The 144,179-nt window shown below is 39.3% G+C and overlaps 1 protein-coding gene and 1 pseudogene across 6 annotated transcripts; both read right to left on the bottom strand.

The window, feature by feature from the left end:
• Nucleotides 1-46,943: 46,943 nt before the first annotated feature.
• Nucleotides 46,944-123,513, bottom strand: DDHD1 (DDHD domain containing 1). 6 transcript variants are annotated; one of them, XM_066343857.1, is made up of 15 exons: nt 122,169-123,513; nt 94,955-95,128; nt 94,336-94,356; nt 86,974-87,075; nt 85,024-85,152; nt 82,956-83,103; nt 74,981-75,087; nt 73,359-73,465; nt 68,646-68,908; nt 67,231-67,306; nt 62,363-62,512; nt 60,052-60,304; nt 58,880-59,071; nt 55,427-55,510; nt 46,944-49,730 (listed from the first exon to the last, which is right to left on the bottom strand). In XM_066343857.1, the coding sequence occupies exons 1-15, from the start codon at nt 123,022-123,024 to the stop codon at nt 49,549-49,551; spliced, it is 2,844 nt and encodes a 947-aa protein (XP_066199954.1). In that variant the 5' UTR covers nt 123,025-123,513; the 3' UTR covers nt 46,944-49,548. The 6 variants fall into 6 exon arrangements, with proteins under 6 accessions (XP_066199954.1, XP_066199955.1, XP_066199956.1 ...); XM_066343858.1 differs by lacking the exon at nt 55,427-55,510; XM_066343859.1 differs by lacking the exon at nt 86,974-87,075 and having other exon boundaries at nt 122,169-123,510.
• Nucleotides 123,514-143,080: 19,567 nt separating this feature from the next.
• On the bottom strand, nt 143,081-143,224 carry LOC136377967 (small nucleolar RNA SNORA48; annotated as a pseudogene).
• Nucleotides 143,225-144,179: the final 955 nt, after the last annotated feature.

Below are 144,179 nucleotides of genomic sequence, written 5' to 3'. Positions count from 1 at the left end.
ATAGTGTATTATTGTTACAATGAATAAAATGTTTCTTTTATTTACAATATATATTTTTTCAATTTACTTTTGTCCTTTTCATTGTAAAAAGTTGGTCACCTTACTTAGGACCATATATGAACTTAAGAAGCACTAGAAAAATGTTTATTAAACTGACTTATGTTTTACTATTGATCATCCAACATCATCCACCAAACACTCCATTTTTCAGTGTAGAAATTGGTAGAAACATGATTTTGCCGGTTTTGCTCACTTATGTATCCCAAGTGAATAGAACTGGGCCTATCTTCCCTCCTCCGCTCTCTTTTTCTCAAATCAATAGAGAAATTTTTTTTTTTAACTTTTATTTATTGATTGGAGAGAGGAAGGGGGAGAGAGAGAGACAGGAATGTTAGTCTGTTCCTGTATGTGTCCTGAACAGGGATCGAACCGGCAAACCTCTCTTTGGAGTGACACTCTAACCAACCGAGCAATTCGACCAGGGCTATCAGTGGAAAATATGTTTTAAAAGGATTAGGAAGGCTAAAGCTCAAATAAAGCCAAGGTTTGTGAAAACTATTCATAAACTTTTATTCTTCAGCAATGATTAGCTTCCTCTAATTTAGACCTCCAATTTTACACTTCATTCTTTGGGTTTATTTTTTTTTTAATCAGAACAAGATTTTCAATTGGAAAGTATCAAATAAACACGGAGAGAGATAAAGGAGAGCATCTCACCACTTGAAATGACTTCAGGTCCCTCAGCCCCGCAAACAAGGTTTGGCAGTGGCCTCAGTGAGCATCCCCAGTTGGTTCTGCCTTAGAGGGCTCAGGGGTCCAGCTTTCCTGATGGGAGATGCATCTGGTCTTACAGGTTTGGTCGTGAGCCCAGACATTGTTTAGGCTGAGCAGCTTTTTAAGACCTCATCTACCCCCATCCCCTTTGCGGAAATGAGCCCTAACAAGCTTTTAGTATATTCTAGTAGTATTTTATTGGTCTTTTCCAACCCATCACAGCCCTCCAACAGATGTAGCATGTGCAATGCCTGAGGGCTTTCTTTGCTAGGCAACCCTGCCAACCAGCCACAGAGAAGTGGGCAGCCAGATGCTATTCCCCTATGGCCAAATGAAACACCAGCCTCTACAGCAGCATGCAGAATCCCACACGTGTCTGTTCTGTACTGGGGAGCAGACAGGGAACCCCCAATGGACCTCTCAGACTCTGGAATGAGCAGGATCTGGACACTGATGCAGAATGCCTTCCTTGGATGCTCTGGATGTGGCCACATGGGCCAAACCCTGCCCCTTTTGTAAACCTCTACTGAATACAATGTATCAGCATCCCAAATAATATTGAGAGTATTACTGATCATCAAAAGTACCAAAATGATTGAGCTTTTTCTCAAGGGGAACCCGGGAGTACTGCTTTGTCCAAATGGCCTTGGCAGAAACTGCAAAGTTTACACATATGCTGCCTGCTCCATTGAAATGAACTCATACTCTGCTATATCGTCCAACATTCTTATGGATAAATGCCCAGAAATGAACTCATAAAGTTAAATAACTTTTCCAGAGCATTGATCTATGGTCTAACCTTAACTTATCCTTTAGTAAATGTCATGTGTTGATTGGCCCTCAGATGAAAAGTTTTTTGAAATAAAGTATAAAGGAAAAATGTTAAAAGAATTACACATTGAATCATATAACGTTATGCCAAGATTAGATATGCAGCCTGACCAGGTGGTGGCACAATGGAAAGAGTGTCAGACTGGGACGCAGAGGACCCAGGTTTGAAACCCTAAGGTAGCTGGCTTGAGCACAGGCTCATCTGATTTGAACAAGGCTCATCAACTAGAGCCCAAGGTTGCTGGCTTAAGCCAAAGGTCACTCAGTCTGCTGTAGCCCCTCAGTCAAGGCACATAAGAAAAAGTAATAATGAACAACTAAGGTGCCACAACAAAGAATTGATACTTCTCATCTCTCTCCCTTCCTGTCTGTCTGTCCCTAACTGTCCCTCTCTCTGTCTCTGTCACAAAAAGAAAGAAAGAAGAGGATTAGGTGTGCATCACTGTAAGCATTATTTGCAAAAAAAAAAAAAAAGAGGAGTAGCCCAAATGTCTATTAATAAACGTTTGGTTAAAGAAATGATGATGTAGCCACATACTGGAATACTATGTGGCTGTAGAAAAGAATGAGGAAGCATATTATACACAGGTAAGGAAAGAGTTCCAAAATGTGTTAAGTTCAAAAAACAAAACAAAACCAAAGTTCAAAAAAAGTATATCATGCTTTAGTAAAGAAGGGAGAAATATAAGAATATATATTTGCAAGTTACTTTTAGGTACATGAAATAATTCTAGAACTAAATATATAGTAAGATAGTGGTTATGTATGGAGGGTAGGAATTGAGTTAATGGAGACATGGGTTGGGGTAGTGGGAAACATTTCACAATGGAACTTTTTATACATTTTGGTTTTGATCCTTGAACATGTATTACCTATCCAAGAAACTAAGTTAAAAAAGATGAAATGCATATAATGGTAAAACTTTAGTAATTCAGGTACTACTCCTTGGGAATTTGTGGTGCATTGAACATGTTAAAGGCAGGGTGATGAGTTATCTTTTCATTTCACAGGGATGGAATGATGTCTCTGGCTCTTGGGGAGGAGTGAATAGGAAGGGAGAAGGGACATGCTTCAATCTTCATCCCAGCCTTACTCAAAGGGAGGGCATGCAATGTGCAGAATCAGAGCCAAGATTCTCTGGGCTTGAAGGGGGTGTGGGGGGCGTGGGGAGGAAATGGGAATGATAATGTGGAGAGGTGGTAGAGACTAGATTATGAAGGGCTTTGAATGCCAGGCTAAGGACTTGAATTCTGACCTAAAGGCTAAGGGAGAGATTTACACATTAGGTTCGGGTTGTAGGGAGAGGTGAATCTGGAGATGCCAACAAGTTCAGGATATTGCTTAAGAGGGAGATGTAATACTTTGTGAATTACTGCTTGTGATTGTTATTGATTGCCCTAAAATGTACTGCTTTGATAGGTTCTGGTAGTATGTGCAATATTTGTTACTGTTACTCTGAGAGTGAAGACAAAGCAATATTGTTTTATTCAGAGTGTTAACAGGAAACAGATGGCACACTCAAAGTAGGAGGATTCCAGGAGGGCTTATTTACAAAGTGTGGGCGTAGAGTCACTGCAAAGAATGCTGCAATAACCTGGGTTTCCCAGCAGCCTGGCCGACAGACAGCACATGCCTAGGCTGGTTATGGACGAAATGTTTGCTTCCCCCCAAATTCAGATGTGAAGCCCTAATTCCTAATGTAATAGTATTAGGAGGTGGGGCCTTTGGGAGGTAATTAGGTTTAGATCAGGTCATGCAGGGTCCTCATGTTGGGATTAGTGCCCTTAGGAGAAAGGAACAGAGAAAGCCCTCTCTTTCTTTCTCTCTGTCTCCCTCTCCTCCACGGGAAGACATGGCAAGGCAGTCATCTGCAAGACAGGAGGAGGGCTCTCACCAGAGCCCAACCATGCTGCTGCGCTGACCTTGGACTTTCCAACTTTCGGAACTGTCATAAATGTCTGTTAAGCCCCACTGTCTATGAGGGTTAGTGATGGCAGCTCAAGCTGACTGAGCTGGGCTGACTAAGAAAAGGCCCACATAGACTAGGGCAGGGAACTGCTACTTGAGTCCAGGAGTGAGACAGTCATGCAAAACAGATGGAGAGGAGCAGCAGATTTCTGTTGGAACCTTCCAGGGCACAAACCTGCATAAGAAATATCCCGGCCTTCCTTCTCTTCCCTTCCTGTTATCTCCCAGACACTCAGTGGGCTAAGAGGCCCAGAAAGTCAATGTTCGGGGGTGATAGCAGGGTACAGAAGGATGGGGTAGGGGTCGAAAGGGGCAAATGATAGCTGCCTAGCACTAGCGTTATAATGAAATTTCCCTCATCTCCTTTCTTGTGTGTCTCTTCCCTCCTCCCAAAAAGTAAAAGAGAAGAATTTTTCTAGGAAGTTATGAGTTAGAACAGGCTTACTACCATAACAAACTGACTCTAAAATGTAAAATGGCTCAGGTATTTAGAGTTTATTTCTTGTTCACAGAACAGTACTAGGTAAACTACAGATCATTAGGGTGGTACCTCATGTAGTTATGTGAGCACATGGGCTCTGTTGTCCTTAACTGGTGGCTTCTAAGGTTGCCCTGGTGGTCATCTGTATTTCAGCCAGCTGCAAGGGACAACAAAGCAAGAAGGATCAAGCACAGGAAGTTTTAATGGGCAGGTCTGGCAGTGGCACATGTCACTTCAGCTCACTCTATTGGATAGGACTCAGTCACATGGCCATTCCTATCTGTAAGGGAGGCTAGGGCATGTGGTCTAGCCATGTGCCCAGAAAAAACAGGAGAACATGGTAAGGCAGCAGCTAGCATTTCTACCATCATAAGGAAATAATGTCTTTTAGCAAAATTGGATTTTACTAAGTAGTAAACTAAACTCTAAATGGTTTTATGATGATTTTTTCTATTTTGTAACAGAGACAGACAGAGCGACAGAGAGAGGGACAGACAGGGACACACAGACAGCAAGGTAGAAAAATGAGAAGCATCAATTCTTTGTTGTGGCACCTTAGTTGTTCATTGATTGCTTTCTCATATGTGCCTTGACCGGGGTTGGTGGGTTGGGGAGGATACAGCAGAGTGACAGACCCCTTGCTTAAGCCAGCGACCGTGGAGCTATGTCTGTGACCCCATGTTCAAGCCAGTGACCCCATGTTCAAGCTGGTGGACCCACGCTCAAGCCAGGGATCTTGGGGTTTCAAACCTGGGTCCTCTGTGTCCCAGTCTGACACTCTATCCACTGCACCACCACCTGGTCAGGTGGTTTTATGATGTTTATGTCTAGCTCCTAACAGTGAAAATTGCAAAGTATAGCATAATGTGTGAACTAATCACGAAAGATCCAAATTAATCAAGAATGTTAAATTTTAATTTCAAAATATATAGCTCTTTTATTTTACTTTTCTTAATGAGAAACCTCTCCCTGCTTTTAATTTACACCTTTGTCGGTTGGCCATCATCCTCCTGCAACATATGGGAATGGCCCAATCAGGTCTTTGAAAGTTGCTAAGAGAATATCAGGAGTAGACACTTCCAAGAATGACAGAAGTTGATCATGTAAGAAGAGTCTGTTTGGATGGCCTGGCACTATAGTGATAGTACTGTAATCTATCCCACCATGGATGTGTTAACACAGCTGATCCTCTCTATCATTTTTACTGTCTAAGCTGTCCTCTTAAAGCTCACTGACGCTCTCCCACGTGGCAGGAAGTCACTCCTTTCTGGTGGGCGGCTGTGTGCCATTACTGTGCTCTTCATGGTGAGTCACACACACATACTCAGTCACACGACTATCGCATCTTGAGAGCAGATTCCCTGCCTTATTGTTTTTATCCTTAGCCTCTCATGCGTTACAGTAATGCTCATGCAGGCAATATATTAAAGTGAAAGAAAGAATAAATGAATATCAATGAGTGCAGTTTTCTTTTAGGTCTCTGAAGATGCTTACTGACTGATATAATAATTATTAACCTTACAAGAAATATTCAAAGTAATGCAAAACAAGAGCCTACAACCAAGACTTCTTTATCTAGCAAGATTATCATTTAAAATTGAAGGAGAAATAAAAAGCTTCCCAGACAGCCTGACCGGGCAGTGGCGCAGTGGATACAGCATCGAACTGGGATGCGGAAGACCCAGGTTTGAGATCCCAAGGTCGCCAGCTTGAGCGAGGGCTCATCTGGTTTGAGCAAAAGCTCACCAGCTTGAGCTCAAGGTCGCTGGCTCAAGCAAGGGGTTACTCAGTCTGCTGAAGGCCCGCGGTCAAAGCACGTATGAGAAGGCAATCAATAAACAATTAAGGTGTTGCAATGCGCAACGGAAAACTAATGATTGATACTTCTCATCTCTCTGTTCCTGTTTGTCTGTCCCTGTCTATCCCTCTCTCTGACTTTCTCTCTGTCTCTGTAAAAAATTAAAAAATAAAAATTTTAAAAAGCTTCCCAGACAAAACAAACTCAAGGAATTTATTACAACCAAACCAGTACTGCAGGAAATGTTAAGGGGCTTGCTGTAAAAAAAGCAAAGGAAAAAAGAAATCAAGAAAAAGAGGATTATAGATTTAAAGAATAAAATGACAGTGAACAACTACATATCAATAATAACCTTAAATGTAAGTGGATTAAATGCTCCAATTAAAAGACATAGGGTAGCCTGACCTGCGATGGCACAGTGGGTAAAAGCATCGACCTGGAACGCTGAGGTCGCCGGTTCGAAACCCCAGGCTTCCCTGGTCAAGGCACATATGGGAGTTGATGCTTTCTGCTCCTCCCTCCCTTCTCTCTCTCTCTCTCTCTCTCTCTCTCTCTGTCTGCTCTCTCTAAAATGAATAAATAAAATCTAAAAATAAATAAATAAAATATACACAATCAAAAAAAAAAAAAAAAAAAAAAAAAAAAAAAAAGACATAGGGTAGCTGTGTGGATAAGAAAACAGGACCCATACAATATGCTGTTTACAAGAGACCCACCTTAGAACAAAAGATACACATAGACTGATGGTAAGAGGATGGAAAAAATATGTCATGCAAACAGAAAGGAAAAAAAAGCTGGAGTAGCAATACTAATATCTGACAAAATAAACTTTAAAACAAAGGCTATATAGTAAGAGATAAAGAAGGTCACTACATAATGATAAAAGGAGCATTACAAAAGGAAGCTATAACTATTATAAATATATATACATCTAATATAGGAGCACCTAAATATATATTATATAAAACAGATTTTGATGGACAAACAGGGCGAGATCAACAGCAATACTATAATAGTAGAGGATTTTAATACCCCACTAACATCAATGGATAGAACCTCCAGACAGAAAATTAACAAAGAAACAGCAGCCTTAAAGGACACACTAGATCAACTGGATTTAATAGATATCTTCAGAACCTTTCACCCCAAAGCAGCAGAATATACATTCTTTTCAAGTGCTCATGGTACCTTCTCTAGGATAGACCACATGTTAGGACACAAAAGAAATCTTAATGAATTTAAGAAGATTGAAATCATATCAAGCATCTTCTCTGATCACACAGCATGAAACTAGAAATCAACTACAATAGAAAAAGTGAAAAACATTCAAACACTTGGAGACTAAATAGCATGCTATTAAATAATGAATGGGTTAACAGTGAGATCAAGGAAGAAATAAAAAACTTCCTTGAAACAAATGAAAATGAACATACAACAACTCAAAATTTATGGGACACAGCAAAAGCAGTTCTGAGAGGGAAGTTCATAGCATTACAGGCATACCTGAAGAAGCAAGAAAAAGCTCAAATTAACAACTTAACCCTGCACCTAAAAGAACTGAAAAAAAAAAAAATGTAAAGCCCAGAGGAAGTAGAAGGAAGAAAATAAAAGGATCAGAGTGAAAATAAATGACATAGAGGCAACCACCCTCCCACACACAAAAAAATATAGAAGATCAATAAAACCAAGAGCTGGTTCTTTGAAAAGGTAAACAAAATTGAAAAGGTAAACAAAATTGAAAAGGTAAACAAAATTGAAAAGGTAAACAAAACCTTTAACCAGAATCACCAAGAAAAAAAGAGAGAGGGCTCAAATAAATAAAATTAGAAATGGGAGTGGAGAAGTAACAACTGACAGCAGAAATTCAAAGAATTGTAAGAAAATACTATGAAGAACTGTATGCCAAAAAATTGGACAACCTAGATGAAATGGATAAATTCCTTGAAACATACAATCATTCAAAAATCAATCTAGAAGAATCAGGAAACCTAAACAGACCTATTACAACAAAAGAGATGGAAACAGATATCAAAAAACTCCCAACAAACAAAAACCCTGGGCCAGATGGCTTCACAGGCAAATTCTACCAAATACTCAAAGAACTAACTTCTATCCTTCTCAAGCTATTTCAAAAAATTCAAGAGGAGGAAAAACTTCCAGACTCCTTTTTTGAAGTGAACACAATCATTCCAAAACCAGGCAAAGACACCACAAAGAAAGAAAACTATAGGCCTATATCCCTGATGAACTTAGATCAGGGGTCGGGAATCATTTTGGCTGAGAGAGCAATGAACACCACATATTTTAAAATGTAATTCCATGAGAGTCATACAATGACCCGTGTATGTTACGCATTATCCAATAAAAATTTGGTGTTGTCCTGGAGGACATCTGTGATTGGCTCCATCCACCTATAACTATGAACATGAACGGTAGGAAATGAATGGATTGTAATACATGAGAATGTTTTATATTTTTAACATTATTATTTTTTTTATTAAAGATTTGTCTGTGAGCCAGATGCAGCCATCAAAAGAGCCACATCTGGCTCACGAGCCAAAGGTTCCTGACCCCTGACTTAGATGCTAAAATTTTCAACAAAATATTAGCAAATTGGATCTAGTAATACATGAAAAAAACCATACATCATGATCAAGTAGGATTTATTCTGGGGAGGCAAGGCTGGTACAATATTTGCAAATCAATCAACATGATTCATTACATAAACAAAAGGAAGGACAAAAACCACATGATAATATCAATAGATGCAGAAAAAGCATTTGATAAAATCCAGCATCCATTTATGATCAAAACTCTCAGCAAAGTGGGAATACAGGGAACATACCTCAACATGATAAAGGCCATCTATGAAAAACCCACAGCCAACATCATACTCAATGGGCAAAAATGAAAAGCAATCCCCTTAAGAACAGGAACAAGGCAGGGGTGCCCCCTTTCACCACTCTTATTCAACATAGTTCTGAAAGTTCTAGCTATAGCAATTAGACAAGAAGAAGAAATAAAAGGCATCCAAATTGGAAAAGAAGAAGTAAAACTTTCATTATTTTCTGATGACTTGATACTGTACATAGAAAACCCTAAAGTCTCAGTCAAAAAACTACTAGAACTGATAAATGAATTCAGCAGGGTGGCAGGATATAAAATCAATATTCAGAAATAAGGGGCATTTGTATACATCAGCAATGAACTGTCTGAAAGAGAAATTAAGGAAACAATCCCCTTCACTATTGTAAAAACCGGTACTCAGAAAATTATAAAACACTGATAAAAGAAATCAAGGAAGATACAAACAAGTGGAAGCATATACCATGTTCATGGATAGGAAGAATAAACATCATTAAAATGTTTATACTGGCCCTGGCCAGTTAGCTCAGTGGTAGAGCGTCAGCCTGGCATGCAGGAGTCCTAGGTTCGATTCCTGGCCAGGGCACACAGGAGAAGCGCCCATCTGCTTCTCCACCCCTCCCCCTCTCCTTCCTCTCTGTCTCTCTCTTCCTCTCCCGCAGCCTAGGCTCCATTGGAGCAAGGTTGGCCCGGGTGCTGAGGATGGCTCCATGGCCTCTGCCTCAGGTGCTAGAATGGCTCTGGTTGCAACAGAGCAACGCCCCAGATGGGCAGAGCATCGCCCCCTGGTGGGCATGCTGGGTGGATCCTGGTCGGGCGCATGTGGGAGTCTTTCTGACTGCCTCCTCGTTTCCAACTTCAGAAAAATACAAATAAAATAAAATAAAATGTTTATACTACCTAAAGCAATCTATAAATTCAATGCAATTCCTATTAAAATACAATGTCATACTTCAACGATATAGAACAGATATTCCAAAAATGTATATGGAACCAAAAAAGAACACGAATAGCCTCAGCAATCTTGAAAAAGAAAAATAAAGCGGGGGGTATCACACTTCCTGTTATCAAGTTATACTACAAGGCCATTGTACTTAGAATAGCTTGGTACTGGCATAAGAACAGGCATACAGATCAATGAAACAGAATAGAGAACCCAGAAATAAACCCACACCTTTATGGTCAACTGATATTTGACAAAGGAGGTAAGAGCATACAATGGAGTAAAGACAGTCTGTTTAACAAACGGTGCGGGAATATTGGACAAATATAAATACATGCAAAAAAATGAAACTAGACCACCAACTTACACCATTCACAAAAATAAACTCAAAATGAATAAAAGACTTGAATATAAGTCATGAAACCATGATCATCTTGGAAGAAAACATAGGCAGTAAGCTTTCCAACATCTCTTGCAGCAATATATTTGCTGATTTAACTCCACAGGCAAGTGAAATAAAGGACAGGATGAACAAATGGGACCATATCAAACTAAAAAATTTTTGCACAGCTAAAGACCACATGAACAGAATAAAAAGACAAACTACACAGTGGGAGAACATATTAGCCAACACATCCGATAAGGGGTTAATAACCAAAATCTATAAAGAACTTGTAAAACGCAATTCCAGGAAAATAAACAATCCAATCAAAAATTGGGCAAAAGAACTGAATAGACATTTCTCCAAAGAGGACATACAGATGGCCAATGGGCATATGAAAAAATGTTCAGCATCGCTAATCATTAGAGAAATGCAAATTAAAACCACAATGAGATACCACCTCACACCTGTCAGAATGGTGCTCATCAACAAAACAACACATAACAAGTGCTGGTGAGGATGTGGAGAAAAGGGAACCCTCCTGCACTGCTGGTGGGAATGCAGACTGGTGCAGCCACTGTGGAAAACAATATGGAGAGTTCTTAAAAAAATTAAAAATTGAACTGCCTTTTGACCCAGCTATCCCACTTCTAGGAATATATCCTAAGAATAACAAATCACTGATTCAAAAGAAGAAATGCATGTTTATTGCAGCATTGTTTACAATAGCCAAGATTCGGAAACAGCCCAAGTGTCCATCTGTAGACGAGCGGATTAAAAAGCAGTGGTACATATACACAATGAAATATTTACTACACGGCATGAAAAAGAAGGAAATCTTACCCTCTGCGACAACATGGATGGACCTGGAGTCTATTATGCTAAGTGAAATAGCCAGGCAGAGAAAGATAAATATCATATGACCTCACTCATATGAGGAACCCAATGAACAATGTGAACTGAGGAACCGAAGAGAGGCAGAGAAGGAGTCAAAGAGGCCAGAGGGAAAACGGTCAGAGGGAAAGGTGATGAGAAGGGGATCAAAGAAAGGAAAGACATTAGTGAAAGTATATACACATAACACAGAGAGATAGAGGGCAGGATAGTAAATCATGGAGGGAAGAGGGGAAGGTGGGGGGGAGGGGGCAAAGGGGGTATCAAGGAGAACCCGGAGGGTAGAGAGGGAGATATATTTGGAGGAACACTTGTAACTATGTAAACACAACAAATTAAAATCAATAAAAAAATTATTAACCTTAAACTTAACATTCACACGTATACCTGTTTCACCTTTCTATTTTTGGGGAAAAATAACCTAAAAATAGATTGTTCTGGGGTCACTATCTTTTTTAGGAAAATCTAGCTGTAAAAACCATTGTAGCATGCCTTCATTTTTATTCAGCCGTATAGGTGCCAGCATAGCCTAGCAATCCAAACAAAGTTACAACAAAGAAATTAAACAGGTAGAGCAGGGGTCCCCAAACTACGGCCCACGGGCCGCATGCGGCCCCCTGAGGCCATTTATCCGGCCCCCGCCGCACTTCCCACTTCCGGAAGGGGCACCTCTTCCATTGGTGGTCAGTGAGAGGAGCATAGTTCCCACTGAAATACTGGTCAGTTTGTCGATTTAAATTTACTTGTTCTTTATTTTAAATATTGTATTTGTTCCCGTTTTGTTTTTTTACTTTAAAATAAGATATGTACAGTGTGCATAGGGATTTGTTCATAGTTTTTTTTATAGTCCGGCCCTCCAACGGTCTGAGGGACAGTGAACTGGCCCCCTGTGTAAAAAGTTTGAGGACCCCTGAGGTAGAGGAAGACAGATTTGATTGGCAGACAGATTTTAGATGGTACTGATATAGCAAAGCACCAAATCTCACAACTTCTTGACAAACTGCTGTTAGTAATATCACTGTTCTTTTTTAAAAATATTTTTAAAATTGAGATACGATTGACATACAAAAAAAGCCATACATATTCAATTTTTACATCTTGCTGAGTTTGAAGGTAAGTAGACACTTATGAAAATGTCATAAATAATGGCATAAACTTAACCATTGCCTCTAAAAGTTTTCTCCCTCCTTTTTTTTTTTAATAATAAGAACATTTAACATAAGATCTCTTAAGTTTTGAAATATATGGTACAATATTGTTAACTATGTGCACTACATTTAGAGTAAATGTCTAGGACTTATTCATTTTGCATAACTGAACCCACGTACCCCTTTAACCAACATTCTCCCCCATCTGTTTTCCTAGTCTAATAACCACCATTCCACTCTGTGCTTCAATCACTGCTCTTTGTATAAACAAATTAATAGTTTGATAGATGTTTGATTTTGATGAAGACATTTTTAGCTAAAAGATAACTTTTGTGTAACTGTGTGGGAATGACATCATGGTTTATAGAAGCAATAGAAATACCATGTTATTTTTGCCTTCTATGCATTGCTGTTTGCATATGTTTAAGAAAAGAAAGGCACAAGAAAAAAACTCAAAAAACACAAAAGGGAACATACTTCAAAATGTCCCCCTCCCACCTCTGTTCCTCCATTCTAGGGCTCTTCACTAGAGGCATCAAGAGAATGTATAGTCATGTACATCCTGAATTTAGAGAGAATTCTAAGTCTATACAAGAAAATTGTTCTTAAAAAGTTACATATATAGTTAGTGGTATTATTTTATAGTTTTTTTAAATTTCTATTTCATTTATTCATTTTAGAGAGGAGAGAGAGGCAGAGAGAGAGAAGGGGGGGAGGAGCGGGAAGCATCAACTCCCATATGTGCCTTGACCAGGCAAGCCCAGGGTTTCGAACTGGCAACCTCAGCATTTCCAGGTTGACGCTTTATCCACTGCACCACCACAGGTCAGGCCTAGTGGTATTATTTTAAAGAGTTTTTATTTGGCATGTAGGATCATGAAAAATAATTTGAGCCATTCATTTTCCTTTTCTTTTTTTTTTTTTTTGCATTTTTCTGAAGTTAGAAGTGGGGAGGCAGAGAGACAGACAGACTCCTACATGCACCCAATCGGGATCCACCCAGCAAGCCCACTAGGGGGTGATGCTCTTCTCATCTGGGCCGCTGCTCCATTGCTACTGGAGCCGTTCTAGCGCCTGAGGTGGAGGCCATGGAGCCATCCTAGTGCTCGGGCCAACTTTGCTCCAATGGAGCTTGGCTATGGGAAGGGAAGAGAGAGATAGAAAGAAAGGAGAGGGCGAAGGGTGGAGAAGCAGATGGGTGCTTCTCCTGTGTGCCCTGACTGGGAATTGAACCTGGGACTTACACATGTCGGGCTGACGCTCTACCACTGAACCAACTGGCCAGGGCTGAGCTATTCATTTTTATGCAGATCATGGAGCTGACCCTCCTTAATCACTTATACCCAGAGACCCGAGGGACAGGGTCTCAGAGAGGTGCTTACAAACTATTAATTTCCTAGGCCTGCTGTAACAAATGGCCACAAACTGGGTGGTTTGAAACAAAAGAAATGTATCCTCTCATTGTGCTGGAGGCCAGAAGTCTGAAATCAAGGTGTTGGCAGGGTCGGGCTCCCTCTGAAGGATCAAGGGGAAACCCTTCCTTTCCTCTTCCAACTTCCTGGCTTGCAGGAGTATAAAGATAACTTCTGCCTATCTTCACTTGGTCTTCTTTCCTCTCTGTGTCTCTCTGTTTCAAATCTCCCTCCCCTCTTATAAGGAGATCTGCATCTAGGGCTCATCCTAAACCCAGGATGATCTCATCTTGAGATCCTTAACTGCATCTGGGATGACCTTGTTTCCAAGTAAGGTCACATTCACAGGTACTGGGGATTAGGACTTGGATACATCTTTTCTGGAGATACAATTCAACCAACTGCAAATCCCCATGTGTAGAAAGGCCACCAATTCCTCCCTGGCCTGTCATCTGACACTTAGGATTCCTGCAGATATTTGAGGGGCTGGGCAGGTGGATAGTTCGCTCTAGACATAAACTAGGTCTCCATCTGGTAGATATTGAGGACATGGGCTGGGCCCCTTTTCTGGGATTCTCTTCTCCCCTCTTCCTCCTCTCTCCCTACAAGAATTTATTGAGTGCTTATTATATGCCAGTCATAATTCTAGGGTGCTAGTATTTAACTATAAGTAGAATGAAGTCCTACTTTTTTCTTTTATCAAGCTAATATTCTAGTGGGAAGACAAATTATAAACAAATAAAATGTAATGTCAGATAATAAAGGCTACAGAAACACCAGAAAGGGGAGAGAGAATGATGCTGTTTTAGACAAGAGGTCACGAGAAGCACCTCTGGTGAGCAGGGACCTGAACGAGAGAAGGAGCCAGCCAGGCAGTGATCTGTGCAAAAGGGAACAAGAGCACAGGTCCTGTGATTGATATAAAAAACATGTCCATGAATTCTTGATTCTCTTCACAAGGTGGAGCTTTACTCTCCTGCACTTGAGTGTGGGCTGAATTTGAAATAAATAGAATATGGCGGAACTGATGGAATATTACTTCTGAGGTTAGGTTTTTAAAAAGATTACAGCTCCCATTGTGGGTGTTCATTCCCTCTCAGATCACCCTCCCTGGAGGAAGCCAGCTACTGGAAGAGCTGCTCTATGCTTCACAGAGAGGCCCGTGGGGCAAGAAGCTGAGGGCAGGGTCTGGCCAGCAGCCAGGGAGGAGATGAGGTCCTCAGCCAAAAACCCGTGAGGGCCTGAGGCCTGCCAACAATCTCGGGGTGAGCTTAGCAGTGGACCCTACCCCAGTTGAGCCTTCAGATGAGGGTACAGCCATGGCTGAAAGCTGGACCACACCCTCCTCTGAGACTTTGAGTCAGGACCACCCAGCCAACCCACTCCCTGGCTTTCTGACCCTCAAAAACTGTGAGAAATAACACAGTTTTGTTATTTCAAGTTGCTGAGTATTGGGATAATTTGTTATGCAGCAGTGTATGATTTATTTAGGCCCTGAGGCTGCAACTTGCTTGCCAAGTTGGCGAAATAGCCAGGGGGCTCCATGTGGTTGACAGAAAGTGAGCAGGAGGAGCATTGGTAAATGCGGAGGGGAAGGGAGTGGGGGAGGGGACAGCTCACAAGGAGTCTCGTGAGCAACAGTGAAGACCCTGGCCTCTAACACGAGTGGGGGAGGACCCAGATTGCAGGGTTTGGAGTAGAGGAATGATGCGATAGAAGGACAGGCTCGATGGGGCCGACAGTGCAGGGCAGTGCTGAATGTGGGAGACCAGTTGGAAGGCATTGTCGTGGGTGACTGCTCGGCTTATAGGAGAGAGCTTGGAAGAGAGAGACAGTAGTGACGGTGTCAGGTCCTGCTGGTGGGAAGAGTGGCAGGTTTCTTTTTTTCTTTTTTCTTTTTTTTACAGAGACAGAGAGTCAGAGAGAGGGATAGATAGGGACAGACAGACAGGAACGGAGAGAGATGAGAAGCATCAATCATTAGTTTTTCGTTGTGACTCCTTTGTTGTTCATTGATTGCTCTCTCATATGTGCCTTGACCGTGGGCCTTCAGCAGACCGAGTAACCTCTTGCTCGAACCAGCGACCTTGGGTCCAAGCTGGTGAGCTTTTGCTCAAACCCGCACTCAACCTGGAGACCTCAGGGTCTTGAACCTGGGTCCTTCTGCATCCCAGTCCGATGCTCTATTCACTGCGCCACCGCATGGTCAAGCAGAGTGGCAGGTTTCTAACGAGGCTGGCCTACATGCTATATCAGGACACTTCTGTGAACATTCAGGGGAAAGATGAAGTAATAATATTGGTATCCAAAGCCCCTGGCAACTCTCCTCTGTCATTTTGGCTTCTTGTCCTCATACACGTTCGTTTTCCTCTCCTCCTTTCTACCTGCTGAAACCTCCTGCCAGTGAAGAAACTATGGGACTTGTCACCAGAAAGGTACAAATAAGTGATGAGACAAAAATCAATAGCATTCCTTTACACTAGCAATATGCAACCAGAAAATACCTAATAGGAAAATAAAGATATCTTTTATAGTAGCCACAAAAATCTATTAACAATAAATACAGTAAGTGCTATAAAGAAAAAATTTAAACTATTACAGGCCATAAAAGAAGATCTGAATAAGGGGAGAGGTAGTCTATGCTCATGAATAGAATGGCTTAATATTATCATGCAGATCTTCTCAAAATTAATCTATACATTAAATTCAACTTCATTCAAAATGACAGCTTTTTTGTTTGTTGTTTTGAAGCATAATTTAGCTATGTCTACTTTGAAAAGGAAAGGCAAAGAGATGTTTAAGACATACTACTGAGCCATGATCATTCAAATGTTATGGTACTGGTTCAAGAACAGACAAAATGGACTTGGAACAGAATAACAGATGGCTCAGAGACAGAGCCATGTTTAATTGGACCCTGGTTCCACATATACAGGTGAGAAGGATGGACTGTTTATTAGATGGGAAAACTGGCTTACTGTATTGAGAAAAATAGAACTAAATCCCCACCTACTGCATAAACAAATATTGGTTCCAAATGGGTTAAAGACCTCTTCAAAGCTATCATGATGCTAAAAAGAAATCAGGGGTCCCCAAACTTTTTACACAGGGGGCCAGTTCACTGTCCCTCAGACCGTTGGAGGGCCACCACATACAGTGCTCCTCTCACTGACCACCAATGAAGGAGGTGCCCCTTTCGGAAGTGCGGCAGGGGGCCGGATAAATGGCCTCAGGGGGCCGCATGTGGCCCGCGGGCCCGTAGTTTGGGGACGCCTGATGTTGTGACCCATGTGTAGAGAAGGATTTCTTAAAATGCAAAAAGCACAAACTGAGAGATGAAACAAGATTGGCTGGACGTCGCTGAGGTCGCCCTTTTTGCTTGCAGCTGCTGCTATGGCCTGCTGGGCCTCCAGGGTCACTCAGACAATTTCATTTGGGCCAATACAGTAGCCCTCTGGAGTGGCCCACCCTGCCAAGGGGTAAGTTTATCCCCAGAGACTCGGGCATCCCTTACTAATCCCCTGTCTGAGACAATGTGCAAATGGAATCTCATCTTTGTCACTTCGAGAGAACTGTGAAAGCTGCCCCTTCCCAGCTACCCAGGCTTGGGGACATCATACAAATCCAAGATCAGCCTCTATCTTATCCTTCTCTGGACTCATTTAAATCAATCCTCCGTGCTGGGCCTAAAGTGCAAAAACGCTTCTCTTTTGATCAGGAGAATAGTAAGGCCCCCTCAGCTCTTAGAATCAATACAAAAATTTAGCATATATAACACAGTAAGTAATCGAGGGGGAAATAAACCCTGGTGCCGCATTTCTGCCTGCCCTCCACCATAGCAATGGGATCTGAACGTTCAGAGAAGTCTTGGTTCCACCCAAAAACCCACTTATTTATTCAGGGTGCATTCCAATTTCAGTTTTTATACCTAGGGCACCCTGAAGGCCTTTGGAATGATTCTGAGATTTGGACACGAACATTGGCATGTTTCATGCCTTGGCACTTATTCTTAAGTTGCAGGTACTATATTGAGATGTTGGATAAGGAGAACCCAACCCCTGCCTCAAGCTCCCCACAGCCCGGGGTGGATGACTCACACATAAGGAGACAAATATGGCAGTGGTGGTGAGTCTAAGGAGGCGTGTACAAATGAGGAGTCACGGGATGCCCCTGCTTCCTGGACCGTGACAGTTCCTACAAGGCTGATCTTGCCCGTGCCCTTGGTCTGTTTTGAAGCTAACCATGCTTTTTGTTAGTTTAAAATTCTAGATGAACTAATAGAGTTCATGAGAGTCATTAGAACTAGTACTAGTCAAATTGTGAACGTCTTCAAAAACAAGTGGTTGTGACCAACTCAACGGAACAGTTACCAAGGAAGCTAAAGTAATGAAAAGACAAACTACATCTTCGACTGAACTAGGCAACATCTTTAATTTTGTACTAACTAGGAAGTTTATGACTGCAGGTAACAGCAAGTCTGATCCGGCTGACTTCATGAGGAAGTGTAGTAACTCAGAGACTAGGAACTCCAACACAGGGCAGGGTCAACAATAGCACCCATCACCTGCTTCTTCTGCCTCTCTTCGCTGTTGTCCGTACTCCTGAAGGCTGGTTCCCCTGGGGTTCCTAATGTGGCTGCCCGTAGCAGTTTTGGCTACACAATTCTTTTCCACATCTACTGGGTGAGAGAGCAAATGAAAGTCCTGATGAGCCAACTTAATTCACATGCCTGTCTCTGAATCAGTAACTGTCACCAAAGGGGCTGCAATTTGCTATTTGGCTCAAACCTCGGGTGCTGAACGAAAAACTGGCAACGTGGGGAAAAGAAATGACTGAAATTGGTTTAGGTCTATTAGAGTGCCTCCCATGAGTGGGAACAGACAGGGTGGAGCCTTCTCTCCCTGACTCTCCTGGGCTGCCTGTAGGGGTGCTGGATGGCTGAACAAAGTTCAGGTTCTGTTAAGAAGGAGGAAAAGGAGAATGGATACAGAATGGGCAACCAGAAGTGACAACTGCAAGCTCTGGCCTACATACAATAATGCAGAAGGGTGGCCAGATACAGCAAAGATCTGTAGGGGCTGGTGAAGATCCCAGGAGGGACGCCTGCAGGGGAGGGCTCAGACAAGCGCCAGCACCCCCCCCCCCCCCCCCCCCCCCCGCCTCCGCCCCCGCCTGTGGTATGCATGCAGGCTGGCTGCAGGAGTTTCCAGGTGGCACTGAGGAGTGGAGGGGAGCTGGGGTTAAACGAAGACACGCACACTCTTGCTACATTTGCAGGGCAGTGATTCAGTGAAGCAGGGCATGGGAAAATACCTATGAATCGTGACGAGCCCCACAGTTGTTGATTACTGCTGACTGGGGTGCAAAAGGGGCTAAAACATCACACACACACCTCTGTGTTACAAGGAACGGGAGAATTTTTGCCAGCTGAGAACACCACGTCAGTTCCTCCTTCACTCAAACCTCCTACAAATTGCTCTTCCAGGAATACTCACCTAATGATCTCACGTCTGTTTCTGCCACATACTGCCTGCATGCTCTTGGAAAGCAGTTAAAACTCTCTGCACTTCATTTTATCTTACGTAAGATCAAGATAATACTGGTATCTACCCTCATAGGGTTGTTATGAAGGTTAAATAAGTTAATATACTGCTCACAAAAATTAGAGGATATTTCAAGATGAATATGAAGCGATAAAATATCCCCTAATTTTTGTGAGCAGTGCATATGCAAAGCACTTAAAAAAGTACTTGGAACTTGGTAAGCACAATGTAAGTGATGATGTTGGTCATGACTAAAAGAGGAATAATAAAAAAGGAAATACATATATGAATGAGCAGGGAAAAAATAGAATAATATTGCTGTTGAACTATGGGAATTTTAAACAAACCTAAACCCGTGAAATGCTTTGGACACTGACTCCACCGTGCCTCCGCTTTCTTCCTTTTTGAATGGGAGTGTCTCTAGCTGCTGTCCATTGCCTGGCCCATCACTGTATGTTTTAGGTGTAAAGGCAGATGGGTGAGTTGTCACATTAGTTTCATAGGTGCACGGATGAAGAGGAATTGTACTCCAGTTGTTGGACTTAGTGAACTCTCAGAGGCGCCTCAGTCACATGTGGGCATGATTTAGATCAGCGGTCCCCAACCTTTTTTGGGCCATGGACCGGTTTAATGTCAGAAAATATTTTCACGGACCGGCATTTAGGGTGGGACGGATAAATGTATCACGTGACCAAGACAAGCGTCAAGAGTGAGTCTTAGACGGATGTAACAGAGGGAATCTGGTCATTTAAAAAAAATAAAACATCGTTCAGACTTAAATATAAATAAAACGGAAATAAGGTAAGTTATTTATTCTTTCTCTGCGGACCGGTACCAAATAGCCCACGGACTGGTACTGGTCCGCGGCCTGGGGGTTGGGGACCACTGATTTAGATGATGAGATTCTGGACTTCCAAGTGATGCTATAATGGGATGAGACTTGAAGAACTTGGGAGGAGGTAGATGCATTTTGCATGTGGGAGGGACATGAATCATGGAGGGCCAGGGGATGGACAGACTCAAGGATGACTCTAATCAACCCCTACCTGTTAGTATCCACTTCCTGTGTAATCCCCTCCTCTTGAGTGTGAGTAGGTCCTGGCTTCTAACCAGTAGAATATGGCATAGATCAGGGGTCCGGAACCTATGGCTCGCAAGCCAGATGTGACTCTTTTGATGGCTGCATCTGGCTTGCAGACAGATCTTTAATAAAAAAAATATAGTTAAAATATAAAACATTCTCATGTATTACAATCCATTCATTTCCTACCGCTCATGTTCATGGTTGCAGGTGGCTGGAGCCAATCAAAGCTGTCCTCCGGGACAACACCAAATTTTTATTGGATAATGCGTAACGTACATGGGTCATTGTATGGCTCTCATGGAATTACATTTTAAAATATGTGGCATTCATGACTCTCTCCAGCCAAAAATGTTCCCGACCCCTGGCATAGATGATGAAATGTCACTTCTTTGCTTTAGATAAGAATGGATGAAATTGTAACTTCCATCTTGCTGGTGGACTCTATTGACTCTCTCCTTGGCTAGCTTTGATGAGGTGACCTGCCATATAGAGAGGCCCAGGTGGCGAGGTACTCACAGTGGCTTCCAGCAGACAGCCAGCAAGGAGTGGAGGCCCTCAATCGGACAACCTACAAGAAACTGAATCCTTGCAACAAGATCAGAACAAACAATGCAATAGAGAATGGGCAGAGAAGGTAGGTCACAGAACAGAAAATACCAGTGGCTCTCACACATAATAAAGATGTTCAGTGTCACTTATAATAAGAAGAAATCAAATTAAAATTGCAAAAAGATACCATTTTTTTTTCCTTTTATTAATTGATTTTACATAGAGAGGAGCTGGGGGGGGGAACACGAAGTTATTGCTTCACTCTTAGCTGTTCATTGGTTGCTTGTGGTAAGTGCCTTGACCAGGCAAGCCCAGGGTTTCAAACCAGCAACCTCAGCTTTCCAGGTCGACGCTTTGTCCACTACGCTACCACAGGTCAGGCAAAAAGATACCATTATTTATTTATTTATTTATTTATTTAAAAAAAAAATTTTTTTTTTTGCATTTTTCTGAAGCTGGAAACAGGGAGGCAGTCAGACAGACCCCCGCATGCGCCTGACCGTGATCCACCCAGCATGCCTACCAGGGGGCGATGCTCTGCCCATCCGGGGGGTCGCTCTGCTGAGACCAGAGCCACTCTAGCGCCTGGGGCAGAGGCCACGGAGCCATCCCCAGCGCCTGGGCCATCTTTTGCTCCAATGGAGCCTCAGCTGCGGGAGGGGAAGAGAGAGACAGAGAGGAAGGAGAGGGGGAGGGGTGGAGAAGCAGATGGGTGCCTCTCCTGTGTGCCCTGGCCGGGAATCGAACCTGGGACTTCCGCACGCCAGGCTGACGCTCTACCACTGAGCAACTGGTTAGGGCCGATACCATTTTTTGACCTAACAATTGATAAAGGTAAATAAGTTGGATAACCCTGTGCTGAGGACTAGGGGGAACAGGCATTCTCATGCATGTGAATATAATTGGTATAACCTCTGTGGAGGGCATCTTGATAAAATATGTATCAAAATAAAACATGACATAGCAATCACATTTCTAGAAATTTTACCCACATCTATATCTGAGCATGATGTCTGTTCAAAGATATTTACTAAAGCACAGTTTGTAATTGGAAAAGACAGAAAAGAACCAACGTGTATCAACAGGGTACTGTTTAAATATCTAGTTAAAATGAACAAATAAATAAGGGAGTTCTATTTGTACTGATATGAAACAGTTTCCAAGGTTGTTAAAAACAAAGAATGGAACATTGCATAACATGTTATTGGTACAAAGATTTACATATATCAGACATGCCTGAACATGCAAAGAACACTTCTGGAAAAATACACAAAAAACAGGTAGCAGTGCTTGCTTCCAGAATGAGAACCAGGTGGTCAGTGGACAGAAGTGAAAGGGACACTTCCTTCTTATTCTCTAGATTTTTGAATATTTGAGATGAAAATTATAAATGTATCCTCTATTCATAGTTAATAAAAAAGTTAAAGGGAGGATTTAGACATCAAATGTCCTCTCCAGGCCTTCCAGGGAGGAGTCCTTTCACGCAACAAGAAAGAGCTGGAGAATGCCCCCTCTGTTGGCATAAAAGTAGAGACCGCCCACTGCATTTTAAAGGGCATCTTAAAATAGTGTATTGCAAAGCTCAGTGGGCTGAGCCCTTTGGGATAGTCGGTTAGAGGGCGGTCAGGGATCATTTTCCAAAAGCCAACTTGGAATCCTGTCTGTTCCAGAAGGTGGCTTGTCCTGTGAAAATGTTTAGGATTTGGAGAATGTGGCTAGAAGAGCTGACAGCCCCATGCGAAGCAGGTGGGGAGGGACGCTTCAGAGGAGTGGTCTCCAAGCAACTTTTTTCTCCTTTTTTTCTATCCTCGTTCCAGCCAATGCCACTGCTAGCTCCTCTTTCCTGGACGCAGCCTGGGACGTAGGCTCCGCAGCTGCTGCCACTGCCCCCGCCCCCCCTCCCCCTTCCGCTGCGCGCGCCCGCTCTAAGTCTGGAACAGTCCTTGCTGGCACCTCTGCAGCTGTGACTCATTGCAAATGCTTTGCATTCCGGGATGTTCTGCAGGGTTATGAGTCTCCCCTGTGGCTTGCAGCATTAGGCAAGTTGAAAGCAAGTTGAAAAAGAGGTCCCACAGCTGCCAAAACATTGCAAGGATGAGGGGGAAAAATTGTTAGAAAAACTGAAAAGGTTTTGTGCCGCCAGGACCGGAGCCAGCCGCTCCCCGGTTTGGGCCTGTTGGTAACTTGAACAAGGCTGGGGGACGCCGCGGAGGCTGTGTCAGGGGCTTGTTCAAGCCCCAGTGAGGCCCATTCACACATCTAGGAGCACTGCGCGCCATCTGGAGACCATCTCCATCTGTTCGGGAAGGATGGCAAAGCAGAACTGTGTCTCATTCAGAAATGTTGTTTCCAATATTAGTGTACTGTTAATTAACTGGAAGTATTTTGTTAGCTTATTCCTCCTCCCTGCCGCCTAAGGCTGTACACAATTTATGTTTCTATTCAGATCAATTGACATTAACTTTTAAAAGGTAGTGTTCTCCCCTCCCCCCTTAAAGCCTTGGAATCCTATATTGAAAACTTTGTAGTAAAGACATAAATGCTGCCTGACCTGTGGTGGCGCAGTGGATAAAGCATCCACCTGGAATGCTGAGATCACTAGTTCAAAACCCCAGAGTTACCTGGTCAAGGCACATATGGGAATTGATGCTTCCTGCTCCTCCCCCACCTTCTCCCTTGCTCTTTCTCTCTTTCCTCTCTAAAATGAGTTTAAAAAAAAAAAAAAAAAAAAGACACCAATGCCAAACTGTCAGGTTAATTGAACAGAGATGGGTAGCAGCTGGGGAGGGGAAAGCCTTGCCCACTCACCCTCTCCTTTTCTTCCCTTTTCCTCTTTGCAGGCTCTAATGAAGCATATTTAAAAATATATATTTTAAATAATCTTTTTTAAAGATTTTATATAGTGATTTTTAGAGAGAGAGGAGAGACAGAGAGGGAGGGAGGGAGGAAAGGAGAAGTATAACTCGTAGTTGCTTCACTTTAGTTGTTCATTGATTGCTTCTCGTATGTGCCTTGACAGGGCAAGCCTAGGGTTTTGAACTGGTGACCTCGCATTCCAGGTCTGCACTCTACCCACTGTACCACCACAGACCACGCTTAAATAATTTTTTTTTTGTTTTTACAGTGACAGAGAGAGAGAGAGAGAGAGTCAGAGAGAGGGATAGACAGGGACAGACAGACAGGAATGGAGAGAGATGAGAAGCATCAATCATTAGTTTTTCGTTGCGACACAGTAGTTGTTCATTGATTGCTTTCTCATATGTGCCTTGACCTTGGAGCTGCAGCAGACCAAGTAACACCTTGCTTGAGCCAGCGACCTTGGGTTCAAGCTGGTGAGCTTTGCTCAAACCAGATAAGCCCGTGCTCAAGCTGGCGACCTCAGGGTCTCAAACCTGGGTCCTCCACATCCCAGTCCAATGCTCTATCCACTGCACCACCGCTGGGTCAGGCAGGATTAAATAAATTTTATCAAGATAAATTTACATACAATAACAGATAGTTTGATGACTTTTGGAAAATATATATATATATTCATGTAAGGCATAATTTGAAAGCACTGGTCTAGTGGATATGAAGACAAGTAAATAAATGTACATTTTAAAGGAAGGGGATCAACAGTATTCAATATTCATCTATGTTGTCTTAACCCCAGTGGTGTAACATCATCCCCTTAAGGCCCTTTACTATCAAACAGAGACTACTATTCAATTTATTTTCACTTGGATTTCATAGAAGAATACAAGTTGGATTTGATAGAAAACAAAACTGAATAAAATGGAAAGAATTGCTCAATTTCCAATATTGTTTTTCTTCTTTATAAGAAATATAAACTCCTAAAAGATCTTTTTAAGAAGAGATTTTAAAAATATTTTTTAATTTTTTTTTTTACTTAAGTGAGAGGAGGGGAGATAGACTCTCGCATGCACCCCAACCATGATCTACCTGGCAACCCCTCTCTGGGGCTGATGCTCTGCCCATCTGGGGCCATGCTTGCAACTGAGCTATTTTAGTGCCTGAGGCAGAGGCTCCACAGAGCCATCCTTAGTGCCCAGGGCCAATGTGCTAGAATCAAATGAGTGCCCTAATGGGGAATTGAACCCAGGACATACACATGCCAGGTTGATGCTGTACCACTGAGCCAACTGGTAGAGATTTTGAAAGTCACTGTGTATGCTTTGAAACAGATGTGTTGGTTCCATACACTGATTGACCCCTTCTATAAAAGATGGGGATAATAACACTTTGATGCATTCTCCCATCTTTAGTTCTTCTCTTCCCAACTTATACACTATTACTTTTATATTGATGAGTTTGTAACATTAACATATTTTCAGTGACCGTCCAGCAATTTGCATTGCTCCACTTTTAAATGGATTTAGTGTTTGCCAAAAGCTCTTCATATGGCTTCTAAGTTCTTTTTTTCTTATTTTAATTCTCTTAAATGCCAGGATATCACCAAGTTGGGTTTGTTTGTTTGTTTTAAGAGAGAGAGGCTCCTGGTGCTGTGTTTCTGATTTTTGTGTGTTTGGGAAAGTCTGTTTTGCCTATATGCCTGAATGACAACTTATTTGGAAATAAGATATTCTTGGGGTTATACTCTTCAGTCATTGCTCCTGTTTCTTTTACATTAAATCCTGAGGTCAAGGCGGTAGCGCAGTGGATAGAGCATCGGACTGGGATGTGGAGGAGCCAGGTTCGAGACCCCGAGGTTGCCAGCTTGAGCATGGCTCATCTGGTTTGAGCAAAGCTCACCAGCTTGGACCCAGGATTGCTGGCTCGAACAAGGGGTTACTCAGTCTGCTGTAGCCCCACGGTCAAGGCATATATGAGAAAGCAATCAATGAACAACTGAGGTGTTGCAGCGAAAAACTAGTGATTGATGCTTCTCATCTCTCTCCGTTTCTGTCTGTCTGTCCCTCTCTCTGACTCGTTTGGACAACCATGTCCTGAAGGTTAACGTGTGGTCCTCAAACCAGAGGGAAGCCTGGCCACAGTGCTTACTTCTGATCTTGTGCTATGCAATCCTTTGACTGAGTCTAGAGAAACACGACAGACTAGCTTAGAAAGTGTGTAGCAGCAGAAACTTGGGAATGAAAACTAACTGGATGATAAAATCATTTCTTAGAAGATGTTATTCTCAAGTGATAAATTTAAATTAACAAAATAAAATATTCATATATATATATATATAGTAGATATTTATAATTTGGGTTGCCCAGTGTGCAAAAGCATTGCATCTGTGGGAGGAACCCTAAGATAATAACGGGGAAGCGAGGCTCTCCACTACCGAGGGAAAAGGGCAATTGACTCCCTGGGAGCATGAGCCAGGATCAGACCTAAGCCAATCAAGTATTGCCACCTGGGACTCTGTATCAGGAGGGGATGACGACAAGGCTCAGGTCAATTAGGGACTCTTCAGGGTGGCTCTGTGGGGAGGAGAGTCTGGAAGGGCCAGATGCATATCCATTGACAACAAACCCAGCACAGGGGTGGTAGGTATCCAGGGTGGCAATGCTGGTTGTGGCGCCGTGAGTGCCTTCCTGGTGAGTGGCATGTTCTGAGCAGCCTGTTCCTGCTGGGACAGCTCATCTGAGCCTTGCCTCTCTCTTGGGTCCTATCTGATCCATTTCCACCTTTCTTTAATTGTAGAAGCTACCAGATACCCAACCAGTACATTCCATCTCTGCTTAAGGAACTGTAGTTGGTTTCTGTTATTTATAATCAAGAACCTTGACAAGTACAGCATATCTGAGTTCAGGATCCAAAACTCAGCTGAGAAGACCTGGATATTGGCAATTACTATGAAAAAGACCTAGGAACTTAGTGCACTGTGGTGTAGTGGATGCCAATCAAGTGGCTACAGCGGGCAGGACAAAGAAGGTCAGAGCCTACTTCTTCATTCTCCTGCTCTTGTCAGCTACAGCTAGAGACTGTTTAACCGGTCAATGGGTTTCAGTTTACTGCAAACAGGGACAAATGAAAACGTGTACAGTTGGAGTTACACTACCACTGCGATAATTTCATGAAAATGTAGTGGTACAAAGACAGATGCAAAATGGCCTTAAAAATAGAACAATGTCCCACACACAAGTTCTTGGCTCTGTGTGTATATTACAAAAAGTGAGAGAAAGTGAGAACTGAGGCTTTCCAGATGGGACAAGGATGAGAAATGAGTGTTGTTTGGACACTAATTTCTATCACTAATAGAATGAGCCTGGAGGGACGATTTCCTGGGCTCCACCCAGACTAGAAAATACTTTCCTCGTAGGGGCACTTATTCATGGAGTGCAGATATCTTCTTCCCCAAAGGTGTTTGTAAACTAACTAACTAGTTGTAATGGAGACTTCGGGGGACTCACCATCTCTATCATGGAAGAAATACAAGATCTAAATTTACTGAACTGTTCCAAAGGGATACTATTGTATTCTCGCTTTGCCTTCTGTTTTACCACATGTTCAAATGAGCAGTAACTCCCAAACCCTGTTCTTTCCTGGCAATGTCATAGTAAATCTAAGGCTACTTCTATCATCAGAGTGTCCCTGAAGAGAATGTTGATTATTTTGAATTATCTATTTTAAGTAAGAAATAATGAACGTATGTTATTCATGCATAGTACTTGCATATTTCTTCCAACTTCCGTGTGAAATGTAAGAATTAAAATAATTGAAGATATTTTACATTTGTAAGAATCAAAACCTCTGAAGGTAATTAAACCCTTTTGCGAGCTTGTATGTAAACTGGTTCTACTACTCCCAGAATCCACTGACAAGTAGGGAGACGAAGGGCTCTCCAACCTTCCACTCTCCTTGGCAGAGCACTCAGGACCATGGCTTCTCCTCAGGAAATACAATCTGGGGATTCAATACTGGCAGAATTTAGAGAGCCAAACAAGGGCTTCATTCAGGCTCGGGAGGGTTTCTACAAATACTACTGCTGTGAGAAGCTTTCTGACTACCGAGCATGCATATTAACCAGCTTAACTTTTGTTCCTTGTTTGTAGTTATGGCAAATAATCTGGGTTAAGCCATTCCCCCTTCTTCCTGTCCTGTCTTGTGACACATATTTCTACAAAGTCTGACTGAGGCTAGTAGAGCAATCTGTACCAAAAGAACAGGCTGTGGGCCCCTTCAGGTCAGAGTTGGGAACAGAGGAGAGAGGGAAGCTTGGCTTACTGAGTTTCTCTCTCCAGCACCTAGGACAGTCACAAGCACAAAGTACAAGGCTGTGGGGATTGAACTGAATGAAAAGAAATAGAACTAACTGGTTCATCAAAATATCGAAACCACACACAAACAAGGAATACCTGCTGGGTTGCTAAAGAATGAAATTAAGGAATAAAGCAAATTTTTGGCAGGGAGAGAAGTTAGGGATGTATTTCTCCTTGATCTTTATATTATAGCTTGACCCACTGTATAATAATTTATTTAAAAAGAAGGAAACAGCCTGACCTGTGATGGTGCAGTGGATAAAGCATCAACCTGGAATGCTGAGGTTGCCAGTTTGAAACCACAGGCTTGCTCGATCAAGGCACCTATGGGAGAGTTGATGCTTTCCACTCCTCAACCCTGTCTCTTTCTCTCCCCCCAAAAATCAAAAAATAAAATATTAAAAAAGATACAGATAAGTGAACAGAGGAAGGCTATCTTCTTAAAAGTCAATAAAAACAGCATCTATTTTACTCCAATTGTCATAATTGTCATATTGGGTTTCTTGCTTAGGAAAAATGAATTGCCAACAATTTAAAAATCAAAAGCCATAAGACAGTTACATTTATAATTATATTTACCTAAGAGAAAAAAAAAAGGAATTGAGGTCTTCATTCCATTTCTCTTCACTAAAATTTAATTCTTATCCTTAAAAAAAAAAACCCCAACAAAATTAATAATTAAGTCATTTTTTTTTTTTTGTATTTTTCCAAAGTTAGAAGCGGGGAGGCAGTCAGACAGACTCCCGCCTGTGCCCAACCGAAATCCACCTGGCATGTCCATCAGGGAGCGATGCTCTGCCCATCTGGGGTGTTGCTCTATTGCAGCTGGAGCCATTCTAGCACCTGAGGTGGAGGCCAGTGAGCCGTCCTCAGTGCCCAGGCCAACTTTGCTCCAATGGAGCCTTGGCTGCGGTAGAGGAAGAGAGAGACAGAGAGGAAGGAGAGGAGGAAGGGTGGAGAAGCAGATGGGTGCTTCTCCTGTGTGCCCTGGCTGAGAATCGAACCCAGGACTTCCACATGCCAGGCTGACACTCTACTGCTGAGCCAACCGGCCAGAGCCAAATTAAGCCTTTTTTTTTTTTTTTTTTACAGCGACAGAGTGAGAGTCAGAGAGAGGAATAGATAGGAACAGACAGACAGGAATGAAGAGAGATGAGAAGCATCAATCATTAGTTTTTCATTGCAACACTTTAGTTGTTTATTGATTGCTATCTCATATGTGCCTTGACTGTGGGCCTTCAGCAGACCGAGTAACCCCTTGCTCAAGCCAGCGACCTTGGGTCCAAGCTGGTGAGCTTTGCTCACACCAGTTGAGCCTGCACTCAAGGTGGCGACCTCGGGGTCTCGAACCTGGGTCCTCCGCATCCCAGTCCGACGCTCTATTCACTGCGCCATAGCCTGGTTAGGCAAGCCTTATTTATTTATTTTTTTGTATTTTTTTTTTGAAGTTGGAAACGGGGAGGCAGTCAACTCCTGCATGCGCCCGACCAGGATCCACCTGGCATGCCTACCAGGGGGCGATGCTCTGCCCATCTGGGGCATTGCTCTGTTGCAACCAGAGCCATTCAGCGCCTGAGGCAGAGGCCATGGAGCCATCCTCAGTGCCCCGGGCCAACTTTGCTGCAATGGAGCCTTGGGCAAGCCATTTTTTAATGGAGAAAAAAACCATACTAAAAATAGAAAATGGAAGTAGATGAATAACTACAGACATGGGAAACTAAAAGACTTCTGAAAGCTGATTTTACTCAGCTCTATGTATATAAAAAAAATTTAATGCACAAAATGGATGACTTTCTAGTATAATATTAATTGCCAGTGTCATCCCCAGAAGAGACAGACAATCAAAACACAGCAATTGCTGTGAGAAAAATGTGGAATTTTGTCAACCTCCCTACCCAAAATAGACAAATAAATAATGCACTAGTCACATGATTTTACTAGTAAATTCTACCAGCTTTTCAGTAACAGATGATACCAAATGTTCTTGAAGCAGGAAAAGGACCTGCAGAGCTTCATGATGAAGCCAGCCTGTAACTGAGACTGAAGCTTTACAAAGGCAATCCAACGCATCAGTCGCGACCAAAAGCACTTACGAATATGAATGCACAGATTCTAAAGAGTGTATTAGCAAACAGATTCAACATCACACCTTGATAAAAATTCCTAAAAGGCCTGACCTGTGGTGGCGCAGTGGATAAAGCGGCGACCTGGAAATGCTGAGGTCGCCGGTTCAAAACCCTGGGCTTGCCTGGTCAAGGCACATATGGGAGTTGATGCTTCCAGCTCCTCCCCCCTTCTCTCTCTCTCTGCCTCTCCTCTCTCTCTTTCTCTCTCTGTCTCTCCCTCTCCTCTCTAAAATGAATAAAAAAAAAAAAAAATTCCTAAAAAATTCAAAGATGATTCCATCTTAGGAGATATATCTATATACTTCACCATATTATATGTTTTTAAAAAGAAAAAAAAATCATATGATTATCTCCATGAATGCTAAAAAGGAATTTGAAATTTTCAACCATTCTTGATTAAAATGCTTAATAAAATAGGTATAAATTTGTTATATCTTATGCATAGGATATAACCAGAAAGTCAATGCTATGTAGGGAAATATTAGGATGTCTACCTTCACCATTATAACCAACTGTCATCGTTCTGGAAGTAACAGCTCATACAATTAGACAACAGAAATAAAACATGTAAAAATTGGATTTTAATGATATAGTTAAAATTAATCATTATTGACAAATAATATAATTAATTACACACTTGACAAACTCAAGAAAATCACCTAAAAAAATAATGACAAGCAACACTAAAGTAATTATGAACAAAGTAAATATTAAAAAAATCATTAGCATTCCTATTGGGAAGGCTATACCATTGCCAGTGTTGAGCTAACCTTTTGTGACTTACAGAAATGACAATTTCATATGGGTCAGCCTAACAAAAACAAATAACAACTACTGAGAAAAAATAATATGTTAAGGGGCCATATACGATAGTCACAAAAAAGACCAACTACCTCAGGATAAAATTAAAGAATGTTCACAATCTATACAAATAAAACTTTCAAAAATTCAAAGGGGCACAAAACAAAACTTTAATGGAAAAACACATTCTTTTCTTGGGAGGCTTCAATATCAATAAAGATGTCTACCTCTTCCCAATTAATCTAGAAATTTAACAATGTCAATAAAAGCACCAAGAGAATTTTTTTTTAGAAGTAGAAAAACTGATTTTAAAGTTCTTCTTGGAAAACAAAAACAAAAACCCTTCAAAGTAGTAAACAAGAACCATCCTTTTATTTATTTATTTTTTAATAATTTTTAAAAATTATTTATTTATTTATTTATTTTTTACAGAGACAGAGAGTGAGTCAGAGAGAGGGATAGACAGGGACAAACAGGAACGGAGAGAGATGAGAAGCATCAATTATTAGTTTTTCATTGCATGTTGCAACACCTTAGTTGTTCATTGATTGCTCTCTCACATGTGCCTTGACTGCGGGCCTTCAGCAGACCGAGTAACCCCTTGCTGGAGCCAGCGACCCTGGGTTCAAGCTGGTGGGTTTTTTCCTCAAACCAGATGAGCCCGCACTTAAGCTGGCGACCTCGGGGTTCCGAACCCGGGTCCTCGGCATTGCAGTCCGATGCTCTATCCACTGCACCACCGCCTGGTCAGGCAAGAACCATCCTTTTAAAATAAAGGAGAACAATGAGGGAAAGCCAGTCTAATAAGATAGAATAACAGTGTAAAACTGTATACACTGTATGTATAGTGGTGGCAGAATGGACCAAGCTTCAACCTGGAGAGCTGAGGTCACTGGTTTGAAACCCCTGTCTTGCCTAAAGAACATGTGAGAAGAAAGTACTGTGAGTTGATGCTTCCCACTCCTCCTCCCCTTTCTCTCTCTCTCTCTCTCCTCTCTCTAAAAATCAATAAATAAAATCTTAAAAAAAAACAACTATCAAACAGTGTGCTTTGTGAATGAAGTCAGTGGAATAGATTCCAGAATCCAGAAATAGACTTATACATGAATAATTTTAACATGATGAAAGTGGTATCATAATTAAATAGGGGAAGGATTTGATTAGTCAATAAAAAATGAACAGTTAACTGAGTATGAGCAAAAAAATACTTCACTCTATATATCAATATAAATTTGAAATAAATCAGCAGATTTAAATGTAAACAAACTGATTCATAAAAGTACTAGCAAAAAAAGATGGAAAGATTTTTATGAGTAAATACTTAGGAAGCTCTTTGGAAAGAGAATTTAAGTTCTTTGGAGGAAGCAAGTATTTTTTAAAAATCTCAGGAGAGCCTGACCAGGCGGTGGCACAGTGGATAGAGCACCAGACTGAGATGCAGAGGACCCAGGTTTGAGACCCCGAGGTCACCAGCTTGAGCGCGGGCTCATCTGGTTTGAGCAAAGCGCACCAGCTTGGACCCAAGATCTCTGGCTTGAGCAAGGGGTTACTCAGTCTGCTGAAGGCCTGCGGTCAAGGTGCATATGAGAAAGCAATCAATGAACAGCTAAGGTGTCGCAATGAAAAACTAATGATTGATGCTTCTCATCTCTCTCCCTTCCTGTCTGTCTGTCCCTGTCTATCCCTCTCTCTGACTCTCTCTCTGTCTCTGTTAAAAAAAAAAAATCTCAGGAGAATTAGAAGTCCTAAGAAGTCTGATTTCCTAGCTAAGAATTGAAGACTGCGTTAGTTTAAACTCTGAAAGTATATTCTTAGAGGAAGAAGTGGGGAATTCCAAGCCCTCCTTATGTGCCTGCTTAATGCTGTTGATAGGTAAAGTATTGCCTATTTCATCATCTCATTGTGCAGGTCTTCAATGGAGGGAGGCATAACCCAGATGTCAGTGGGATTATTTTCTCCTTTGAAATTCAAAGGAAATTAGCTTGAACTCCTGCGCCCCTCCTCAGGAAAATTTGGGTAATTCAGGCATTTCCCAGTCATCTCAGATATTAATTTCTCAACTCTTTTACCTTACCACATGCTTTCGCTGTTCTACATTGCTTTGTTCCAAGTGAGGAGCATCAGCCCTTTCTCCACTGTTTCCCTGAAATGATCATCGGCACAGGCATCTGTGTGGGGCGGACTTGACAGAAGGTTGCTTGGTTTCCATCTCCCTTGGAGACCCTTCCCACATCTCCCTACCTTAAATTTACCTGGGCTCCAGGGTTCTCTACTCCTCAGCTCAGTTCTCTTATATACAGAACTATTTGGATCTCTTCTAGGCCTTTCTTTGTACATCCCAAAACTGGTTAGTGTGTTTGCAAAAACAATATAGTTCCTCTAAGAGAAGGTGAACCTTGAGCCTGCAAAGTGCAGTACTGGCAAAGATTTTATTTGGCTTTTATGTGAGGTTGGAAGCAAATATTCCCGCACTGGTAGGAATTGTTATTCTATTGTCCTTAGAAGGCAGAGTGGCTACAGTAAGTTGTTGTTTTTTTTTTTTAGTAAGTTTTGATCTTACATAATTTGCTTCTTTTCCATCATAGAAAGAGCCAGGTTTCATAGTCATCTGGGTTACATTTTCTCCTTGCCTAACAGTATTTGCTTCATAAAAGAAACATAAAATTTAAAGGTAAACAAAATAAAACAACAAACTCATTATGTAGTTTCCAGGTCTGTGAGAAAGTGCCTGATCTAAATCCTGTTGAGCCTGACCTGTGGTGGCACAGGGGATCAAGTGTTGACCTGGAACGCTGAGGTTGCTTGTTCAAACCCTGGGCTTGCCTGGTCAAGGCACATATGAGAGTTGATGCTTCCTGCTCCTCCTCCTCATCTCTCTCCCCTTAAAATGAATAAGTAAAACCTTTAAAAAAAAATTCTGGGCCCTGGCCGGTTGGCTCAGCGGTAGAGCGTCGGCCTAGCGTGCGGAGGACCCAGGTTCGATTCCCGGCCAGGGCACACAGGAGAAGCGCCCATTTGCTTCTCCACCCCTCCACCGCGCTTTCCTCTCTGTCTCTCTCTCTTCCACTCCCACAGCCAAGGCTCCATTGGAGCAAAGATGGCCCGGGCGCTGGGGATGGCTCTGTGGCCTCTGCCTCAGGCGCTAGAGTGGCTCTGGTCGCAACATGGCGACGCCCAGGATGGGCAGATTATCGCCCCCTGGTGGGCAGAGCGTCGCCCCCTGGTGGGCGTGCCGGGTGGATCCCGGTCGGGCGCATGCGGGAGTCTGTCTGACTGTCTCTCCCCATTTCCAGCTTCAGAGAAAAAAAAAAAAAAAAAAAAAAAAAAATTCTGTTAGGCATATTTCTAAACTCTTTGGACTGCTTAAAGCAGGGGTCCCCAAACTACGGCCCACGGGCCGCATGCGGCCCCCTGAGGCCATTTTTCCGGCCCCCGCCGCACTTCTGGAAGGGGCACCTCTTTCATTGGTGGTCAGTGAGAGGAGCATAGTTCCCATTGAAATACTGGTCAGTTTGTTGATTTAAATTTACTTGTTCTTTATTTTAAATATTGTATTTGTTCCTGTTTTGTTTTTTTACTTTAAAATAAGATATGTGCAGGGTGCATAGGGATTTGCTCATAGTTTTTTTTATAGTCTGGCCCTCCAACGGTCTGAGGGACAGTGAACTGGCCCCCTGTGTAAAAAGTTTGGGGACCCCTGGCTTAAAGGCTAGGACTTATGGGCAAGTGTTATGATTTTAAAATTTATTTAGGTTGTTAGACTGACTTACAGCCATGTCTGGGCCAACAATTCTATTACTGAAGTTCTTTCAGAAGATTGAGACAGATAGTTAAACCACCCTACTTTTAAAGATCCTGATTCTTTATTTCTCTAAATGTCTGGGTATGTCTTATATTGCTCAATATTAAAAAAAAAAGAAGGACTGTTTACATTCCATAGTTTTTAGACTACGTTATATAAATTTATCAGGGTTGTATTGTTTGTTGTTTCTTAAACACACACACTTTTGGATACGCAACTCATGCATACAATTAAAAATTTAAGAGGCACAAAAGACTATATAGCTAAAAGAGGATCTCCCTCCTCATTCCTGTCGGTTATCTAATTCGCATTTGCAGAGAAAACCATGAGGTTAGTTCATCTTTCAGGAGTACAGTAGTACACATTCTATCTACTCTACATTGTACATTCTATACATACTATTCTGCATTTCGGTTTTCACTTAACCATATAGCCTGAGGATTGTTCCATACTTGTATAGACAGAACTGATTTATCTTTAATTTTTTAATCTTTAAACTGCACATCATTCTATTTATGGAGGTAACATAATTATTTACTCCCAATCCATGGCCATTTATGTTGCTGATGATCTTTTGCTATCAGCAATTCTGCAATGAATTACTTTAATAAAGTCAGCCATTTTGCATGTATGAGAATATTTGAAGGATACATGTAAAAGCAGGGCATTTTCAATTTTGATAGCTGTTGCCAAATTGCTCTACAAAGGGTTTGTACCTATTCATGTTTCCACCAGCAAACATTTGAGAGCACCTGTTTCCTATTACCTTGACCAACAGAGCATTTTATCAAGCTTTTTGAACTTTGCCATTCTCATAGGTGAAAGGTGGTATCCTGTACTTTCAATTTAAAGTTTTCTACTAAACAATTTTAAATGTCATCTTCATCATATACTAAATTTGTCAATTTGATGCATTTCTGTTTTTTTTTAGTTTATTCCACTAGTCTCTCTTATCTCTTCATGCACTATTAATTTTTTACCACAGTGGTTTTATGTTATGTTTTACCCTATAGTAGACATAATCACTCTTATTATTTTTCTTTCTCCTAAGAAATTTTCTGGCTATTCTTGTTTATTTTTCCCTGTGAATCTGAGAAAGTTTTCCTGGCTTCAAACAAAATCCTGGTGCATTTTTATTAAGATTGCATCACATTAATAAATTATTTAGGGATACTATTACTCACTTGTTAAAGCTTAACATTAAAGGTTTACCATTTTTTGTCCATATCTTTTGATTCTTCCTATGCATATAACATCATCATTTAAGTAAAATGCTTTCTTATTAATTCTTCACAGCATCTTTGAAAAACGGAGGAGATATAAGGTATTAGCCCAAATATATTTGATAGGAAGTCCTACTCCAGTTTTATACCTACTATTTGATAACACTTCACCAGTATATTTTATGCAAATTCAAAAACAAAACAGACTTTTCTACTAAGGATTAAATTTTCTTATAGCACCTGGCCAGGCAGTGGTGCAGTGGATAGAGCATGGACCTGGGATGCTGAGGACCCAGGTTTGAAACCCCAAGATTGCCAGCTTGAGCACAGGCTCACCATCTTGAGGGCAGGGTCGCTGGCTTGAGTGTGGGATCATAGAGATGATCCCAGGGTGGCTGGCTTGAAGCCCAAGGTCTCTGGCTTGAGCAAGGGGTCACTGGCTCAGCTGGAGCCCCGTGGTCAAGATATGTATGAGAAAGCAATCAATGAACAACTAAGGTGCCACAACTACCAGTTGATGCCTCTCATCTCTCTCCCTTCCTGTTTATCCCTCTCTCTCTCTCTCTAGCAAAAATAAATTTTTTTCTTTTTCTTATAGCATAAAACTATAGCTATAGCAATATGCGAGCACTGTTCTGCAGTCTATTTCTTGCATTATGATCTGTGGCCAAGTACTGTTAGTGCATTTCGATCACTGAGTAACAATCTCAAAAGAATTTTGAAACTAGAGTTGGCTTGAATGCTGTACAATGACACCCAGGATCCTGGCCTATTTCCCAGAATTCCTTTTTGGTTTTCTAGCAAGTTTGGTCATGCTTGGGAATTTGCTGAACATGACACTTGGACCAGTGACTTCCTGAATGTGTCACTGGGATCAGTGGCATCTGCCTGCTCAAGGGTTTTAAGGACAAGTTTTAGACATATTGCAGTTCTCTACTGACCTGATGGTCAGGAAGCCCTGGCAGAAGGTGCTGACAGGAACGGCAGTTTGTGAATTGGTTATAAAAGGCAAAAGGTCTCGAGAGAGAATGTTCTGTTGTGAATACTGAGTTACATACCTGGGCGCACTGGCATTGCAGCTGGAGGACAGGCAAGTCTTAAAATAAATATCTAATGGATTTTAAAGCTCTCGTTATGCCACCCTTGACAAATAACCACTCACTATAAAGGTCAGCCACAACTTGATAAACAGTTGATTATCTGTAGCACTCTGGGTACTTCTTACTCCCTCCCTAGTTCAGAGAAAGAACCTGCATTAGCTATTGAATTACTTAGGACACACGTATGTATTGACGTACATCTGACTGTATCTTTGGATTACATTTCCAAAATAAATATTTTCTTAATTTTGTTGTAGCCAACCCTTTCCTCCTCAATGCCCTGTGTAATTAAGAGCCTGCTTAGGTAAAATGTTTTTTTTAAATGTATAGCAGCATGCTATAGGTAACGTCTGAAGTTTTTTACTACCACATCAATGAGAACATTCTTGCGCTGGTTCCTCCGCAACAAAAGGACTATTGTGTTCTCAGCGAGAATGTTATGCAAGAATCTGAGTAGCATAGTTCATTGAATGCTCAGCCTGTTTAGTGACATACCAAAAAGTAGGACAAAGGCTAAAAGCAAAAATGTGGGGCAAGTTTTAAGCAGTGAAGTTAAAGGTGTCTATGGATGATGAAATACTGTATTTAATCATCAAGGCAGAGGCCTGACCTGTGGTGGCACAGTGGATAAAGCCTTGACCTGGAATGCTGAGATCGCTGGTTTGAAACCCTGGGCTTGCCTGGTCAAGGCACATATGGGAGTTGATGCTTCCTGGTCCTCCCCCTTTCTCTCTTTCTTTCTCTCCTCTCTAAAATGAATAAAAAAAAATTTTTTTTGCATTTTTCTGAAGCTGGAAACAGGGAGAGACAGTCAGACAGACTCCCGCATGAGCCCGACCGGGATCCACCCGGCACGCCCACCAGGGGCGACGCTCTGCCCACCAGGGGGCGATGCTCTGCCCATCCTGGGCGTCGCCATGTTGCGACCAGAGCCACTCTAGCGCCTGAGGCAGAGGCCACAGAGCCATCCCCAGCGCCCGGGCCATCTTTGCTCCAATGGAGCCTTGGCTGATGGGAGGGGAAGAGAGAGACAGAGAGGAAAACGCGGCAGAGGGGTGGAGAAGCAAATGGGCGCTTCTCCTGTGTGCCCTGGCCGGGAATCGAACCCGGGTCCTCCGCACGCTAGGCCGACGCTCTACCGCTGAGCCAACCGGCCAGGGCCATGAATAAAAATTTAATAAAAAAAATAATTATCAAGGCAGAGACCAGGTTGTAAAATCCAGCTGTAAAAGTATACAGATGAGCTGTGAATGGGATAGCTGTTTGAGTCGATGATTTCACTGGTTTATTAGCATCACGAGTGTCACCAAAATCATGAAATTAGACCTCTCTGAACAGAGAATGGTGATGGTGTTATATATCACTTGCCTTCTACTCTCACTCGAATGGCAACACCTTAGGCTCTAAATATCAACTATTTATATGTGAGAAATTAATAAAAGGTGAGGCAAAATGAGTAGCTAATTGTTACAGTAAACTAGGCATATGCATTTTCAAGTCTAGACAAATAATACAACTTTTATCATTCTTATATTAATGATATTTTGTCTCAACCAAGTCATATGAAGCATACTTTTTAAAACATGACTGTGTTCCTGAGTCTTAAAATTTGCCTTAAGTATTATTGGTTCTGTACTCAGCAGATCTCAGAGGAGTGGAGACCTGAGACTGACCAGCCTCTCAGAGAGACATAAAACAAATTAAACTCAGGGAACCCTAGTTTCTTTGATCACACTTTTTCATTTCCCTAAGGACCCTGTATAGCTGAAAACCGCAAGTTTTCTAAGATATATATAAATTATCTTAGAGAACTGTCTGAATGATTTCAGGGTCTGAATTCTAGAAAAGACTTCACACCATTAACAATGTGGTTGTAAGGTGATTATGACAGATTATAATACAGGCTATTTTCAGCCTTCTTAAACCTAGGGAATGTGGATTAACCATTCCCTGGACTATTCTATTTTATTCCTGGGTGAGAATATTTAGCTGCTGTTTGTACCGTAAGGAACACAGACAAGATGACGTGCACAAGGCAGCCCGTTTATCAAGGCATCAGCAGTACTGCTCATAGCCCTGAAGAAGGCAGAGCCGGATGTGGTCACTTTGGCTTATTCTTCTCATGAAATATGCTTGTTTCTATCCCACTGGCAATCACTGTGGTTGTTCTCCCCAGCAACTGAGACCACCAGCAGGGGAATTAGCTCGAATTGTGACTGAGTTGTAATTCCCAGGCCTCTCCCTAGAGAGGTTGATGCGGGTCCGGTCCTGAGGCCCACTCGCTCTCCCACACTGCTGGGGAGGTAGCAGGGCACAGATCTAAGCATCCACACGGGGCTGCTCCACCACCATCTCAGCGCTGTGACCCGGGTTTGTTCTCCTAAACCTTTCTGTGTCTTGCTTGGTGTAATGAAGGTGGCCAAGGCCAGGCAGGTCCACATCGGATTCGGGCAGATGGTAGAAAAACTGCGGAGCCAGAAAGGGTTGGGCTGTTCCATTTAATAGTCTCACAACAGTGGACAAGCACACAGGCAGGGGAAACCGCCTCTCAGGCAAACAAGCAGCAAAGCAGCCCCTCACAGTGGCGGGCGGGCAAGCAGGCAATCTGTGCGTCCACAATCCCCCCGCCCCCAGCACAAGCACCCATAGCCTTATATGGGCCATACACACGTGGTGCTGCCATGTGCTCACGCACTAATCAGGCAAAGGGCTGGCAGCCAGTAACCCAGTGAGCAAGCCTATCACAGCTGCCCCACACCTGGTTTCCTTGTTGGAAAAGCCCTAACTACAATATCTCCCTCATAGGGGTACTGTGCACATTAAATGAAGAAATACATCTTAAGCATGTAGGAGAGCTAGGTAGATAACAAACTGGTAAATGTTAACAGTGATTTTAATAAAAGCCACATGAATAAAAATGTAATCAATTGGACAAGCTAGTAAGATTCCACCCCTATGTATATAAAGGTATCCTTCAATCTTTTTAGTTGAGAGGGGGAAAATGAGCAGAGAAACTTTTGAAACAGGTGGTAGTAGCAAATCTTTCCTACCATGTACCTTGAGAAAAATTCCCAGGATTTAAGGTATCAGAAACAAATGTTTTCCAAATTGGTGTTTCTCTGAGAAGCGGGCTCTCAGCCCCCAAACAAGATGCTCGCTGTTCCCATTGCCCAGTGACTTGACCCCCTCTCCCCGTGTGAGCGCTGCCGCCCAGACTCATCCTGTCCCTGCGCTGCGCTGTAGCACTCTTTCCCCACAGAAGTCATCCGTAGTACATGTACTTGGTCAAAACATCAGAGGTTTTGTGTAAGCACTGATCCTGAGGTGCATTTATATATAGGTACAAAATGGTGATCTGTAGCCTCCAGAAAGTTTGTGAACCCAAAGTTAATGGCTACTTGAAACTTAGAACACATTCCCTTCTTTATAAACAAAACACAACAAAATGATGTAGTCTTTCACAAGGGTGAGTTAACTGACCAGTGATCACTTCCCATGACCCCATATTTTTCTTTGAGTGTTTTGCCTTTCATTATGTTTTTGTGGAGGGTTATAAACGACCATCTGGCATAGAGAGAAAACAGTCTGCCGCTGGAAGGAATGGGAAAGGCACTGGGGACACCCCCCCCCCCCAGTTGTGAATATGGTGATTAATTAAAAATAAGTAGAAGTTCAATAACCAGGAAAAAATAGAGCACATTCTGGGGTGAAGGGGCAGTGAGTGCAAAGGCAGAGAGACATGAACGTGCCGTTAAGTTCGGGGAACAGCGTGTGGCAAGAAGGGAATCCTCTTGGTCTCTGCGGGAAACAACCCAGAGTGACTATGGGGCACAGGTTGGGGAGTGCCTGTAATTCTAAATATCAGGTCAGGCAGTTTCGTCTGACACAGGCACAACGGTCTTTTAAAATGGTACATCCAAATCCTGGTTGCAAGTTCATCCTGTTGTGTACGCCACACTCTTTTGCTGAGTCCCAAGAGCTATTTTAATTTTGCTTTCTTTGGTTGTGAAAGAAGCAAGATCCCTTTGGTCTGGTTCTGGGTTGAGTTTGCCTTTTCTCAAGGTAACTCCCAAATCAGCAATTTCCATAAATTTTGGACACATAATTTCCCTACGAGAATGTAAACTCCATGAAAGCAAGAATGTTTATATATTTTAAATTCATGGTGGCCCTGGCTGGTTGGCTCAGCGGTAGAGCGTCGGCCTGGCGTGTGGGGGACCTGGGTTCGATTCCCGGCCAGGGCACATAGGAGAAGCGCCCATTTGCTTCTCCACCCCCCTGCTTCCTCTCTGTCTCTCTCTTCCCCTTCCGCAGCCAAGGCTCCATTGGAGTAAAGATGGCCCGGGCGCTGGGGATGGCTCCTTGGCCTCTGCCCCAGGCGCTAGAGTGGCTCTGGTCGCAGCAGAGCGACACCCCGGAGGGGCAGAGCATCGCCCCTGGTGGGCGTGCCGGGTGGATCCCGGTCGGGCGCATGCGGGAGTCTGTCTGACTGTCTCTCCCCGTTTCCAGCTTCAGAAAAATACAAAAAACAAAAACCAAACAAAAAAAATTCATGGCTATTTCTAGCACCAAGAATCATAGTACCAGTCCAGATATACATAATTCAATAAATTTAAGCATCTACAATGTGATGCCCTGTGGAAGGTCCAATGATGATAAGGTACATTTCCTACCTTTAAAGATCTTGCAAATGAGTTGGAAGGACACCTGTAATCAAACCCCAAATCAAGGCAAAATGAATCCTGTGCAACGATTGAGGTAAACATTGATAATGGTGGTGCTATGAAGTATATCTCCCCAAATCCAGATGTTGAGAACTAGTCCCCAATGTGATAGTGGTTGGAGGTGGAGCCTTTGGGAAGTGATCAGGTTATGAATGTGGAGCCCCTATGAATAGGATTAGAGTCCTTATGAAAGGGGCCCCAAAGAGACCCTTTGTGCCTTCTGCCATGTGAGGCTGCCGTGAGAAGACAGCCCTCACGAGATGCTGAATCTGCTGGCACCTTGGGCTTGGACTTCTCAGCCTCCAGAACTTGAGAGATGTTTCTAAGCCACCCAGATTGTCTCCTTTTGCTATAACAGCCTGAGTAGGCCATGACAGGAGGCTCACAAGCAGTTACTCATTTCAACCAGAGGATTGAAGAAAGGCTTCAGAAAACAGTTTTCAAAGACAGACATTCTGTTCATGATATGGAGGCTATTTTTGATCAAAGATTATTCATCTGAACTCTTCTGGATCCAAGAGATAGAAACCCACCTCAAAATATAGTTTAAGCTAATAGAAGGAAAGTAACGGAAATCTAGGGCAGCATTTGCTTCACCTAACCAGGAACTCCTGTCCTATCCGTATGCATAAACTGCTTTCTCTCCTATAGCAGATGGACATAATCCATGTTGCAGGAGGAAGGGATGGAGTTTGGCAACAGATGGCTCTATGTTCACATCACATCACACGCTACTGGATATTTAATAGTCATAGAAGGCTACACACATTTCAGGGCCAGTAAATAAAATCTTATGGAAGGCTGCTGCTGGGTCTAGTTTGGCTCACGTGCCAACTAGAGGCGGTGTGGTGACCATAGCTTTTGAATAGGTAGATTTTAATATCATTCATTCTTCATGACTTTTTTGGGAGGATTACCATAAATTGTACAGACTCAGGAAGATTACATTCCTAAGAATGCTAAAAACAGCCTATTCTTTGAGGTTGTTTACTTAGGGCACAATTACTTGCTCTTGGTGAATGAGGTAATAAAACTTAGCTTGAGAAACACGGTATAATCCAGAAAACTACATTTATCACTTATTGCCTTAAAATTATTCAGTGTGTATGAACTAGTTTCAATTGAGAAATATAAAAACCAGATACTTCTAGCCTGACCAGGTGGTGGCAAAGTGGATACAGCGTTGGCCTGGGACACTGAGGACCCAGGTTCAAAACCCTGAGGTTGCTGGCTTGAGCGCAGGCTCACCAACTTGAATGCTGGGTCACTGGCTTGAGTGTGGGATCATAGATATGACCCTGTGGTCGCTGGCTTGAGCAAGGGGTCACTTGCTCTGCTGTAGCCCCCTGGTCAAGGCACATATGAGAAAGCAATCAATGAACTAAGATACTACAATGAAGAATTGATGCTTCTCATCTCTCTCCCTTCCTGTCTGTCTCTGTCTGCCCTTCTCTTTCTCTTGCTAAAAAAACAAATAAAAAACACAGATACTTCTAAAATGAAAGTTTATATATATATATGGCCATTCAAACTAATTGCTGCAGAGATAAAACTTAAATACTAATCCTTCAGTAAATTGAAGATTCTGAGAAAATTAACCTGCCTTTACTATTGAAAATGAAAGGTAACAAAGGAAGAAGAAAAAGGCCAGTTTCTTAGTCGTTACCACAGTCATTGACAGGATTCAGTACTGTTAGGGACAGTGAACAGAAGTAGAGATCACAGAAGCTGAAAAAAGAAAACATCTTACGGGTCTCAGGAGAGTCACAGGGCTATCTGCTTCTGAGAAATGAACCCAAGAGCAAAAAGCAAAAAACTGCCCAGATTCTTACAGGCAGAGTTTGTATTTATTATGACAGCCCGAGAACCAGAAAATGGTTACACCTTTCTAACGCAAAGCTCACAGGGAATCAACTATTTTCAGAGATTAAGCAGAGATGGTTGTGGGTGTGGGCATAGCCAAGGGAAGAGAGGAATACTGCTCATAGACATCTGAGGTCTTTTAGGAGAAAGCACTGAAGGTTAAGTATTAATATACTTGTTTTTCATCTCACTTCAACAGAAGACCAGATGTAATCTTCCTAAAGAATAGCTTCCCAATATATCCTGACGATTGCAGGGCGGGGAGGAAGCAAGTTGTACCCTGTTCTGTATGAACGAAAAACCATAAGGTAACAGACAATACTAAGCACACTCCCTCCCCTCTTCAAACACAAAGGCAGAGGAAAAGTTCATGCTAATGATTTGCCAAGACTATTTTTGGGGAGAAAATACACACACACACACACACACACACACACACACACACACACACACACGCACACACGCACACCACCACCACCACCACCACCACCACTAGCAGCAAAACCTTTTCTCCTATTTTCCAAAGTGTCTAATACTTAAAATTAAAATTTCCTGTTAGTTAACCAATATTGGGACAGTTTTAAAATGGACCTACTTGTCATGAATTGGTAAAAGGCCAGCATATAGACACCATGAAAAGAAATGGCAGGAATTATTAAACATCTTATACTCTGCAACTTGCCTACCAAGTTTGAGTTTGTCACCATAGTAAAAAACTAGTGAAACAATTCTTGGATACTTTAAAAAAAAATCTTTTCATCCTTTTGCTTTTCTTTTTCCTGGTATTTTCAATCTGAGACATGAAAAGGGTCTGTCCAGACCAGGTAGGGCACTCTTTCAAGAGGGTCTGGGAACAAAGGAGACCAGCTGGGGAACTGAAGCCTCTAAATACTTGTAAAGGGTTTACTGCGCCTGAAGCATCAGGTTACAGAGAGGGCTGGGGGAGGGATGGGAAGGAGACACAAAACACAGGCAGTTCCTACCGTTTAGGAGTTCCAATCTAACAGGGGGAGGAAATAGGCAGCATGGTATGAGACAGAGTTGGGACCTAGGACTAGCTAGGTCCTAGCTAATTCCGTCTTTGGCTGCCTATGTGATCTTAAGTGTGTGTGTGTGGGGCATAGCCCCTTGTCAAATGAAGTAATCACAAGAAGGGGTGAATCTCCGTAAAATGAAGGAATTAAATGTGATCAGCTTTCTCTAAGTGCATTCCAGTTTTTAAAAATCCTGTTCAATAAGTTTGGAAAAACTCCCCTTCCTCCACCCCCACAGCACCAGGATTCACACTGCATTTAGTCTATCAAAGGCACCCACAGCTGTGCCCTAAAGGGATCTTTTACATTTGGCATTTCTCAAACTTGCTTCCTGAGAGGACACCTGTTAACATCTGCAGACCATGCTTTGGAAAATAATTTCTCTACCTCTTCCAGCTCTAGAGTTCTATTGTTAATCATATTTTTCCTTGAAGAGTCCACTGCTTGCCTCCGTTTTTGCTGTGTATTTAGTCTTTCACTGAGTCTTTGGGCTGAGTCTTCACTTTTCAATGACCTTTAGGCTATTTAAATGCTCACATGAAACTAAAACAGGGTTGGATTATATGACCTCTAAAATTTGTACAAACACTGAAATTAAAAAATTTTTTTGAAATGATCACAAACATCCACTAAAGTATGAAACGGGGCATACACAACCCTGGCTGTTCCCATCACGGCACCATTGACTAGAGGAGACCTTTGAGATGAAATTCTCTATCCTGCCACTCTGTATACTGCTCTAAGCACAGTACTATAAATATGTCTTGGCAACTTCCTTCTCCCCTTGACTAATGCAAAAGGAGAAATTAGGGAGACAGTGTAAGAGTCCCCTAGACCCATCAGGGTTAAACGTGCTCTTCGTAGGTAAAGTTTTTCATGTAGGTAAAAAACGTTAGGAAACCTATGTACTGCCCATACCTAAGCACAAAAACATTTAATGAATGTGTTTCAAGTTCAGCTGGGGTACCATTCCATTCCTGGCAGAGGCCGAGGCCCAGGGATGGCAGCAGAGTAAGGATGTGACCATTTGAGAATCACCACAGAAGTCAACAATCCAACACAGTTTAGTCAAATGTTAGCTCTTTCTCCAGTATATGACTACCACAGCCTCTTTTTAGCTCTGCCCTGACCCTTCTTTAACATCATGCTGCTTCTTTTTCTTTTAGCGAGAGAGACAGAGAGAGGGACAGAGAGGGACAGACAGGCAGGAAGGGAGAGATGAGAAGCGCCAATTCTGTTGCAGCACTTTAGTTGGTCATAGATTACTTTCTCATGTGCCTTGATGGGGGGGGGAGGGGGCTACAGCAGAGCAAGTGACCCCTTGCTCAAGCCAGTGACCACGGGGCCATGTCTATGATCCTGCGTTCAAGCTGGTAACCTCTTCAAACCTGGGTCCTCTGTGTCTCAGTCTGATGTTCTATCCTAGGGGTTGGGAACCTATGGTTCACGAGCCAGATGTGGCTCTTTTGATGGCTGCATCTGGCTGGAGACAAATCTTTAATAAAGAAAAATGTTAAAAATATAAAACATTCTCATGTATTACAATCTATTCATTTCCTACCACTCATGTTAATGGTTGCGGGTGGCTGGAGCCAATCACAACTGTCCTCTGGGACAACATCAAACTTTTATTGGATAATGCGTAAGGTACACAGGTCGTTGTATGGCTCTCACGAAATTACATTTTAAAATATGTGGTGTTCATGGCTCTCTCAGCCAAAAAGGTTCCCGACCCCTGCTCTATCCACTGCACCACTGCCTGGTCAGGCACATCATCATGTTTCTTCTTCAACTCTATTTCCATGCTAACAAAAAATTATTCAAAAACAGTAAGACATACACTCATATTCGTTTTCTCAATGTCCAAATGACTTATTAGTAGCTGAAAAGACAGAAATATGAACCATGCTAAGTAATCAAAAAGCAATTCAATTATTTTCCCTCAACTAAAGGCCTCATAATGAGATCTCTAGGCTTGGCCGGACTCTGCTGGGACACCGCACTGTGAACTTCTTTGGTCCTGTCTGCTCTGTGGGGAAACACAAGGCTGGGACTGGCTTGTTAAATAAATGCCTTGCAGAGCAGGACGCTTCAGCCTGCAGCAGGGACACAGAGAAAAAACGAGGATAAATGTTTGCACATCACTGTCTTGAGGGCTTCTGTAGAACATGTTCAGTGTGAGAGCTTCCAGAGGCTGACAGATAATGTCCCACAGGAAGAAATAAAACACAAGATTCCCAAGGCTTGCTTCATATATAAAGGAGTAGTTCTTGGAAAACTGAGGACATTTTGTAATTATGATCTAAAACACAGTTGTGACATAAGTATACTTACTATTTAAAATAAAGTGATGAACAAAAGGCTCTAGCAAAGGCTAATTTTAAAGTAAAAATAAAGCAAGATTTAATCCAAAACATTCTCAAGTTTACATAACTTCTGTAAACCTAAATGGATTAAAATTGAACGATCTGACCAGTGCTCAGAAGAATCATCATAGCATGTACACAAAATAGAGAATAAAATTTTAATGGTATCAAAAACAAAACTTTTTAGTACTTGCTGGAATAAAGTTGCAAAATATTAGTACTTGCTGGAATAAAGTTGCAGAATGTTACTCAGTAACTGACTTAGCTTCTAAATCAAGCTGAAGTTACACATACTCTGTATATTACTTGAGTATATACAAGTACATTCCATGGTAACATGCAGACGGGGAAACAAGAGTACTTACTGTAAAATCAAAACTGCCATCTCTGCTGATGAAGTAATGAATTGCAAACAAAACACCTATCCAGTAATACTGAATATCTCATTTTGAAAAGGGTGTTTTGAGTGTTCTTTTCAAGGATTCAAATTCCATGTGGTTAAACTTGATTCTTTTTTCTCAATATGAAAAAAGGGGTGCAGATATATTCCTACGGTTAAGGAATATAATTTTCTTTTTACTCAATTCCAAATTAAAAGGTTGATAGACTTTCTTCCGAGGTAAAAAGGGCTCTTCACATTCTAGTGGTTGAGAATGAATTCCTTAAAGCTCTTAGGCATTTGAGTGTCGTACCACCCACAGCAACGTATGCTCAAGTACATTTAATAACAGTCATACGAGATACAAGTTTAATTTTCCTGAGAACTAAATTCGACCTACGAATAAAGAGGGTATGAAAATGACCTGAGTTCACAGGAATCTCTAAATTCAAAAGAGATTACTTCACCTTTGCTAAGATCTCATCAGAAGCCTTTTATAGCAAGGGTTTCTTGGTCACATATTTGGTCATGGAGCCTTGGAATCTTTTTAAACACTAAAAAGAAGTGTTTTATGTTGTGCAAATTCAATGAAAGGCCAAAATAGACAAGAGGACTGATGTGCTGAGTAAAACCCACAAGTAAGCCACAGATCCCACTATCTTATAAAGGAGAAGGTGACATGTGCAAATGACCAACTGTGCCCCCAGTCTGACCATCACAGGGAAGCTAAGAAAAATCCTTGTACAATAAGCAAAGACAGCACCTTAAGTGGAACCTAGTGGAAGCCACTCAGAAGTGAGGACTGGTTGTGGCAGAGATGGCTACTGGTCCCCTCTAGGGAGCTCTTCCTTTTGTGTGAGAACCCAAGAATGTGTAAGACACCGTAGAGATGACTGGTTTCACAGTCATTTCTCCAAATTACGTACTGTGACTTCTGTTATTACTGTCTGCAAACTATTAAGAGGTAACATGTGAATTATTAGTCTGATATGAAGAATATGGTCTGGCTTCAATCTGAGCTCTTCTGACTTGCTCTGTAATCTAATTCAAGGCACTTCACGTATTTTGGTGCCTTAGTATATTACCATGTAAGGTGAGAATAACACTTACTTACCTCAAGGAGCTTCTACATAGATTACTGAATTTTAAAGCACTTTGAGCTCCTCAGATGAAAAGCACTGTGGAAATCATTATAGCTAAGGAAGACTCTTCTAATGCCTCGGAACCCTGATCTGTTCTGCCTTACATCTTAACCATGTTTTCTTAAACACTTCTAAAATAAAATGTTAGTGGCACTCCATCCCTTTATATATGTTTGGCACATAGATATTTATATATTTAAAATAGTTGTCATACTCCCGAATCCAAAGAGGTTTATGAAAATTTCCAATAAAGTTGATGTGTACTCATTATGGAGTACTCTGTTTAGAAAACTTTAGCATTCTGAGGTACACGTGAAATAAAAAGTACAATTTTTTCAAAATAATTCAACTAGTGTTATTTGTGTGAAACTACAAGTTTTTAATGAAAAAAATACTCAAAGTATGCCACAGTGTCTATATATTCATCTGAAGAGTACAAAGATGATCTTTTGGGGACAAAACTGGTCTTAACAGTATAGAAAATAAATGTGGTTCTTAAATTTTTCAAAGGAAACATTAAAAAAGTAATGTTTCATACATTGAAATAAAATAATTAGAGGTAATAAATTATAAATACAGTTCAAATATTATTTCTTTTTTATCATTAGTTTTGCTAAACAAATTAAATTCAAAACACTTAAATGTTATAATCTTTCAAAGGAACCGTGGAAATGGAAGCTTCAATGATACTGACTCTTGATCTCCATATAGAATACGTTAGATCTTGACCACTTTATATTTATAACATATTTTGGTTAATATATTAGATTCAATCCATTAATATGCCTTTATATTGGTGAAATTAGATTGTGATTTATAACCCTGCAGTTCACCCAAATGTTCCTTACTTTCAAGTTTTGCTTCATTCTCTGAAAGGGGGGTATATGTCTGTCAGACTCATAATTAAAATGATGATAACTGTAAATTTACTTCTTTTGGACTGAAAAAATGTTTTGTTTCTTAAACAAAATAAAGTGCTTTTAAATTCAAATATTTCTTGCCCTAAACAAAACTGAAATATACTTAAACTTGAAATCTCTGTATCTTGACACACATATTTTAACAGAAAAAAAAAGTCAGTATTGGGCCACTAATGTCCTTCAAGAGTTCAAATTGGATCTAAATTGGGTTTTGCATTATTGTCGTGCTCATGTTTGTACATGAAGGTTAAAAGAAAGAGGGCGACATCCAGGGACGACCAGTAGGCAGTATGTGACGTGACAGCTGACCAATAGCGGCTCTCCACAAGTCCTTCTCGGAGTTCAAAATCAATTCTGTGATCCAATTCCACTAAAAGAAAAAAAAAATCCATCAAGTGAATAAATATTACAATATGATGGGTTCTATATAGACTTACTAGAGTTGAAGGTAAAAATTTAGCTAATAGAAGTGATTCTCCTAATGATAGATTTGTACATATATTTCAAAGTGACTTTTCACTCTAATTGTATGGGGAGAACACTCAAGAGAGCCTTATTATCTTAGGATTCTATATGGTGAGTACTTTCCTTTGTATGCCCAGATTAATATGAAATAATAACAGAACAACAAAAAAATTCATTTAGGGCCCAGGCAGAGTAGCACAGGTGGTTAGAACGTCATCCTGATATACCAACGTTGCAGGTTCTATCTCTGGTCAGGGAACATACAAGAATCAACCCATGAATGCATAAATAAATGGAACAAATCAGTGTTTCTCTCCTTAATCAATTAAAAGAATTCACTTGGTATTAAAGAGTAGATTTGCGTTAAAGAAACTAGGCTCAACTCCTGGATTTCCTTTTTAAATTTTCTGTCTAATCTGTAAAATAAGAAAAGCAGCCCTCCTGCAGAATTATGGTCCAGGCTTACTTGTAATATCTGTGGGAGTGCAAGAGGTCACTAGAGGTCCCTTCTTTGGGGAGGCCCTACACATTGACTGGCGCTGCAGGGATATGCTAGAAGATAATGTTTTTATAGCTGCATGTCTTCTTCCCCACTTGGCCGAACTCCTCAAAGGCAGCCTAGATTCTGTCCAGTCAGTGGGGCCTAACATGTGCCTGGAACATACACATGCTTCGTGAATGTGTGTTGTGGTTCAAGCTGAAGTGGGAGGAAGACTGCTGATCCTTGAGAGGAAAGATTTCATTTATAGCAGTGCTGCACTAACACAATTCAGTGAGTCAATGAAATCCTTTCTAACCCCCACAGAAAGTCCTTGCAATACCCATTAGAGCAAAATCCCCTTAAAAAATCAAGGCATTTAATAAATCCTTAGAGAGAAAACACTTAAAAAATGATATTTTGATCTTCAGGAACTAACTTCTCTGAAACTGTCAGTGAGCCATACGGTATTTTTGAAGGGTCCACCTTCAAAACAAAAAATACTCAAATCACTACCAGACACTCAAAGTCTGTTCTTTGTCCAGAATGCCAGAGGATGTGAAAAGTAAAACTGCAAAAATTAAGGAGGAATTTGGAGAAAAAGTTGGGTTTTGTTTTACACTGAGAATTTGGTACTTGCATGCAGGAAACTATGTCACACTAGAGAATGATTTCATATATATGTTTCACTAATACTTAAACATCTGTTTTGTGATAATACCATTTGGTGACTTAAAAATGCATATATAGTTGGTGCTTCTCTATCCAATTGTTCTTTTCTGATAAGAAATGTCCATGGACCTATCTATACCGTCTCAGGCAAGGTTTATACTTCAACAGCATAAAATACCTATTAGGTTATTAAACCATTTGTAAGATACACTGACATAGACGTTTATAAAATTTTTTAAACTGTTACTTTCCTCATTTAAATTATGATAGGCTAATCCATAAATCAGAAATAGATGGAATCCATCTCGGGACTGTGGGTAGTGACGTCTGACTCTTACATCTTCTGCACTCCATGGACCTTTGTGCTAGGTTTGTACGTATGTTCTGACACAACAGGCAGGAAGACGAAAGAAGAACTGGAATTCTCAGCATGATGAGGAAGAGTCAAGGTAAAGTTAGTTATAAAGAAAAAAAGGAGAAAAAAGGGGAGAAACAGAGGAGATGGGAATCATATGCATTAATACTGGTGAAGACCACAAAGTGTAAGTTCTAAGAATTCACTTTCAAATGTCACTGTAGAATGTCTTACTAGTCCAACAGTCTTAAGTTGAATTGTGTTAAAGTCAAAGAGAGATATTTTTTTGTTATGACAAGTGTTATTTGGCTCTGCTTTAATTTCATGTACCTGAAATTTATTTTTAGTGTGCTATTACTGTCATACAACACTGCCTTTCACAGACTAGACACTAAAATGCTTAATTTAATCATCATCCTATTATGTGTCCTTGTTACTCTTATCAGCTATTGGGACTTTAATAAAAGTGCTGTTAACTGGTTGGCTTTCCCTTTCCCTTTCTATCAATGTTTATTGTAGGTTGTCCCTATCAAAATGGGATCTGGGTAGCCAGCTTATACCTGATGCAAATATGATAGTCTCTCACCTTCCTTAAAATGTTTAACCCAGGCAGTCTGGCTGCTGGTGTGGTTAACTTCACACTAGTGTTGATTCTACAGGTGGATGGAAAGAGCTAGTTGGGCCTGTGTCTCATCTTTTCTCTCTTGTTTATACAGATCACAGTTTCCCAAGGGACAGGTTCAACATGACAGCATCACTTTATACAGGGTGGGACAAAAGCAGGTTTACAGTGGTGAGTCCGTGAAACACAGTTTATTGTTATTATTATATTATTTTCCATCTGAACAACTGTAAACCTACTTTTACCCCACCCTGTATGTGCTATGAGATGTGCTGTTGGCCAAAGTGGCCCAAGTCTACATGGAGCTGCCTTGGACGGACTTCTTCCTGATTACCAGACCGAGAACAAGGAGCACCACACAGGCTGGCAGTTTCTCCATTTCTCTCACTGAGTTAGGGGAAAGAGAAAGGAGAATAGAAAATCATCACTTTGTCCTTCTCTCTGTTTCTTGGGTGTCTAAGTTTTAGAATTCTTCTGTTCACAAAGAAAAGAGTAAGATTCCTGAATGGTTGAAGAAAAGTAAAATGAGAAAAAAAATGTCAGCTTTTAACAATCATCAGCAGTTGCTAAAACATGGATTATTTTCTTTCCTGGGGAGTCAGGCATATGAACATGTTTCCCTCCCTAGTCCCCAAGCAAACGTCTACACTTTACATAGTAAGAAGGTAAAGTGTCACCAATACTGTGCTTTTATCAGAGAATTCTTTTGTGCACAAGGCTTGTCAACATGGATATGGTATTAAAGAAATAGCATGAACAGAAAGAAAGCATCTTAGTATTAAAATGTGTATTAACCAGACGGGTTACTACTATTTAGAGGAAGCATCTTAACTTCCCTAGGGAGAAATTTTTACAAACTTGATAAATCTTAAAAGTTATCTTATTTGTAAGTAATAATTATGGTCATAATTGCATGATTTGTGGCTCCTTGTAGACAGCAAGAAAAATAAAGTACTAGCAAAGAAAACCGTGTTTTTAAATGATTGGTGAAAGATTCATTTGTAGTAAGAAAGATTATATTCAGAGTTCTTGTTAGCAAATTATGTCATATTTTTGTGCTGCCTCAGGGCGACTATTTATTTCATGTGCTTAGGTATTTGACATTCAAGGAATATTTATATATTTTTGAACTATCATAGCTCCAAATACATTTAGGAATATTCTCCAACTATCCTTTACTTGAGGAAAGTAACAAAAACTCTATTAACAAGTTTTAAAATCAGTTGTCATTTCTGTCAAAAACGTTTCCCAACACTAACGTACCTTGAAAGACATTTAAATACCCAGATTTGACAATACATGGGCTGTGTGGGTGAACATAGACTCTGCAGGTCAATCTTGAATAGAAAAACTTCTAGATAGTGGCCAGATTTGTTGGACCCACTACAATCTGGTTTAAGAAGCATCCCAAACATATTCAGAACTACTCCCTTCCGCCTGACCTGTGGTGGCACAGTGGATAAAGCGTCGACCTGGAAATGCTGAGGTTGCCGGTTCGAAACCCTGGGCTTGCCTGGTCAAGGCACATATGGGAGTTGATGCTTCCAGCTCCTCCCCCCCTTCTCTCTCTCTGTCTCTCCCTCTCCTGTCTAAAATGAATAAATAAAAAATAAAGAAAAAATTTAAAAAAAAAAAAAAAAAAAAGAACTACTCCCTTCCACTCAGCCTTGGCACTTCTCAAGAAAACAAACTTCTGGTTCTTATACACTCTGTGCTCCCCCCACCTCTGTGCCTTTGGTTATGCTGTTTCTTGTCCTTGCAATGTTTTTCATCTCTGCATGTTGAAACCCTACTTCCAATGAAGCCCTTTATAATTTCTCCAGGGTGATCATTTGCCTCACTCCTTAGAACTGACCACGTCTGTGACCAGCACCTCCCTGATGTGGTTCATCACATTCTACCACATATTATAATTATTTATGTAGTTACCTACTTTCCCTACTAGAGTATGCCCTCTGGAAAATACTTAATTTCCACACCAGTATTTAATATTTTATGGGCAGTACATAAATCTGTTTCATCTTGGTATTTTTACCAGTGACTACCTTGTTATCTTGGCTCATGGTAATCATTTAATAAATAATTATGGAGTAAATACAAACAGGGGAAGAGAAAATAGAAGCCATATGCATACTGCCAACTGAATCAGTTTGGTGTGGTTATGATTAGTGGCCTAATGGCTCAGGTCATTGGAGGGCTCTAAGATAGTGGATACAAGGGCTGCTTGAACACAGGAAAAATATACAAGCAGATTAATGTTCCTTTCTGCAACTAAATACGTTAAAAACATAAATCAAATGACTGTATTTTGTTTCATAAGATGCACTTTTTTCTCCCCCAAAAGTGGAGGGAAAAATGCCCATGTCTTATGGAGCAAATAATATGGCATTTTATTAAATATTTTAACACACCATTTGGCTCAGAATATTTTTTTCTTACTTTCCTCCTTAAAACCCTAGGTGTGTCTTACGATCAGGTGCATCTTATGGAGTGAAAAATACGGTGTTTCTTTAGGGAAATAACTAACAACTACATGAGCAGGGACCAGAGTGAGTTCTAGAATCTATGTAAACACAATAAATTAAAATCAATCAATCAATCAATCAATAAAAAGTTAAAAAAAAGCAATTCTTGAGGGGAATTTACTGACTTTGATCAATACAAGATGTGGCTAGGGAGAAAAAAAAGTAGATCGATTTGTGATACTAAAACACTGTTTTGAAACTTGTATCAAATAAGTTATTTTGAAAGTAGGAAAAAATGTATAAAAATTAGCAATTAAATACAGAAATGGTAAAATTAGACATGCCTAAAATATCCAAAGAAAAAACCTGTAACACATCTTTTATTAGAGACAAAATCCACAATTAAAAAAAATGAATAAAGAAGTTGTAGAAACTGATGAATATAATTTAAATTGCTAAGATTAATCCTCTGTGATATTTAGAATCTGCTGAAAATTAAAGAGACTGAAAATATCTCTTGCATCCAATAATAATTGGTAAGCAAACCTGCCCCTCTAAAGAATATTAAGTACTTGTACCGAAACCAGATATTAGCTACAACATACCTATAGCCCTAAGTGGTAGTGTTACTGATATCTGAAATAATTAGGAATGATTAAATCCTTTACCCTATAAAAACCTTTTGTATCTAGTGTAGTACCTGAGAGGTATGGTGCACTTCTTTGAAGCCTTTAGGGCAATAGAGAAGAAAAAATGGCTTATGCTTTTCTCCCCTCTCTAAAGGATTCTTTTTTTGTAGGAATGTATAGAAGTATCATATATTTTAGCACATTATGCACTGATCAACAGTTGAGTTTCAGGATCACTACCATTTAAGATTAGAAAATATAGAAAGAAATAGTCTATAGGGTGAGTTCATAGAAGAACTGATTTAATTTTTCAATGAGCAGAAGAACTAAGTAGATAATTTTCATAGTATTTTGAATGCTATTCCTGACATATACCATACCGAGGGTATTATCTTTATTCTGCATTACATTTTCCGGAAAAAGAAGTTGTGGGAGATTAAAGAACGACTCCTGAAGTCTGAAATCTGTGAAAAAAAAACACAAGATGCTGTAAAGTATTGGCTGATAGTGACAAAAGGCCTTCAATGATGCAGTGGCCAAAAGTTAGAACAACACTCCCAAATAAGCTGATTAACCCTAGCATACATAAAGAAGTACACATTGTGATTTTTTGTAAAGAGTTCTTTCATGGAAAATGTAAGCATAATTAATTTTGAAATGTAACGGCATAATCTGTTAACACCCAGATCTCCCCAAAAACATATAGTTCATTTAAGTTCTGACCTAAAGGCAAAACAATGCTACAAGAAACAGATCTGTCCTTTCCACATGTTACAGAGGGGAGCATAAGAAATGAAATATTAACAGCACTGGAAATAAGCCTAGACTTTTTCAAAAGAAAAAGAATAGCTAGCACCATCAACTTGATGACAACCAACAGCACTTACTCTCAAAGTCAGAAACCCTGACTGATCATGAATTCAAAACCTGTGTCCATCTTACCCTCAAAGAAAAAGAGAATCAATAGAGAATCAAAGCTGGAGCTTCAGAACAGAGGTTACTGAGAACTGAGGCCATGGAGGGGAGCAGAAAGAAAGAAGGCAGGCTGAAGGACCTCATCATAATGACCAAATTTCAAAAAGAAGATTTAAGGAAGTTCTACGATTTGCAAAAGATAGCCAAAATAGCAATTAAGACTTAAGAAATTTGTCTAAATCAGGATTACGCATAAGAGTGTATCACTGAAGCAAGTCCAAGAATTAGTAAGGCAAATCTTGAGGATTTGATTTAAAAGGCAGAATTCTACTGTAGCAGTGGCCCAATTTTAATAGTTACATCTATATCTACAGATGAATATATGTAATGAAGATTCATTAGATTAGCTCAGATTTAGTTGAGTTTATAGTTGACAAGGAATTTACCATTAGGACCAACAAGGAATTTATATGTAAGAAGGAAAGCAAGTGTATTTTATTAAGCTATCAAAATATAATGATGTGATACAGCTAAGCACCTGTACTCACTATTGTTTTGAAAGAAGAAATAGGTTTATCTATTATCATTTTGAATTTACTATGTTAATTTTAAATAGGAAAAAAGAAAAGAGGAAGGAAGGAAGGAAGGAAGGAAGGAAGGAAGGAAGGAAGGAAGGAAGGAAGGAAAGAAGGGAGGGAGGGAGGAAAGAAAGAGAGAGAGAGAAAGGGAGGGAGGAAGGGAGGGAGGGAGGGAGGGAGGGAGGGAGGAAGGAAGGAAGGAAGGAAGGAAGGAGAGAAGGAAGGAAGGAGAGAAGGAAGGAAGGAGAGAAGGAAGGGGAACCAAACTACTAAAAGTTTTCCTCCCTCAGGTCCTATAGATTCTCCCTCCGTCTTCATCACCCTTCTCTTGGGCTACCCACTCTGCTCTTCCATTCATTCCACTATTTACTACCACCTTTGTGGTGCAGTAACATTACAAGAATTCCGACTTTTTACCTAGCATCTTACAAAATTCTTTGAAATTACTTTTCCTTAGAAATTTAGAATTTTCTTTTGACACCTGCATGTTCCAACAGAATTTTGTATTTTCACAATCACAATTCTGATATTAAATAAAATTGAGAGCTTATTCTGATAGTAAGTAGAAGTGAGAACTTAAGTCAGCAATAGTATAGGAACTCTTATAAGAAAACTAAAATATAAAATTCGTACAAACATCAAAGCCTAAAATGAGGTTTTTTTTTAGCACTGTTAATTTTCAGTACTCAGAATCTGATAACGATAAGATTAAGTTGGCTCTGGCCAGTTGGCTCAGTAGTAGAGTGTCAGCCCAGCATGTGTAAGTCCTGGGTTTGATTCCCAGTCAGGGTACACAGGAGAAGTGACCATCTGCTTCTCCACCCCTCCTCCCCTCTCTCATGTCCCCTTCTGTCAGCCATAGCTCAAATGAGCAAGTTGGCCCTGGGCACTGAGGATGGCTCCATGGCCTTGCTTCAGGCACTAAAATAGCTCAGTTGCTGTGCAACAGAGCAGCAGACCCAGATGGGTAGAGCATTAGCCTCAGATGCTGGGTGGATCTTGGTTGGGGTGCATGCAGGAGTCTGTCTCTCTGCCTCCCTGCATCTCACTTAAAAAAAAAAGAAAATAAAAAGGGAAAAAATGATAAGATTAAGTTAAAAATGCTATTGGCTTAAACAGGAATGTCCAACTCAGATATCCACGATAATTTATCCTAGAGTGGGGCTGACTGTGGAGAAAGATCAGCATCCGGGACTATCACAACTGATCTTCATTTTTACGTAAGTTTTATGGATGGCAATAAATGCTCGTCATTTTAAAATTTAGAGTAACAGACACAATAAGAAAACAAGGCTATCAGTATCTGAAATACGTTTAAAAATTTTTAGACAAAAAAATGTTACATAAAGAAAGTAGCTAGTTTCAGAATCTACATTTCCTTATACTAAAGTCAATGGGAAAATAGAACTTAACTTTTTAGTCTTATTTTACTGGGCAATTAAAAATGAGGGTCAAATTTAGATTCTTAGAAGTAACTATATACTAAGTAAGGATATTAATGTTTCACAATTCAAGATTTTAAACTTTGTAAGTCCACTGGAAAAAAAAGAATAGCTCCATTCTAATGCCAAGTCCAGCATAACAATCCATTCATTTACTCATTTCTTGAGTATCTGCTTTACGCCAGGTAGCTGGGATAGAACTGGAAGCCATAGAGTGGATCCAACACTAACTGAAGCTCTGAAGGTTTTATAATTGGGTTGCATAAAAAGAAACAGTGGGATTAGCAGCAGGATGGCTTTGGTGTAGCAGTTTTTAAAAAAGTATCAAGAGTAGATACAGCATCCTGGACAGGTAACTCAGTTGGTAAGAGCATCGTCCTGAGACGCCAAGGTTGCAAGTTCAATCCCCAGTCGGGGCACATACGGGAAGCAATCATTAGATGCAAAACTAAGTGGAACAACAAATGAATGCTTCTTTCTCTCTCTCCTTTCCTCTCTCTGACTCTCTAAAATCAATCAATAAATAATTAAAAGGAAAAAAGTAGATTCAGCATAGGTTTGCTGCAACTAGATGAATTTTTAAGGCTGAGATGACAATACTTTAAAAAAACTACTTTATAAAAACCGGGGGGTGCTTACCTCAGAGATTTGTTTATGCTTGATGCTTAAGACCCCTGTGCCACAAGGCCCTGATCATTATTAATTCACCAATGCAGAGAGTAAAACTGCATTTACCTGCGATTAATCTTAAAAATGTAAGCAGCTGAAAAGCATTTTTTTCTTGAAAAGTTTTAGATTTTAGAGTTGACTGCTAGTGTTAATATCTTAATCCTCTCTGCTCTCTTCGATTTTAAAAAAGATAAAGCATAAAGTTAGGGAAGGAACAGTATGAACTAACATGCAGAATCAAGAAAGCCGGAACTGCTGTGTGGAAGGGTCTGTGTTGCCACAGTGGTAGTAGAAGGCGAGGCAACTGGCTTCTTCTCATCTTCTATTGGGTCCTTTGATATCTCAGACGGCTGTGATGTGGATGAACGTCCAAATCTTGAGAACAACATTCCTCCAAGGCCCTTTCCAATGCTAGCGGCTCCTGCATTTCACAAAACAGGGCAGTCATTCTGCTGAATTACACCACATACCAAGCTGAAGAGCACCACCCATAATTACAGCCAACGGCAGAGCGACCAAGCCCTAGTCATATTTTTCCAGGGCGGGAACATAAAAAAAAAATTACAATTTATATTGTAGGTTTCTAAATAAAAATGGTGTGGAACAAAATAAGAGTGTACAAACTCTAGAAATATAACCTGCAAAGGAATAAAGATTCTATTTTATTCAAGTGAATGTTATTTACTAGAATATTTGGTAAGATTAAAAAATTTAAAAACCATGTCACTGACATGGACATATATTTACTATTGATATGCTAAATACAAATTAAATGAATATGTTATAAAAATCTATCCATAAACAATCTGTATGACAAAGAGATACAGCAATTAAATCAGCAGGTAAAGCCTATTAATAGTGCCATCTTGTGGTACTTTATATTAAGGCAACTCATAACCAAAAGCAATGGACATACTCACATGGGTGAATAATACCCAGCATTGTGGCTGATACTAGAGATCATTCAGAGATAAATGAAATATCCTTGTTGCCCCCAAGAAGAACATAGTTTAGGAGACTTTTGGGACATTGATCAGGGAACTAGTTGACCCTTAAAACTCAAGTACCTCCTTATTTAATAAATGAGGAAGCATTCAAATCTATGTGACTTGTCCAAGCTCTCACAGAAGTGGCAGGACCAAGAATAAAATGAGGGACTAGATACCCAGAAATTGTGTATTCAGCTATCTCATAATCTAAAACTACAAGAGCTGATCTAATAAGAGGATTTCAGGGCTTTTGGTCGTCAAATATGAACAGTGAGAAGGTAGTTAATTCTAAACACGGGGATTAACTATTGGATGGGTTTGTAATATGTAGAATATTTCCAAATATCCCAAATTTAATGCCTGTATAAAAAGTGCTTATATTCATTGGTAAGGAATCCTGAAGAGAAATTACCTAAGATGCTTGCTTTGCCTATATTTGTTATAGATTCTCCATAGTGTCGGCGGGACAAGACTGGTGAGGTCACAGGGCTTGGTATTGTTGAAATGCCTTCATTCTCTGAAACTGAGGTAGGTTCTTTTGCTGGGTGGAGAAAGCTTGGCTTCATATGCTCATAAGGTAGAGGATTGGAAGTATTATACCAGTGGATCTGGACGGGTGAAATGTTGCTGTAGTGCTTCAGTATTAACGGTTCTAATCTATAAGCCTTGATTTAAAAAAATAAAAATCAAAGAAACATAACATTAAGGCCCAAATTTTAGTAAACTGTTTATTCTTATTCTGCTGCATGCTCAGGATACCTTAAAGAAAATTAAAAAACCTGATATTTCTAACATGTATTCCACTCTTAATAACATGTAGTTGGCCTAATATATCCTTAATAATGGGACTAGAAAAATATTAGAGTTAGTCTAGGCTGATAGTACCCATGAACTAAGTTTTCAGAGAAATAAATTCATGTTTGTCATGTTCTGACATCATGTAACAGATTTAGATAACTCTCACAAAGCTGAAGCAGCAAAGAGTAAACTGGTACAAAGCAAACAGGTCAGTTCCTAGGATCTTAGGAGCTCTTATCTAGTAAATCTATTTTCAAGTAGATTAATACAGTAATACACAAATTAGATGCTGATATAAGTCTAATGAAAAGTGGAGATGATATAGCAGAAATGGTAATGGATTTGGTGTCAGAATTCCCCCAGTTCATATTCTGGCCTCTGTCACTTATTATCTGTATGACACCGCGTCACATGGTCTCAGAGCCCCGTTTCCTGAGCTGTGGAAAGGAGAGTACACTTCCTACCTCATAAGGATGTGGGAAAAAACAGATAATGTTGGTAAAAACTGCCTAGCACAGTTCTGACATAAATATTTAAAAAGCACACCAAAAATAATCACAGAAATATATAAAATGAATAAAAATAATTTATATTAATAAAGTGAGTCTGAAACCATTCCTTATAACAAAGTTTAACATTGCACAGAACACTGAAAGCTCAGAGTTCACCTATAAACCCAAATTCAAGTTATAAAAATGAGTGAAATGAATGTTTATTAATGAAGTGCTGAACATCTAGCTAGATGTTTTCACATATATATTACTTAATCCTGACAACCCTCTGAGGTAAATATATTATTTGCATATATGGATAACAAATAGTCTCTGAAGTGTCTTGGCCAAGATTGTATAGTCTGTATTTAAATCGTGTATTAGATTTCAGTTTAGTGAAATTAATTTCTTAAATATAGCAGTTTTGATTAACATATGGAAAAATTTCTAAAATACTGGTGTTTAGTCAATGCTATATTTATTTGGCGCTAGCTAATGACCTTTTAAAAAGACTTTACAGCCTGACCAGGTAGTAGCGCAGTGGATAGAGAGTGGCAAGGGGTCAGTCACTCTGCTGTAGCCCCCGGGTCAAGGCACACATAAGAAAGCAATCACTGAACAACTAAGGAGCTGCAACAAAGAATTGATGCTTCTCATCTCTCTCCCTTCCTGTCTGTCTGTCCCTTTCTGTCCCTCTCTTCGACTCTCTGTCTCTGTCAAAAAAAACCCCAAAACAAAAACACAAAAAACTTGACACAACTATCTAAAGCTATTTTTCAGAATGCTATTTAAAATAGTTTGCTTTAAACTTAGTTATAGCTAGGTTTGTCCACCAAAGGATTTAAGGAAGCATTCTCACCTAAAAAAATGATTCATGAAATGTTTTACCTGAATGCAAGATCCTTAAAGTGTTTACATTAAAAAAATTATTTATAATACAAACATAAAATATAAAATTCCAAAACTGAATATCTATCAGGCTAAAACAAACTCTTCCACTTTTTCATGTTTAATACATAATATCGAAATACTTTCTTTTCTAAGAGAATCTAACAAATACATTTCAATACTGTAATATACTTTAGAGAAAAAATACTGAAAGTGGAATTCTCAAAATTTATGATTGCTAGGTTATTGTTATTACAACTGGGTATGATTTGTAAGTCCAGAAGATTCCTGTCCCTTGTATTAATCATCAAGATAATATTTTTACATTATACTCTTATAAGTTTAACATAGGTCATCTCTAAGGTATTTATTTTCTGAGTCCTATATCATCCAAAACACAAATGTTTTAAAAATATGAACTTATATTAACATAATTAGATAAATGAACTCTTTCTCATTAATTCAGAGGTACCTTGCAATACTTCTTATACATTCTTTTAGGAACAACTGAATATTGAGAGAAAAATGTCTATATGTGCAACTCACCACTGGATCTGTTGGATGAAAAATATTTAGTAACCGGTTACAAATCTCTCTGGGCAAAATATGGTCTTGACTTCCAGTATTCCCAGGGCGAATGCCACGCAATGCCAAAAAGACTGCAAGTGGGGATCCCATGCAGAAGAAATTCTCAACCTAAATAATAAAGACATTCAAAATTTAAGAAATGGTGAAGTAATTCTTAACAGAATTTGGGCACCATATAACATATGGTAAAATGCAAATAATAGTTATCTCCGAATACATGTTTTTTCTTTCTAGAAGCTTTGTCTAGATGGTATCTGCAATATTTGTTAACAACATGCCAATCATTAATTGTACTACACAATTTATTTCTAGAAACAACCTTAAATATATCTTTAAATATAATAGAAAGTGAAGAATGAGAAGAGGAGGAACAGAAGGCAGATAATTTCGTTGTGTTTCTATACCCTAATCAAAGATGCTATTTTGTGTGAAGTAATATACTAGGTGCTCCGGAGGATATAATGATGAATAAGGCAGCGCTTCTGCACTCAGAGCTACAACCTTGTGTGGGAGGCAGAATAAAATAAGTGCATGAGATAGGGAAAGCATGCTATAAGAGTGATTTTCAAATCCCTTTCATCTCATGGCACACATAAACTAGTTACAAAAATTCTGCGGCACACCCCAAAAAAATATTTTTGCTGATCTGACATAAAAAAGGTATACTTTTAATTCATTCACACTAAACAGCTATTATGTTGACAAACTGAGGGCCAAGAGGCCAGTGTCCCTGACTAAAGAGTCAGGTATTGCATGTTTTATTAAAAATTTTTGCAGTACACCAGTGAGCCTCTTGCGGCATGCCGGCTGAAAATCGCTGCCGTAAGAGAACAGAGAGGAGTAATTAGTGCCAACTCTGAGGGCTTAACAAAGGAGGAAGCATCTGTGTGGACCAAAAAAGATAAAAAGAACTTCCACAGTTGGGGTTGGGACACTGGGGTTGGAAGAAAGGATGATCCAAAGTGACAGAACCACATGAACTAAGGCACAGGGAGGAAAGAACCTGGCTTAGAGAACAGAAATACTCTGAAGTGGTTGGAAACTGGGTGTGGGGAAAATGTAGCCTGAAGTGAGACAATGTTACAGAGCTTTGACTAAGAAAGTTGGATTTAATTTATTTTATAAGTAGTGAAAGAGAATAGGATTTGATCCATGTTTTAGGAGATTAGTAAACTTGGTAGTTGCTTGTGGATAAACTGGAAAATTGAGAGGTTGGTGACTTGGAGACAAGGTAGGAAACCACTGACAGAGTTTAGGCATAAGATAATCTGAAGCCAGGCAGGACTACCTGTCCCATTCAGAAATGAAAGTATGAAAGAACAGGGTAGAATCAACATGAATGAATGGACACGGGGGTGAGGAATGAGTCAGGGGCAATTCATAACATTTGATTCTGGCTGACTGGGAGTGAGTCCATTAACTGAAACAGGAAACTCTTAAGTACATTCTATTTTTGTTCATCATAAGCCTGAGGTATCTGTAACATATCTAATAGGCAGCTGAAAACTTAGGACAAGAGATACAGAATTGGATATGTCATCATCCAAGTCTACATGATACCATTATAGAACTGACATGCAAAACCAGGAGAATGGGTAAGACTGCTAAGGAAATGCACAGAGTGAAATGGCTTTGGATAGAACTATGATGTCTACATTTGATTAGCAGGTGAAGGACATAAAACTAAAAAAGGGAGAGTAAAAGAAGAAAGAGAACCAGGAAAATAGTATCATAAAAGCCAAGGGAGGAGAGGGTTTCAAGAAAAATAGGGTGGTCAAGAACACTGGATTACATACAGAACGTAACACCTTTCCCTCCTAAACCGACCCGACCTCTCTCACATGTTCCATATCTTGATGAGTGAGGCATCCTAAATTCATCTTTCCCTCTCCTCCCTAACATCTAAGACACCATTCCAACAGATTTTAACATTCACCTCATCACCTCTCATTTGGACTAACTGTAAAAGTGTCCCTGCCTCCATTTTTTTTTTTTAAGCCAGAGACAGGGACAGAGAGACGAGAGGCATCAGTTCTTCATTGCAGCACAATAGTTGTTCATTGATTGCTTTCTCGTATGTGCCTTGACTGGGGGCTCCAGGAGAGCGACTGGCCCCTTGCTCAAGCAAGTGACCTTGGGCTTCAAGCCAGTGACCTTTGGGCTCAAACCAGCAACCATGGGGTCATGTCTATGATCCCACACTCAAACAAGTGAACCCTGTGCTCAAGCCAGATGAGCCTGTGCTTATGCCGGCAACCTCGGGGTTTTGAACCTGGGTCCTCTGTGTCCCAGTTTGATGCTCTAACTGCTGCGCCACTGCCTGGTCAGGTCCTGCATCCAATTTTATATATCTTTAATCCCTTCCCCACAATGCTTCCAGTGATTCTTTCTTTATGCAAATTGAAAAAACCAAAAGAATGATTATATATTTTGAAATGGTACCTTTAAGTTAAAGAAGATTTGAGAAAGTTTTGTTTTTGTTTGTTTCTAAAGGACTGGGTAACTTCATCATGTTTGAAGGCTGAAGAAAATTAATTTGTGTTAAGAAAAATAAAAAATCTAAGAGAAAACTTTTGAAATCATAGTGACAGAAGCATCAATTTATAAAAAAATTATGGTAATTTCTTCTATAAAATATGGAAAATATAAAAGATAGAGAAGAATAAAATATAATAGAGAAAGCTATGTAAATTCTTTCTGATTGATATATACAAGTGCACACATATATACATGTACATCCTGCCAAAATGCTTTATGCAAAGAAACGATGCTTTATGCAAAAAAAAAAGATGCTTTATGCATTGGTCAGGCACGTCACAAATGTTTGTGAACTTGTTCAACATGAAATATAGTTGGTCTGCAGTCTGATAGACAAAGGAATGTTCTCAGATAAGAGTAATGACTGCTTTAGTAATATTTATACCCATCAAAGAATTTTAAAGATGAAAAATAACTTTTAGACATTTAGATATCTCTTGTCCAGAGATGAAAAAAACAGACGAATTCAGAGATGTTGAATGATTTGGCTAATGTTACCTAACTAGTTAGTGGCAAAGCCTCAGTATCAGAATCAATTTTCCACTCTCCAGACCAAAGTTTGTATCATTTTTTCCCTTTAAAGTTCAGTGGTCACCTGTAATAGAGCTAACACCTGTATTCTGAAATTAAATCTGTCAGTTTATAGGCACCCAAAAGATTTCTGTTCCTTTTAAAACTCTAGAGTCCTAAGTATTAGTTTGCCAATTCATCATATATTCCTTTCTAAACTTCAGATTTCTGTATTTTTTCCAAGTAATTAAATAATTTAAAATCCATATTATTAGACTACATATGACCTTGTATTAGGATACATAATTATAGTGCATAATTTCTAGTAATGTGATGCTAAAATTTGAAATCCTAATATATTTAGTGGATTACACTCAACTCTCCAGTAAAAAACCAAGGATATAAAATAGAAGAGTTTACTTTTTCTATCAGATCAGTTGTATGTATTTGACACTGATTGTATATAATAATTTGGGTACAAATGGAACTCAAATTCCAGGTGGGGATGATTCCAAAGACCATGCTCTTACGACTTTTACATGTATATTATAACTTTACTAATGGTTTTTAAATGTGTAAGTTAAAAAAAAAACCCTAAAACCTTTACAAGTCATGGAGTTGAAGTCTATAAAAAAATTCTTAAAGTTTTATTTTATTTATTTATTTTTACAATCACAGTTTACATTCCATATTATTTTGTATTAGTTTCAGGTGTACAGCATAGTGGTCAGAAAATAACATACTTTATAAAGTGTTACCCCCTATTCTGTTTTATAAAAAAATTTTGCATCATCCCATTACTTAATCTGTGTGCTATGACCCTGTGATTAATATAGTACACTAGACATAGGCATATATTCAACAGAAAATGAGTATTAGGAAACATACCATATTCCATTTTAACACTGCAAATTATTTTTCAATTATAAGCTATGTTCTTTTCAACAGTCAGGTGAATGTCGACATCTCTCTGCTATTTTTATTCTTTGCTTTTGACAGCTCCATTCTGAGGCTTGAAAACCCTGAGAAGCTTCCCATTTCCCATATCAAACATGCTCTTTATTTCTGGCTCTTCTTGCTCTCTCACAGTCCCCTTGCCCTGCGTCCTGTATGGGCTAGCCACACTGACTTGCTCACCCTGCTCCAAACTACCCATGTGCAGCCCATCTGTGCTTTGGTTACCAACTCTTCAGTGATTGAAATGCCAGCTCTCCGTCCCTAGAATCAGCCCTGATACACTTCATTTATTTTTTTACCGCCTACAAATAGCTGGTCACTAAGGTTTGTTAATTCTAAATACTAAACATTTCCCAGATCTGTTTCTATTTTTCTTTTCCCACTACTTGAGATTATTTTGTGTTTCTTAGAGGCTCTATAAAGTCATATTTCTCCATACCTTTATATTCTTGCTTTTACATAGAATAACATTTTCCCTTTCTTCCACTTGGCAACATTCCAAGTTATTGATAAAAGTACAAATGTCATTCCTTTGTAATCTGTTATAACCAAAATTACAACCTCTATCTCCTACATATAGTATATCCTTCTGTATACTGCTATTAGCACCAATATCCTAAGGGCTGGGGAACTGTTTTGTCCATTTTTTTCTTTGCAGAATCTAGAAACTAGCAATGTCCAACACATAGTATGTGTTCAATAATTATTACTTTGAAAGAATGATAATTAAGATTACATTTGAATCCTAATATTATGCTTCAGTTGCTGTTTGGAAAAAAAAAGTGAGATAAATAATAAAAATCTCATCAGTCTTTCCTTACCTTAAATTTTAAGGCGGGTGTTTGTGTCATAGATGACGCCTTCAATCCATGTAGCCGCTCTTCTATTTCTCTCAGCCTAGAGAGCAGTATAAGATTATGTATACATTGTATTTATAATTTCATAAATATCAGATGCTCACTAGTTCACCAGAGTATAAAGAAATTGATGACCCATTATCTAATCCCTCAAATTAATCCCTGCTGACAATATTTAATAAATGCACCTGCTAGAGTACAGAAAGTCTATACAAGTTTATAAAATGATTAGTAAAAGTATCTGCCAATTAGTAGATTTTTTGGTGGATCCTTTAGTAAAATGTGAGGCAAATAAAAGCATGTATATACCTTAAAAAAATCACACCAAATGTTCACATCTTATACATTGTTCTATAGCTTTCTTTTTTCTGTATTTAACAATGACTCTTAGAGATAATTTCATTTCATTGCCTCCTGATATTTAATTTTCATAACAGCTGTGTAACTGCCCATCTTAGGAATGAACCAGTTTATTTAACCCTTCTCTGCTAGTGAACATTTCAGTTTTTCAATTTTTTTCCCGTTACAATGTTCTGTATCTACTTACATTTAATGAACCATGGAAGTAAGATAAAAGAAAAGGGGTGTAGTTCATTTTATAAGCCTGTTAAAAAAATTTTTTTTACTAGATTTTATATCTAATATGCTGATCTGAGGCTTGACAACATGACATTTTCTTTCAAAGCTATCAAATATTTTGCCACTATAAACTTGATGTATTTTAGCCATAAGATTAAGGTAAACCCAAGGCTTCCGGGTAAAAATTTTAGTCAACCAAACTGTTTGTTTTTATATAATGCTAACTAACAAAATGAGTGACTTTTCATTGTTCTATTAAAAGGGACTGGATAGTCACTAAGAGGACAAAGAAGAAAGGGCATGTAATTACAGATAAAGGCAGGGATGCTGCACCCTGAATGACAGTATCTGGAAAGCCACGAGTGATCAGATTGTTATAAAGTCTGTCAAAACTAGATTTTCCAGGAAAAAAAGGCTTCAAAATTATTTCCAGAATAGTAAGAAAGATAAGGGTCCATCTCTAAGATTAGTAAAACTACCAAGGATTACAAACTAATAATCATTTTCAACAAGGATTCTTTACAGTGGTTCAGTTTAGATAAGTTTTAGACTTCACTCCTAATAATTGGGGAAGGATAGATAGAAGGAAAAAGAGGCAAATGATAAAACCATTTATTTTATACTATACAAAAATGCATTTAATTATCATGAAGAGTCTCTCCTTGATTACGCATGTTATTTAATAATCTTTGTACCCTGAACATTTTTTCTTTATCATGAAAATCTTCAAGTTTCCTCCTAAGAAGTCCAGTAATTCAATGAAGACATTTTAAATTCTTTAAGAGACCAGGGTATTTTACCGTCGTTTTGTTATATAGAGTTCATCAAGAAGATGTCGTTCTTCATAGCTCATCCATCGTTCATCAGGCAACTCTTCTTCCTTCTGCAGCAACTGTTCATAGAGTCTAACTGGATTCCAGCCAGTCATTATGTCATAAGTGATCACACATCCCAGTGAATGAGACACTATTGAGACTTTACCCCCTTTTTCTTCAAAGTCTGGATTCCGAGAACAGAAAAGGGAATATAATCGATTCAGCTCTTGCTGAAGGCCTTTAACTAGCTGTTTGAAATAAGAGAACATTATCATTAGAGTAATTACTGACTACTATAAACTTTATTTCTAAAATCAAGCACACTATAAAAAAGAAAAACAATCATTACTGGCCAAATATACCTAGGTTATTAAAATTAACTCAGGTGTTTCAAAACCTTGCAGGAAATGAAGTAAGGCATCTATTACCATAATTCTTATCACTTAAGAATAAAGGCAGGTTTCCCACACAGATCCTTTCATAGTCCTCAAACTCTATGAGCCAGCAGTTCCATCAATTCAGAAAAAAAGTTCCATGGCTATTCCAATAAGGTTTTCAAAGAGCCCCTGGAAATGCCTTTTTCACTGCAACTTACATGAAATTCCAAATTTTTGTACTTTGTAGTTTTTAGGCCATAGTAAATTTTAGGGAAAAACCCCCTGAGTTTATTATAACATATTATATATATTATTACACTATGCATTTAGATGAGAATGATATAAGAAAATGCCACTGTATGACTAAAGAAAAAGCTAATGTCTACCTACTTGATATTTCAAAATCACCAAAGATTGGTAATATAGATATGAGCAAAAAGTTTTATATGCCTGGAAAACAGGGCTTTTTAAGGTTTAGAGGTTAATAACATGGGATATATCTTGGTCATTTTTCTTTGTAAGACTGCTTTCTTTGAAATTTAGCTTTAACAAACATTATTGAAATATGCCATAAAGTCAGAAAAATAAAATTCTTTTGTTACTCAAATCCATATTGGGTCTTGATTTGACTTTTAAGGAAGTTCTCTCCTCCTCCCATCATTGCTGACTACTATAATTAATGGTCAATTTCCTGCTTGATATTCAATTTCCCATTCAGTACTTCATGTGTGTGTGTGTGTGTGTGTGTGTGTGTGTCAGAGACAGAGAGAGGGACAGATACGAACAGACAGACAGAAAGGAGAGAGATGAGAAGCATCAATTTCTTCGTTGCGACACCTTAGTTGCTCACTGATTGCTTTCTCATATGTGCCTTGACCAGGGGGCTAAAGCAGAGCTAGTGACCCCTTGCTCAAGCCATCAACCTTGGGCTCAAGCTGGTGAGCTTTGCTCAAGCTGGATGAACCCATGTTCAAGCTGGCGACCTCAGAGTTTTGAACCTGGGTCCTCTACATCCCAGCCCAATGCTCTATCCACTGTGCCACCTCCTGGTCAGGCCTCATTCAGTACTTCCTAATATGCCAGCTGTTACTCCAACATACAAATATTAGTTACGTGTCACTTCCATTTTGAATCTTATTTTGTCTCAAGAACATCTAGACTCCATCAGATTTTATTGAACATTCTCTACCTGCTGACATAAACTGAAAATCATTTGAGCATTCATGCTTAGCAATTAGCAGTGGCATGAATGAAGGCATGGTGTTCTCTGACTATTGGCATGTCAGAGCACTACAATGCAACACTGAGGGTTTGGTTAAAGCTACTGAAACCATGTATTATGTCTGATGAAATATATTAAGCCGATGAAGACAGACAGGACTAAGATGAACTGGTAGCATGTGGCAAGATGATAAACTGTCCCTTCTCTAAAGAGGAATGCAAAAATTTTACTTTAATTGGACATTTTAATTTTTTTCCCAAGAAAAAGCAAAAAATCTCATACTTTTTTCCCTCCCTCCCTCCCTTCTTCCTTTTCTCCTTCCCTCTCTGCTTCCCTCCCTCCCTTCCTTCTTTCCCTTCTTCCCTCTCTCCCTTCCTCTCTTCAGAGACAGACAGGAAGAAAAAGATGAGGAGCATCAACTTATAGACGTGCCACTTTAGTTGTTCATTGATTGCTTCTCATATGTGCCTTGACTGGGGGGCTCCAGCCAAGCCAGTGACCCCAGGCTCAAGCCAGCAACCTTGGGCTCAAGCCAGCGACCTTGGGCTCAAGCTAGTGACCACGGGGTCATATTTATGATCCCACACTCAAACCAGTGACCCCGCACTCAAGCTGGTGACCTTGGGTTTTTGAACCTGGGACGTCAGTGTCCCAGGTCGACTCTAGCCATTGTGCCACTACCAGTCAGGCAAAAATTCCATGCTTTCAAACAATGGTTCTCCAATTTTCAATGCGCATCAGAATCACCCGGAGGGCTTGTTATATATACAGATTTCTAGGCTCCATGCACAGTTTGATTCAGTAGTTCTGGGAGCTACACTTTAAGAACTGCTGCTTCAGTGGCAAATGCATATAAAAGCCTTCTGAGACATGGCTGTACGTAATTCTAGTCAATAGTTTCAGGAGCAGGCAGTGTGATGAAAGTACATGTTCTGTTCAAAGTGAGCTATAATATAATGTTTTGGCTTTAGTAAGAGTATCAGATAACTTAAAATTTTGTAATTTTCCTAATTTACAATCTAAAAGTGTAAAAAAGCTCATGTCTACATAAAATAAATTCCTTTAAAAGCAACATTTGTTAATAGTTTTTACTTCTGAAGGCCTAGCTTTAAAACTCATATCCTGTAAATCTATAAACACTATAAGATATATATTTAAGTACTTTGGCAAAAGGTATCTAATCTGTTTGTTTATTTATTTTATTTATTTTAGTGAGGAGAGAGAGGGAGAGAGAGCAAGAGAGAGAGAAAAGGGAGGAGGAGCAGGAAGCATCAACTCCCATACGTGCCTTGACTAGGCAAGCCTGGGGTTTCAAACTGGTGACCTCAGAGTTCCAGGCCGACACTTTTATCCACTGCGCCACCGCCTGGATCTGCTTTCTTAATTTGACTCTGACCTTGCGACTTTCCCCATCATTCTTTTGAGTATTTTCCTACTTTCTGTCATAACAAGTTGTGTTAGCTTCTACTTGAATCTATCCTGTCGCAGCCATTTTTTCCAAGTAACTTTAGTTCTTCGTGGGGAGTAACAGGAAAAGATCTGAAAACTAGGTGGGATCATTAGATTGGGGTGTCTGCTTCTAGACCAGGGGTTGGGAACCTTTTTGGCTGAGAGAGCCACGAACGCCACATATTTTAAAATGTAATTCCGTGAGAGCCATACAACAACCCGTGTACGTTATGCATTATCCAATAAAAATTTGATGTTGTCCCAGAGGACAGCTGTGATTGGCTCCAGCCACCCGCAACAATGAACATGAGCGGTAGGAAATGAATGGATTGTAATACATGAGAATGTTTTATATTTTTAACGTTATTATTTTTTTATTAAAGATTTGTCTGCGAGCCAGATGCAGTCATCAAAAGAGCCACATCTGGCTCGTGAGCCATAGGTTCCCGACCCCTGTTCTAGACCCTTTCAGTGTACAGAAGTAGGAAATATATGCATGTGCAAACAATATACACTTAAATATATAGATAAAAGACTCTCCTTTCAGGATTCATTGTTATAGTTTGTTAAATACATAGATAATATCTATACACATTCACATATTTTCAAATCATAAATTCATTAACACCCTAAATTCTGAGGTTCTCCCAAGGGGTTCTTTTATGCCTGCATTTTTAATGAGCATCCCTGGTGACCTTCCTAATTAGAGATGTCGGGAAACATTGCTAGAGAATGCTGAAGCTCAGTCACAAGTTCTCAGTGCTTTTTCATGAAATTCAACTGAATCAAAAACTAATTTACAACACTGGCTGTTACCTTTCCATTTCCTTCTTTCTACTAAATATGTTTTATTTAATTCCATTCTGAGGATTATTGTTAAAGATTGTAATAGCAAAAGAGAAAGTGACCACTTTCTTAGTCATCATTAGCCAATGGCCAGAGCATTGCGTCTGACACTTTTCTTTTTCTAGTTATTATTGTTGCTATTAATGTCAACTTAAAATTTAAAAAAACCTTCATTATTACTTTTGGGAGACAAGTCTTATGTTACGTGTAAGGCACACACACATGGGGTGTGTGTGTACAGTAATATGTTTCAGCCATTCTCTTTCCTACATCTTTCTACTAATATCTACTTCATAGGGTTCTGAGGAGGAATTAAACGAATTAATATATGTTAAGTAATTAACAAAGTTATTCCTATGAAACAATTCTTTTTCTCTTACCAATATAGTCACAAAATGCATTGGTAGACATTCTTTCATCCCTCTGAAGAAACTTTCAGCCCTCATCCCCTTTGGGGTTATCTTTGTGATACATAAGCCACATTACTGTTTGAGAACTATACAAATCCACTAAAGAAACGACAACCTAGAGATAGAATTAATCAGATTATGAAAACTAGTATTTTTCAGAGAGCTATTTTCTAACCAACAGTCCACTTCCAAGATTGATTATTTTATTAAGGGTCCCAATATGTGGTCTGAATATAATAAAATTCACTATTAATATAGGCTACTTATAGGTTAATGAATTCCTATAATTTTTCATTTTCTTGTAAAAAAAAAAGGAGCATAAAATGTTAAAATTCAGGACACATGCTATTATTCTGAAAAATACCCAACAGCAGCAAGATAATCTGATACTTACTTCATCTCTATAAAGTGGGCTAGTATAATACATTATGTCCATTGCACTGCTGTTTAACATATCCCTTAAACCTCGTACTTTGTCAGGAGTAATGGAATCAACTGTGTCTACAAATAAAACAAACAAATAAAATTTACAGAAGATACCTGGTTTCAGGGAAAATATAAATTGTAAAAAAGTTATATTCCCTGAAATAACAGCTCTTTAACATTTCAATATTCAAGATTAGCTTTGAATCTAATGAACCTTCTCTTGCAAAATATAGCAAGAAAAAACAGCAAAAGACAAAAGAGAACATGATAAGAGAAGAAACTTTAAAGGATGAAAGCCATTATCAAATCAATAAAGCCTGACCATTTTTTGTAGGGACTGGTGTTTGCATGACATTCAGGGATATCCAGAGCAAAACCAGGCCATCTCTATTCCTGGAACAAGTGTCAAGAGACACAACCTCACTCTATAGCTCCTTTTCTGTTTCCTTTCTCTTCTCTGGACTGTGCACCTGGGGCCTGGCAATACTCATGTGGAAGGCGTAGAAGCACTGGTGGCAAAGACCAGCAACAAATTCAAGTTTTTATACTTTACATTTATTTATCTTTAGTGAACCAAAGATCCTACGAGGAAGAGCTGTCGAATTACAAATATGCACAAAGGCAAATCGCAATGGACACTGCAGTAAACAAGATAAAGTTGCTATAATTTACTTTTGAAAATAAAGTGTTGCATAAACTGCACTGCAAACATGTGCAGCCTTTTGTGTGAGTTGCAGCTAACCTATGGAAAATCTACCATGGGAAGACTATTCTATTAAATGCCTAATAAACTCAGCTTTTACTGAGTTTTAGTTTCCTCAATAGTAAAATAAAGAAAATAAAGTAGGTATTTCATAATTTGTGAGAAAATTAAATGAGATATTCTATGAAAAATGAAATGCAAAGTATCATGAACACAGTCAAGGCTCCACAAATGGCAGCTGCTATTGTATCTAGTACAACTCTCTCGTTTTCCAGACTGGGGAAATAATCTAAAGACTCTACTGGTTTTCATATTGAAAGGATATAACTTTGTGTAAAGATATGCCTATGCTGGCTAACAGTTCTTCAAGGAAGGAAACAAACATGATTGTTCTTATTACCAGCCCAGGGAATGTAGGAAAACAACAGAAAACAAAAAACCCATTATTTTATCTTCCAAATATAGGTAAGGAAAATTATTAGGAAGAAAATATAAGCTCATGAGGGATTACGACAACAGTGCTTTAATGGTATTGACAAATTAGGTGGCTCCATAGCATAATAGATAGGGCATTACAAACTTCTAGAAGTATTGCCAAATTACATTTTTGTCAAAAATTTTAGCAAAAGTTTTTTCCCCTCCACATACCAACCACCCCCACCCCTAATCCACAGAGGCATGCATGAAAACTGCTAACTATGAAATCTATATGGTGCTCCAAAATGACACAATATAACTATTTTAAAAATCAATGGATTTTATTTTCTTAAATAATCTAGACAAAGAATGAATATACCTCAAGACAACTAAATTAAAGACCTTTTGTTTCCAATGAGCATCATGTTGCCGCCAGTGGCTAAATCATTTAATTTTTAAACATAATGTACCTCCATCAAGAGTAAGTTTTGACCGCCACTCAACAGGCAGAAATTCAACATGTGTTGCATGGTTGGAAAAATGCCTTTCTTCTATTTTTCTAGCAGCCTCTCTCATCCTAAAGAAACAAAACCAAAACAAAACAAAACTTTATCACTGTAATTTCATATATGTATTTATATTTATATGGTATAAATAAATGTCTTTAACTCTAATGCTTCCAGTTGTTTATAACTGTCCAATTATGTTTTGATTACTACTATATTATACAATAGTTCATTTCAAAGCATATCTTGTCCATGCCAAATGTTCTTTCATATTTGGTTCTGTCCAAAATGTCCCTGTTTAAGAAAATGTTGCTGGTCTGACCTGTAGTGGCGCAGTGGATAAAGCATCAACCTGGAACACTGAGGTCACTGGTTTGAAACCCTGGGCTTGCCTGGTCAAGGCACATATGGGAGTTGATGCTTCCTGCTCCTCCCCCTTCTCTCTCTCTCTCTCTCTCTCTCTCTCTCTCTCTCTCTCTCTCTCCCCCCCCCCCCCATTCCCTCTCTCTCTCCTTTCTGAAAAAAAATTTTGAATAAAGTCTTTAAAAAAGAAAACATGTTGCTAGGTTTAAACAGCCCATAACATTTACTTATATTTTTGGTTTACAGGATTGATATATAAAAGATACTATTAAATTTTACTGTGTTGTGGCTGGATGCCAATACTACCTCTTCTTGCCTAGTTAGCCCAGGTGGTCATGGCAAATGGGATTAGGCAGATGGGTTGGTGTGGACCAGAAGTCTCCATGGACATTTTTGGACAGACCCAAATGTCTGCTAATCTAATGGACAGCATACAGAATAATTCTATTTTCCCCTCGAAGTCGTTTATAGTAGTATAATACTTTAAGTATTATAGTAGCACCCTTCCACCATAATACTTAAAGCAAATCTCAAACATCACACTATTTCACATGTAGTTTAGTATTGTTTCTAAAATATAAGCAAAACATAACCCATTTAGTTCTATTTTTTTCCTATTCAGTACTATTATACCAAAAAATTAATAATTATTAATTTTAGGAAAACATGTAATTCAGTGGTCCCTTTTGCCTAGACTATAAATGTCAGTTTATAATAACACCAAAAATATTTTTTACACTAGTTTAAATTGAGCTCCACATACAGTCCATGTATTGTAATTGGCAGTTGTCTTTTAACCTAGAGGTTCCTCTTTTTTGCTTTGTAATATTTTAATACCCTGTAGAGTTTTGCAGAGTCTAATTTTTAATGACTGCATCCCCATGGTGCTGTTTACATGCCCTGCATCCCCTATTTCTCATAATCTAGCAGTAAGATATAGGGGTTTGAGCTGATTGAAGGTCACTGTTTTGTTAAGACTAGTACCCCATAGGTACATATATGATACATCTGGTTTTCTCTCTTTTTGATGATGCTAGCAATCATGATGGTCATTGATTAGACCCTCTAGTTTATTATGGTTGGAAAAAGGTGCTTATGTGGTACTTAAATGCCATCATTCCTTATACTGCTAGAAAAAAATTTCCTCACATTAGTTATTTGACTATTTTGTGGTTCAACCAAATAGTTTCTCAGAAAAGGCAAGATAAATGGTTAATTCTTCCCGTTTATTAACAATTTTCAAAATATTGAGCTGTCAGGTTTCCTATGTATATATACATATTTATATATAAACATATATTTACATTACTAACACATTAAAAAATATTTGAAGTGTTTAAACCCACCATAATTATCCTCACTGATGCTCAAATTGTCTCCCTTTTCGGTCAGTGAGTCTTTTCTAGTTGGTTTCTGTATATCTTTTTGACATAACCTCACTAGTATTTTTTTCTTTTTAAACAATTCAGTGGCTTTTAGTATATTCACAGTTGTACAACTATCACCGCTATCTAATTTCAGAACACTTCCATCACCCCCAAAAGAAATACCTTACATAAAGCAGTCATTCTCACTCATCCTTCCTTCCCCAAGGCACTGGCAACCTGTCTCTCTAGACTGGCTTATTATGGATATGACATAAATGGAATCATATAACATATGGCCTTTGTGTCTGGCTTCTTTTGTTTAGCATAATGTTTCAAGGTTCATCCATGTTGTATTATAAATCAGTACTTCATGGCTTTTTTTTATGGTTGAATAATATTCTATTGTATGAATATATCACCTTTGCTTATCCACTCATCAGCTGATGAACATATGGGCCATTTCCATTTTTTTGGGCTATTATGAATAATGCTATTATGAATATTCACCAACAAGTTTTTATATAGATATTTTCAGTTCTCTTGGATATAGACGTTGGGGTGCAATTGCTATGCTAACTCTACATTTAACATTTGAAAGTGTCAAACTATTTTTCAAAGCAACTGTACTATTTTACAATCCCATCAGCAACATGAGAGGTTCAATTTCCACAATCTTGCTAACACTTGTTATTTCTATCTTTTTTTTAGTGAGTGTAAAGTGGTATTTCTTTGTGATCTTAAGCTGCACCTCCTTATTGACTAATGATACTGAGCATCTTTTTAATGTGCTTATGGGGCCATTTGTATATTTATTTGGACAAATGTATTCAAATCCTTTACTCATTTAAAAAACTGGGCATTTCTTTTACTGTTGAATTGTAAGAATTCTTCAAATATCCTAGATGCTAGGCCCTTATCATATATACGATTTGCAAATATTTTCACCCATTTGCTGGGTTGTCTTCACTTTCGTGATAGTGTCTGTTGAAAAACAAAATTTTTAATTCGACAAAATCCAATTTGTCTATTTTTTCTGACTATCTTTATACCAGCCAGAACCACAATGTCTCATTACTGTGGCTTTGTAGAAAGTTACAGAATTGGGAAGTAAGGTCTCCATCTTTGCTCTTTTTCAAGATAGTTTCGGTTGTTCTGGGTTCCTTGCCTTTCTATGCAATTTTCGGATCAACCTGTTAATTTGTACCAAGGATAGGTGGGATTGTAATGAATTTGTAGGTCAATTTGGGAAGTACTGCCAAATTATCATTAAATCTTCTAATGCACATTCATGGGTTGCCTTTTCCGTTTATTTAGGTCTTCTTTAATTTCTTTCAATGATGTATTATGGTTTTCAGCGTGCAAATCTTGCACTTTTGTTTCACTTATTCCTAAGTATTTTATTCATTTTGAGGTTTTATAATAAGTGGAAATACTTTCTTAGTTTAATTTCCAGATTGTTCACAGCTAGTGTATAAAGACTATTGATTTTTTACCCTGGCCAGGTAGCTTGGTTGGTTAGAGCGTCACCCTAAAGCACAGAGGTTGCTGGTTTGATCCCTGGTCAGGGCACATACAGAGCAGATCAATGTTCCTGTCTTTTACCCTCTCCCTTCTGCTCTCAAAAATCAATAAACAAAACATGAAGATCCTATTCTCTCTCTTTTTTTTTACAGAGACAGAGAGAGTCAGAGGGATAGATAGGGACAGACAGACAGGAACGGAGAGAGATGAGAAGCACCAATCATCAGTTTTTTTTGCGACACCTTAGTTATTCATTGATTGCTTTCTCATATGTGCCTTGACTGCGGGCCTTCAGCAGACCAGTTAACCCCTTGCTCAAGCCAGCGACCTTGGGTCCAAGCTGGTGAGCTTTGCTCAAACCAGATGAGCCCATGCTCAAGCTGGCGACCTTGGGGTCTCGAACCTGGGTCCTCCACATCCCAGTCTGATGCTCCATCCACTGCGCCACCTCCTGGTCAGGCAGATCCTATTCTCTTAAAAAAAAAAAGGACAACTAATTTTTGTATATTGACCTTGTATTCTGTAACTTTACTGGGTTCATTTACTGGCCCCAATAGTTGTGTGTGTGTGTGTGTGTGTGTGTGTGTGTGTGTGTATGAATTCATTTGGATTTTCTATATAAGATCATTTCAATGCAGTTTTATTTCTTCATTTCTAATCTGAATATATTTTCTCTTTCTAGCATAACTGTCTAGTCTTAAACCTGTAGTACAATGTTGAACAGAAGTGGCAAGAGAGGATACCTTTGTTTTGTTCTTATCTTGGGAGAAAGCTTTCAGTCTTTTGTTAAAGTATTATTTTAGTTGTGGGCTTGTAGATGCCCTTTATCAGACTGAGGAAATTCCCTTCTATTTCTAGTTAAAACGTGTTTATTTTTCTGTTTGCTCTGTTAATGTGGTGTAATACCCTTCTTGTTTTTTGAGAGAGAGAGAGTTAAAAGGTGGGGGAGGAGTGGGAAGCATCAACTCAGAGTAGTTGCTTCTTATATGTGCCTTGACCTGGCAAGTCCAAGGTTTCAAACCAGTGACTTTAGCATTTCAAGTCGATGCTTTATCCACTGCACCAACACAGGTCAGGCTGATTTATTTTTTATTTCCGAAGTGAGAAGTGGGCGGGGGTGGGGGTGGGGTGGGGGAGGCAGTCAGTCAGACTTCTGCATGTGCCCCACCAGGATCCACTTGGCATGTCCACCAGGGGGCGATGCTCTGCCCATCTGGGGCATTGCTCTGTTGCAACCAGAGCCATTCTAGCACCTGAGGTGGAGACCATGGAGCCATCCTCAGTGCCCGGGCCAACTTTGCTCCCATGGAGCCTTGGCTATGGGAGGGGAAGAGAGATAGAGAGGAAGGAGAAGGGGAAGGGTAGAGAAGCAGGTGGGTGCTTCTCCTGTGTGCCCTGGCCAGGAATTGAACCCGGGACTTCCACATGCCGAGCTGACGCTCTACTGCTGAGCCAACTGGCCTGGGCTGATTTTTTAAAATTTTGAACCAACTTTGCATTCTGGGGATAAATCCCACTTGGCACAGTATAAAATCCTCTTTACATGCTGCTGAATTCAGTATGCTGGTATTTCATAGAAGATTTTTGTATTCATAAGGGATATTTATTTTTATTCATAAGGAATATTACTCTATAGTTCCTCCCCCAACCCCCCGTGTGATGTCTTTATCTGGTCTTGGTATTTGAGTAATACTGGCTTCACAGAATGAGTTGGGAAGTCTTCTTTCGTCTATTTTTTGGAGAGTTTGTGAAGAATTGGTGCTAATTCTTTCAATATTTTGTAGAATGCACAGTGAAGTCATCTGGTTTGGGGCTTTTTTGTGTTTTTGGAAGAAAGTTTTTTGATTATTAATTCAAATGCTTTCCTTGTTAAAGGTCAGTTTGGATTTTCTATTTCTTGTTACTTATTACCTTATCAGTTTGGTAGTTTTTGTCTTCCTAGGAATTTGTCCATTTCATCTAGGTTATCTAATTTGTTGACATAGAATTGTGCACAGTATTCTCTTATAATCCTTTTGGGTTCTGTAAAATCCTGAATGAAAGAGGGTGTATTATTACTTTCATTCCTGATTTTAGTAATTTGAATCTTCTTTTTTTATTCTTGGTCAGTCTAAAGGTTCACTGTCTTTTGTGAATCTTTTCAAAAAACCATAAAAATATAGAGATCTTTTTCATTTGTTTTATACAAATGCATAGTTTATCATCATATAAATAGTTGCAATTTACCAACCAGCTTTTTACTGTTAACAGTTGAGTAGTTTCCTGTTACAAGCAAAGCTGCAATTAATAGCCTTGTGTATATATCTTTTTGTATTTTTGCTATTTTCTTTTTCTAAGATTTTTAAATTGATTTGAGACAGAAAGAGAGGGAAAGACAGAGAGAAACACTGATTTGTTGTTCCACTTATTTATGCACTCATTGGTTGATTCTTGCATGTGCCCTGACCAGGGATTGAACCTGCAACCTTCGTGTATCGGGATGATGCTGTAACCAACTGAGCAACCTGGCCAGTGCTTGCTCATATTACCTTTGATTCAGAAGTATGTTTGCTGGGTCAAAGGAGAAATGCATATATAATTTTGATAAGATATTGCCATTCTCTCTCTTCTACTGCTTTTCACTAGCAGTATGAAAATGTCTATTACTTACAGCCTGGCCAAAAAAGTATACTGTCTAATCTAATAGTCAAGAAGTGGAATCTTCTGTAATTTTATTACACATTTGATGAGCACGGTTGAGCTTTTCCTTTTCTAGGAACTGGCTGGCCACCTCTTTAGGCCATTTTTCTGTAAGGTGGTCAGACATAATTTAGTTTTAGAAGTTCTATATATGTTAGGGATATTAAATGTTCATCTGTGATATAAGTTGCACATGTTTTCCCTCAGTTTGTCTTATTTTATTTTTTTTCCATTTTTTTTGATATGATCTAATATTTATCAGTATTAGCTTACTGCCTCTGGAGTAAGTCATAGTTAGGACAGTTTTCTCCATTTCTAAAGTGTAGAAGAATTCAAACTCCCCTTAAACCTATTTTTAAATCCATAATACTTGTATGGTTTCATTTCTCACATTTAAATGTGATCCAACTGAAATTTATCTTAATGTGAGAAATGGATCCAATTTTATTTTTATCTATATTGTTATCTAGCTATCCCAACACTGTATGGTAAAGAGTCTTTCTTCATTTTTAATATATTTTAAAAGGCATTATTTATAATACAATACAGTTCACCCTGGAACAGCTTGGTTCTACTTATATGCAGATTTTTTCAGCTGACCCACATAGTCCTAATCCATGTTGTTCAAGCATCAACTGATGGTTGGGAATCTTCCTCCATGGACGGTCAACTGTAGTTATACACAGACTTTCAACTGCAAAAGAAATAAGATCCTTGTGCTGTTCAAGGGTCAACAGTAATATTTTATTGATTGTACTATATACAAAGTCAAAGTTGCCATTTTAAAAGGTCTAAATACATTCTGTGTTACCAAAAGGTAAATGTGCTTCCCTTATTTTATTTCTTATTCTTTATTGTGCTTCCTTTATTTTTGCTGAAAATAAAAATAATAGCCAAAACTTCAGACTTGGAAGGCAGGATCTCTTTTATTACCCATAGAGTCTAATACATTCCTTTTTTTTTAAAGTCAACAGTCTCTAGTAATAGTTACATAAACGTTTTGTAAGTCTGTCATCTTCTCAGATGTTCAGTTTTAATAAGTATAAATTTATACAAGAAATTTTTTTTAAGATTTGGATTATTCCACTCATTTATTTGTTTTGATATGTCATTATGACATAATAATTAGGAAATGATATATGTGTTATCATCTGAATTTACACAAAAAAGTTCATTTAGACTAGTGGTTCTCAGCCATAGACAATTTTTTTCCTCTAGAGCAGGGGTCGGGAACCTATGGCTTACGGGCCAGATGTGGCTCTTTTGATGGCTGCATCTGGCTTGCAGACAAATCTTTAATAAAAAAAAATAATAACGTTAAAAATATAAAACATTCTTATGTATTACAATCCATTCATTTCCTACCGCTCATATTCATGGTTGCGGGTGGCTGGAGCCAATCACAGCTGTCCTCCGGGACAACACCAAATTTTTATTGGATAATGCTTAACATACACAAGTTGTTGTATGGCTCTCATGGAATTACATTTCAAAATATGTGGCGTTCATAGCTCTCTCAACCAAAAAGGTTCCCGACCCCTGCTCCAGAGGATACTTTGTGATGTCTGGAAACATTTTTGGTTGTCACAACTAGGGATCTATTTGCATCTAGTGGTTAGACATCAGGGATGTTGCTAAATATCTTAGAACTCATAGGCTAGCCACCCCCAATAAAGAATTATCTAATCAAAAATGTCAATAGTGATGAAGCTAAGGAACCCTAATTTTGAATTATAAACTCAGAAACACTACATTTGCTTAAAATACTGTCCTTTTCTACTTTAAACTGACACAATTCTATACTTCAAGCATGACTATCATAGTTCTCAAATGCTCATGTAAGTAGATACTGATTAGGCAAGTAGGCATGTCTGCTGGATCACTTGGCAGTGATTATTTAGAGTGGCTCTTAAAAGGAAGGAAAGAAAGATGGAAATATGAAAGAAGATAATGAAGAACAAAGTTTGGATTCTATACTATATGGAGAATGTATTCATCAAAGAACTCACATGGCCGTATTTTTGATAATTCTTCCTTGGTCCATCTTCTGCCCAATGCCATGCACAACAAATACAATATGGGTAGTCTGTGATGGCTTGTCTTCTAATGTGGCTTCTTCTACATAACCTCTATGAAGTCTGGTCCCACTACTGGATGCTGTAGAAAATTATGATTCTAAATTCACTGTTTATTTCAAAAACAGCATTCTAATAATATAGTAAAATAAAAATGAGGCCCAGTTTGTTCAGTGGATAGAGCATCAGTCCAATGTTTGGATATCCCAGGTTTGACTACTGGTCAGGGCACTCAGAAGTGACCATCTGCTTCTCCCTCGCTCCCTCTCCCCATTCTCTCCCTCTTTCCCTCCCGCAGCCATGGCTCGAATGGTTCCAGCGTTGGCCCCAGGCACTGAGGATGGCTCACTGGTTTGAGCACTGGCCCCTGACGAGGGTTGCCAGGAGGTAGGTTCCCGGATGGGGTACATGTGAGTCTGTTTCTCTATCTCCCCTCCTCTCACTTAAAAAAACAAAAAAGAAGAAAATATTACAAGAAATTTTCATGGGGTTGGGAAGGGATAAAATTTGTAAGATGATGCATACTGACTGGCTTTGATAAAAAGTGCTACATTGGTCAGAACATCAAACCAGAAACCATAAGGAAAAAAAAAAGGAAAAGGAAAGAAAAATAAAAATAAAGGAAGGGAGGGAGGGAAAAATTGGACACATAAAAATGACTTCCCTATATAAAAAAACACCATGAAGCAAAAATAAAAGGTGAATGACAGAAAAATTTTACAAAATAGGATGGACAATAAGTTAATTACTTGAGTATACAAAGAGAGCATACTTACCAAGAAGTGAAAACAACTATTCAAGGAGCAAAGTAAGCTAAAGATATACAGTAATTCACAAAACAAATACAACAAATGAACATAAGATATGCAACCACTGCTGTTATCAAAGAGATTAAAATAAAAAAATGGGATAATAAAAATAATATCAGACCTGACAAAAAATTTTTTAAATGTATTTTTTTGAAAAATTTTATTCACTTAAGAGAGGTGGGGGGAGAGAGAGGGTGACAATGAGTAAGATAGAGATAGAGATAGAGATAGAGAGGGGGAGGAGCAGGAAGCTCAACTCCCATATGTGCCTCGACCAAGCAAGCCCAGGGTTTTGAACTGGTGACCCCAGCATTCCAGGTCAATCCTTTATCCATTACACCACCACAGACTAGGCCTTAATTTTACTTTTTGATAATGCTCTCATATCTTCCCCAGGTACCATTCCCTCTTTCCTTTCTTTTAGTCAAACATCTTTAAGGAGTTGTCTACTAACCCTGCCCCCATTTCTCCACCTTGTACTTAAGCTTCAACCAAGGCCACTCTGGCTTCTGCCCCATCAATCTAGCTACCGTATTTTCCCATGTATATATATAAGACGACCTTAATTTTGGGGCCTGAAATTTGGAAAAAAAATGTATTACATAAAGTTATTGAACTCAAGTTATATTCATCATAAAATTCATACAACTCCTCATCACTGTCAAAACTTCCATCTATTAGCTTGTCCTCCTCTGTGTGAGATGATGAATCACTGTCTTCAACAATGAGCGCAAAAACAAGCACAAAAAAGTGGGAAATGCAAGTAAAATAATCTACAACCACTGTATAAGACGCACTCAATTTTTAGACCCCAATTTATTTTGAAAAAGGGTGCATCTTATACATGGGGAAATACATAAAGTCACAAATGACCTCCATTTCATTAAGTCCAATGGAAAAATTTCAGTCTTCATCTTCCTTAATACTATGTTTCAATTGCTTTGTTTTATTTTCACACTAGTACCTCATGTTTGACTGCTTTAATATCTTAAGAAGTATAAAAGGTAATTATTAATATTGTCAGATCATTCTAAATATATAATTATTCACTGATGAATACAAGTCAACTCAGTCACCTTAGTAAAATTTGCAATGTTTAAATATACTAAAAATAGAATTTGATATTCTGAATATAAAAGAAAAAGTCAGAATTCCCCAAATTTTGATATATGATAGTAATACTCAACAATTACCTTTAGAAAATCCCAGTTTTTGGGTAACTGTTCTTGCAATTTTTGACGTTGTTGCATCACTATAAAGATATACTTCATCCATACTGTGCCAGTCCACGTGGTTTCGGCTCAACTTGAAACTATGAACAGCTGTTACAAAAGGAAAAACTAACTTGAAGGTTTCCAAGACAAACTTTATTTGTGTGAAAAATTATAATACACAGATTTTTTAATCAATATTTGAACTTAGTTCAATAAAAAACTATTTCATTGAAACACATTGATGTGAAGCAAATGATAGAAACTTTTATTTTCTAAATGATTAACCATATTATAGGGTATGAGAACTTGTTATAACATGGAATAAGTGGTTTAACTACCATAATGTTAACCTCTAACATGTAATTAATGTGTTGTGATGATTAAAGTACTGCTTTCCCAAGTGATGTACCAGTCTTCAGGTCTAAGAGACATAAACCTTCCTTAATAATTTTGATACATTGAAGTTCCATTACTTCTCTTGATTTTAATTTTGGATCTGTAAAAATTTTACTCAATGCAAAATAAAACAAGACTCAGAGGGGAAAAAAATACCTTTAAACTGGTAAGAAAATAATTTAATTTATTAGAATATAAGGTATTTTTGGAATGGATATTAAACCCAATTATCACTGTATACTGCTTACCAGAACAGAAATCCAAAGTTGAAAGATGTTTTAATAAGAAATTAAAGAAAAATTTTTTCTCTAATATTCAAATTAGTATGGTTATTGCATTTCTATAACTGCGGTACGCTTAGTAAAAGAGCTCAAAAAAAAATATTAAACCCTATACTCTAGAAATACATAAACTCTGAGAGGCAGGGGCTATATCTTGATCATTTGGTATCATTAGCACCAAACACAGTGTCCTAACACAGTGCCTGACATGTATCACAAATTTAGCAATGTTTGTGAAAACAATGAATCAAGAAAATTGTCATAACCTCACCAATTCATAATTTGATAATTCTTATATTTTGAAAAACTTAAATGTTACTTCTCTATCTCTGGTATAGAAGTAAGAAAAATTCACATACCCATATTCAAGAAAACCAGGCACCTTAAAATCATTATGCCTGATTTATATTCTTAAAATCCTCTTTAAGCAAAATATTATCTCCCATTATATATAAAGAAACAGATATAAAGAGATTAAGTGACTTGATACAAAGCTAGTTACTAGCACAATGATCTTTTGATTTGAAGATGGGCTGAAGATAACCTCAAGCAATATATGAAGGAATATAGCCTTGACTAAGATCTAAGATCCTAAGCCATTTTTATGAAAACCTGTCTCCTACTAGAATATACAGAAATGTAAATCCATTCCAGGAAAATGTGCTTCTTAGTGGTTACAAATGTAATTCAATTCATATTTAATTTATCTGCCAGGACCCATTACTAACATTGAACATAAGACCAAGATGGAATTAACACAAACAAACATTAGTAATACCTTTAGTTCCAAAGAAAACATACAAATTCAGCTTTTTAAATAAAAAACTTTTCATTAAAAAAAATTTTTTTGCATAACAATTATTTACTTTTCTAATTCTATGCCCAATCTAAGCCACTATTTTAAGCCTTTTTATCTAATGTTTCTAAACCAAATTTTTGTTAAAATAGTTTTGAGCAACATATGGTTAAAACACTATACAACAAGATCAAGGTGTTAAGAGAATAGTGTTAGGCCAACACAATTTCCTTCTTAATAGGCAAACTTCCCATTACTGAAGTATACACATTATTTACAAATGTTTATACCACTTATAATTAATACTAAACAAAATAGCATATATACATTTCTATGCTTTAAATAGTATCACTAATAATTTCTGTGCTTTAAAAACAACTGAGTGCTCTAAATGCAACTAAATGCTATAAACCGGGACTATAACTACATGGAGAAATAAAACTACAATTACTGTACCTTGGGAACGCTTTCGCTTAAGACCTGCCGCATCTGTACTCTCCTTATATCCTCTCCATTTGAACAGAGAAGGGAGGGAGAAGGGAGGAGGGTGGTAGACAACTAAGAAAGCAAAAACACTGAGCTTCAAAGTAAATTTTAAATGAGGTTTGCTATTTTGCCTTTTTTACTGTATTAACTTTAAAAGATGGGTTGTATTTGACAAACATTATTCTAAATGCTTTATTTATATAATTTGTAATTAAAAGTCAGTAGAACAAAATATTAGTTTAATATTTATCAAATACATGCTCTACTTTTACTGAAAAAAGGCAAATGATATATACATTTATCAATTAAAGACAACTGTGCCACCATTTTTAATGTCTCTGCATAGATTGAATTGAAAAAATAGAGCAAGGCACTTTTGTATGTGCTGGAGATTTATAATTCCTGTCTTTACAATACTAAGGTTATTTAATCTCACCAAATTTGTGACTAAGACAGGTAACAGCTGCTGTGCAAACTGATAATGCAATAAATAACATTACATATCTAATGCAGCTTTCCTGAGAAGATACCACAATATACATTCTGCTAGATGCTTTAGATTACTGAAATATAATGGGGCCTCCTATAGAAACACATCTTTCTCACAACTCTGTTCAAGTCGCTAAAAGACTTTTAAAAATGAAACAAAAACAAAATCAAATTTGAAGCTCTATTTCTGAGTTATTAACGATAAAATAATAAAAAATACTTATTAGTGATGGAATAATAAAAAAAGATGATTAGTAAATATATATGCTGTGATATCTTGAAAGCATGAGACAGACTGTACAGAGTAAAGCTAGTCATGGGTTTGATATTTGGCAAATCAGTAGATAATCGTCAAGTCAACATTTCCACTGTCAAATATTGCTAGTTATACATTTTTAACATTTTTTATATTTTAAGTAAGCAATTATTTTAAAATCTACTTGAACTTGAACCTTACAAATCAATTTCTCAACAGTTCAGTTAATGAACCACAGAACCTTATGACTTAGTTCAAATTTATGTTCTAATACATTTGATTTCCACCCTCATTCCCTTCTACATTAATGTGACATTCAAAAGTTAAATACTGCACAAATATGAAAATATTTAATTTCTGTTATATATATAGTACCAGACAACTGTGTGATCACCATTTTTAACGTCCATTGCATGTACAAATGAAGTATACTGAAAGATTTGTACAAGAAATGTCATTAAGAAATGCTTACAAGGGCCTGACCAGGTGGTGGCGCAGTGGATAGAGCGTCGGACTGGGATGTGGAAGGAACCAGGTTCGAGACCCCGAGGTTGCCAGCTTGAGCACGAACTCATCTGGCTTGAGCAAAGCTCCCCAGCTTGGACCCAAGGTCACTGGCTCGAACAAGGGGTTACTCGGTCTGCTGAAGGCCCGCGGTCAAGGCACATATGAGAAAGCAATCAATGAACAACTAAGGTGTTGCAACGAAAAACTGATGATTGATGCTTCTCATCTCTCTCCATTCCTGTTTGTCCCTATCTATCCCTCTCTCTAACTCTCTCTCTGTCCCTGTAAAAAAAATAAATAAATAAATAAAATTAAATTAAAAAAAAAAAAAAAAAAGAAATGCTTACAAGGCAATTAGATGGCTTTAAAAAGCTACAGACTAGGATTAAACACTGGGTAGTAATGTCAGGATTATAGAAACACTTCATTGTCATAGAAGGGTGGAAAAAATGTTTCTTCCTTCATGTGTCTTCTGGTCAGTTACTGAGAAGAGATGTAAAACTTGTACAAAACATTTTTAAACAACAAAATTCATTAGGAAAAAGCTAACATATCAAGTAGATCAAATAAGCATAGTTCTGAGCCTATTACTCAAAGAAACAAAGCCTAGATTTTCTAAGTCTACTAGTAAAACTAACATGAACCAATTGCATACCTACTAAAAGAGAACTAATGGGAAACATAAGGACTATTTAACTAAACTTTAAAATTATGCAAATGCTTTCAGAAAGCTAGTAAAGATACAAAAATGAAAGGCTTTCTTTTCTAAAGGAATAGCATAAATTAGGAATTGAAAAAGAGAAGCATATTTATTTAAAACATTTATACAAAATTAAATAGATACGGTTTTTACCTTCTCAAATTTAATTCTTATTTTCACTTGAAAGTCATTTGCTCTATTTGTTTCAACATCCTGTTAGCATAGGGAGCTTGATTTTTTTCAAACCAAAGCACAGATCCAAATAGGGATCACAGTAAAAAGAAATTCAAGTGCCAGAAAGCATTACTCTTTTTCTAAGATAAAAATTTTAGTTAGAAATTCTTATGATATGTTAGCAAAAGTATATATAAACTCAAAATATATGTAAAAGTGCTAACTTTTTAGATGCTAACATTTAATAAAACTTTTCTTTTATATATTAAAGTCCTAAACAGAAATGAAAGATTTAAAGTATAAAATATAGTATTTCTTCACTATAGCATAAATCATGTCTTCTTTTTTTTGTTTTTTTTTTTGTTTTTTTTTTAAGTGAGAGAGAGAGAGAGGCAGAAATAGAGAGACAAGAAGGAAGAGAGATGAGAAGCATCAACTTGTAGTGGCAGCACTTTAGTTGTTCACTGATTGCTTCTCATCTGTGCCTTGACCAGGCGCCTCCAGGAGAGCCAGCGAGCCCTTGCTCAAGCCAGTGACCTTTGGGCTCAAGCCAGCGACACTGCATCATGTCAATGATTCCATTCTCAAGCTGCAACTCTGTGCTTAAGCTGGTGTTCTTGGGGTTTTGAACCTGGAACCTTACCACCCAGGTCAACACTCTATCCCCTGTGCCACCACCAGTGAGGCTATAATTCATGTCTTAAAGAAACTTTCTTTAGTATATAATTCTGAAATCAAAAGAATATCAAAATAGGCGGTTGCTGATGACATACTAATTCCTAGAATGGAACAACTCAGTAACTTTTCCCTTTATATAAATTGGCAATCTGGATAACCTCAACTTTTGGGGAAGAAGCAGGCATGCACATCTCAAACCTGCCAAATGTAATGAGAAAACTCCTGGCAATCTTCTTGGATCTCAGAGATATTGTTAGATAAATTTATAAAAATTAAATAGTAGCTAAGAAATAGACCAGGGAATTCTCTAACCAGCTCCCCTGCCCCAGTCTTTTTGACTTTTGAAATTCTATACTGATATTTAGATATCCTTACCCAGCAACAGTGATAGGAATGAATACAATCTTACATGCCACATTGTTAAATGTTATAAATCTTTACAGATCCATCAGCACCTGTGCTGTCACAGTACCCCAAATTAGCTTAAATAGTAAAACATTGATTTTTAAACTTTCAACCCATCTAACATATTGATAGTGTGACTCTTGCAGATAGCATACAGTTGGGTTCTGCGTTCCTAACAAATCTGCCTTTTAATTGGGTTGTTAGTTCACTTATACGTATTTACTATAATTATTGATATGGATAAATTTAGGTCTATAACTTCCCATTTGTCTTCCCTTTGTTCCATCTGCATAGTTTGTTATTTTTTCATGGTTTTGTTGTTTTTACTATTTATTTTAATTCTTCTACTGTCTTTTTATTTTTTTATTTTTAAAATTTTTTTATTTTTATTTTTGTATTTTTCTGAAGCTGGAAACGGGGAGAGACAGTCAGACAGACTCCCGCATGCGCCCGACCGGGATCCACCCGGCATGCCCACCAGGGGCGACGCTCTGCCCACCAGGGGGCGATGCTCTGCCCATCCTGGGCGTCGCTCTGCCGCGACCAGAGCCACTCTAGCGCCTGGGGCAGAGGCCAAGGAGCCATCCCCAGCGCCCAGGCCATCTTTGCTCCAATGGAGCCTTGGCTGCGGGAGGGGAAGAGAGAGACAGAGAGGAAGGCGGGGGGGGGGTGTGGAGAGCAAATGGGCGCTTCTCCTATGTGCCCTGGCCGGGAATCGAACCCGGGTCCCCCGCACGCCAGGCCGACGCTCTACCGCTGAGCCAACCGGCCAGGGCCTGTCTTTTTATTTTTAAAAAAGCCTTATTACAGAATAACTTTAGACTTACAGAAAAGTTGAAAAAGTATATAGTTACCATATATCCTTTATCCAGCTTCCCCTAATGTTAGCATACCCATAGTACAATTGTGAAAATTAAGAAATTAACATTAGTACAATACTATCAACTGAAATATATAGACTTTATTCAGATTTCTCCACTTTTCTTACTAATGTCCTTTTTCTGTTCTGAAGCCCAATCCAGGTACCATGGGTGCATTTTGTTGTCATGTTTCCTTAGCCCTCTCTAAGCTGTGACAAATTCCTTAATCTTTCCTTGTTCTTCATGACATCAAGATCTTAAAAAATATTTGTTTTATTAAGGTATAATGGACAAATAACATTAAAGTGTACACTGTGGTGATAATATACATTGTAAAAGGATTCCGTCCATCTAGTTAATTATGACCATGACAATTTGGAAGGGTGCTGCTCAGTTATTTTGCAGAATGTCCCTCAAATTGAGTTGATCTATTTTCTCACGAATAGATTGAGATTATGCTTTTTTTTTTTTTTTTTTTACCAGAGTGAGGTACAGAACTAACCCTTTTAGCTGAACTGTTTTTTTTTACTGATTCCTGCTTAATATAGATAAACCATAAAATGGGTAAAACACTAATTTATTATAAGGCTCAATTATTTACAAAATTACTTATTCAAAGGCCTAATTTTATTTGTTTGATTCATCCACAGTGAAACTAGGCTTTGATTTGTTTAGCTGTTAGATAAATGTCTTGTAGCTTAGGAGATGAGGTGAAAAGATAATTAATTAAAAAAAAATAAAATTTAAAGGATCTAAATCACAAATTTCTGTGTGCTAAAAATGTATGCTAAACTTTCATCAATCTATTTAATTCAACACTTACTTTGACATTGTAGTAAAATTAATAAGAAGAAAATATTAAACATATCTAATATACTTGTGGCAATAAATACCTTAACCAAAATATAGATAAGGTCAGAGAGAAAAGGAATTACTTTATTTTACTGTCTTTTAAGGCAAGAACTCTTTAGTTTCTTAAAAATTCCCCACAGCACTTAATAAGAGTTTCTTAAATATATTTTTAAATGTTTTCAATTATGAAATGGGATTTTACTCACTTGAATAACCCCACTGTACTATAATCACCAACTGTTTATTCCAAATCTCCCTCAGAATGTGTAATAGGCACTATCCACTGTGTACCCCGTATTTACTCTTTGTTCTCATCTGCAGGCTTGTCTTCCCCCATAGGCTTCAAATCCCATGAAGGTAAAACCCCGTCTATTTATTTCACATTTCACAAAAGTGCTTAGCACATAGTACTATCTGTACATGAAAGCATTCAAAACCTCCTAATAACAAGAATCAAGGCTTTATCATATATAGGTGAGAAAATTTAGGTTGAAAAGATCTTGCATTAATAAAATATAAAATTTCAGAAGACTGGAGGTAAGAAGCAAAATAAAAGATGTAATATTTTTTGTCTTTGTAGTTGGGATAAATTTGAGTTGTTTTTCCAACAATGGTAGCTTTTTTTTTTTTTTTTTTTTTGTATTTTTCTGAAGCTGGAAACGGGGAGAGACAGTCAGACAGACTCCCGCATGCGCCTGACCGGGATCCACCTGGCACGCCCACCAGGGGGCGATGCTCTGCCCCTCCGGGGCGTTGCTCTGTTGCAACCAGAGCCACTCCAGCGCCTGGGGCAGAGGCCAAGGAGCCATCCCCAGTGCCCGGGCCATCTTTGCTCCAATGGAGCCTCGCTGCGGGAGGGGAAGAGAGAGACAGAGAGGAGGGAGAGGGGGAGGGGTGGAGAAGCAGATGGGCGCTTCTCCTGTGTGCCCTGGCCGGGAATCGAACCTGGAACTTCTGCACGCCAGGCCAACGGTCTACCACTGAGCCAACCGGCCAGGGCCCCAACAATGGTAGCTTTTTGGTAAGCAAATATTCTTTCCTTAAGACCAGTGATAATTTTCAAATACACTACCAAACTTCCCATAATCTTCAAAGTCTAATGTCACATCTTAACACATAAATGTATATTGTACATATACTGAATAACAAATAAAATGGTTGGAAATTTATAACAACAGTATACATACCGAACTGAACTTACAATGTTTGTTAATAATAAAGCATATTGATGATTTACCTATATGCTATTGTATATTTTAAAAAATAAATTTTTCTTCTAATGAATTTCAAAAATCATTTTGAAATATTACAACATAAAAGTGTTTTAACAGTTTATTCCTGTTATTACTACTTAGAATTTTAGCAGTTAGTGTATATCCTTAAGGCTAGGGAAAATATTATTATAATATCCAAGATTGATACTCTAGAATAGACACATATGCTCAAAGGCATAATGAAAAGCTACTCATACAAATAAACCATGTTGTTTATCAGATTTATGTGAATGACTGACTCAGAAAATTAGGGCACTTTGAAAAAAACTGAAGTATCCTGTTACATTTAACAGTTTAATAGGAAGTAGAAGTAAAGAGGACATGTAAAATTTTAGGTTTTACTGTAATAGAAATAAGATTCAAAGTAGATGGAATCTAGAGATGAAACCAAGCTGATGATAAAATTCCACAGGATGAAATGGCAGGTAGAAAAAAATGCTTTGAACACAGATTGAGAATGAACTGCTTTTTATAGATTGATATGTGAAAACCTTGACTTTGAATTTTACATTGAAATAAGTACATATATGACTCTGTAGGTTAGGAAAATGAGGTATTTAAAATTCCTCGAGTATGATATCTAGCAAGTAATAGACAAGTTTTGTTATATACATTTGTTAGATTTAATTGCCAATTTATTCAGAAAGCACAACTTTCCTCAGTTACATAGACTTTTAATCAACTAGAAACTAGATACAGAAGGTGCTTTTAATTTGGTATAAATTAAATTATACAGTTTCCTTGCCTCTATGTGTGTGTGTGTGAGTGTGTGTGTAAGTTCAGGGAGAGATAAAAAACAGAAAAAAGTAGAAGAGAGAAAAGACTTGAAATATTGCTAACAATAAAAAAAAGCCAATTTAAAGCTTACTGTTTTGCCATTAATTATGTTACATAAACCATTACTTTCAACCATATCATTCATTTCTTTCAAGCTGCATTCTGTGAATTACTTGATCAATATTGAGTTTTTCTACTTTGGAGATGTTTAAGAGAAGGAAAAAAATATCACTTAATTCACTAGATTTATTAAGGCTTGCCAAAAAACCTCCCCAATAAAGGCAAGCATGAATGAGGAAATGCTTAAAAAAAAATCAGAGAAATCTACAAATTTTAATGCACCTATACTGTTATACTCACCAGAATAGTTGATCCCACTGCCTGCAGTAAATGGAACAACAGAAATATTTTTAACTTGATCATATATTTTGAATTTTACTCAAGATCAGACATAACAAAAGATAGTAATCTTGGCTACCATATAAATATTTAAACTACTGCAAACATATGCTGAATAAGGAAATGTAAGAAGCAGATTGTTTAGAATTAAAAGTTGATATGGTTATTGATATGGAGACATCGAAGAAATACACACAAAAATTAAAGTTTTTCTTAAACTTCAAGAACTAACCATAAAATATTAACAAAATGGCTCTTTTGATATAATGACAATGAATTTTTTGTAAGTTCAATTTTCTTTGATAACTAAAAACTATTGAAAAGATTGAACTCAGAGTGCATTACAAATATTTATCATTTATAGTAAATCATGTTATGCCACTAAACATACACATTAAGTTAAATAAAAATTGAGATAGTTCAGAAATTCAGACATTTAAAATTATCAAATATTTAAAATAATATTAGTTTTATAAATTCTAACACTCCTAAATTACTACGTCAAACTTAGAAACAACTCTGAACTTTATCAATAACTTACTTGGTTTAAGAGCATATTAAATGTATTAACTGGTCTTACCATCTTTTCCATCTATGGATTTTGACACTTCAATATCAAAATTTTCTTGCATCTGATGACCTCTAAAACAGTTGAGATGTTCTTGCTCAATTAAATTACTTTCTTCTTCCTCTAGAGGTTGCCAAGTACCATCAATAAACCACTGTCCACGCATTACTGGTATTTTATCAGCCTCTAAAGAGAAATAGCAGAATTACACATTTTAGGATCCAAGTTCCCATAAAGAGACGTACTAATTATAATTTTATATTTTACTACTGCTGTGGCAAAAAGAGATTTTCATGACTAAAATTTTAAATTTCAAGACAGAATATAATTTTTTTCAGCATATAATTAAAAAAATGTTTATTTTACTTATTTTAGAGAGAAGAAGGAAGAGAGCAAAAGACAGGAACCATGGATCTGTTCCTGTATGTGCCCTGACCAGGTATCGAACCAGTAACTTCTGTGCTTTGGGGCGATTCTCCAAAAAAATGAGGTATCTGGTCAGGGCACAGCATTTAATTTATTTATATTAAATATTACACATAAAAGTTACTTTGACATTAGAAAGGTAGATGAGCAGTCATCTATGTTATATATAACTGAGGTACTGAGTAGCCAAAATTAGTAGGCTAAGGGGTTAACACAAATTTCATGCAAGGCTGCTGCTGAAAGTTCCAATATATTAGAAAATATTGATTTAAAACTCTCAAAAGTAGTTTAGCAATAATGTTTGTGGTAGGGTATTGCACTTTTTAGGGCTACCTTAGAGGTTATAGGCTCCCAGTTACTATACCAGAATAACTGAAACCTTTAATTATAGTAAGTTCCTCAATTTTTAGAAAAATAAGAGAAAAATTTCTTGAATAACTAAATAATTTTTGATTAAATATTGTTCCTGTAAGCCTAAGATTTTTACTTGCTCTTTATTTATTTAAATAAACTGTCAGTCAACCTATCTAGAATTCTTTAATATTTTAAAAAATAAAGCAAAAATAAAATGGAAATAACAAAGCCCTAACAATAAAGGGCAGAACGAAACAAATGAGCTTAATTATGTAGTGAGTTGATAGTTTAACCACATATACAGAAATTACTTCAAATAATTTATTTAAAGCCTGACCAAGCAGTGGTGCAGTGGACAGAGTGTTGGACTGGGGTGCAGAGGACCCAGGTTTGAAACCCCAAGGTTGCCGGCTTGAGCGCGGGCTCACCAGCTTGAGCATGGGGTCACTGTCTTGAGTGTGGGATCAAAGAATGACCCAATGGTCTCTGGCTTGAGCCCAAAGGTTCCTGGCTGGAGCCCAAGGTTGCTGACTTGAGCAAGGGGTCATTGGCTCTGCTGTAGTCCCCTGGTCAAGGCACATATGAGAAAGCAATCAATAAACAACTAAGGTGCCACCACGAAGAATTGATACTTCTTATCTCTTTCCCTTCCTGTCTGTCCCTTTCTGCCCTTCTCTCTGTCTCTGTCACACATACACACAAACATTTAAAACAGTAATTTGTACATACAGATTAGGATATATATTATGGACAAAAATGCAATCATATCAAACCCTTTATAGTATTTAGTTATAATTATTAATAATTTTATATTGATATTGTTAATTTGAAACTAAGTTAAAATGATTATATTAACTTTGTTAATATCATTAGGAACCAAGGTTTTTAGAAAAAGAATAAAAGAGACACAGATAGATATAAAAGTCAAAGAAGGGCCCTGACTTGGTAGTTCAGTTGGTTAGAGCATCATCCCAATATGCCAAGGTGGTGGGTTCAGTCCCTGGTGAGGGCACATACAAGAATCAAAAATAAGTGAAACAACAAATTGATTCCCTTCCTTCCCTCCCTCCCTCCCTCTCTCTCTAAAATATATAAACATTTTTAAAAAGTCAAAGAAATAAAAACAGTATAATTTTAAATTTCAATTAAAAATGTCACCATAAACTAATGATGCATATTCTCTTTTAAAAATGTCCTAAGCTTTGTTTAATGATAAGGCCTAGAAATAGAGACCAATCTAGTATAAGTAAGCACTCCTGACATAAAGATTGTGATTTTTAAAATATCATTTCCTAGTGGTAGAGCATCAGCCTGGTGTGCAGGAGTCCTGGGTTCGATTCCCAGCCAGGGCACACAGGAGAAGCGCCCATCTGCTTCTCCACCCCTCCCCCTCTCCTTCCTCTCTGTCTCTCTCTTCCCCTCCCACAGTCAAGGCTCCATTGGAGCAGAGTTTTTGGCCCAGGCACTGAGGATGGCTCTGTGGCCTCTGCCTCAGGCGCTAGAATGGCTCTGGATGCAATAGAGCAACACTCCGGATGGGCAGAGCATCGCTCCCTGGTGGGCATGCCGGGTGGATCCCGGTCGGGCGCATACAGGAGTCTGACTGCCTCCCCATTTCCAACTTCAGAAAAAAATACAAAATAAATAAATAAATAACATATCATTTCCTATTTAAAGAACCCAAGAATCCTTGAAGAAATGGCCAATTTCAGGTTTGAGATAGGAAATCAACAGATGGTCCTGAGACATCTTGTACAGACTTGTACTATGATGCATTCAAAATCCATTGTGTTTTTATTTCTTCTTGCATTATTCTATACAGCTGGCCCTTGCACAACATGAGTTTGAACTGTGTGGGCCCACTTATACACAGATTTTTAAAAGTACAATAAATGTACTCTTTCTTCCTTATAATTTTTTTTTTTTTTTTTTAGCGTGAGAGAAAGAGAGAGAAAGAGAGACAGGGACAGTCAGGCAGGAAGGGAGAGAGATGAGAAGCATCAACTCATAGTTGTAGCACCTTAGTTGTTCATTGATTGCTTTTGACAGGGAGGTGTGGCTCTAGGTGAGCCAGTGACCCCTTGCTCAAGCCAGAGACCTTGGGCTTCAAGCCAGTGACCTTCGGGCTCAAGCCAGCGACCTTAGGGTTTCGAACCTGGGTCCTCAGTGTCCCAGGATGATGCTCTATCCACTGCGCCACCACCTGGTCAGGCCCTTATAATTTTAATAAAATTTTCTTTAGCTTTTTATTGTAAGAACACAAGTATATAATATATATGACATATAAAATACGTGTTAATCAACTGCTTATGTTACTAGTAAGGCTTCTCATCAACAGTAGGTTATGAGTAGTCAACTTCTGGTGAGTCAAATTACATAAGGATTTTTAACTGTGTGGGGTCAACATCTCTAATCTCCAGGTTGTTTATGAATCAACTGTATTCTGCTATAGCAATTTTGCTATATTTAGGTGTTTGCTCTTATTTGATACATAAGATACTAAAAAATATTATAACATCATTGTGAATTACCGTGGGCTTAAGCCAGAGACCTTGGGCTTCAAGCCAGCAAACCCTGGGCTCAAGCCAGCGACCATGGGGTCACATTTATGATCCCATGCTCAAACCAGCGACCTGCGCTCAAGCTGGTGAACCTGTGCACAAGCTGGATGAGCCCGTGCTCAAGCGGGCGACCTCTAGGTTTCGAACCTGGGTCCTCTGCATCCCAGTCCGATGCTCTATCCACTGTGCCACCGCCTGGTCAGGCCGTTGTATATTGTTTTTGAGAGGTAAGATGTACATTTACTTTTTAAAAATTAGTAAGGTGATCTTAGTTTCCCATAGGAAGCCAAGAAAAAAAAATCTGTCTTTAAAATTTAATACTAGTTTTGCCTTGGCCGATGGTGCAGCTGATAGAGCATCGTCCCAGAGTGGTCAGGTCACTGACTTGATCCTGGGTTGCCAGCTCGACCCCAAGGTCATCAGTTCAGTTCAAGCCCAGTCAGGGCATGTATGAGAAGCAATCAACAGGTACACAAGGAAGTGAAAAGAGGTGATACTTCTGTCTGTCTGTCTCTCTCCTTTCTCCCCTCCTCTTTCTCTCTGAAAAAAAAATTTTTTTAATAGTTTTACTAATCTTTAAAAATCTAATAGTTTATGACTTAGAGTTCATTGTTCTGGATCAATCTGTCCATGGTTGGCCCTTTTAACCTCTACGTTTCAGTTTTTCTCTAATTTTTGTAAAGTTTCCCTTGGGTTATGGTTTAAAAATTACTTCTGTCAGCCTTGGCCAGGTAGTTCTGTTGGTTAGAGTATTGTCCTGATACACCAAGGTTGCAGGTTTGATCCTCAATCACAGTACATACAAGAAACAAGCAATGAATACATAAATAAGTGGACCAACAAGTTGATGTTTAATTCTCTTTCTCTTTTCCTCTCTCTCTAAAATCAATAAATAAATTAAAAAAATTAAAAATTAGTTATGTTTGTTTGATTTCTCTTTCTTCTTCAGGGGCTCTAATTATTATAAGTATATTAGGTCTTCTTTTGCCTTTATTGCATTTCAACCATCTCTTCTCTGAAGCTCTTTATGTATCTCATTTTCATTCTTTTGGTTGTTTTCCTTATTTTCTTCAATGCCCCTTACATGAACATCTCTAGTAGTATGTCCACAAGTTTGAGGATATTTTATTTGGTTGGGGTGTTATAATACAGTTTCCTTTTGTTTTGTGTTTGTTTTGGGGAGAATAACTTTTTCTGAATTCCTCTTGAAATAGTTTTGTATGGCATTAATTTCTATTCCCGAGCATTTTATAGATAGAGTTCTTAGTTTCAGAGTGTCTGCTTCTGCAGGTTATTAAGAACAGCGTCTTGAATGGATGAGTTTGTGGTGATAGTCAGTGCGTGGGGATGGAATTTGTGTGCCTGTTTCTATTTCATTTCCCCTAAGTCCCTAACGTTTCCCCTCCCTCCTTTCTTCTCACTGCCACAGCTCCAAGGGGCACCATACTTTATCTTTTCTTCCAGGAGGAATGTTTCCCTGGTGTCACTTCTTCTGGTTCCTCTCACTTTCGCACACCTCCCTTCAGCTGGTGCTTTGAGTTACTAAGTCCAGGTCTATGCTCTTATTTTGCCAGTTGTGTGGGGGAAGTTTTCTTTCTGAGGGTGATTTTGTTAGTGCTTCATTTTAACCACACTCTTCTTTTTCACCATCTTTTAAGCCTTTCCTTGCCCCATTCTTCAGACTCAGAGGTTTGTAGCAGCAATAGGAACTGTTGTTCCTATTTCCTGTTTTTTACATACAGGTAATTTAAACTTCATGGTATTGTCTGTCTTGTAGTAATTCTGAAAGTGTGAGTTATGCATCATTTGTGTGTGTGTGTGTGTGTGTGTGTGTGTGTGTGTGTGGTCCTTTCTGGTCTTCTGGCTTTTAGGGAGGAGACATGGAGAGATTTAGATTTAGACAACTGCCATTATCTTCCAGAACCAAAAGCTCATCTCACATAATCTTAACAGTGATCTTAAAAGATAGCTATTAATTATCCTAGTTTTACAAATGAGTAAGCTGAGTCTTAGTGAAACTAAATAACTTGCCCTGATGCACACAGCAAAGTAACATGAGAACCCAGAGTCCAACCAAAGTTTGACTCTAAAGTTCACTCAAGCTTTTCCTACTACACAATGCAACCTATATTCTCAAACAGGGAAAGTCCCACTTACCCTCTCTCCACGAAATACAACCCATTTAGTTGTGTTGGTAATTTCAAACTAGTATGGGAACTTTTATATTGCCAGTCTAATATGAGACTTACAAACCAAAGCCAACCATCCCTCCCCACAAAAACCATAGAAATTTAAAAAAAACAGTAAAACAAGTTTATAGCAAACATCTGCATTCCCAACTCTTTTCTTGTCTTGAGTTTAATTTAAACATGTATTCTTTTGATAGATGTTTTGGGAGCTTTACCTAAGCTTTATATTCTAGCAGTATCCTGTCAAGTATGATACTGGTTCAGGCCTTTATCTTGAACTCCAGACCAAACATTCAACTGCCAATTAAACATCTCCTAGTAGATAATCAACGGTTGCCAGAGTGGCAAATAGTTAGGAAAGATATTTGGTTCTGGCAGAAAACAAAATAAAACAGAACAGAACACAAACTGCACTTGTATCCTCTATTATAGCAACCGTGTACTGACAGTATTCAGCTAGTCATCCAAGAAAGAAATCTGGGAGTCATCCAAGATGCCTCCTCCTCAAATGCTTCTTACAACACCTGGACGCTATGTCCTGTTTATCATCTCTCCTAAATCACCCTCATCCCTTATACTCATCAGGCCTACAGTCAATGCCTGAGTTCACACTCATCATTTCTACCTGTTTTATTTCAGAAACTTCCTGTTTAAACTTACATCTCTAGCTTCAGTTGTATGACTCTCACCACCACTACCAAATGCCCACTTACAAGCATGTGTATGTATATGTACATGCACACACACACACACAGATTCCCCTATCTTACTTTCTCCTCTTCAGACACCCAATCCACCTTTTCTAGAGTTGTCAGAGAACCTTTCTAAGATACTACAAATCATATTATCCCAATATGTTAATTCTACTATGGCTCCTCACTACGCTCCAGATAAAACTCTCAGCTTCTTAGGATGGTTAATAAGCTCTTTATGAACTTTTCTTGGAATACCTCTTCATATATTGATGCTACTTTAGGCATTTTTTCCCCATCTAATATCTGAAGGTCTACCATGAACCAGGCACTAGAGCTGGCTCAGGGATATGTCAGATAATGGTAATGGCCCCTGTGCTTTCCATGTCAACAAGGACAGTTCCTTGAATGTGTTATGCCGAGTTGGACTTCTGTATCCTGTATTCTGGTTCCTTTTATTTGGAATGCTCTTCCCCATTTTCTTCATTTAGCTCATTCTTTTATTTATCTCTTTCAGGAAGCCTTTCATCATTGCCCCTTCTCTGTGATTCCAATGAATTATTGATAATTCTGCACATAGCTATCAGTTTTTATATTACTGAATTATAACTGTTTATTCTTCTTCACTTCTCTGGGATCCCTGGATACAAGTGCAATGTTTCTAAAAGATAAGTACCTGTCATAAAGTATGGTTTCAACACAGGGATGTTGAATGTTGCTGAACAAGATATATCTCATTCCACATTACCCCACTGCTTGGTAGGTTTGGTAGACTGAGCACTTTCCTTAGTGCTCCAAAGTGGGCCTTCAGTTTGAGTGGGCTTGCCCATCTGCTCAACTTGGTTTATGCTGCAGGGTATATCACCCATTAACATTCTATTTTCTGATAATTACCTGATTCAGAGGAAAAAGTCTATTTTCAAGAATAAAAAAAGAAAAGATGGGGAGGTAAACATTTTGTTAAAAGATGACACATACAGGAAAGAGCACAAATGGCAAGCATACTGCTCAATGGCTTTTTACAGGTTAATCTTTAGTTTATTTTTTAATAATCATATAATGGAATCATATAGTATTTACTTTTTTATTTGGCTTTTATGGCTTAGCACTATGCCTATAAAAGCCAGCTACAAAGAAGGGATTCTTTTTATGGTTTAACTACTTGCCAGATTAGCAGGTGAGCATTAGATAGCTGTGAGCTATGTCCTTGGTCTAGCTACTTCTACCATTAAAACAATTGTAAATAATAAAAACATCAGCCAACGGCCCTGTCCGGTTGGCTCAGTGGTAGAGCGTCAGCCTGGCGTGCAGGAGTCCCGGGTTCGATTCCTGGCCAGGGCACACAGGAGAAGCGCCCATCTGCTTCTCCACCCCTCCCCCTCTCCTCCTCTCTGTCTCTCTCTTCCCTTCCCGCAGCCGAGGCTCCATTGGAGCAAAGATGGCCCGGGCGCTGAGGATGGCTCTGTGGCCTCTGCCTCAGGCGCTAGGATGGCTCTGGATGCAACAGAGCGACACCCCAGATGGGCAGAGCATCGCCCCCTGGTGGGCATGCCAGGTGGATTCCGGTCGGGCGCATGCGGGGAGTCTGTCTGACTGCCTCCCTGTTTCCAGCTTCGGAAAAATGCAAAAAAAAAACAAAAACACCAGCCAACAAATCCTTAAAGATATGCTATAACAGCTGTTAAGTCATCAAGTCAATAACTGATCTCCACAGAGACTAACCTAAATGGGCTGTCAGTCATATAAATGAAGAAACCTCAATTTTGGACTGTAGAAGACTGTTCCCCCCCCCTTAATATAGACATCTTTTTCACCCTGGCTCAGCCTCCAAATACCCTGTGCCAGGCTGCCTTCATACCTATACCTATGCAACCCACCTTGAGCTCTGACATCCCACAATAAGCCATCATCCCTTGTGGCTGCCCTCCTCATCCCAGGTGGCCTCTATTATCCCATACTAGGCTGCTTCTTATGTGGATACCTCTTCACTCAACCCCATACCAGACTGTCCCTACTGCATGGGAGGAAGAAAAGAGAGAAGGGCTAGTGTAGTAGTTCTTAACCTAGGATGGTTTTGTTTCCCAGGGGACATCTGGCAATCTTCAAAGACATTTCTCATTGTCATAACTGGAAGGTGTGGTAGTAGTGCTACTGGGATCTAGGCCAGGGATGTTGCTAGACATCCTATAATACATGGAATAACTCCCCCCACTCCGCCTAGCAAGAATAAATTATCTGACCCAAAATGTCAACAGTGCTGAGGTGGAGAAGCTCCAAGCTAGAAACACCTTTTAAAACCTAAATAACACTGCCTGACCAGGTGGTGGAACAGTGGATAGAGCGTTGGACTGGTATACGGAAGACCCAGGTTCGAGACCCCGAGGTCTGCCAGCTTGAGCGCTGGCTCATTGGGTTTGAGCCCAAGGTCGCTGGCTCGAGCAAGGGGTCACTCAGTCCGCTGTAGCCCCCCAGTCAAGGCACATATGAGAAATCAATCAATGAACAACTAAGGAATCACAATGAAGAATTGATGTTTTTCATCTCTCTCCCTTCCTGTCTGTTTGTCTCTATCTGTCCCTCTCTCTGACTCTCTCTCTCTCTCTCTCTCTCTCTCTCTCACACACACACACACACACAAAACCAAAAAAACAAAAACAAAACCGAAATAACACTGGTAACTTTTCAGAGTAATTCTAGAAATATAGACATTTTGTAAAAAACAAAAAATTATTACAGTATATTTTAACAATTGTTCTATTTTATTATTAGTTACTGTTGTTCGTCTCTTAGTATGCCTAATTTATAAATTAAACTTTATCATCAGTATATAATATGTATAGGAAAAAACAGTATATATAGGTTTTAGTACTACACATTTGTGGTTTCAGGCATGCACTGGGAGCCCGGGAGTATATTTCTCAGGATAAAGGGGAATTCTGCCTAATGGCATCCACACTGGAACATTAAGCTCTTCCTGCCTGAGGGCCTTTGAACAGGGTCACATGCTCTACCAGGTTCTAAAGAAGCCTGCTGACCTTCAGACTCAAATGAGGATTTCGCCTCAATAGATTCTGGACTTGCCAGCTTCCTTATAATCTACTTTATTGTCTTGACTGATACATTCAGAAGAAATAAATTTCACATATTTTGGAAGAAACTGCTAGATGCCCATCCTCCTATCTATTATTCTACCCTCATTCCTTGTAACAGAATACTTTATTTAGGGCAGCAATATGCTCAATTAAAAGACTTCCTATGGCCCTGGCTGGTTGGCTCAGTGGTAAAACATCAGCCTAGCATGTGAATGTCCCAAGATTGATTTCTGGTCAGGGCACACAGGAGAAGCACCCATCTGCTTCTCTACCCCTTCCCCTCTCACTATTTTCTTTCTTTCTCTCTCTCTCTCTCTCTCTCTCTCTCTCACTGTTTCCTTTCCCTTTCTCTCTCTCTCTCTCTCTCTCTCTCTCTCTCTCTCTCTCTCCTGCAGCCATGGTTCCGTTGGAGCGGGTTGGCCCCAGGCACTGAGGATGGCTTCATGGCCTTCGCCTCAAGCGCTAAGAAGAGCTCGGTTGCAAGCATGGCCCCAGATGGAGAGAGCATCACCCACTAGTGGGCTTGCTGGGCGGATCCCAGTTGGGGTGCATGCGGGAGTCTGTCTCTTTGCCTCCCTAACTCTCACTGAATTAAAAAAAAAAAGACTTTCTAATCTCCTGTGCAACTAGGTTTGGTTATATAATTGAATGTGGGTAAAAGGATCCAGCAGAAATTACTGGTGGTACAACTCTGACCTTCTCTTCTTTATTTTCTGTCACCTTATGTCTTGAAGGTCCTGAAACTCTCTTGATTTTAGAAAGGAAGGGAGAAATGGAAAGAGGAAGGGAAAGGGAGGGGGAGGGAAGAAGAAGGAGAGAGGGAGAGAGAGAGAAACATCAACTTGTTCCCTTTATTCATACATTTGTTAGTTGACTCTTGTATGTACCCTAACCAGAACTGAACCTGCAAACTGTCCTATCAGGATGATGCTCTAACCAACTGAACTATACAGCCAAGGCAGGAACTAGATATCAAAATGTTACCTTCGATTTGAATACCTAAACACTTGCTCATTCACTAGACAGGAACTATAATCTGGAAGAATAATGTAGACCCAAAAGAAATCATTATCCTAATCATCATTTAGCCTGTCTACAATGTTATAATTACAAAATTGGGTTAGCAATTAGCAATCATACAAAATTCTATCTTATGAAAGAAAAAGCTATACCTTAAAATACACATTTGATCACATTTGAAAATAACAATTACAGCAAGAATACTAAATTATGTTTAGGTAATAATATCTACCACCACTCACCAATTTAAAACAATTCCATAAAGATGAGAAACACTGGACAGTATACTTAGATCGTAAATATTCTTTGCTTCTTTTGGTTCAAGAGCCAAGGCCACAGACTTTTAAAACCTGTATATATTTTTTAGCTCTTCATTAGTGTAACTATAAAGTGTCATCAGTGGCTTCCAGTCCTTGTATTAGTTTGCTAGGGCTGTCATAACAAAATACCACATTCTGGATGGTTTAAACAAGGGAAACTAATTTTCTCACAGTTCTAGAGGTGAGAAGTCCAAGATCATGGTGTTGGAAGTTTGGTTTCTGTGAAGCCTCTCTCCTTGGCGTACAGATGACCCCCTTCTCACTGTGGCCTCACATGGTCTTTTCTCTGTGCATGTGCCTTTCTGGTATCTCTCTGTAAGTCCAAATTTCCTATTCTTGTAAGGACAACAGTCAGAATGAATTAGAGCTTACTCGAATGGCCTCACTTAATGGCCTCATTTAATCATCCCTTTAAATGTCCTATCTCTACATACAGTCACATTCTAAGGTAGTGGTGGCAAGGGATTTAACATACATATGACTTTGTTGAAGGACATAATTTAGCCCATTTCAGTCCTCAAAAGTTTTTATTATGTAATCCTTTTAGGTACTGACATATTCATAGTTTTCTAAAATTTTAATTCACATAAGGCACATTTTAGATGTTGTTAGCAATCTCTACATTTCAAAATGGCAAAGTCTTTAAATCATAGGCCCTTTTGTTCTTACCCTAGGGAATTTAATATTTTGGTGGTTCTAGGCAATGAAGAATTTTACATTCTTAGGAAAAAAGTTCTCTCATGGCCAGTGAAAAAATGTTGCGTATAATCTGCATAGACATGGGAGAGAAACCTGTGCCGAAACCGGAGTATATAACGTTAAGAGACTTGAATTTTAGAAAAATTTCCCACTGATTTGAGGAGGAAGAGAGAGAAGAAAGAGAGAGCAGCAGCAATTTGTTTCAGTTAGTTGGTCCACTTTTCAGTTGTGCACTCACTGACCGCCTCTCATACACGCCCTGAAGGCAGGGGGTGGGGGGGGGGATCTGCAACCTTCAGGGTGCCAGCTGACTTTATCCACTGAATAAAATGGCCATGGCCTAGACTTTTGAATTTTTAATGTTAATGTTAGCTTAGTGAAGATAATCAATGCAATATTGACTATGGCCGTTTTATCAGATTAAAATAAAAAGTGAAGTGACAAACGGTAGTTAAAACTTTTAGAATCAGTAGAGTGTCATTCAAACCTGTCTAATCTTCTATCTTCTTATTCTAGAATCATTCAAACTAGTCTATCTTATCTTCTCGCTCCTCATTCTATACTCTACATATTTTCCACGATTTTAACCTGTGGTTCTCAAACTTGGCCAATCAGAAACACTTGAATTAATTAAAAGATGGATTTTTCAAATTCCTTGCTATATAGTTAATAAATCAGAGTCTTGGAGATAGGGTTCAGAAACGTGTATTTTGTGTGTGTGTGTGAGAGAGAGAGACAGAGAGAGAGACAGAGAAAGAGACAGAGAGAGTGACAGATAGGAACAGACAGACAGGAAGGGAGAGAGATGAGAAGCATCAGTTCTTTGTTGCAGCTCCCTAGTCTCCTTAGTTGTTCATTGATCACTTTCTCATATGTGCCTTGACCGGGAGACTACAGCAGAGCGAGTGATCCCTTGCTCAAGCGAGTGACCTTTGGGCTCAAGCCAGCCACCTTGGAGTCATGTCTGTGATCCCATGCTCAAGCCAGTGACCCCGTGCTCAAGCTGGTGAGCCCACCCTCAAGCCAGATGAGCCTGTGCTCAAGCCGTCATCCTTGGGGTCTCAAACCTGGGTCCTCTGCGTTCCAGTCTGACACTCTATCCACTATGTCATCACCTGGTCAGGCAGAAATGCAAATTTTTAAAAAAGTTCACCAGGCTATTATTGTAAAGCAAACACTCAGAAATGACTACTCAGTTTAAATTAGTGATCTCCAAAAATATTGTGAGTACATTATCATATATATACATATTTATAAATTATGCATAAGTACTACTGTTCTAAAATGTTTTATACATTATAAAACATACAGAAATAAAATACTTGAAAGGATGAACTAGAGGGTAAATATAAATTCAAACATTTTCATTGTAATACCTTCAACAGGGTGTCTGCATACCCCATTTTAGAGACCACTGGCTTAAATTATGAGGATCATTGCATCTTTAATTTCAGTGCTATTTTTTTCTGAGCTCCAGACCTATATATGCAAATATCTACCAGATGCTTCTATAACTGGATATGCAACAGACACTTTAAATGCAATATATCAAAGTAAATGATTACTTAGCTTCCCTCTGCCACGATCTAAGGTGAACCTGGGTGGAAAACCTCCACAATCTACCCAAGTTGAAAATATAGGCTCTGGCCAGGTAGCTCAGTTGGTTACTGTGTTGTCCTCACATGCCAAGGTTACGGGTTTGATTCCTGGTCAGGGCAAATACAAGATTCAACTAATGATGGCATGGATAGGTGGAACAACAAGTCAATGTTTCTTTCTCTCTGTCTCTCTCCCTTCCACTCTCTCTAAAAATCAATAAAAAAAATTAAAAATTAGTAGGACAGTATAGAGACAACTTGGACTACTCCTCCATGTATGTATTCATACCGCACTGACAGTATCCATATTCCACTTTCTTTACACCTACACTCACCCCTCCAATAATCATTCAAAGAATATCATCCTAGACTCTCACTGTTCCTCATTTGTAATACTGCAACAACTCCTTAACTAGTTTCTTGATTATATCACTTTCCCAGCTTTCCAGTTATGTTCCAACCTATGGCCAGAAAGATAACCTTAAAATGTGATCTGATCAAGTAATTTTCCCATTTTATACTTGCTAATGTTTCACTCTCATAGGATAAAACTTAAATTTTCAGTATGAAAAAGCCCATCCTGATCTAGACTCTGACAACCTATCCAGTTTCTTCTACCCTTTTCTACCATATTCCCAGTGCTCCTGCCAAACAGAATTTCTGTAGTGCTCAGAACGCTGAGTCCTCCTCCTTCAGGACTCCAAGGTTTTCATTCATTCATTCATTCATTTTTTATCTTAGTGAGAGGAAGGGAGGAAGAAAGACTCCCACATGCACCCTGACCAGGATCCACCTGGCAAGCCCACTAAAGGGCAATGCTCTGACCATCTGGGGCGTTGCTCCGTTGCTCTACAACTGAGTCATTTTTTAGTGCTAGAGGTGGAGGCTAAGGAGTCATCCTCAGCGCCCGGGGCCAACTTGCTTGAACCATTTAAGCCATAGCTACAGAAGGGGAGGGAAGGAGAGAGAGAGAGAGAGAGAGAGAAGAAGAAGAAGAAGAAGAAGAAGAAGAAGAAGAAGAAGAAGAAGAAAGAGAGAGAAAGAGAGAGAAAGGGAAGGTGAGGGGCAGAGAAGCAGATAGTTGCTTCTCCTGTGTGCCCTGATCGGGAATCAAACCCAACACATCCACACATCAGGCCTATGCTCTACCACTAAGCCAACTGGCCAGGGCTACAAGCTTTTTAAACATGCCATGCTCTCTGCCAGTAACACCTTTCTTTAATACCCAAATCAAGGGTAAATTTCTCTGGAAAGCTTTTTGTAAACTCAAGGTAGTTCACTTCTTTCTTTTACCTAGTAGACAGAAGATGAATATTTGTGGAATAAAAGTAATAGAAAAAAAAATCTTTTGTAAAAAAGAGAAACAAGAGAAAAAGATTTGTGTAGTTAAAATTCAGAATGCCTGCCAGCATAAAAGCAAAAACTTCAACACATGTAAAAAAAAAAAAAGCCGAGAAAAACATTTATTTCTAAGTCTAAAATTACAAGAAACTTGTTTGAGGAATACATTTAGAAAATCATCAACTAGAAGGAATAAGTAGCAGTAAAAGTAGGCAATTCTTATATAGGTTACAAAATAATCCAGAATATCAGGTTCTGTTGGTATATAATGTTCACATCTGCTCGGTGGTATCAGCTGGAGTTCACACATGGTATACACTGGTTATGGACTCAGAAGGCATAGGCTCCAACTTATAATTGGAATTAATAAAATAATGTAGGTGGAAAGCACTTTGTAAACTATAAAATCCTATTCCAAATTATGACATTATTCTAATTCACATAATATCTTTTAACGTTTCTAAAATCACATGCAGTAATTAAATCTGGCTATATCAAAACTAGCCTTCTAGAATTCTCATCCATTTGGCTTACCTCTCCCCTTTCCCCTAACATCTCTTCCAAAATGAAAACCTTACACTTTGACAACAGGAGAAGCAGGTTCAGAAAATCAAAAACTAAATATAAGCTAAGACACGCAGGTGAGCTCACTATAGACATACTGTGTGACTGGTAGGTTAATCCTGATATACTTCCTGGTGGTATCAGTAAAAGGTAGATCCTTTGAAGTAAAAATAGAGATCCTTAAGAGTCTGTTTGTTTTTTTAAATAAATGAGAAATAAGAGAAAAAGAAAGGTGGAGACTAGGAAGCATGAGACATTAAATGCAGCAATTGAATTGGTTCAGTAGGCCGCAGGTATTATGCCAGCAAAAAGAGGCAGCAGTCAAGAGTTCTGAGGTACAACTCTAACAACTGCTTCTATCTTAAAGCCCATTAAAGCAGCTCCAGAAGATGTTTCAATTCACTGTGTGGCAAACAGCCATTTGATCCATATTTGCTCTCTAAAGGTATTATTGCTGTCCATTCCAACATTCCTGGGCAGGAAGGCTGTAGGATATAAGAGTACTAGGTTGTGCCTAACAAAGGGAGAAATAAAGACAAGGCCATCAAGAATGGAGACAGTAAATTAGTTTGCTAAATGGGATGGACAGACTTCTGATTCTGGCCATGACAGAGTAATACATACTTGGTTTACTGTCCCAACTTAAACAACTACAAAATCAGATAAAATATATGGACAATGATTTTCAGATATTACACAACAGGCACAAGCAGACAGTGATTGCTGAGAGAACGCCTAACCTGTCAAAACTTGGTGCCTAGAGCTTCCAGACTGCAGTGCAGGAATATGTAATTCAAACACAGCTACTCGTCTTGCGCAGATGTAAACCAGTTCAGAGTTCAGGGAGGCCAAGGTAGCTAGAATCTGTGGGGCAAAATCAGGCAAAGTAGAAAGCTCTACAGAAACAGAGTGCTGGAGATCTCTGAAGGAATTCCCTTGAGTCTTTGGTTGAATACTGACCTATGCAAACACTGGAGAAAACTACCTGCAGCCAGGGAAAATAACCACTGGAAAGGAGTGGGTAGAACAATCTCTGGACTTCATATAAGGCTGAGAATAGTTTATGTTCCAATGACCAGAGTAAAAAGAACTAATCCATGGGGCACTGAGTAATGAATGTCCTCAGAAAGGTATCGCCTCAGTTGTAGGGATAAATTATCCTAAAACTAAGGGCTGTTTTTGACTACCTTAATAAGCTCAAAAGCAAGCCTGGATAGAAAGGTTATTCCACAAACTAATGTGAAGTAATTTAACTATGTACTAGAACAAAGCCCAGCAATATTAAAAGGCATGCTACAAAACCCAGCACACAACAGAAAATTTATAATAGAATAAAAAATAATAACAAGTACTCAAGGCTAAATAGAGATAAAGAAAAGCTTAACGCATATGCAATCCAAAAGAAGGCAGGAAAAGAAGGAAATAGAGGAACACAATAGGATAAATAGAAAACAAGCAAGATGGTCAATTGACATTCAAACAGCATTAATCACATTACATGTAGTGGCCTATATTATAGGTCCTATACCACCAAATAAAAGGCAGAGATTCAAAATGGGTTTAAAAAGCAACAATAAAAGATAGGTAAAGACATATACAGGTTTAAAAGTAAAGGAACAGAAAAAAATACATTATAAAATACTAATCAAAAGAAATTTGGGAGTGGCTAAATTAGTATAAAAGTAGACTTCAATACGAGAAATAAACCATAGAGACATTTTAAAATGATATAGGCACTGTTTTTATCAAAATGATAGAACAATCATAAATGTGTATGCACTGAGTAAGAGCTTCAAAATATATAAATAAAAACCAACAGAACTGGCCCTGGCTGGATATCTCAGTTGGTTGGACCATGGTCCAGAGACACAAGCATTGCCAGTTTGATTCCCAGTTAGGGCACATACAGGAACAGCTCGATATTTCTGTCTCTCTCTCAAAAATCAATAAATAAAAAATTTAAAAACCCAATAGAACTAAAAAAATAAACAAACCCACAATTATATTATAGTTGGGGGACTTCATCCTTCTTTCAATAACAGCCAGAGTGAGTTTACAGAAAATCAGTAAGGATATCAAAGTTCTAAACTGGAAGAACAGAGCAGAAATAGGTAGGTAAAAGACAAGCAGAGATGAAATAAAGACACCAATTTGTGGGTTGAAAACTAGTTCCTCCAGAAACCCTTGAAATGCAACCTTGGATTGGCTGAACTGGTAATTCTCTGAGTGTAAGTGGAAACAACTCAAGATGAAGCAGCATTTAGACTGGGGGAATTAATGAACTAACAAGTATTATTAATGTGAGGTCTATAAACCCCTGCAATCATAATTATTTCGCATACCTATTAAAGAAGATTCTCAGGCTTCCAGGTTTAGATCTCTGGAATGGAATACCGAGAAGTGATCTGAGAATCCACATTTGTAATGATCTTGCACTAGATTGTTAGGCTCAACAAAATCTGCAAACTACTGGTCTAAGATAGAATGTCATTCCAAAGGCAAGGGAACCCAGGAGAGACAATTCAGAAACTGAAGAGTATTTCACTGTCCTTACCTCACCTGGAAAAGTCTTTATTCTGTTCAACCTCAGAGTCTACCAGAGGAATCAATATCCTTGAATGGCAATATTTTGTGATTCCCTGAGAGTGGTGAGATTAAGCAGGTTTATGATGCATGCACATGCGCGCGCACACATACACAGAGGGGAAGAGAAAGAAAATGGAAAGAGGAGGGAGATGGGTGGAGTATGTGTAGAGATATTATATATATATTTATGTCATCAAATTTAGGCTGAAGTAATTTTGGTAGAGCCACAGATTCCCACTCTTCTTTTTCACAAATAATAGAGGTCAGCCACACACTCATTTCTAGACATTAGGCTTCTAGTTTAAGAGCCAATATACCAGCCTCACTTAAATAAAATAGCTAATACTTATTGAACCAGATACTGTATTAAGTCCCCTACATATATGTATTTCAATGAAATATTCATAATAACCCCATGAAACAAGAATTATTATCCCCATTTACAAAGCAGAAACTGGGCCACAGAGGGATTATAACTCACCCAAGGTAATCTGGCTATGGTAAATCAAGGATTCAAACTAAGGAATTTCACAACAAAGATATGTTTTTGGAACCCGTTTGGCTTTTCTTGCCAAAGCTGAATAAGGAATTGCTGCTTCAAACCTCTGGACTAAAGGCACATTGATACTTGAAGCCAGATATTACACCAGGTGCTAGAACTCAACTATCTTTCCTACCACTGCTGTTTAATGGAAGGTCAATTAAGAGAAATCCTTCAAAGTTTTCATGCTGAGGTCTCCACTTAAGGGGAATTATGGGCCGTGTCTGTCTTGCCAACATGGCAGAAAACCAAGAACACTGTTGGCTCTGCCTCCACTAAAACTAAGCAGTCTTTTAGAAAGCTGTAAAGTTCTCTATTGTATCAAGTCCTGGTAGCGGGTTAGATGCTCTAAATGAGCTTTTGGAAGAAGTCAGTACCTCCCAACATCTGGTGATGGGATCTGCATACCAAAAAAAGTAGATGCTCAAGAATTTAGAATGAAAACTTTCTCCTTTTACAGAGGCAGATTTGTAGGAGAATAACTGGTATACTCTGGGTCCAACTCAGGAGACATCAAGACAGCACAGCTCTTTCTGGGGCCTTAAAGATTTGGCAAAAATCAGTCACAGTTTCCCACAAGAGCAGGCAACAGTTATTGGGCTCCTAGGACTGTGCCTAAGTGAAAGTTGATTACCAAGAGTCAAGTCCAGGAAAATAATAAGTCAGTAAAGAGAGAACTGAAACACACAAGTTGAAATCCAAGAATGTAGAGTGGGTTATAAATTTGAAAGGACAGAAGAGACAAGTGAATGGAGAATAACAGGTAACATACAGAACTTACTATTTATCATGGGGTTTTCAAGATCTTTAAATATTTTAACTCATTACAATAATCCTAAGAGGTAGGTACTACTATCCATATTTTACAAAGGAAGAAACACTGGCACAAAGAATTTAAGTTGCCCAAAGTTAGCAACAATATAGTATATGGCAGGGCAGAATTTGGGCTGAAACATCTGCCTTCAGTGCTCATTTACATTCATGAATATTACACAATGTTGTGTCTCTAGAACAACCAGTAAGAATTGAAATAGAAGTGGCAGAAATGAAACTGATGAGCAGGTAAGGTAAGAGATGGTTTGAAAACAAATGTAGGCCCTGGCCAGTTGGCTCAGCAGTAGAGTGTCAGTCCAGTGTATAGAAGTCTCATGTTTGATTCCAGGTCAGCGCACACAGGAGAAGCGACCATCTGCTTCTCCACCTCTCCCCCTCTATCTTCTCTCTCTCTCTCTCTCTCTTCTCCTCCCGTAGTCATGGCTCAAATGAGCAAGTTGGCCCTGGGTGCTGAAGATGACTCCATGGCTTTGCCTCAGGTGCTAGAATAACTTGGTTGCCAAGCAATGGACAAGTGGCTGCAGATGGGCAGAACATCAGCCCCAGACAGGGGTTGCTGTGTAAATCCTGGTTGGGGCACATGAGGGAGTCTGCTTCTCCACCTCCTTGCCTATCCCTTGATTTTTTTTTTTTTAAAAAGGAAAACAAATGTAAACCAAGTCCATCCTTTGTGTGTGTTACTCACCATTATTCTGATGGGTTCTAATCTGTTTGTAAAAGACAGAATTTCTGTAGGGCAATCATAATTCCAAACATCCCAATCCAGTATTCCAGGATTAGGGGCATTCATTATATGAGGTACATAGTTCCCCACCATAAAAAAAATGTAATAAATAATGTAGTTTACATAAAATAACAGGCTAAATAATAAATAGGTTAAAAACTGCTACTCTATCCAATAAAATATTGTAAACTATAAGGTCCCAGTCCTTTCTAGTGAAAGGGAAAGGCAAAGAGCAGGACTGTGGGTGCTGGTGCTACTCTTAAATTAGAAGAGTTAAAAGTGGTTGGCTATACAATGAAAATGTCGAGCAAAGGCAGGGATCTGTTCATAAACCTTACAGACAGATGCACTTGTCTCATTTAGTGCTAGCCACAGAGTAAAGGTTCACTGCAACATCGGAGAGCCAGCCCGAAGAGTAAGTGCCACTCAAAGTGCTTAAGCATCCATCCTGTGCTTTCCTCAGTTTGAGTGGGCCTCAATAATCCCTTTGAAGTAGACTCTTTCCAGTGACTATCTTTGATTCACAGCAATGATTATCTTTTCCAAAATGTAAACAAACTTGGGGTTACTTAATGTTAAAATACATACCAGATGTGAAAATTCAAGTTTTACTGAGGTTTAGGTGGGTGAATCGGGTAGATGTGAGATACCCTGGGCCCACCTAGAAGCAACTTTAAGAAGGAGAAGAAATAACATATTCAGTCAATAAAATGCTAACTGAATGTTGGTATTTGTCATAAGGAGTAAGATACAAGGTAGGATTGCTTTTAACTATGCCTATATTGAGGTTCAGAAGTAATTTTAACCTGCTCCCTGGGCATCATCTAAAGTTACTGAGCAGCACATTTCATGGAATGTGATTTAGGAGTCTTATGTTTTAGCATAGTTATCCAGTTCTTTGTCCCATATCATGTGTCTCAAGGGTGATCCTGCATCTATGTTCAGAATGATGGTTCACCGAGAGGTAGCCCAAGGGAGAATTAGTAATACTGTATTAGAAAGTTTCATTCATAGAGTTAAAACTCTTATTAATAAAAACTTGATTCTCAACTATTTGAAAAAGCCATCCATTTAGATGGAGTTTTATGTCCCTCAAATTTCCAAATATCTGAAGTCTGGAGGTACACAAGTACCAATAACAATGTAATTTCCAACAACAGGCCTGGCTCCAACAGTCATTCAACAGATTTAATTTGAATATACAAGTACAATGATTATAAAGATCATCTATTTAAAGCTTAATGTAAGCTTGACCAGGTGGTGGCACAGTGAACAGAATGTCAGACCGGGATGTGGAGGACCCAGGTTTGAAACCCGAAGGTTGCCAGCTTGAGCATGGGCTCATCTGGTTTGAGCAAGGCTCACCAGCTTGAGCCCAAGGTCACTGGCTTGAGTTGTTCACTCAGTCTGCTGTAGCCTCCTGGTCGAGGCACATATGAGAAAGCAATCAATGAACAATTCAAGTGCCACAACGAAGAACTGATGCTTCTCATCTCTCTCCCTTTTGGTCTGTCTGTCCCTATCCGTCCTCTCTCTATCTCTATCTGTCTCTGTCTCACACACACACACACACACACACACAAGCTTCATGTAATAAAACATTAGAAAAAAAATTTAATGAGTGTATAATTTATTCTTGTGTGGAAACCTGGTAAAATTAGAAAGCAATACATAATTATTTTTATATGATTGTATCAATATTTCTACTGTTTTTCTACAGTTCTCTGGCACAGATGATTCCTACTTTTCATCACCTTGAATTTCACTTATCTCCTAAGCCAGAGGTATCAAAAAGTATCTGTATCATGCTTTTCATCCCATAAATTCACTCATTTGTCCTGATTCAAAATCTTTGGTGGGCCCAATTCCCCTTACTAAGGTAGACTTAAAAGAGTAGAATAATAGACGATAGGCAGTGGCTATAAGAAGTGATTTTCCTTGTTCTACTTTTAACTGAGCTATTAGGAATGTATTGTGACAAAAAAGGAGAGACTGTATCTATACTTTTCATCAGTGTTGAAGTTTTTCTTGATAAAAGAAAACATGCAGGTTAAATTCCAGCACACTCATGAAAAGATAAGCGTCTTAAATCAGATTTCCCTACAATCAGGGATTTTATAACCACCTACATAACCCCATCTCTTCTGCCAGTAATGTTCATTGTAGGCTTCCCATGAATACATCCTCCATTTCCTTTTCTCCTTTCTATCCCGCTACTCTCCTCACCCGATGTCCAAATTTTCAGAGAATTCTGTGACTAGCACATCCAGCTTCATCTTGTTCTCTACAGGAAAGGATTAGCCCTAGGGTCCCAGGCATCAAAGATTTTAGCAAAGCAGAAACTACAGAGCATGATGTGGAGATAAAAGTTCCAGGAAATAAAATTTGAAAGAGGGACGAGTACAAAAGGTCTCTTTAGTGACAAAATAGTAAAGAAGGAAAGAAAAAAGGGGGGGGGGAATAGATGGATGAAAGAAAACCACACTGAATACTTTGAACAGTTATATAAAGCACTTGCACAACATGTAATATTACATTTGAGCCAAATGCAAACAAGGTGGATCAATAACTGATATTAGATGAGTTGTGTGTGTTTTTTTTTTTAAATTTTAAATTATTTATTCATTTTAGAGAAGAGAGACAGAGAGAGAGAGAGAGAGAGAGAGAGAGAGAGAAGGGGGGGAGGAGCAGGAAGCATCAACTCCCATATGTTCCTTGCCCGGGCAAGCCCAGGGTTTTGAACCGGTGACCTCAGCGTTCCAAGTCGACGCTTGATCCCCTGTGCCACCACAGGTCAGGCTAGATGAGTTTTTAAACAAAGGTACATTGCAAAGGGAAAGAAAAGTTCTGAATGCCTTGGCCAGGTAGTGCCATGTCCTGTGCTCCATACATGTCACTCACTAGTCTTTCATATCCTTGTGCTATTTCAGTAGGTCAATAAAAAATGCTGTCTAAAGCAGGCTTGATCTGGAATGGGGTTCTCAGAAGACATTGCCAGGGTTCCACAAACTTCAGCAGCCAGAATTTTAGTGCCACCCAAAGCTGCTTTCCAGTCCAGACTAGTGAGAAATAATACAGTTAAAAAGAGTAAGAGATACAAGCCTCTAACACTTCAGCACTTCAGTCAGGCATGTTAATCCCTGGTCTCTATGGTCCTGCTTTATTGGAGGCAGAAACTGACCAAGAAAGAGTGCTTTCTACCAGCTTGGACTCCATTACTTTCCCCTGATGCTTTGTGTCACATAAAAGATTATTAAGGTTATTAACTCTTCAGTGAAAAAGACATAAGAGATGGTTATAGCTGTGTCAAATTAATAAATATCAGATCATTTGGATTGTTACAGAAAAAAAAAATCCCTAATTTTTCTACTTCATTTTATTGGGAATATTATTTTCTCTTTAACATATAGGGTAGGGAAAAAGTAGGTTTAAAGTTGTTCATATGAAAAATACAATAATTAATAAATAATTATGCAAGAATAAACTGTTTTTGCATACTCACAACTGTAAACCTAATTTTGTCCCAGCCTGAATTATGAAGACTAGTTCATTTTAAAGTTTTAAAAGAATTTATTGACTTTAGAGAGAGAGGAAGGGAGAAGAGAAGGAGAGGGAAAAGGAGTGAGGGAGAGGGAGGGAGGTAGAGAGAGAGGGGTGGAGAGAGAGAGGGAGGGAGAGAGAGAGTAATACTGATTTGTTGTTCCACTTATTTATAATAAATTCACTGAGAAAGGGAGGGAAAAATGCTGTGGCTTATACTTAACAACTGCTTCTGGAAACTACACATTTATATAAATATTTGGTCAATTAAACTTAGTCAGTGAACGAATATTACTGATTCCCTAGTGCACATGGCACATATTACTATCAGAACTGGCTATGATACTATTCTAAACTCATCAAATATCACTATAACGTTTCATATACCTTCCCATAGCTATTAGTAAATGCTCTGGCCACTTTCTTTTGCCTGTGATGAGGTACGATTTTGCTCTGGTCAGCCTTACTAACTTTCACATGAGTTTCTACAAGTTTTCTGAGATTCACATAGATTTATGTAGTTAACATCATGTACTTTGTGTCAACCACTGTTCTAAGTATGTTATATATAATTCTCAAAACAAGACTATGAGGTAGCTACAAACAGCTTAGAAAGAACACAGGGAGTAAGGGAGTTCACTTAGGTATTACTCAGCAGTGATCAGTTTATATCTAAAATGTCCACATGCAGTCAGAAAACTATCTGAACAGACAATGAAACAAACATAACTTTCCCATAATTAACACTTTTTTTGTATGTAATATTTGCTTCCTATCTATAGAAGATGCATTCTGTACCTCTTCTGATTCATGCACCTCAAATTGATTCAAATTTTATCCGCTAGTAAAAGGTCAAAGGAAGAGTAAATATAAATTTAAGTCAACACCTTTCTTTTAAGACGACATACTATAGATAACTTGTTGACCTTGACAGCAATGGGTTCCATCAGGTTACAAAAACCCAAATGGCCCCTGGAATGCCTCCACCATTCCCTGTATAAACTTGTTGGGCTTTTTTTTTTTCTTTTTTCTTTTAAACCTTTCATTACCACTATTAAGAAAGTTTCTAGAAGGTTAAAAAAAATTAAAATGGGACGAAGGTCAAAAGTTGCCAAGTATTTTAAGAGTCCTTTCATTTGAAGAAAGGCTGAAGAGATCTTACTGGAAATGAACCCTTCTGAGAAGGTGCAAAAATACAGAGACCTGAAGAACCAATTAGATAAAAAGTTACATGAGATTCTGTGAGAAGTGGTAAATTATGAACCAAAAGCACTACTGCATTTTCACTCTAGTTCATACGAAGGCCTGGGACACCCACGGGATTGCATCTTGCAGAAAACTATTTAGAAAATGCTAAAAGGAAGTCAAAACATGTGTTGCTGTTCAAGAAGACTAAATTTCCTTCCAGGTTAACTTTTGTCAGCCCTCATTGTTTCTTATTTGATTTATGATATTAGTATTCTAAGATATTCTCCAACTCAACCTGTGTTGTCACTAATCACCTAAATAATAAGAGAACCTTTTTAACTGTTTGATTCTTTACTCACAGAATAAAGTCCAAACTCTTTAGCACTGCACATCCTTCTTTGTTCTTTTTCTACTTTCCCAAATGTGCTATTTACAGGCAGGTGCTCTTTTCACAAGCTCCTCCTGTCCTTGACCAAACATCTCTCTGTGTGGTGGTAAAATCCTAAACCTACTCTGTGAAGCCCAATTTCCTCAAAATGCCATGCAGTTTCATGCTTCTGTGTCCTTGCATATGTTACCCTACCTGGCTGGAATTACTTTCCCTCCATCTCCCCACTTCTCTGATTAAATTAATCCTTTAGGACTTAGCCTTACATTATCTGGGAAGCTTTCCCTATATCCTCACCCTATGGTGGGCCATTGCTCTTTAGATACTGATTGCACTAGACCAGTGGTAGTCAACCTGGTCCAGTGGTAGTCAACCTGGTCCCTACCGCCCACTAGTAGGCATTCCAGCTTTCATGGTGGGCGGTAGCAGAGCAACCAAAGTATAAATAAAAAGACAGATTTAACTATAGTAAGTTGTTTTATAAAGATTTATTCTGCCAAACTTAGCAAAAATCCAACATAAAGTACTTGGTAAGTAATTATTATTATATGCTTTAACTTGCTGTAACTCTGTTTTATAAATTTTATAAAGTAAAGTTACTTCCCTACTTTATAAATCACCAATACTGTGGAACTGGAGGGCGGTTAGAAAATTTTACTACTAACAGATACAAAAGTGGGCAGTAGGTATAAAAAGGTTGACTACCCTGCACTAGACTATGAACTGTTTTAGCACTTTCTAGCTGTGTGATGCTGGACAAGCTCATTAATTTCAATAAGCTTTCTTCTTCATATATAGAATGTGACCATTAATTTGATATTGCTATTAAAAAATGAATGTGAAAAATCACTGTGAATAGTAAAATGCTATGTAAGCATTAGCAATTTTATCCTAAGTTAAAAGAGTACATAGTATTCTAAGTGAACATAGTTCAGTTGACCCAAGGTTAAGATTCATTTCTTGGTTTTTAGTCCCTTCTCCAAGGATGCCTGGAATTTTATCCAACTTTCTGGCTCCATTAAGTCCTTGTATTTTCAGAGGAAAAATATCTATAGTGATGTCTAGGTCATTTGATGAAAAGACTGTCTTTCTTTCCATCCTTCCTAATGCCTTCCTGATAGTGGCTGATGCATAAACACCCAGTAAAATAAGAGCTGAATGAATGAGTGCATACAGCATACCCTGTCCTTAGTAAGCCTATAATCAAAAGGAGTGAATGATGTGACAAATCCCATTACAAATCTGGCCTTGTGAAAATGGTTAGTGCCTTAAATGCCATCTTTAAGTGTAGTAAAAAATTAAAATTTCCTACTATGCTTATTTTACTTGGGGATTTGATACATGTTGTAATTGTTATTTTAGTGACTCATGCTTAACATATGCATGTTTTGATATTATCTAAATCACTTATGCAATTCAATAGCTACTTACTGAGTATTTATTGCACTATGCCATGTAAGAATATTATGATAAAGGTGATGGACTCTGTCTATAAGATGCAAAGCGTAGAGAAAGATAAGTCATCAATAAACATAATTAATACGAGGCAGAATGCTTATATATAGAGGACCTAAGGTTGGTAACAATCAAGACATGTGAGTTGGGGCACTGGGCTCTAAAAATGAAAACTGTATATTACAAATTTCTAAAAATGAAAACTGTATATTACAGCTGACAGCTTCTTTTATTATAGAATATCTACTACAAATTTTGCTACATGCCATGGCAGACATTTCTGATAGCCTTCCTCCTCAATACTGTACACCTAACCATAATGTTGTCTCTGAATAAGAACTCATTATTAACAAATATCACACGTACGTGGCTAAGCAGTTTCAGGCCCTTTAGGTATATTATCTCGTTTAATCTCTACAACAACCCTTAGGTAGCTACCCGACTTTACGGATGAGAAAACCAAGGAACGGGTTTTATAAGTTCTCCAAGGCAAGAGACAAAAACATGTAAACAAGTGCCTAAGAGACAAACGTAATAAGTAAGTGGGCGGACGCACTTGCTAGAACTGCTTCACAATGCCACTTTCCACCTCTCCCTAACGCACCCAGAGGGAACAACCTTTCTCTTTCCCTCTCCCGCCAGGGATTCCTTTTCTTTTCTTGAGTCCATAACTGAACTGTTGATTCTTGAGCAGATTCTCTCAAACAGTCCCACTCCAGAGGACAGACTGCTATCTAAATCATAGGCAGTTCAGGGTGAGACCGAATCAGATCCCCGGTGGACAAAGCTCAGGTAGAATCACGGAATTCAACCTTTTGGGCCGGGCATCCGTTCCTGGATCGCCTCCAGGGGGATGGCAGCAGCAGCGGCTCAGCCAGGAGGCGCTACCCCGGCAGTATCCTCTCCTCCTGACCCCAGGCAGCTTGGGTTTGGCCATCTGCTCGTTTACCCTTCATCTGCCGGCGCCGCCTGCACAACCTTCAAACTGTTAAGACCAAACACCAGGCCTCACCCGCTTCCTTCTTCGCGGGGGTCAAGCCCCAAACCCACCCGCGTGCGCGTCGGCCCCGGCAGACGCGGCCCGTCCCGCTCCCTCCCCCGGCCGGCTACTCACGGTTCCAGTACACCGGGTAGCATTCTCCTTGGGTCACATCCACCTCGTAGAGGCCGCCCCGCACACACACCCGCTCGATGTTCACTAGCTGCTCCATCTCCGGCTCGTGCCTCGCGGTGCGCGGGCAGAAGCCGCAGACGCGGTCCTCCTCGTCGTCCTCGTCGTCGAAGCTGGAGGCCCGACCCACGGGGGAGGCCAGGCCGCACACATGGTCGCGCTCCGGGTCCTCGGTCTGGGGTTGGCCACCCGTGACCTGCAGCAGGGTCCGGAAGGCGAGCTCGATGCGGAGCGAATCGTAGCCGATGAAGGGCTTCCAAGTCTTTTTGTCCTCCTTGTAGAACCAGCGCACCTCCTCCGGGCCCAGCTCCGTCACCACTTCGTAGCGGTGCCGGGCGGCCGCGCCGCCGGGCCGGGTGCGCTTCCTCTCCCCGGGACCCCCTCCCGCCGCCCCGCCGCCCCTCGAGTTCGACGGCGCCAGCGACGGCTGCTGCGGCGGGGGCAGGCACAGGGAGCTGCCGCCGCCGCCGCTGCCGCTCTCGCCCTCGCTGTAGTAGCGCAGTGAGGAGCCCGAGTCGGCCGAGCTGAAGTCATAGTTCTCGTCACTGAGGCAGGGGTCCAGCGCCAGGTGGTGGTTGTGGTCCTCCGCTCCCGGCTCCAAGTGCAGCCCGGGCTCCCCGCGCAGCAGGGACAGCGACACCTCGCCGTCGCCCGGGTCCCCGCTGGGCAGGCTGTCGAAGCAGCAGACGCTGCCGCGGAACGCCGGTTCCGCATTCGAGCCCAGCTCCCAGGCGGAGCCGCCGCTGCGCCGGCCGTTATGCTCGGGGCTCCGCGGGGACCCGAGGCCCGGGTAATTCATGCTGCGGAGACGCTGCCGACTGCCCGGCCCCGCGCCGAGCCGTGGCCCCGAGCGCTGCCGCCACACATTCAACGCCGCCGCCCTCTCCACCGGGACTTTTTAATCTTTCAAATCCCGACCTGGGCTGCGGCGGCAGCGGCGGTGGCTCCGCCTCCGCGAGGCCCGCGGCGGCCGCCGCCGCGTTCCGCCGTCCGCCCCATTGTCACGCAGCCCGACGTAGGAGGTTCTTGGCCTCCAGCTTCGCCCCGCCCACCGCGCTCCCCGCCCCGGAAGCCCCGTCTCCGTCCACGCCGCGGGCGGGCTGCGCCTCTTGCTACTCCGCTGGCTAGTTTGGGGTCAGCTCAGGGTACCGGTCCCGCCAGCTCAGGGCACGCGGCCGCTCATGGGATTCCTCGGTTCTCTTCCGCTTCCTCTCTCTGCTCCCTGCACAGCTGCCTCGGCCCCCGCCTTACCGAAGGTCACGCCTTACCCACGTGTGGAGGGGCTTTCCACCTTGCCATCTGGGTCAGCAGACCAAAGGTTCAAATAAGATACAGATCGAGAGGGCTCTGGTAGCTGGAGTCTCCTGACCTGGTTTTGTGACCTTACACCCGCCTGCGGCTCCAGCTGGCCTTCTCAGTCACCTGGTGCTGGTCCTTCCAGAATTGTCCGCCTACAGGAGGACACTCCGCCCCACGCCTCATGCCTACCAATTCCTATCCTCAGAGTCACTACTCCCACTCAGAAACCCAAGTCTAAATTTTCCTTCATACGCCACCTCATATTATTGCTTATATTTCCATAGTTACTAGTTGTTTTCTCAACCACATTGTAAGGTCCTTGATGGAGACACAGTCCCAACCTCTCCCACACAGTGGGCACGCACTGTTTATCCTGACAGGAAAAGCCAGTTGTGATAGAAAGATTGAAAACCAGAAAACAACTAGGTTCTAGGCTTACTTTTGCTGACTAACCACAAGCAAGTGATCTCTTTGGATTCTTAATCTGTAAAAATAAAAGCATTTTTGGATTAGATCTCTAAAGTCTCTTCTAGCAATGGCATTCTGTGACCTTGTTTTCTTCCTGTTGTTTATGTGTCTCTGATTCTGTAGCTCATTTTCTGAGTTCAGGTGGAAACCTGAGGTTCCTCTGTGTGGTTCTTTTATATTTACAAAAAAAGTTTTATAACCCTAGCATCCTATACAGAGGGTCCTTGGGTTATGACACAGTCCCGTTCCTATGACAGTATGTAACCTGAATTTTGGTGTGAGTTGAAACACACCCTAGTCACTTACCTATTCTAACACAGTTGTAAAATTATAAACTTGAACATAAAAATACAACTAAGCCACAGACAAAGGAAAAGGACATAAACATACTGTACTGTGTACACTGTACTATAGTAGCAGGAAAAAAAAGACAAAGAGATGAGTGTAAAAAATATTCCTTACCTTTATCATGTGTTTGGCTTGCACATTCGACGGGACCAACTCCCTCACTCGTACACTGCGTTACTGCGTTTTCTTCTGCCGTGCGCAACCAAATTAGTTCACCCATGTAGCCTGTAAGTATGACACTAACTACATAAGCCAAAACACGTCACAATTTTTTAAAGTTTTTATGGAAGTAAGCGTCACAAACTCAAAATGTCATATGTGAGACTGTTGTAACCCAAGGACTCCCCGTATTGAGAATCCAGAGAAAATCTCCAACTTCAGTTCAAGATCATACAATATTCTTTAGGTATTTTTCCCCTCTCTTTGTGGTAGAATCAGATTTGTAGGACAGTTTTTACTGCTGGGATCTAATATGTCAGGTTAAGTACTTATTTAAAGCAGGATATCTCAAGCTTGTACAGTGTTTTTGTATGAGTTTGAAAAAATGTCATTGCTTCCTATAGGCAGAAATAAAACCGTATTCATGCACTTGATTTCTGCCTTTTGTGCCTTTGGCTGGATAATCTTGTGTAATAAACAACCTGCCCAACTGGACACTACAGCACTAACTCAAAGCATCTAAATTCATCCAAAGTCCTTCTGTTCATTTATACGGCTTTCTGAGTATTTGCTTATCAATTTCTTCTCCAGTCTTTCTGCTGACAATGTGCAGAATATGAAATTAGGTATGAGCTTTTATCTATTTACTACTGATAAAAGCGTTCATTCTAGTATTTTGAGGGTCACCAATGTCAGGCATCTTTGCTAGTTTCTGGTACAGAAGAGAATGGGGCCCTGGCCGGTGGGTTCAGTGAAAGAGCGTCAGCCTGGAGTGTTGGATGTCCTAAGTTCAGTTTCCAGTCAGGGCATACAGAAGAAGTGACCATCTGCTGCCCCTCTTCTCTCTTCCCTTCCTGCAGCCAGGGCTCATTGGTTCAAGCGCTTCCCCCTGGGGCACTGAAGATGTCTCCATGGAGCCTCTAAAAAATACCTTGGTTGTGAGCATGGCCCCAGATGGGCACAGCATGGCCCCAGACAGGGGTTGCTGGGTGGGGAGATCCCTCTCGGGCACTTACAAGAGTCTATCTCCCCTCCTTTCACTTGCAAAAGAAGGGAAAAAAAGAGAGAATGGGAGAGACTCGGTTCCTTCTTTTAGGACCTTAGAGTCTAGTAGGGGATACAGAAAAGTAAACAGATAGATTATAGCACATTGTGAAGAGTACTATAAAGAGGATAAAATAAGGGATATCATAATATTTAAATATCTCCATCCCTTTATGTTTCTTTTCTTTTTTTTTAGTGACAGAAACAGAGAGAGAGAGAGAGAGAGAGAGATAGGGACAGACAGACAGGGAGAGAGGTGAGAAGCATCAATTCTTCGTTGTGGCACCTTAGTTGTTCATTAATTGCTTTCTCATATGTGCCTTGACAGGGTGGCTACAGGAGAGCGAGTAACCCCTTGCTCGAGTCAGCGACTTTGGGCTCAAGTCAGTGAACTTGGGCTTCAAGCCAGCAACTATGAGGTCATGTCTATGAACCCACAACCCTGCTCTCAAGCTGGTGAGCCTGTGTTCAAGCCAGTGACCTTGGACCAACGGGTTCAAACCTGGCTCCTCTACGTCCCAGTCTAAAGTTCTATCCGCTGCGCCACCACCTGGTCAGGCCATCCTTTTATGTTTCTTGATGAAATAAAACCTAACTGTGTTGCTATCCAGTCAGATTATTCTAGCCAAATTTTATTTAGCCAAATTGTATAGTACAATTCCCATTAATGAATATGATCCTGTATTAAAAATAGTTACTCCCTGCTCTGTATTGAATGAAAGTTTCTTTTATTTAAATATTCTTTTTAATTTATATTAAGATTATCCTTTTGTAGTCCATTGCATAAGGCCATACTCTTATAAGTAGCATGTTCATTCTTGAAGATATTTATCCTCAAAGATGATTAAAAAAACCAAAAACTCAAACAAACCACAGTTCAGTTGGCAGGAGAAGAAAACCCCAAATTCTCTCCTGACCTATTTTGGTTTAGATCTTGGTGAGGAGAGATGTCAATCAGTGTTTGTGGGAATTGAGATTGCTTCTGCCCCTTGGAGGTGAGCTGGGCCTAGAAGGACAGGCCCAAGTAGTCAATGCTATGCTGATAGTGAGTAAAGGATACTTGAAAATATAATATCTAATTTCACTTAACTTTATGTATTAATTTCCTTGTTATTCATTAGCCTTACTAAGACAAAGGTCACAGAGCTGCTCTTAACTTTCTTTTTTGCTTTAAAAAAAGTCATTTCTATCTAATTCTTTCTGCTATTATTCTCCTACTTTTGTTTTCTAAAGCGTCTTTCGGGTCATATAATCCTGACAAGAGGGGGACAGGTTCCTCTATTACAGTCCCCAGCTGTTGGAACAGGTGTCAGGTGGCCTCTCACCATCATATCATGAGTGTATGCAATTGACACGGCAGAATCTGAACTTCCATGGTTATATGTAAAACACTCCATTGTATTTTAATAATTTCCCAAGACTAAGTCTCCTTCATATAAGCCAAATAGGTATGATTGATTCAGACTTCTGGCACTTGTGGATTCATGCCACCTTTCCCTTTTATTCTTCCGTACAGGTCTTCACAGTTGTTCGTCTTAACCCATTTTTACCTGTATAAAAATGTTAGGGGTAGAATGATGCCGTGTAATTTATTCTGAACCAGTAACCCATACCTGACTGTGCCTAAAGTGTATAATGGAATATTTAGAATGAAGAAAGAGGGCAGTCATGTAACCATACACCCATGTGATGTGTCGCCTGTTTGATAAGCCATCTACTACTTTTTAAATTTTATTTCAATTTTTTTTTTAACAAGGACAGAGAGAGAGTCAGAGAGAGGGATTGATAGGAACAGACAGATAGGAACGGAGAAAGATGAGAAGCATCAATCATCAGTTTTTCATTGTGACACCTTAGTTGTTCATTGATTGTTTTCTCATATGTGCCTTGACCTCGGGCCTTCAGCAGACCGAGTAACCCCTTGCTTAAGCCAGCAACCTTGGGTCCAAGCTGGTGAGCTTTGCTCAAACCAGATGAGCCCGCACTCAAGCTGGTGACCTCAGGGTCTCGAACCTGGGTTCTCTGCATCCCAGTCTGACGTTCCATCCACTGTGCCACCGCCTGGTCAGGCTATTTTAATTTTTAATATTACTATTTATCCAGTTTCTTTCTCTCTTTCTTTCTTTCTTTCTCTCTTTCTCTCTTTCTCTCTTTCTTTCTTTCTTTCTTTCTTCCTTCCTTCCTTCCTTCCTTCCTTCCTTCCTTCCTTCCTTCCTTCCTTCCTTCCTTCCTTCCATTTTCTCTTTCTTTCTTTCTTTCTTTCTTTCTTTCTTTCTTTCTTTCTTTCTTTCTTTCTTTCTTTCCTTTTTTCTTTTTGTGACAGAGATGGAGAAAAACAGAGCGAGGGACAGATAGGGACAGACAGACAGGAAGGGAGAAAGATGAGAAACATCAATTCTTTGTTGCGGCACCTTAGTTGTTCATTGATTGCTTTCTCATATGTGCCTTGACTGGGTGGCTACAGCAGAGCAAGTAGACCTTGGGCTCAAGCCAGCGACCTTGAGCTTCAAGCCAGCAACCTTTGGGCTCAAGCCAGAGTCCATGGGGTCATTTCTATGATTTCACACTGACCTTGGGCTCAAGCCAGCGACCTTGGGCTTCAAGCCAGCAACCTTTGGGCTCAAGCCAGTGACCATGGGGTCATTTCTATGATTTCACACTCAAGCCAGCAACCCTGCACTCAAGCTGGTGAGCCTGTGCTCAAGCTGGATGAGCCTGCACTCAGGCCGGCAACTTCAGGGTTTTGAACCTGGGTCCTTCGCATCCAAGTTCGATGCTCTACCCACTGCACCACTTCCTGGTCATGCTATTTATCCAGTTTCTTAAAATGATAGTGTCTTAGTCTGTTCTACTTACTATCACAAAATACTGTAAACTTTATGATTTCTAAGCAGAAATATTTATTTTTCACAGTTATGGAGCCTGGAAGTCCAAGATCATTGTGCCAGTAGATCTGTGTTGGGTGTGGGCTCTCTGGTTAATAGATGATCATCTTTTCACTGGGTCTTCACATGTTGAAATGAGTTAGGAAGTTCTGTGAAGACTCTTTAATGAGGTCCTTCATGACCTAATCATGTTCCAAAGGTCTTAATAACTAATACCTTCACCTTAGGGATTAGGATTTCTTTCAAGATGTAAAGTTTTAGGGGGACACATAGTAGAGAATATCTTCTTTGGTGCACAGACTAAATGGAACTTACACCGAAGCAAGGAACATTCATTGACATATTAGATGTCTACTAAGTTTCAGATACTATGGTAGGCCCTATCTTGAAGCATTCACAGTCTAGAGGTGTCTTTAAGTAAACCCAGAATGCCAACTTTTTAGTTCTTCTGAGGAATATAATTGTAATGCCAGAATAACCACAGAAGTTATTCTTTTGCTAAAGACAGATGAATAGAGGAAGCCCAATTTTGATCAAAAGGTAGCTAGGTAAGCAGAGATAACATAGGAATGCATAATGAGTAATAAAGTCATTTCTACTTCTATTTATTCATTTAACAAATAGTTATTGCTTAGTGCTATTTTGATGATGGTTTGATTTTGTATTTATGTTTAATTGAAATAACTTAAAATGTAGAATTACCAAATGCATTTACTTAAAGATTTTTTAGTGTGTGTGACAGAGACAGAGAAAGACAGAGAGGGACAGATAGGGACAGAAAGACTGAAAAGGAGAGAGATGAGAAGCATCAATTCTTCATTGTGGCACCTTAGTTTCTCACTGATTGCTTTCTCATATGTGCTTTGACCGGGGGGCTACAGCAGACTGAGCAACCCCTTGCGCAAGCCAGCGACCTAGGGCTCAAACTGGTGAGCCTTGCTCAAACCAGATGAGTCCGTGCTCAAACTGGTGACCTCAGGGTTTGGAATCTGGGTCCTCCACATCCCAGTCTGATGCTCTATCCACTGCACCACTGCGTGGTCAAGCTACTTAAAGATTTTTAAGAGGTTACTGCTCTTTTTTTTTTTTTTTTTTTTTTTTTTTTTTTTTCTGAAGCTGGAAACGGGGAGAGACAGTCAGACAGACTCCTGCATGCCCCCGACCGGGATCCACCCAGCACGCCCACCAGGGGTGACGCTCTGCCCACCAGGGGGTGATGCTCTGCCCCTCCGGGGCGTCACTCTGCCGCGACCAGAGCCACTCTAGCGCCTGGGGCAGAGGCCAAGGAGCCATCCCCAGCGCCCGGGCCATCTTTGCTCCAACGGAGCCTTGGCTGCGGGAGGGGAAGAGAGAAACAGAGAGGAAGGAGGGGGGGTGGAGAAGCAAATGGGCGCCTCTCCTATGTGCCCTAGCCGGGAATCGAACCCGGGTCCCCCGCATGCCAGGCCGACGCTCTACCGCTGAGCCAACCGGCCAGGGCCAACTGCCCATTTTTAAGAGGTCCACTGCCCATAAAATTGTACTTACCAAAACTCCATAATTTTTTATATTCTTTCTAGAAATAAATGTCAATGGAATTGAAGGTATATATTTAAATGAAAGAAAATGTAAAGCAATAAAATATACATTTTTTATTAAAATTAAAATTAATGGGGTGACATGGATCAATAGGAATATATAGGCTTCAGGTGAACATTAGATCAATACAATATTGATGCATATGTTATGAAAGCAGCTACAAAATCCTCATCAGTTTACTTTTATCAGAACAGAAGAAGATTTGGCTATATTCCTGAACTTTCATTCTAAAAAAGTGAGATAGACGATAGCATAGAGTGCTGTGAGATTCACGTTATGCATCCATTGTAGGTGCATTTGATGACTTTTTTGTGCTTCAGCATTTTTCCTATTTCTCTGCAGAGATAACCTGAAAATACACCTTGATTTATTCACAAAGTTTGTAACTCATATGGGCCTTCAACAAAATGTAACCATAGTGTTGACTTAGAAGTAGCATCTTGTATATGTGTAGTTTATTCTGATTTTCACATACAAGTGAAAAAGGAAAGGGGAAAAAAAGATATATTTCAATAAGGATTTCCTCTAGTCCACCTCTGGGTAATTTGCTGAGCTTTTAAAGGACTGAATGGCAGGATCAATTTGCTGTTTTTGCAACTGCTGCTTAAGAAAGCCTGTTTATCTGCACTTCAGCATTTCAAATGTACAGTCAGCATTTCAAATATAATATTTAGCTTGAACAATATATAACTCTGGACTCAAAAGTCCACAATACCTTTCCATAGTTCTCCCATTAAAAAAAAATAATACTAGACAGCCGTTATGGTCATATCATTAAAAAATTAAAATGGGATGATAGGAAAGCAAAGTTCTTCAGAAATGTAATCTTCTTCGACTGTACTTTAAAAATGAAAAGTAACAATGGCCTTGCATCTATAACTTATTTTTTTAAGTTCAGAACTTCAGATTTAAACTATTTCTTAATCATCAATAACTTATGAATAATCCTTCATCTGATTATTCATACTACTTTTCTCCTTAAGTTAGAAATGATTAACCTTGATCACTCCTATTACTGTTTTGTTTTCAGGTGAGAAACTAACCTACAGGTGCACCTGAGATAATTTGAATGAAGATAGGGAGGAGCAGTGTATTCATTTTCCAGGGTTGCCATAACGAAGTTTCACCAATTGTGGTTTAAAGCAACAGAAATGTACTCTCTCATAGTCTGAGTACTGGAAGCCCAACATTGAGGTATTGTCAGGGTTGGTTCCCTCTGGAGGCTCTGAGGAAGAAGACAATACAATAACAGACAAAATCCCGAACAATCCACAGTAGAAAATCTCGACATTGGAATAAAAAAAGCAGACTGGTTAAATAACTTATACATTTATGCAAAATACAGTTAAAAATAATGTCCTGGCAAGAAAGGTCTCCAAGTTATACAATTAAGTAAAAATAGCAAGTTCCAGAAAAACGATCTGTGTTTTGCTCTTATTTTTCCATTAAAAATGCAAACAAACCCACATTCTACATGTATACATATTTGTATATACTATTTGTACATATTCACATATACATTTATGAAAATCATCAGTAAAGGTTTGAAAGGATGAGCTATAAATTACCGACAAAGTTCTGAATGGTGGGGAAGAAATGATGCTGGACTTTAAATTCACTATTATTTGAACTTCAGATGAGGATACCTTTGTATGTTATTTGTATAATTAAAACATTTTATTATTTATTGATTTTAGTGAGAATGGAAGGGAGAGAGAGGGAGAGAGAGAGAGACAGGAACATCAAGCTGTTCCCACATGTGCCTTAACTGGGGATCAAACCAGCAACCTCTGCACTTCGGGACGATGTTCCAACCAACTGAGCTATCTGGCTAGGGCAAAAAGTAACTTTTAAAACAAGGAAAATAAAATGGAGAATAATATTGCTTAGTATTAATCACTCCCAACTGTGTTAGAGGTTTTTCTTTTCTATGTCAACCTAGTTGATTAGCATATTTGAATAAAACCACTATCTACAGGTGTCAGAAACAGTACAGAGGTTGCAGGCAGACCTAGGTTCAATTCTCAGTCCTGTCAAAGACAAGCTATATGAGCTTTGAGCCTCTGATTCGTCATCAGTTACATGAGAATAATGACATTACTTGCCTTACTTTGTTGTGGCAAGGAATATTTGAGACAAAAAGAAATAAGGTGTATAAAAGCCCTTATGGAGCTTCCCACTAGTGTCACCTGCCATAGCTGGCAGCAAATACACTATGCAGTGGGAGACCTTGCTATATTCGGACAGGACAAAGGCCTGAATTTTAGGTGACATGAAGACCTTGTTGCAACTCTGTCCTCTCCCCTAGTTAATGCTGCTGGCTTCCTGAATGCCTGTGGTACAGACTGTGGGGTGAAGAACTAAAATTGTACACAATCTTCCATGAGCTTTGAAATCTCCTGAGGAATTCAGGGATCCATGAGATTCTTTGGTACCTATACACTTCTGATTTTCCTCAAATTTCATGAAAACTATGAGAATCCCATTAGTGTTAAATGAATTTTAAGGTAAGTAAAACTTCCTTGGAGTTTTCTGATTTGAAGACTTAGTCTGAGTCAGAGATGCCTTAAGCAGAACTTGAAAAATGAATAAAAGGTAATTGAAATCCTTGGCCAGATATATCAGTTGGTTAGAATGTCGTCCCATGACGCCAAGGTTGGGGTGGTATTCCTGGTCAGGGCACATACGAGAATCAACCAATGAATGCATAAATAAGTGGAACAACAAATCAACTTTTTTTTTCTCTCTCTCCAAAATCAATATATAATTTTCTTTTTTAGAAAAAGGGAGCTGACTGTGGCCTCTGCCTCAGGCGCTAGAGTGGCTCTGGTAGCAATATGGCGACGCCCAGGATGGGCAGAGCATCGCCCCCTGGTGGGCAGAGCGTCGCCCCCTGGTGGGCGTGCCGGGTGGATCCCGGTCGGGCGCATGCGGGAGTCTGTCTGACTGTCTCTCCCTGTTTCCAGCTTCAGAAAAATGAAAAAAAAAAAAAAAAGAAAAAAAAAAAAAAAAAAAGAAAAAGGGAGCTGAAAAGGGAAGTGGATGTGGGGGTGCAAAAGAAGATTCTAATCAGAAAAAAACAAGAAAGGATTTGAAGAACTAGAAGACAGAGAGTAGGGCGGGAGAGATGAGCAAATACAGATTATTAGAAAAGTTAAACAACATAAAACAATAATCACAGATACTGTAGATGCTCAAGGCATTTTGAAAAGGAATGATTTTATTTTATGTGGGCTTCTTTGAGAAGATCACATCACATCGTGTTTAAATAGTGGGGTTAAGTCCCTAGCAGTGACCAGAGATATGACCTTCCTTAAATCAATTCAATTGTCAGCACTTTGATAGCTCGTGCATCATCTAGCACAGAGCCTTGCCACTCGGTCTGTGTTGCTTAACTAGGGCATCTTTAGGTTTTTGTTTCATTTTATGACCGTGCTGATACTATCATCCTCACATACTCTGCAAGTCATTGTCCCGCTTTTGCTAGGAAGGGTATCACGAAATTCCTCAATAGGCCTGCCATGGTGGGTCCTTCTCTCCTACCCAGTCTGAAATGTACACCCACAGTTTGAAGCATTTTCTTGAGCTTACATAATGAAAGTAGAAACATTGTCCTTATATGTCTATCCTTAAAATGGGTGCAACTGGTATGGCCAGGCTTTTCACTAAGTATAAATGAGGCCATATTAAGTTTTTATTGCCCAAATTATATAAATTGAGCCCCCATTGACTTAATTGTTTGTTAAATATTTCTTCTTGTTCTCAAAAGAATGGCTTACATCAACTCACAATCTGTTCTGTCCACTATAATAGTCATCCTCACTCACTATGTTTCTTTTCTCCTATTCTGGCAACACAATGTCTCCTCCATGAGCCCTTCAAGCTACTTGGAGGCACCTTTCTGTTGCCTTGCTAATAGTCCCTCCTGATATGGGTGGTGGCCTTACCAATGTGCTGTCTTCTGACTCCCTCTATGCCTCCACAGTACAGGAGCCAGAGCAGTGTCCAGCTGAGTTGGGAGGAGGGAGACCAGCCCTCCTCACAGCTCTGAGCCACACCTTTCCCCTGGAATCTAGAGGACCGCTGCTCTGCCTAGTCACCTTCAACCTCTTCTTGCGATTTCCAGTCTCCAGTGTCTACTTTCAGGTCTACTTCCTCATCTGTACATCCTCTTCCCTTCACAAGATAAACCCGCAAGAAGCCTCAGAGATAAAGCTTGGGGTTAACCAGCTCAGAACAAAGTATGTGATTAGATTGGAGCAACTAGCATCTCTGGTTCAAGTTAACATATTGACAAGGTGAAGCATCTTAACAGTTTTTCCCAAGAACGAAGCCATAGACTCTCCAAAAAGTGAAGAAAAGTGTCTCTCCTACTGGGTACAAAAAGAACCTGCAACTCTTAAATGACAATTTCTTCACTTATATTCACCCAGATTTCAAAAATCTTAAGGCCTAGGCCCAGGGCACACAGGAAGCTCTGCCTTCCAGAAGGAAAAATATGTCTCTCTTGCATGAACCTGATGCACTCCCAAGAGTTTAACTGATTAGTAGTGGCTCAAAACTCTTACAATCAGCCAATGTCAATGTGCGAAGTAGCTGGAACCAGAACACTCTGGGTTGTCCCATACAAATCTGGAGGAAAACAGAAAGGGCAGAGGGTGAGAGGCAGTGGTGGGATTCAGCTGGTTTGCGCTGCTTTGGCAGAACTGACACCTAATTTTTTGGTGAGTTGGGCGAACCAGTTGTTAAAATGGCACTTGTAATCAGAGCTCTCTTTAAGGTGGGTACCTGGGCAGCGGCCCAATATGGAAATCACAAATTTACATTCCTTATTCTTTTTTAACATTCATCTGCGCAACAGCGTATTCTAAGCACCAGTAGTAAGGTTTATTCCGTCCATAGGTGAAAAAAATTGCAAGTGAGGATGCCAATCAAGAAGCAATATGGAAATATCTTAACAGTTTTATTGTTTTTGTTTGTCAGGTATTTTTTAATGTTTTTTTCATTAATATTTTAAAACTCTTTCTTATAATCTAGTTTTGTGTACATCTTTTATTGTTCTTATTTAAGTATTAAATGCATGAAATAATAAGCTACTTTTTGGTATATCATTTTTTTATACTTAAAATGATCATTAGGGCAGAGAACTAGTAGTTAAATTATTTGAATCCCACCACTGGTGAAAGGAAAATTTTCCAAAAAGAGATTCTAGACATGAATCATGTGGAAGACAAACTATGGCCCGAACCATTGAGCTGTAAATATTTTGTCCTTCTAAATCACCCATAAGTTTCTATCATCAGCAAATGCTGAAAAAGTTGTCATGCATATGACTGATGTAAAATTACAAATCTTAATAAATAAAGAATTTATAGTCATAGATTAGAAAAATTTCTAAGTCCCCATCAGAAAACTAGGCAAAAGCTAAAGAGGAAATGAAAACTTTATAAATGGTTAAGAGAATAGGGTTAAAGGTTCATCTGGCACATTAACAGAAAATATAAAGTAGAACAATAATTGCATGCCACTCTGTGCCAAGTGAAGTTATTTTTTTTTTTTGTGCCAGATTTTGAGGGCCTGGAATACCATGCTCATGAGGCTAGAATTTATTCTGTGCAGAATAGAAAGACATTGACAGATTTTTTTTTTTTTTTTTTTAAGCAGGAGAGTAACATCAGCTCAGCTCCTTCCCTTTAATAATGAAGATTAATTAGTCAATGGTATATAAGAAGGATTAAAGGAGATGAGATTACCTGCCATAATTGTAAAGATGGGGGAACAGGTCCAGAAATGGTCTGGGCAGTTATGTTGTCAGCGATCTAGCTTTGGAAAAGCCCATGAGAAAGGACTGAATTATGCACTGACTTCTTCCATTCATTATACTGTCTCCCAGTAGACTCTGCTGCCTGGTAAATGATGCTAATGTACCATGAGACTCTATATAAATTGGTATCACACAAGAACAGCCCAGAACTCATTTCTCAAATTGAACAGAGTTGTCCTTTTAAAGAAAATTTGCCTTTCCACAAAAATGAGGAGGCATTAGCATCAAGAATTAGGGGATTTCCATTTTCAAAAAGTGCTTTATTTTTCTTTTTTCTCAATGTCTGTGATCCATGAGGAACAATTTTCTCAGCCTCTTTAAAATGGCTATGCCATCCATTTTTAACAGACCGGTTTCATTGCAGAGATAGCCAATTGTAATGAGGCTTCCTTAAGTTTGGCTTTACTCCAAGGACAAAGAGTTTTCTGATACATATTTTTTAAATATTGCAAACTTCTTAGAAGGTGCCACTTTCTAAATGAAGATAAATATTGTTTCCTTCTTTTAAAGAAATAACTGAACAACAATTCTGTTTAGTTGGCAATAACATTGAGCAACCCTCTCTTTTTCCTGCCTAGATTTCTTCTGTTTACTTCCTATGTTTTAACCATGTTCCCCAGACGTCACTAAGGACGTGGTGATGCAATGATGGCTTACCCTTTCCCTAACTGAGGCCCGCTGTCATCCAAACTATCAGATGTATTCAAGTGACGATAGAGCCAGTTATTAGTTTTCATTGCAAGAAAGTATTTTTCAGGACTTTTCTAGGTACAGAAAAACAGAGTATTTGGGCAATAGTAACTTTTTCTTACCTTTTTATAGGTGGGTGTGGTAGGCCTTGCTGATTGCGGCTGTCTTTAACAGTGTCCTTCATGGAAATGAAAGGGGAAAAGTTGGTACTATTGACAGAGATCAGGGAAAGCATGTATATTTTAAGATGTGTAGCAAGTTGCAGCAGAAATAAGGAGTGGTGTAAGTATGGGGCAGGAAATCAGGAAACTTAGGTTCTAGACTCAGGTCAACCACTAACTAGACATGTGACCTCTGGAAACCCTTTTACCCTCATAGGGCCTGACTTTCCTCACTTGTAATATGAGAAATTTGAGATAAGGTTAATTTTAGTTATGACTTTTTACGACTTTTCTATATTCCCAAATTCAGTATCTATGCCTTTATTTCTGTTATACGTTTGATAGTTGATCAAGGGGTCACTGTTCTTTTTCTCTTGTCCCAACCTCAAGCCCTCTGCAAGCCTTCTAACCTTCTCTTAGCGTTGTGCTGAACATTGTTCGGCTTGAGCACTACAGTGGCAAACTCTGTGAAGATGTCTCAGGCCCTCTGGGCAAGGGGTGACATTGTGCAGCCATCTCTACTCTCTCATACTAGGCTGAGTAGGCAGAAATGAGGGTCCCTTGGCTCTCCCCTGAGACAATGAATGAAGAAGATCCTAGCTGAGGGGCCCAGGGAACGGTCTAGGGGTTCTAGGAATTACAGTTGACCCTAGAACAACATGAGTTTGAGCTGTGTGAGTCCACTTACACTTGGATCCCCCCCCCCCCACTACAGTTTATTTACAGTTAAATACAGGTTATTCAACCACTGAGGGTTGAATTTGTGGATGTAAAGGGCCAACGGGAGTCAAGATTTTGGGAGCCAAAAGTTATAAAGGGAGTTTCAACTGAGTATGTGTATGAGTATGCCCTTAACCCCCACATTATTCAAAGATCAAATGTATTAAAGTGGGAGATGGGAGTAAGGGGGAGAACTTTAGGTTATTATTTCAAAATATTATTCCACTACACCAATAATAATGAGTCTATATTGAATTCTTGATTTTTGGCACAAGGCAACAATAATAAACCTGCAAACTCTTTTGACATTTTATTTCCAAAGAGGTAGCTAAAATACGATATTGTTTTCAACAGTCCAATGTTGTCCATGTGAATAGTAAAAACTGGAAAGAGGAGACGTTGGCCTGGTGCTTCTATTTTCCTTTCCTTTTCTTCTCCCTTTTTCTGTCTTTCAATGTTCTTTCTTCCTGGTGTTGCTTCTGTTGTCCTGGTTTCTTCTGTTCCAGGTGGGAAAAAAATAAGATAAATTTATTCATGCCTAAAACCTTTGTCCTATAGGAGTATTTAAATTTTAAAAGAATGTAGTAGGGGATAGCTCAATGTTCAACAAACTTAAAGTGGAATTTAAGGAAATACTAGGGGATAGATTTTTACCTTTTTCTCACTATAGGAATAACTAATCCATGATCCAGATAAAAGAATGGGTACTCTCGCTCCCTTCCCTGAAAGGCTGGGATAAATCAGGTACGGGAGGAACATCTCAAAGGAGCCACCCGCAGGCAGACTGAGCTGATGTGTGAGAGTGTCTACAAGGATGTGAGGGACAGCATTGCAGAGCCACTGTCAGGAGCCAATTAGAGACGATCATGGAACACAGTTGGTCCACTGAAATATTAGAACAGGTTAGGAAGTATGAAAGGTACAATCTGCAACAGGGAACAAGAAATGAGATTTGCTTTATATAGTGCTTGGTGTGTGCTGTGGGTTTAAAGACACTGAGCCAGACTGGTTAGAGGTCATAACAATTTGATGAAGTAAGTAGATTGTCTTTAGTGTCCTTGGAAAGTCCCTACCATGCAAATGTAGTATTTCTTGTATTTTGAAACAGTGTCAGCATTTATTTTCAAGAGTTACTATTTGCCGTAATCCTTAAGTACTAAGCGAAGTTTATCTCAGTATAATGGCTTTTTGATATTCCTCCTTATGAACTGTAGACTCAGTATAAAAGTTGTTAAAATTCTGTCTTCGTCCATTTGGGCTGCTATAAGAAAAATAACCATAGACTGGGTGACTTCTAAATGATAAATTTGTTCTTACAGTTTTGTATTCTAAGAAGTCCAAGATCAAGACACTGGCAGGTTCAGTGTCTGGTGAGGGTCCTCTTCCTGGTTCAAAGACAGCCATCTTCTTGCTGTTTCTTCCCATGGCAAAAGGAGCTAGGGAGCTCTGTTGGGTCTCTTTTATAAGGGCACTTTTCCCACTCATAAAGGTTCCACTTTCATGACCTAATCACCTACCAAAGGCCCCACTCACCTTCTACTACTATTGTATTGGAAGTTAAGACATCAACATATGGTGCTGAGGGAAATATAAACATTTGGTCTATAACACAGCCTTGTTAATGTTCAACAAACTTAAAGCGGAATTTAAGGAAATAGTAGGGGATAGATTTTTACCTTTTTCTCACTATAAGAATAACCAATCCATGATTCAGATAAAGGAATGGGTACTCTCACTCCCTTCCCTGAAAGGCTGGGATAAATCAGGTAAGGGAGGAACATCTCAAAGGAGCACCCCCAGGCAGAGTGAGCTGCATTTAACATCTTTCAACATCGTTAGATCCTTTTATTCTACCTTTGGCCCAGCAAAGTGGGCTGGGGTTAGTGCAAAAAGAATCACCTATCATATTCTCAAGTACTCACTGTCCAGCCCAACCTGTCCATAGCTGATTCAATGTCTCCTTTCTAGACTTAGATTGTCTCAGTGCATCTACATCTGCTGAGCCAACCCTCCAGATGATTGGCTGGTGGTGATGTTGGACTTTGGCACCATTTCTCCTGCCTTCCTGATTGTAGGACTACATTCTTGGTCAGACTCTGGATTCATGTGCCAATCCCTAGGACCTCCCTTTGGTGTATTAATTCTAGATGTGAGGACTTTGGTTAAGGTTATTAAGGTGATGGGGGGGTCAAGATTGGGAGTAAAATCCAAAAATAGACATTTAAGCTATAATCTAATTTCCTCTACTTGTCTTTATTTGTTGAAAAAGATACTATAAAAATAGCAATAGATTCATGGATACAGAGAACAGACTGATGGTTGCCAGAGTGGAATTGGGTTGGGGGACTGAGTGAAAAAAGTGATGGGCTCAATAAGTTCAAATTGGTAGTTTCAAAATAGTCATGAGGATGTAAAGTACAGCATAGGGAATATAGTCAATAATAATGTAATAACTGCATGGTACCAGGTGGGTACTTGTAATATTGGGGGAACACTTTGTAAAGTATATAATTGTTTAACTGCTATGCTGTATACCTGAAACTAATATAAAATAATATCAAATGTAAACTGTAACTAAAAAATAAAATTAAGAAAAGATAGTATATTTTGGATACTAAACATAACTCTATAAAAACTTAGTTTTTATAGCTTTGTAGTCTGACTCTCCCTGATAGTTCATTGAAATAAAAGAAACAATTTTCTAAGTTTCCAGTTTCCTAGGTGACAAGCCAGCAGAACACACCTTTAGAATCAGATGCTATTGAAGAATTACTAGCAGAAGGGACTATTGGCTAATGGTTAGCAAAGCTTGCTTGGAAGCCTTTCCTGAGGTGAAGTGAAAGTTCAGATGAGTCAACTGCCCACCAAAGAGGAAAGAAACCGATGCACTGAAGCAAATACACACACTTTTTCTAGCTTTGGGTTTTGGGGAAATGACAGGAACAGGTAAGCCAGCCAAACCCTTAAGAATCCCTAATAGGGTGTTCTTTTCTGAGAAAGAGTGGGACTGAGGTTAATTAGAAAGACAGTTTCACAAACACAGGCCAGTCCTGCAGAGAGCAGCCTTACCTTACCCAGTCTTACCTTACTCAGGGAGCAGAAAGTCCATTAGCACAATGCCCAGAGCCTGAGCTGTGGAAACAGAAAGGCCCTCCTTGCAATCCTGGCCCCTTCATTTACCAACCATGTGCTCTTGTGTGAGATGACCAAGTTGTTCTCAACTTTGGTTTTCTTCAGCCATAAAACAGGGATAGTAATACTCACCTAAGAGGGATTGTACTGACCAACAAAGACAATACATAGAAATCTCTTGCCCATTCAATGATTGCTCTTATTTCAGGGAAGGAGGATTAAATTCTAGTCACTCTCACAGCTGGCAGGCTGTTTATCTGGTTTTGACGGATGACACAGATACATTTCTGAATTTGAAGGCCCAGCTCAGGATGGTCTGGCATTGCCAACATGTTCCACAGAGATCTGTTTCCAGACTTCACTTATTTTTGCCCGGTCGAGATAAATGCTGATGGAAACCCTCACTTGTTTCATTCTTAGAAGCCGGGCATCTCCGTAATCTCGCTGTGTGTCCAAGCAGGGCTGTCAGGGAAGGCAAGTCGAGAGCCCAGACAAGGGGTTGCCCCTTGGCACCTCTCCTTCTCCACCCTTAGACATGTGCCAGGCACTCAGGATAGCTTGGAAGAACAGGATGGGGTAGTCCAGATATTTTAATAGTTAAGGGTTGTTTTACACACTAATTGGAAGCAAAGGCTTCTATGTTTGTTTGTATGATAACTATTATGCCTTCAGTGTGTATATGGCCAGGATCAATCACGTTTTAATCTGTGATGCTGAAGTGTAAATGAATAGGAATCCTGGGAAAATGTTCTGGCCTTTTGAAATTCATCTCAGTAAAATGTATTGAACTTCGGGTGTTATTGCTAACATGGATTCTCACTTCCTTACTACATGGGTTGTCATTTCCTTATTTCATTACCAACTTCTTTCTTTTTTTTTTTTTTTTTTGTATTTTTCTGAAGCTGGAAACGGGGAGAGACAGTCAGACAGACTCCCGCATGCGCCCGACCGGGATCCACCCGGCACGCCCACCAGGGGCGACGCTCTGCCCACCAGGGGGCGATGCTCTGCCCCTGGGGGGGGGGTGTCGCTCTGCCACGACCAGAGCCACTCTAGCGCCTGGGGCAGAGGCCAAGGAGCCATCCCCAGCGCCCGGGCCATCTTTGCTCCAATGGAGCCTTGGCTGCGGGAGAGGAAGAGAGAGACAGAGAGGAAGGAGAGGGGGGGAGTGGAGAAGCAAATGGGCGCTTCTCCTATGTGCCCTGGCCGGGAATCGAACCTGGGTCCCCCGCACGCCAGGCCGACGCTGTACCGCTAAGCCAACCGGCCAGGGCCACCAACTTATTTCAAAAGGTGAGTTTACCTCCCGTCAGTGACCTTCAGTGGGACAGCGATTTCATAAGGTCATGAGGTTCGTTTTCACTCGGTCTCTTCCACTGCCTTTCCATCAGTCGTGTAGCATGGTCTGTTCATTCAGCACCTCTAGTGCCTCTAGTCAAGCCACAGAGAGTATTAGAATCACTGTCACCACAGACATCATATTCACTGAGTAGTGTTTATCATAAATTCGTCACTGTGCAATGCCAGGGCAAGGCTGCTATCCGGGTCATTCCACAGAGCCCTCCAGACCCCTGTGCAGTACATAACAGGACCTTGATAGGATGTTAATTTGCAAGAAAGGCAAATAATATAAATAAAGGGGCAGAAGAGTTGGTAATATTCTAAATATTATTTAATTACAATGTATATATTGCTATCTCCTTACATTTAAGGCCTTAAAAAAAGGTAGTGTACTATGGTTCAGTGGTTTCTATGTATGTGTTTTTTTATGAATTAAATTAAAAAATGAAAATCGGAGAAACTAATATATATAAGGTTGCCAAATTCTTTGTAAGTTTTGTCAAGCAAGACAATTAAAGAAGAGATTTACTGCAGACGATTGCAATAATTCCATGAAGAAAGATGTTTGAATACCAAAATTAAAGGGTGGTTATAATTTTAGAATAAAGAATAGTCGTTCAAATTGAATAATAGTGGCTAACATTTATCAAACACATAGGCGAGGTGCTGATCTAAGTCATGAGTATACTATTTTACTCATACAACCTTGTGAGATGTATGCTCCAGGGGATACTGTTATGCTAATATTCCCGTTTTACAGCTGAGGACATTAATGTACAAAGAGGTAATGTGTCTAATGTAACACAGTTAGTAATGGTAGTGTTTGGATTTATTTTTCCAGACTCCATGTTTTTTTAAACACTATGTGATTAGCCTTTTAAGGTCTTATATATATTTAGCTCCACTAAAAAGAAAAAGAAAATGGTTACATAACTTTTAAATTTTGACAGCAACAGGTGAAAACCTGGTCACAAACCTGCACTGTTTGAACATCAGGGTATTTCTAGAAGAAGGGACAAGAGGTAGTTGGTTAGAGTGAGAGTCGGGGGTTGGCTTGGGCCTTAGCTTCATGAGGGGCCTCAAATTTAGACTTTTAATGTTATCTTCAATTATTGTTATGCATATAGACACAAAGAGACAACAATCAGTTTAAAAGACAGCCAAAGAAGTCACTCACCAAAGTTATTATTATTATTATTTTTAATTTTATGTGCCCCAGGTATGAAACAGCTCTGGCCACTAACATAGGCATCAAACTAGGAGGAACTGAGGGCTGCACGTCTGCTTCACTCCAATTGATATAAGAGCAACACCACCAATCAGGTGTCTCCTTGCCCATTGCCAGGAGGTCCCAAAGTTCTTTCTACAAGATGATTTTATAAATCATTTCGTGAAAAGCATCATTCTGCTGGCACTGAAACAATATTGTAGGCGAGAGGGTATGTATTTCCCATTCCTCGCAGAAGGGGTAGGCTTGCCACAATCCCTTTTATCTTTGCCCCCTCTCTTCTTCTCTGGGGACATAAAATAACTTACCTGCTTGGTGAATCGGCTTGGCTCTGTGCTCTTTGGGTTTATGTTTCAGAAGCAGTCTGTCTCCAGGATGCCCACTTTCTCTGTGGTTCTCCCCCGAGGCAGCTCTATCTTTAAGAAAAGGCCTGCTATGGAGATTTTGGAGTTGGGGTGAATTCAGTTCAGGAGGGTGTCATTATAAACCCCTTTGGCTTCATATCTAGAGTTGCATTATCCAATCAGCTTTTTCTGTTATAAAGTTAACAGATTTTCTGTCTCCTGTGTTTTATTTCTTACTTGGTGTCAGATTTAAGAAGGGAAGAAAGGAGCTGTTATTTATTTAGTCCCTAAAATCGAAAGCTACATGACATCATACAATTGTAAGATGGAGTTTGAGTGGGACCTTAAGAAGTCATCTGGAACCACATCTAAGCTAAAGACTTTTACAGAGTAATTACCCTTAACATGTTCCTCAGCACTTACTATGTGGCAGGCACCAGGTCACAACCCTTCTGCATGAACAATTTCATTTAATTCTTAGAGCCATTTAATAAGATAGGTGCTATCGACATCGCCATTTTACTAAGTGGAAACTTAAAGCTCAGAGAGGTTAAATGACATGCCCAAAGCTATAGAATTATTCAGCAGCAGAGTCCCATGGGGGGTGAACAGGGCAGATCCTATCCTGGCCCTGAATAGAGAAGATAGACATCGAACAATTGATCAAATATATACTTGATGACAGCGGTGATGTGTGCCATGACAGGTGCTAAGAACACATAAAGTCTTGTTG

The sequence above is a fragment of the Saccopteryx leptura genome, chromosome 6 (assembly GCF_036850995.1).
Source record: "Saccopteryx leptura isolate mSacLep1 chromosome 6, mSacLep1_pri_phased_curated, whole genome shotgun sequence".
NCBI lineage: Eukaryota > Metazoa > Chordata > Mammalia > Chiroptera > Emballonuridae > Saccopteryx > Saccopteryx leptura.
This window is presented reverse-complemented; position numbering and strand designations above follow the sequence as displayed.

What these genes read in the sequence shown, in the direction of transcription:
- DDHD1 (XM_066343857.1), bottom strand. Translation starts at nt 123,024, where the DNA reads ATGAATTACCCGGGCCTCGGGTCCCCGCGGAGCCCCGAGCATAACGGC. An exon ending in CTACCCGGTGTACTGGAACC is followed by an intron (nt 95,129 to 122,168) that starts GTGAGTAGCCGG and finishes ATTTCTCTTTAG; the next exon opens with AGGCTGATAAAATACCAGTA. An exon ending in CTCTATATAACAAAACGACG is followed by an intron (nt 67,307 to 68,645) that starts GTAAAATACCCT and finishes ACTGCTCTCTAG; the next exon opens with GCTGAGAGAAATAGAAGAGC.